This window comes from Phacochoerus africanus, chromosome 10 (genome assembly GCF_016906955.1).
Source record: "Phacochoerus africanus isolate WHEZ1 chromosome 10, ROS_Pafr_v1, whole genome shotgun sequence".
Classification (NCBI taxonomy): domain Eukaryota; kingdom Metazoa; phylum Chordata; class Mammalia; order Artiodactyla; family Suidae; genus Phacochoerus; species Phacochoerus africanus.
This window is the reverse complement of record NC_062553.1, coordinates 7,300,239-7,444,417: the sequence shown is the minus strand read 5'-3', so window position 1 is coordinate 7,444,417 and position 144,179 is coordinate 7,300,239. Positions and strand designations below refer to the sequence as shown.

Below are 144,179 nucleotides of genomic sequence, written 5' to 3'. Positions count from 1 at the left end.
AGCAGCTCGGTTTACCTTGGATGCTTGGGTTGGATCCCCAGCCCAGCACAGTGGGTTACTCACAGGATCCAGCATTGCCACAGTTGCAGCATAGGTTGCAGCTGTGGCTCCGATTCAGTCCCTGGCCTGGGAACTTCCATATGCTGAGAATGTGGCCATAAAAAAAAACATTAAAAAATATGTAACATTAGGAGTTCCCGTCGTGGCTCAGTGGTTAACGAATCCGACTTGGAACCATGAGGTTTCGGGTTCGATCCCTGGCCTTGCTCAGTGGGTTAAGGATCCGGCGTTGCCATGGGCTGTGGTGTAGGTTGCAGATGCAGCTCGGATCCCACGTTGCTGTGGCTCTGGCATAGGCTGGCAGCTACAGCTCCGATGAGACCCCTAGCCTGGGAACCTCCATATGCCATGGGAGCGGCCCTAGAAAAGGCAAAAAAAAAAAAAAGTAACATTATCCAATTTCTTAGGACAGACCATGATGGAAGATGCAAGATAACATAAGCAGGGGAATGCATAGATGTATATTTAACTGGATCACTTTGCTATATAGCAGAAATTTGCTGATTTAATGTTGTAAATCAACTATAATTTAAAAATATATATGTAATATTAGAAAAAAATCCTGTGGGATATCTTTTATGCTCTTCATATTGTTACTCTGCTATACTGTAGTATTGCAACACTCCATGTACATGCTTTTTTTTTTTAATCCATTCCAAAAACAGCATTGATTTTTTAGAAGTTGTCATTTCTTTTAATTTAAGAGGAATCAAGTTTGTTCTCACAATGGCCTTTACTGGGAGCTGAGAATATATTGTTAAAAGCAGGGGTAGATATATCACCTTTTCAATAAAAATTATGTGATGCAAAATCAGTGGACAATCCTCGGTCATGTTGCTCTTTCCAATAACTACAAGCGTGACTCAGAGGCATCTACATGCTGGTGGTGACTCTGCTGAAAGTGAAGTGAGGTGACTGATATATGCCAAGTTCTGCATGAGTGTTTCATACACATTACTTCCCAGTATTATTATTATTGTATATTACAGGAATACATTATTATTATTATTATTATTATTATTATTATTATTATTGTATATTACAGGAATCCTAAGCTTAATGAAACTTGCTGGTGTTCACACAGGTACTGACAGAGCTAGAATTCGAATTCAAATTCAGGTACTCTATTTAGACTCTTACTGGTTGAAAGAGAGTTATGGTCCTGGGTCTCTTACGTTTCGAGTTAATGAAAAGGACGTACAGAGATCTGAAAAAGTGCCAGGACGTATTCCCCTGAGGTCCCATCACTTCTAAGAGTGCATTTCACTCTGAGGCTCACAGCAAAGGAGAAGCATGGTTCATCACTTTTTATAACATAAGTGCAACACCAGAGGTTTATTTCCAGTTATTTTAAGGTTTGTTATAACATATTTAAACAGGTACAAAAATAGGGAGAATATCATCCGATAAACCTACATAGCTATGTCTCGGGTTCCACAGTTGTCAATTATTTTCCATAATTGATGAATCCGTTCTTTTAAAAAAATATGTTACAAAAAAAAGGGGGCTGGGGGGAGTTCCCGTCATGGTGCAGCCGAAACGAATCTGACTAGTAACCATGAGGTTGCGGGTTCCACCCCTGGCCTCGCTCAGTGGATTAAGGATCCGGCGTTGCTGCGAGCTATGGTGTAGGTCGCAGATGTGGCTTGGATCCTGTGTTGCTGTGGCTGTGGCTTAGGCCAGCAGCTACAGCTCCGATTCGACCCCTAGCCTGGGAACTTCCATATGCCGCAGGTGCAGCCCTAAAAAAAGCAATAAATAATAATAAAAATAAAAAGTATGTTTCTATAGTAAATCAAATCAAGACCCCATTTCATTCCTACATTTTTAAGATATATATTACTAGGAAATATGGACACAATATTCTAAGTTATAATGCCATGATAGTACATAATGAAATTATCACTAATTTCTTGTTATAAGCAAATACCCAGGGTATAATCAATTTTCTGCTTGTCTCCATGATGTCTTTTTACAATTTTTTTTTTTTTTTTTGGAAAACACATCCACAGAATACACACACCAAACCAGACATTGGGATCTATTCATTAACAGCCCTCTGTTAAGCCCTTCCTTCTGTTTCCCCTTTGGTAATGATTTGTGAAAAACAGGTCAGTGGTCCTTAGAATATTTATATTCTGAATAATAAAACCAGTTTCCATGGGACTGCCCTAGTATATGCTTTTTTCCACCCCAGACAACATCTCTTTTAACTCAAAAAATTCTTGTTTGGGGAATATGATCATCGCATACCCTTTATTCATCTCTTTGCTTGCGGTGATGGTTACCTGGTTTATCTTCCTTTTCCTTATAAATTTGTTTAGAGCTCTGACTATACTAGGATTCAATGCCCTTGGCAAGAATATCAACAGCAGGTGCTTCCCCATCTATATTTCCCATAATACTGAGATGTGCCAACTTCAGTGCTGCCAACCTGGACCAGTGGGTTCAGGTGGTAATTTCCAATTCCTTCATTATAAAGTTCCCTCATCAAACAGGTTACTTTACTAGAGTTTTCAAATAGTGATTTTCTGATTTCATTATTCACTCTACATGTTAGCCTGACTTTGTGTCTGAAGAACTTTTCATTGCTCTATAGGGCTATTTGATTACGCTTAAATACAAATTCATAGAGTAAAGGCATAATGAACACTTTAATTTTTAATTTTTAAATTAACTTCTCACTAAGTGTTTGGGACCCAGTTTATTTCAATAGTATACAACGATTGATTCTTTTTTTTAATGTGACAACAGGGGACTGGGATTTCTTTCTTTCTTTTTACTTATTTATTTTTTCAATGAGAAAATTATAGTGACTTCCAGGGTTTTAAGAACTCCATATACCTCACTTCATTGCATGTATTTTTTTGTTTAATGCATAAACGATTCTATCTTTTACCAGTGGGAACTCTTTCAGGTTTGAATTCCTGGTTCTTCTGAAAGCTCACGACAAGGTAAAATGTCTAATGCTTGTCTTGTGTTTATCAAACATTTCTCCAAGGAGCATTGGTCACTTTTAATATGAAAAGGTAAAAGCGATCATAATACTGGACAGTAAGGGTACACGTTGATATTTGTATGTCAATTACTCCTAGGTTTTTTGGTTGTAGGGAGTTTTTTAACAGAAACAAACAAAATTAATTACTTTATGCTTATATTCCATTTCTAATGCAGTATTTGAAGATCATTTTTCTTTTTTCTTTCTTTTTTTTTGTCTTTTTGCCATTTCTTGGGCCGCTCCTGTGGCATGCGGAGATTCCCAGGCTAGGGGTTGAATCGGAGCTGTAGCCGCCGGCGTACACCACAGCTCACGGCAACCCTGGATCCTTAACCCACTGAGCAAGGCCAGGGATCGAACCCGCAACCTCATGGTTCCTAGTCAGATTTGTTAACCACTGCACCACGATGGGAACGCCCCATTTTTCATTTTTTTAACCTAACTTCTTTGATTTTAAATTCATGTCCCGTTTATGTGGAAAATATTAGTAACCAACTTTAAGATAATTACTTATACATTAGCCTACAATATATTGAATTGTTTCACATAAGAATGTCTGTATCACTGCTAACAATTAGATACATATATGTATTTTAAGATTTCTTAACAAAGATCTTTGTTCTTGGGGTGTATCCCACAAGGTATACAGAATTAAAATATAGTTTCCTAAAATAATTTGAAACCATTATTTTTCTGGATGTAGTTACATCACCAATATGATAATAGTTGGTCTTGTTTGTTTTGAATTTTTAGGATTTTTTTTCTTTCGTATTTAGTGTTATTTGTTTGAATCTATAAAACATTTTATATTTTCAAAGCCAAAGCTATATAAAGAATATGAAAAGAATTTTCACTTCCTTCCCCTATATAGATAACTATGATTTATTATTTTTTAGTTTATTTCAGTGTTTAATTTAACCAATACACGATTGCAGACACACATAAACACAGGTATACTATTTTGTATTTCATATTACTAATCTTTCTTAAGCATGCCAAAAATTCAGCATATTATATCTATCATTCTATACTTTGCGTTTTTCGTGCTTAATATATCATGGAGATATCTCCATACTAGTATATAGCAACTTCATTCTTTTTTATCACTTCATTTTGAGCGCTCCATTGTGTATATGTTACAAAGTTTATTCAATCGATACTGTATTGTTGGAGATTTGAATACTATTTATTTATTTTTACTCTTTGCTGTTACAGATAATCCTTCAACAAATAATCTTGTACATACAACAATTCTTTTTTCTTTTCTAATGTAGCATCTCTGGGTGAGTTGTGATATCATTTTTATCATAAATAAATTTCCATATCACATACTATTTTTGTTTAGGAGTAAAAAGAGTGCTGGTGAAAAGACACTCTTTGTATCCTCTGCGAAGTTTATTTTATTCTTTGATTCACTCTTTCCCTTTATTCTGGATATAAAAGTTGGGGCAGCTTATTCAAATCTTTTAAGTGCTTCTTTTTTTCTCAGTAAACTTAGAAATGTGAGTGTCAGCTGAATGTGAGGAAGATGATAGAGGCTGGAGGTTGGAGGATAGTGGGATTCATATGAACAAATGCCAGTTGTCTAGTTCACTGCCCTTCGCATTATTACGCTCCAAGAATGGATGTGTGTATGTGTATGACTGAATCACTTTTTTTGTGCAGCAGAAACTATCACAACATTGGAAATCAACTATACTTCGTTAAAACGTTTAAAAAATGAAAAAGATGAAATGATATACCCATTTGAAAAAATATATGTTAATATATGATTCAAACATGAAAAACCTAAAAAAATAGAGTATATAAGTAAATAAGTACACAGTGTCCCTCTTGAGACACCTTTCGCACGGTGACTTCGTAAGTGATTAATATGAACAATTTCAGTCATATTCATGGTCACCCCAGCCTGACAACTGTTCCGCATCATAATCAGCTATAACCAGAGGGGTAAAATTAAGTGGCACCACTCTTGTTTTGATTTAGGAATAGCAGACAAAAATAATGATCTATGGCCAATTCATCAGAGGATATTGTGATCAGGACCAAAGCCACATACTATCTGCTCTTTTTTTTTTTTTTTAATAACTGACATTTTCTTTCTTTCTTTCTTTCTTTAAAATATAGTAGATTTACAATGTTGTGCCAATTTTTGCTATAAGCAAAATGACCCAGTAATACATGTGTTTACATATAAACATTCCCTTTCTTCTGTTATCTTCCATCATGGTCAATCCAAAGAGATTGGATATAGGTATATCCCTGTGCTGTACAGTAGAGCATCACTGCTTATCCATTCTAAATGTAATAGTTTGCATCCACTAACCCCAAAACCCCAGGCCATCCCACTCCCTCCTCCATTCCCCTTGGGAATCACAAATATTTTCTCTATGTCCACTTCTAACACAGAACCTGTACTTTTTCTCCTGCACCATCTACCACCCTACCTCTCTCATCAGTGTCTTCTAGCTTCTGTTTCAAGATTTTTCACTGTAATGAAAGCCTCTTTGAGCAGCTCCAAATGAAGTATTCAGCTTCAACAAAAATTAGTCATTGATCCATGGCCCCTTGTTTCAGTGAGATGTGGTATCTGGGCAGGTGGCTAAGTCCTGCTGGCCTCTGAGTTCATGTCTGCTGGCTAATTAGGAAATATATTTATTGCAGTAAGAATCTCAGGTGGAGCCCATGCCCAGCTCCAATGGTTCTTATTCAGCCTGCAGTATGGAAGTTGGACTCCCAGAGCTCAGAGTGTGAACTCTCATGGATCTTGGATCATCCACGTTCCTTGTGTTCCATCTCCTCCTGCCCAAGAAGAAAAGCAAATCACACACTCTCCATGATAAATGACATCAACCTATGACCTGGTTACGGAAGTTCCATCGATAAGGATTTCAAGAAATTGTAATTTGTCTGCTAATCTTCCAGGCAAAAATGAAAAGCTTCTAAAGGTGTTTTCAGAGATGAGGCAACGTACTGGGAATTTCAGGAGGACACGCCAACAAGGATGGAATGGGGACCATGGCGAGATGGGGGTCTCATGCAAAGAGGATAAGGGCTGGAAGAACTGGCCGGTGATTTCATGGAATGAGCATGTGACCTTAGGCTGTAGAGCTTTGGCTTTGGGGATTTTTTGGTTTTTTTTGGGGGGGGAGTTTTTATGTTTTGGGGGGTTATTAAAGTATAGTTGATTTATAATGTTTGCCAATTTCTGTTGTACAGCAAAGTGACCCAGTTTACACTCTTTTTCTCAAACTATCTTCCATCATGTTCTATCCCAAGATATTGGACATGGTTCCCTGTGCTATACAGTAGGATCTCTTTGCTTATCCATTCTAAATATAAAATTTGCATCTACTAACCCCAAACTCCCAGTCCATCCCACTCCCTTCCCCCCTTTATTTTAATTTTCAAACAAGGATCATAACACAAACGCCCTATGAGGACTCATAAAAATCTGTTGAGATAATGCATGCAGTGGCATCTTTGACATTGCACAGCTTTTCTATAAAGTTTGTTCTATGGCCCCTATCTAAAGGATTGTCCTTTGTCTGTGAAATGTTCTAGGAAGAAAGGAAGTACTTCAGGGAGACAGAAAGGGAGGGAGAGAGGGAGGAAGAAAACTAATAAATGTGCATTGTTATAAACCCCTAGATGTATGGTAATTTGTTACAACAGCAATAGGAAACTTACACATCAACCAAAGAGATCAAGACCAGAAATCCACCCCAGGATTTCTGCAATGCCACACCTGGAGAAACAAATGCATCCCATTCTTAGACTGACCAACAAACCTGGCCAGGTACCCCTTTGTGTATAAGTCACCGCTTGTCACAGAAAAGCAAATATCATGCAGCTCATCCAACTGAGTCAGGAGCTTGACAGAACCCCCCCCCAAAAAAAAAAAAAATCTGGGGAAGAGAAGCCAAGCCAGGATGATTTGGTGCCACTGGGGAGACAGGGGAGGGCTTCCCATGGACCATCAAAAAATGGAAAAGGAGCAGTTAGCCAGAACGAGAGGGACAGAGAAAAGACAACCTACTTCAGTAGTATTAGGGAGTTTGCACTGATAGAACTTGGGGGCAGATAACAGTGATTGATAGCAACGGTTCTTCACTGGCCCTCGTGTGTGCTTGTCTCTGGCTAAAATCTTCCTGAGTGTTATCGCCTTAAATCTTCATCAGATAATCCCATGTGCTAAATCATTAATTCCTCACAACCCCCCATGAGGTTAAGTGGGAGGTCAGACATGGTTTAAGAGCACCAACAGAAAGCTCATTGCTCAAGGGAGAACCCTGTTTCCTTTAAGGACCCTCGGGTTTCCGGGGGTGGGCAGGGTATGTGCCCTGTCTCCTGGTGCCCCACTCACACCTTCATCACCACCTGGATGTCACCTCGTTTTTACTCTTTCCGCGTCTACCTCTTCTGCCCTGAGTTCCTCCTCAGGCCTCTCTGCTGACTGATACTGTGTGGAACCTTCAGAAGGCTAATTAAACCCCATATCTTAATTTCCTTGATTGGCTTAAATAGCAGCTAATTGATCAGAGGTTTCTGGAGATTAACGAAAACTACCCATTAGTCACAAGGAAAAGGCTCTGTGATTAGTCTGATGACAGGAGGCTTTTTCTACATGGAAGGCACGACTCAGGTCCCTGACAGTCTTCCTGTCAGATGCACAGCCAGCCTGCTACCTTCACAGACTGTCTCAGTTCTGATTTGTGCTGACAAACCCAGGTGGGAAGCAGGTTGACAAAGAGGTGGCCCTGGTGTGTCATTTAAACCACGAGAGCTCTATTTTCATGACTCATTATTTCACCATTGAAATTTGACTCAAGGGAAACCCATCCCTTCCTTCCTAGCTAATCCCTGTGTCATTTTTTTTTTTTTGAGTCTCTTGCTTGCATCATTCCATCATAACTTATTATAATGTAGGGTGCTGTAGAACAGAATTGACTGAATCACATCATGGGTTATTTTCCACTGAGAGTTTCCAGACCCCCTAATTCCAAAGGGCTAGGGCAATAGTAAAAGGAGCTTCTAGGAGGTACGTGGGTTTCCCCAAAAAACAAAGTAGAATTACCTTGAAGCTGAATAATCTAGCTCCACTTTTATCTCCCTATTTATCTTGGTGGAGGAAGGTGAACATTAAACAAGAACCTGCCTGCCACAGGTCTTGGGCTGAAGATTTTATGTGCTCTATTTTATATTTAGGTTTACATAAGTCTTTCAACGAGTTCTCACTTATCCCATGATATTGGTATCATTCTCTCTGTTTAGCATTTGTCAAACTGTGCTTGGGACTAAGTCACCCACAGTCACATTGCTGATAAGAAGTAGGTTTTGAGACCGTATGTGTCTGATGCAGAAGCCTGGCCCTTTCCCCAACATCAGATTGTCTCTAGGACACTGTCAAAATCTGTTATCAGAGTTGCCTGCAGCTTGGAAAAAAGAGGGTACTTTCCCAGATCAGAAACCAAAGAAGAAAGCTAAGTCACTTTTATATAAGATCCCAAGTAATTCGTAGAACAAGCCTAAAATGGCAAAAGTTTTTAATCACCTAATTTTGCATCGGAGGAAGCTGTGGTGCAGAGAAGGTAAGTCTTTTGCATACACAGGTGGTTAAGAGCTAATACTGGGTATTTACCCAAACCTGTTTCTCCTACTTTTTCAGTTTTATTACCCTCTTCACCATTTGCACAGCCAAGACACCCACCTAGGACTGGCCTCATTCTTGCAGCCTTTAAGATTTAAGCATCTAAAATACCAGCTATCCTTTCCTTGATTTTGTTAGGATTTTCTCGTGTCCATCTGCATCTCTGAGAGATAAGGGATAAGCCTAGAATCTTGAGACCTAGGCCATTGTTGCTAAATCCAGGAAGCTCAACATCCAAACCTTAGCTTAAATCAGGAGTGGCTCATGAGGGTGTTTTTTTTTTCTTTTTTTTTTCCTCCTTTTTCTATAGCACTCCACATAAAATCTATCTGCAAATCCTGACTGACCTGCCTTCAGAACACATCTTGACGCCAACACTTCCAACCACCCCCACCACTTCCAACCATCTCCAGCCACCATGCTCCAAATCTAAGGACCTTCTTTTTCAGAAAGTTCCTGCCTAATCTTCCTCTGGCAGTCATTGCCGTTTACCAATTCAATATCCATCTCTCCCCACTTCCTCTCTCCTAAAAGAACACTAATTTTGTTTGAAGCAGTAATGTATTTGTGGGAAAAAAATACCCCAAAGCCCAGTCACAGCCTTCTTTGATGGTAAGGGTGGACACTTGTGTTCTGAGCAAGGGACAGAAACTTCAGTCTTCTGCACACTTCTAAGAAAGCCTTTTTCCTCCAACCTTCTTCCTTAGTACCCCCTTCTTTCCTACCAGAGTAAGGAATCAGTGTCTGGGAGACAAAACAGCAACCCCATAACCCCAGTGATGGGAACTATATATTACAGATGGTAGAAGAGAAACTAGAAGGGCCTGGGTCCTTCCCAAGTTCCCTAAGTGATCACCTAAGCCCTGGGCTGCTGAGGAAATATAAGTTTAATCTGCCTTCAAGCAAGAAGAAGAGAGAATAAATACAAGACAGTTCAATGGCCTCATAACCCCACCATGAACCCAGGGGCTGCTCCTGCCTTTCCTTCCTACTTCACTCCTTCAGCATCAAAGGTGGAGACAGCCTTGCAGATGCCACCTAACCAGATGGACAACTGCATACAAATCTGTCTCTTTACTTTTTATTTTGAAATTGTGTCAAACTTACAAAATAGTTGCAAAACTTGTATAAGAAATTTAACATATATCCTTATTCCAGTTTTACCAATTTTTTTTTTTTTTGTCTTTTTGCTATTTCTTTGGGCCGCTCCCGCGGCATATGGAGGTTCCCAGGCTAGGGGTCGAATCAGAGCTGTAGCCACCGGCCTACGCCAGAGCCACAGCAACGCGGGATCCAAGCCGCGTCTGCAACCTACACCACAGCTCACATCAACGCTGGATCCTTAACCCACTGAGCAAGGGCAGGGACCGAACCCGCAACCTCATGGTTCCTAGTCGGATTCGTTAACCACTGCACCATGATGGGAACTCCCAGTTTTACCAATTTTTACATTTGCTTCATCATATGCTCTCTTTCTTTCTCTCTCTTTCTCTCTGTATATACACAGAAAGAGAAAAGAAGAATGCCCCTGGTTCTTCCATTCCAAAGTTCCTCCCTATCAGCAACTGTGGACTCAACCAACTAGATCATGTAGCACTGTCATATTTACCATTGAAAAGAAGCCAGATATAAGGAGATCCCTTCAGTTCAAACCCATGTTGCTCAGGGGTTAACCCTGACTGATACAGCCATTATTAAGCCATAATAATAATAAGCATAGCTAACATGGTTGAGCCACCTCCTAAGCACCAGGCACTGCTCTGAGAGCTTTACAACCCTTTATATGTCATCCTCACTCAGAGGCAGAAACTGTCATTCCCCCCATTTCACCACATGGACGCACAGAGGTTGTCACTTTTCCCAATCAGACAGCTAGCAAGTGGCAGAGCTGCATTCAAACCCAGGAAGGTGAACTCAGACCACACATGAACTGCTACCTGAAGTCATCCCATATCAGGTTAACCAATAGAACCCCTTTTCCACTTCGTGCCATTTTTTTTCTGAAAAGAAAAGCAGGATTCGTAGGTGAAGCAGAATCTGCAGGAACGAGATGAAAAATGCAGACACACTGAACACTCTGTGGTCTATAGATTTTGCTAATTTATGTGGCAGACACATGGTCATTTTAACATACGTCCCTTTCTCCAGTGCTTACAGCCTGGTGGGAAAGGTGGCATGGCCTCTACTGAGTGGCTGTGTTGCTGTCTCAGGCTAACCTGGCCTGGTTCCACCTGGAGTACTAGACCTTTAACCCCTTCCACACAAGGTCCCAAATGCCCTTGCCTTGAACCCTCTTTCACTCAAGTCTCCTCCTTTATTCCTGTGTTAATCTGGCTTCTGATAGTTTGCTTCAATCTTTATTTCTTCCCCTATTCTGACAGTGGGTTTGGCAAATCTGTTAGGACCACTGGTATTGTCCCTTGGGCTCGGTGTTCCTCTCAATCCCCAGATTCACCTGCCTCTGGTTGGTGCCTCTCACTCAGTGAAGGAGAACTTCCCCTCAATCTCCACTCAACCAGACAGCTTCAGACCCACCTACTCATGAAGCATTCTGGGGGTAAAGCAAGGAAGAGGTGGGCAGAGTAGGTAAAGTAGTACTTTCAGATTGACTTCAAGGAGCCAACCTCAGCCTTCCCTATTGAAATATTCATTCTCAAGCCAGTTATGGAAAGAGATTTGTTCTTATAGAACCATGAGATGAAGCTTATAACAGGGAAACTGTGGGTAAAAATCAAAATCTAAGAAGCCAGGAGACAGTAAAGAAGAGATAAATAAATTAACATACCAAGTATACAGATACGGTATATAGTGTATTTATAAATGTACTATATATACATATATATGGTTTATTATATATAGATAGATAGATAAAACATGTAACCAGTTAGACTCCCCCCCCCCCACAAAAAGCAAGGGCAAAAGGGAAAATAAGAAAGAAGGACTCACTCAACCCAGAGCATGGAAGCATCCTAATTCTCTGACACATTGTCTTAGTGACTCTGGACCATCTTTAAAGGGTCAAATGCACACCTCCAACTTGGAGGGAGCGTGTCCTCTTAAACAGCCCATCATGTGTCCAGAGCTTTGTCTGCACAGTCTTTTTAAAACCTCAGGGCAGTGAGTAGGAACAATGACTCCGAGCCATAGGTCAATGGGCAGGTGAAGGCTGAAGGGTCACTTTGAAGTCCAGCCACAACAACTTGGTAGAGAATTGAGCACCCATGTGAATCCTTCAGAACAGTATGATAGAGTCTTCTGAGCACCTGTTTTTCCAAACTTTTCTTTTTTCAAGTTTTTAAGGTTGTGGAGTCCATCACTTTATCAGGATTCTGTTTGCTTGAGAAGGAACACACATCAAACAGAAGAATCTGGTTAAGGAGATAAGGCTGTGGGTCAAGAGTCGCAAGAACAGAACCTGTCTCCTTCTTTCACCCCTGACCCCAGTGTGACCTTGGACAAATCCCTTAGGTCATCTTGCCTCTTACACCCTTCCTTTGCAAAGCAGAGAACATGTAGCCTATGTTATGAGCAGCGTGAAGGAAAGGGAGATAAGGCCGTAAGGACTTCAGGTTTAGCAGCGAGAAAAATACTGCAGGAAAAAAATTACCATGCACACACACGAAATGTAATTTATGGCTAAGCCAAGAAAGCTGGGTGACGTTCCCCTTAATCTTATACACAAAGGTATAAACTGGGAGATGCTTGACCCAATTCAAGATTTTGTTCCTTTTTTGATTTAAGTTTTAGCCAAAATGTGATGGAAATGTGTTTTTACTCAGCCTTATATGATGACCCAATCACAAAAACAGGAGAACTGAAATCTTTCCTTCCTTACTTGAGAGTTAAGAAATGTAGAGGTCAGGAGTTCTCATCGTGGCTTAACGAATCCGACTAGGAACCATGAGGTTTCTGGTTTGATCCCTGGCCTTGCTCAGTGGGTTCAGGATCTGATGTTGCCGTGAGCTGTGGTGTAGGTTGCAGATGCGGCTCAGATTCTGCGTTGCTGTGGCTCTGGCATGGGCTGGTGGCTACAGCTCCGATTCAACTCCTAGCCTAGGAACCTCCATGTGCCGTGGGAAGCAGCCCAAGAAATGCCAATAAAGACAAAAAAAGAAAAAAAAAAAGAAAGAAAGAAAAAAAAGAAATGTAGAGGTCAGACTGAACTTTTGGATCTGAGTTTCCTTAATCAGAACAGATGTTGTACCCACCGTCCCATCTTCCTGTGTTCATTTTCTCCATGTGCATTTACTGAAGACCCATAAAACGGCAAAGATGCCACAAGCAGCATAGACCCTTAAAGTCTGACTACTCAGAGGGGTCCATGGGCCTGCAGCATCAGCATCACCTGGGAGTTACGGAGAAATTCAGACTCTCCACACCTAGTTGCTGAATCAGAATGTGTGTTTTCTACAAGATCCCAAGGTGTTTTGACTCTAACCCCATATTTGAAGCCAGTACTTAAGTCACCTGGGAGCTTGGAGTCAAGAAATCTAAGTTTAATTTGCAATTTGGCCCCATTCTTGCTCTATGATCTTGAAAAGGTAATCAACTTTATAAACCTAAGTCTACTCAACAATTATAACAATAATAATAATAATAACAATAATAACACCTGCCTCTTAAGTTTATTTCCAGGCTTAAATAGAGCTCGTTATTACATAGCGTCTAACATAGAAGCAATCCTCGCTAAGGTGGGTTGTTTTATCAGTTCTGTTATTATTAGTATTATAATCTAATATCATTATTGTTATTAACATATGACTCCTACATTATGAGAAACTACTAGCCTAGAAAAGGGAGACACATGGGAGTTTCCTCATGGCTCAGTGAGTTCAGGATCCAGCATTGTCACTGCTGTGGCTCTGGTTACAACAGTGGTGTTGGTTCAATCCCAGGAAGTTCCTGGCCTAGGAACTCCCACATGCCAGGAGACACATGTAGACAAATAAGTATACAAATCTGTTGCAGGTACAATGAGACACTTTGTTTCAGATCTTTCTCCCAGAGATCCATGGCTTGTTGAAACTGACAGCTCTTATGACTCCAGCCTAGCCAGAACCCAGACTGGGACTTGAACCCATGGTTGTTAAATTAGAATTACTCACCTCGTGTCTGGACTTACTGAGGTTCAGGTTCTTTGTGCCCCACTGCAGCAGTTATTCAGTGAGAGACAGCAATCGGCAAGAAATAGATTTATTAAGGTAAGAAGCTGGTGAGCAATGTAAGTGGGCAGAAGAGGAGGCTCAGCCCTTAGCATCAGGTGGGCTACAGTTTTATAATCTAAGGGGAGGTAGGGTGGGTAAAGGCCGCCTCTTCCTCTTCCTCTTCCTCTCCCTCAAGTGGTACCTCTTCCTTGGTATCTGGTAAGAGAGCATGTGACCCTCTAAGGTCAAACCAGGACTGTCCCGGTGCTTATTCAAATCAGCAGAAGGGTGGTCCTTAAACTCCTGCCCTTGGTCTGAACCTGAATGCAGGCCTCATCCCATCCCCCACCCAATGACCTGAGGCGTATCTCTGTGCCCCCTCTAGTCCGGCAAGCCTGCCTTGATCCTTGTTCGATGGCTTTCTTGAGCAGTTATTAACTTACAGTGATCTTCCAAATTTCCCTAGGTTTCTCTCTCTATCTATGGTCCCTTATTGGGACACCTACAACTACCTGTGTAACTATCCCACTCTAGGAGACATCACCTCTCCCATCTGGGCACCAGAATCAGACTCTAAAATTAAAACCACAGTCACTACTGACCCCAAAGTATGCACAGAAGCTACCTGCTGGAATAAAAATTTTTTTAAAAAAATGAATACAACTAGATAATTTTCATAGACAATGTTTTGATTTGTTTTGTTTACTTCTTATTCTGTGTTTGAAAGCCTATGATTCTGGCCCTGATAATGCACCCTTGAGTACCTTAAGCTCATGGATTTTCAAAGTGGGTATTAGGATTTAGAGCCCAAGCCGGGACTGGACCAGGAAGTTTACAGAACTATCAATCAAAATGTAAACTCGCCAAAACTAGAAAGGACAGGCTGAACTGAAGCAGCTGAGGTTGGGGCCGGACAGGAAGAATGTGTCCCCACATTACTTTCTTCCAACCTTTCGGCTTTTTATGCTGTTTCGTACCACTCTGATAGATCCTTAATTTTTGGAATGCCCAGGGTTCTGTTCCCAGATGCCTTATCTTGTTAGCCACACTCTTTCTTAGGCAATTGTATGCAGTCTTCTGCCTTTGAATACCACAGATACAGCAAGGTCTACAAGTTTGCATTTCTAAACCTGATAACTTCCCTGAGTCCTAGGCTCATGAGCCTAACTTCCTACTCAGAACGTGAACCTAACAACTTACCCCTTCGCCTGGCTAGAACAGAATGGGGCTTCCCCACCGCACCCCTTGCCCCTCCCTACCAAACCCACTCTCCCTTAAGCCTCCATAGCTCAGCACATGGCACCAGTACCAATCCAGTTACGAAACCCCCAAACTAGGAGCAATTCTGCAGTCTCTTCCTTTACCCAAACCCCAATCTGATCCATCAAGTTCTATGCGCTTTTCCTCCAAAATACTTTCTAAATCCTGCCTTTTCTTATTGTCCTGACCGCTGAAACTGAATGCAGGTCAGCAAAGTCCATCAGGCAGCTCCAGAGTCATCATCCTGTTAGCCTCCTCTCCATGCGTGCGCATGCGTCCTAAAGCCAGAGGGCGCTTCACAGTCGTGCAATCTTCCGCACAAAGCCGTGCCCCGAGTCCTTTACTATGTCCAGCAAGGTCCTTCGTGGTGTGGTCTCTTCTCCACTCGTGAACATCATCTCAGGTCACATTCTTCAACTCTCGGCTCCCACCGCGCTGACCTTGCTGTCTCCAGGGCAGCACATCCCGTGCTTTCATTTCGGGACCATTGTACCTGCTGTTCATTCTATTTGGAATATGTTCTCCCAGGTCTTGCCGGGATGACCTTCTCGTCATTATGTCCCAACACAAACATCCTCTCAAAGCCTCTTACCCTCAGCTAAGGCAATACCCTCAGAAACTCTGCAACGGAGAGATCAGTTTTCTCTCTTTCATAGCATTTATCGGGACCTGACAAAGGGCCTCATCACATTTTTGTTTACATGTTTGTTTTGTTTCTTCCTCTAGAATGTACGTAAAGGGCAACAATTAGGTCTCTTTCGTTTGCACCAATACCCAGAAGGTTGTCTTGCACACAGTAGGTACTTACTATACTCTATTGACGAACTGATATCCTTTGGAATGTACAGCTTCAGTCTACTACATGTATGCGGCTTTATATTTGAAAGCAGATATCCTGGGTAGTTAGTTTAAGAATAACATTTCATGGCCCTTAGGCAGCTCTGTGGCTTTTTCCAAAAAAAGCTAATGTTTAAATGAACTATTTGAAATACGAGTACAAAGTGTTTTGTTTACATACCTTCATTGTTCTTTTCTTTGAAATACTGTATATAAATTTGTTTGCAAAAAAAAGATATTTTAGCCAAAAATTGGTTTTAAAAAATTTGAATGTATTCATCAAAAGATAGAAACCACGTGTTTCATCTTGTTGCATGTTTAAGAATCATTTCTGCTTAGTGACAGCAGTAAGGCCAGAGAATTGTCATGGAAATCGTTCTTGGAATAAAAGTGGGGAAGTGAAAAATATTAAATAAGAAAATTAAATCAAAAAATATTACATCAACAATAGTCTCATTTTCTATTTCCCATAGCCAGTGTAGAGAAACTCCCCCTCTGGAGCAATGTGTGTCATACTAATCCGGGAATGGAGTGTAAGCTTCATGAAGACATGGTCACCTGTCCACATTTACCACCATTTTATCCACTGATTATACCTCAGAGCTTGGGAAATAGAAAGAGGCTAATCAATCTTGAGTAAATGAATAAAAAACATGGAAGCCCATTATAAAGCTTGCTATCAGTGTTGGTAGCATGGAATCATTCATTTCACAAGCATGTGCTAGGGAGCAAGCACTGTGTTAGGGTTAGTGATACAGAAAGTGGAAAGAGAACATCACTTCATGGTGGACAGAGAACCCTAGGGACTCTGCAGACCTTGTCCCTTAACCCCTTGTAATGTAAGCCCTGACTTAAGCTTTGGCTGCTAAAGTATTTACTTAAGGGTCCTTTTCAAAGAAGACTATCTAAAAAACACACTGCCTTCACAGGACTAGATAAAGAGCAGGGCAGCCCTCTCCCTCCCCCAGAGTCCTTTGTTTTAGAGATTGCCAATGATTTAAATAACTGACTGCTGGAATTCCCACTGTGGCTCAGCAGGTAACCCAACCAGCATCCCTGAGGACACAGACTCGATCCCTGGCCTTGCTCAGTGTGTTAAGGACCCGGCTTTGCCATGAGCTATGGTGTATGTCACAGGTGCGGCTTGGACCCCATGTTGCTGTGGCCCTGGCATAGCCTGGCAGATACAGCTCTGATTGGATCCCTAACCTGGGAACCTCCATATGCCTTGGATGTGGCCCTTAAAAGACGAAAAGATCAATAAATAAATAAATAAATAACTGACTTTGGGGCCACTTGTTTTTCTCTTTCCTTGCTTTAAATTCCCCCTCTCATCCATTGAATTCACCATAGGCGTTTGGGGTTAACATAGACACACTGCTATATATAAAATAAATAGCCAACAAGAACCTACTCTACAGCACAGGGAAATATACTCAATATTTTTAGTACTCTATAAGGGAAAAAAAGTTGAAAAAAAGCATATATGGGTTAAGAGCCCAGCGTAGTGTCTGTGAGGATGCAGATTCCATCTCTGGTCTCGTTTAGTTGGTTAAGGATCAGCTATTGCCACAAGCTGTAAGGTAAAGATGTGGCTTGGATCTGGTGTTTCTGTTGCTGTGGTGTAGGCTGGCAGGTGCAGTGCCCATTTGACCCCTAGCCTGGGAATGTCCATATGCTGTAAGTGTGGCCCTAAAAAGGAAAAAAAGCAAACTTTGTGAAAAAAGGTAAAAGAGTGACTTTATGAAACTCTAAACCCATGCTCCTTTTTTCTCTACCTGCAACCTCATTGCGTGGCTCCAGATATGCCTTGTAATTTCCAGATTTAAGTAATAAACTTTGTTTTTTTAAAGTTTCCTGATAGTTATTTCTGAGGGTGCCTGGCAATCCTAATAAGAACCACAACATTGATTATTGGTAGGGTGAGGCCGACTTACAACACCCTTGGAGCCACAGCCCCTTCATAAGAAAGGGAGAATAAGACGCTTAACAAGAGCAGCCACAGTGTACGTGGGATGAGCCATGAGTCTGACACTTCAGTGAGTTCTCTACATGTGTGATATAACTTAATTCTCACTATAGATGTACAAAATATGTGTTATATCCTTATTATTAATATAGCCCTGAAGAGGTTATGATATTTGGCCACTGTCTCAAGTTCAAGGAGTCTGGGATTGAACGCAGATATTCCCGATTACAAAGCCCAGGCTTTGGTCTCTCCACATCATGCCTCTCGATGCAGGCTGGCCCCATGCCCCTGTTTGTTAGGGACAGTGCCTATGTGGTCACCATGTGCCCAGTGGGCTTCACTTTGAGACTCAGTGGTCCCTCCCTGCTAGACACAATCGTCACATGTACCCTGCTCCCCCATGACTTCTGCCGAAGCCGAGGCAGGTGGCCAGGGCCGTGGCCACGTGGGGCGTGATCACTTGCCTTTGGTTAAAGGAACCTGAATGGTGTCAGTTCTTATGGAGAGTCAAGGTCCTTGAAATGAGCAGATGGAAATTCATATCCTAACTGAGGATAAGAGTGCTAAACTGGTAACGATGATGAAAATAACAATAATAGTAGTAGTGATATAACCGTAAGCACGACAATGAGAAGATGAAACATAGTTTCTAACCTAGATTATGTAACCAATCGTTTATTTATTAAAAAGCCTTTACTGAGGGTTTACTCTTCCTCAGAGAAACAGAGGCATTTTATCACCATGCTTTCACCTAAAATTCCTAATCTCTGGGCTCCTCTTCTCTCTCGTCTCTAAAATGGGAATAACAGCCCCAACCTGATAGAGTGAAACTGTCATCACTCACAGCGAAAGATGCACAGAAGGGATCATCCCCTAGCCCACTAAATGTTTGTCCAATTCCCCCTTTAGTTCAAGTGAAAAAGCAGGGAACAAATGTCAGGGTATTTCTGCATTTTTTATTTGACACATAGTATACGTACATGACCCCCCATGCTCATTCGGCAGAGATTTATAGCCTACATAAGGCGCATGAGGTGTGACAGGACCCTGATCAATCCAGGTGTTGCTTCTGAGATCCCCTTCTAGGCAGGTGCCTGGAGTGAGAGGAAGAGGAAATCCACAGAACGCCAGGGGCCAGGCATCAGGCTAGTGTGTGACATACAAAATTTCACTTAAACCCCACAACCCTGTGGGGTGGAGGTTCTGATTCACACTTTGTAAGTGAGGAACCTGACCTGGGGAGAGGGTAAGTGATTTGTCCAAGGTCAAAGGAAACCTTGGTTCTGAGATGCGAAAGCCCATTTCTTGCTACATAGCCCCTACATAGTCATGAACCTGTGTTCACTTCCTCTTGGCCCCTTTCATCATTCAGGAATGCAGCATGCCGAAGAGTGATTGAATGCCAATAATAACCACTTCCCAACTACAGAAGCCTTTGCAGTTTCCCCAGCTCTTTCACATTTATTATCTCATGCTTCCTATGAACGGGTTCACACCCTCCCCACTGCCTTTTATTTTCACAGGCATGGCAAGTACAGGATGTGATAAATATCGTGAACAAGGAAACATTTAGCCTAAGCTAACTATTATCGGCAGCATCTATGACAAATGACTTAATATAACCCTGAAAAGCTCCGTGTGATGACTAATTTGTTGTTAAAGGTAGGTGGAAATTTACTTTATAAAAAAATTACATGAAAGTAACTCAATTCACTTTGAAAGAGAGAAAAGAGCCAAGAACAATATTCACATGGTGATTTACTCCTCCTTGCAGGGGTAGCAATAAAGATAAGAATTACAACCCCAGGAGCAGTTAAGAGAGGGAATGAACATGTTTCACTTTGCATATTGAATGCAGACAACTCCTCAGCGCAGGAAGGGTAGAGGAGTGCCTCTGAGACTCTAGGAACCCGGAGAAATCCTCTCTTCAGCCTCTAGTCCCATCTCTTCACTTAGCAGGGGAGGAAACTGAGTCATGTGTGGAAGTGTCTGACTTGAGATCCAGTGAGTCAGGATCTTCTCCTTGGCCGGGAGGAAAAAATCAAGCTTGGTGCCAGAGATGGATGAGAGCTCTGGGGTCCTAACCTCATATCCCTGAACCCCTCTGAGAGTCAGATCCTTTGGATGAAGAATATGAATAATAATGCCAACGTCCTAGAATTATAAAAATGAAGTGGCTTGCTGTATATAAAAGATCCAGCATGATTTTTTAAGCAGCAGATTCAAACAAAAATATTCACTGTTTTCTTTCTCTGCCTAGTTACTAGCCACCCTCCCCCTGCCGTGGAAAGCCACCAGAGGAAATTGTAAGATTGATATTGACCCCATAGGATAAGCATGAAACCATATAATAATTGTAACTATGATTGTAATATATGTACATAATTATATATTATATGTAGTATATTATAGTTAATAATATATATAATAAATATATAATTTACCAGGATTCTATTCTGAATTATCCTTTAAAAAGTGTTAAATATTCACCTCAGTATTACTGTTTGGCCACAGTTGCTATGTGTGTCTCCACTTTTATTGAGACAGTTTAATTAGTGCCCTGGCACAAGGCATCGTGCTTACATGGGGACAGGAAGAAGTCCCCAGAAAGGTCTGTTTGCGACATCTCTGTCAGGTGGAAGTCTTCCCCAGTCATAAGCACAGCTGGGAAGACAAAACTGTCATTCCTCTGGGGTTCTTGCTCTGCCAATGCCGATTCTGTGTTGTCAGGACTTTCTCCAAACTTGTCTTGGAGCTTCTCTGCTTCCTCTCTCCCTTTCAGAATTTCTCCCTTTGCTCTTAAGAATAAAATGCAAGCTCTGTACCATCGCTTTCAAGTGCCTGGCACCTGTCTCCAACCTCCTCATGGACTCTGGCCCCACACTCCTTTCTGTCCCACAAACCCTCAGGATGTTTGTCCTTATTCTCACCTCCTCCTAGAATGTCCTCCCCAGAACTGCTGCTTTCACCTGCAGGTGTCTCCTCAGGTGTCACCCCTTTTAGAGGTGACCCTTCCATGAGTGTCTCTTTCAGGCTATGCCTCCCTCCCACCTGGTCCTCTATCACATTCCCAGCTTTAGCTCTTAAACGCACTATGTCAAGGTTCTATTTACCTGTCCATTTGTTGCCTCCAGTAATGTCAGCTTAGAGGGTGTGTTACTTTCCTCCTGCCGCTGTAACAAACGGAAGAAATGCCTCCCAGTTGTAGCTGCTCAAACATTTATGTATATATATTCCTGGGTCACTGTGCTCCACAGAAGAAATTCACACCCAATGCTGTAAATCAACTATACCTTAATTTAAAATTTTAAAAACAAAGAAGAATAAATAACATTTTACAGGCACCCATTATAATTATAAAATATAAATACATATAATGATCAAAGTCCAGTTTTGCCGCCACATCCCAAACCCAACTCTGTGGAGTCCTTCTATGTATTCCTTGATTTACTTTTTTTCTCTCCATTCTTTACACCTTAAATCAGACACCCATTCCGGCTGCACTGCCATGAGAATATTTAACTACTACACATCATGTGACTCCTCTGCTTAAAACTTACAAGTTGCCACATCACAATACACACCTGTGTTTAGCCTGACCTACAGGGCCCTCCAGGAACTAAGACCCACCCATCTCTCCAGACTAAGTTCTTACTAGTCTTCCCTAACTTTTTAAAAATTTTATTATAGTTGATTTACAATGTCCTGTCTATTTCTCCTGCACAGCAAACTGACCAGGCATACATATATACATAAACATTTTTCTCACATTACCGTCCATCATGTTTTGTTATAAGAGACTGGATAGAGTTCCCAGTGCTCTACAGCAGGACCTCATTGCTTACCCATTCTAAATGTAACAGTTTGCATCTACTAACCTCAAACTCCCAGTCCATCCCACTCTCTCCCCCTCCTCGCTGGCAACCACAAACCCAATCTTTATGTCTGTGAGTTTGTTTCTGTTCCGTAGATAGTTTCATGTATTTTTAGATTCCACATATAAGTGATGTCATACGGTATTTGTCTTTCTCTTTCTGACTTATTTCACTTAGTATGAGAATCTCTAGTTGCATCCATGTTGCTGCAAATGGTATTAGTTCATGCTTTTTATGGCTGAGTAATATCCCATTGTGGATATGTCCCACATCTTAATCCATTCATCTGTTGATGGACATTTAAGTTGTTTCCATGTCTTGGCTGTTGTGAGTAGTCTTTTCTATTTTTCTGCATATCCTAAGCTACACTAAATTTCTCACTTATCTCTGAATGGGCCGTGCCTCTGCGTGCACCTTTCAGACCTTGCTTCAGAAATGTGTGTATGAAAGAAGAAGCTCTTAGTTGTCATCCTTCATTGGAAGTGGCCTTAGCTACAGAAAGCAGGCTCACACAAGATCACACTGTCTTCCACAGGGCAGCCTACATCCATTGCTAGTCAACCCAAGGGCATAGTCCCATCTCCCTTGCCCCAGTGCAGGACATCTCTGATGAACCTTCTCCCCGCGGGACTGGCTGGAGACTTTGTTGGGGCCAATCCCCAGCTCAGTCCCTCCCTCTGCAGAGTGAGCCCTGCTTTCTCTCACCCTCTTCCAGAGCGGCAGATCCCAAGGGCACTGCTGGAAAAAAATTCTGACACACTAATATCCATCTCCAAGTCTGCTTCTCAAGGAACCAGTCTGTGAATCTGACTGTCTGCAGAGATTGTGTCCTCTCCCTGTATGGTGTCTCTGTTCCATCTTTACCTGCCAAACTCTATGCATTCTTCACAGCCCAAGTCAAACATCGTCTAGATGCACATTTCAGTTTTTCTATCAGCACATATTGCTCTGCAATTATAAGTATTACTCAGACATTTTCCTTTCCTGCTAAACTAACTCTGTGTTGTGCAAAGATACCGTAGTAGTTATGTATGCCTGTATTTTTAAAAAATGCCATAATCTCAGTGGCTTGAAATAACACCTATTTATTATCTGTCAGGTCTGAAGGTCAGAAATCCAGAGAATCTCAATTAGCTTCTCTGCTTAGTGTTTTTTGAGACTGAAATCAAGCTGTCAGCCAGCCTGACTCTTCACTGGAGGCTTTGGGGAGCATCCATTTCCAACTATTCAAGTCAGCAGAATCTGGTTCCTTGTGGTGGTAGGACCAGGTTCCCCGTTTCCTTGCCGGCTGTCGCCTCGGGGCCATTCTGCTTCTAGACGTCATCCCCACCCCTTCTCATGTGGCTCTCTCCATCTTCAAAGCCAACAACACTGCCTCAACTCAACTTCTTCCTGGGCTTTGAAACTCTCTGAATGCTACCTCTACCTTCTTCTGCCACCTGCCAGAGAAAGTTCTTTGCTTTTAAGGATTAGATCAGACCCACCAAGATATCCCTTTCTTAGGGTTAACTTTGACATATAACACAATCAAGGGTGTGGTATCTCACATTCACAGGTACTAAGGATTAGAGAGAGCATGGGTTCTGGTGGCCTTACCTAGAAATTCTGCCTACTTCAGCTGGCAAAAGAATCTTATTCAGAGCATTCTTCTTAGCACTTAGCAGAACTTCTTCTATAAAAGATAGCTGATGGCTGTACTGATTTTCAGGTTGAACTGACTTCAGTTTCAATGATTATTATGATTTTAAATGCTCTGTTTTAGTTGTGTGCATAGTGAACAAAATGTCTCAAACAAGGAATTAAAACAACAACAACAAAAAATGGATCTCAGTCCTTCCATGATGAACATTTGATCCATAAAAGAGATTAAAAAATGGAAAACAAATGTCACCCCCTGGAAAGAAAAACCTCCTGAAAAAAAATGAATGTGTAGTTTTGCATAGTTTACAGTTGCGTCCATCAATGTTCAAGATCAATAACTGAACAGTAGTCGTAAGTTACCAAAGCTGCTTTACTGTTCATGCCTTGATCAGGTGAATGACAGCAGGTTTTATAAACCCAGATCTGTTTAAACTTCAAATAGAAATCTGATTGGGAGCTCCAGGAAAGCAGTAATCACTAGTCTGCCCCTAAGAGTGTGCTGTGAGGAATTTGCAGTTTTGATTTGGAGATGAGGTTATTTCCATGCATGGGTTTGTGTGTTTATTTACGTGCATCCCTGCAGTGTTTTCAGGACTGCTGTCTCTCTGCATATACATACGCCAAGACTCTAATACTTGTTGGCGATGGTGGCCCCCTTCCCTTCTGCTGATGGCAGCCTTCGCTTCATTTTGTGCTTAGGCATACAAAGCACCGACAAAGGTGGACCCTTGTGTCTGGCTGCAGACTCACCCAAATAAAATGGTTTCACTTGATTCAGAGCTCTGATGTCAGCCAAGACCCTATGCTTCTTGACACTGCGTTTTTCCCAGTGAATAATAAATCACCGTGTTTCCACCAACAGCCTCTCTCCCTCTGCCTTTCTCTTTCGTTCCACCATTAGTCACGCTGGTCTAGCTCACCACCTGTCACTTGGCAAGCTTCTGCAAATTCTTTTACCCACATAGAGGCAGATTTGGTATCATTGAAGTTGGGAACACACCTGTGCTGACTCGGGTCTGCAACTCACCAGCTGTAGTCCTTTTCAAAGTATTGGGGTGGGGGAATGTTTGCATATATTACAATCTGCTATTTCTCGGTATGGATTTTTCAAACATTCCTATCATTAGAATTTTGAATTTCAGGGGATGTAAATATGCTTCAGGACAAAATACATACGTAGGTAAATACATAAGTGGGTACTCTTGAAGGAGGATTAATGTTAACTGATTAATCTGCATTTAATTCATATACTATAGTGCCTTTTATTCTCCCAACATATCTGATGAAGGGAACTTCTGCGTTATCTTCATTAAACAGGTGAGTAAGTTCAGCTCAGGAGGAGAGACTTGCCTCCACCATTCACCCACGGAAAGATTCTGGACTTCAAATAAGGAGTGTTGGATTTAAAGCCCTCAAAATTTTCCATTTATATGTTGCACTTCATCCTTGACAATGTGCTTCCTTTTACCTACCCAGTTAACATTTGAAGAATCCCTGCTCTCCTGGGCTCAGTGCTAGTGACACAGCGTGTGCAGGCACACACGCAGTCCTATCCCATAGATGCTGGTAGAGCAGCACAATAAATGTTCATGTAAATAATTGTGATGCAGTTTTTATGGAAAGTTCTATAACAGAAATCAGTCTCAAAGTAGGTCTATCTAGAGCTGCTCTCGCAAAGCAGTAGTCACGACTCATGTATGGCTCTTGAGAGAATTAAAATGATTTTATACACAAAGTTAGGAATTGAGTTTCCTGGTTGCACTAGTGACATTGTGGCTGGTGTCTGCTGGATTGGGCGGTGTGGGAAACAGAGCACGTTCTTCATTGTACCACATTCTATTGGACAATCTTTGGCTAAAAGATCAGAAAGCCCTCACCCAAGAAGCCCTTGAGCTGAGACTTGAAGAATAAATAGGAGTTTTAAGGCAAACCAGCAGAGGCAAGAGATTCCAGACAGAGGAAACAGAATGTGCCAAGGCTTGGAGATGACATGAGAAGACAGATCACCTAGTACGATCTAAGAAAATCAGCATAATTGTAAAGGTTTCAAAGGTGTCTTGGAATTGAGAGTATAAGATGGATTGACTGGCAGGCAGGGACCTCTCCCCGGATAACCTTCTATGTTATTCCATGACACAGTATAGTAGAGGATGGGACTTATGTTGCAGGTTGTATGTTGGGGGATGGAATGTGAATTTCTTCCTGTGGGCCAGTAGTTTCCAAATCTTTTCAGTTTTAGGCCTTTTTACTTTTCAAATAAAATACAATTCAGAATCCTTTGACAGAAAGCACAGAACTACTCAGTTAAAAGTTGGGTGGGGGGCTTTCTTTTCAGGCATACCTAGACCCCTGAGACACCATCACTGAATCCCGGGGCTCTGCAGAGCTAGTGGACACACCAGAGTCTGAACGTAAGGTGGGCGATTGGACACAATGTATTGGGGTTATGACGCTGTCCAGCGTGGAGGACTGCGGGGTGGAGGTGAAATGGAAGTGGGGAATGGATGACTCGAAAGCATGAAAATAGATGAAGAAAAGGATGGTAAGCAGCCTTTTTAACTAGGGCAGAAAGACTGGTCTCAGGATCTGCGGGCACCTGGAATACAAGGAAGAGAAGAAACAGACCCGCTCCCTGTTTCACCCTTGGGCAGTTCGGTGGCTGGTGGTATCATTTTTCACGAGGTGAAATTCCAGAGGGACATTTAACTTATTGGATGATTGGTTTAAAGTCTCTAGTCTTCAAAAAATAGCAGGATGGGGAGAGGGGTGGTTCACACTTAGGTCTTGAGTGACTGTTCTGTCATCCTGTCAAAGCCAGAGGGGATATCACAAAAATCCTCCTGTTCACGTCAATGAATAATGTATGTCTTATTTCTTTATTCTTCCCCATAGCAAACACCAAACAGAGGCATCTGAAACAAACAGACCATAGAAACCAGAGTCACAACTAGCATTTTGTCAACTGATTAGATAGCAGTTAGTTTACTGCTAACATTAATCAGAGTCTGATTGCTCCATTGTGAGGACAAGAATGAGGCACAGAGATTAATACGCAAGATCTGTTTCAGAACGTTTCTGCAGAAACCCCCACGCGGTAATTAAGAAGAACACCAAAGGAAGGTTATTGATCCGTTGTGTTATTGAGAAACAACATAATTGATATTTCAGATCTTAATTGTTGGTTCCAAAGTAAGAGAGGCAGTTTGTACAGATCATCAGCAACAACGTCTTTTTTTGCTCTTTTGTCATTTCAGTTAAAACATGGAGTTCGAATGTTATCCTGGCTCAAATAAACATTGATGTAAGTGTCCAGAAATCTTTCATTGTAAGTATTTAAAATGATCATCCCTTGGACAAATGTGAACTTTGGAGTCAGTTTCCACTTCTGATCTTTGTGAAATGAGGTTTGTCATTTAACCTGTCTGGGTCTCAAAAATTCTCTTTTGCCAAGTGGCATTGATAATACCCACCTCACAGGTTTGTTGAAAGGATTCAGGAAGAAAGTCAATGTTGGAGAGTCAGTACATCATGCAGTTTAGGAGCAGAGACACTGGATACAAATGCCTGTGTTTCCAAAGACAGCTTTGCCACTTATTATCTATGCAGACTTGAACACTGCAGTAACCTTTCTATTCCATGATGTCCTTACCTTGAAAGAGGATTAAAGTAATAGATATCCATGACAGAGTTATTGTGGAATTAAATGAGCATTTGAAAAGTTCTTAGAAGAGATCCAGGCAGATTATAAGCATGACATAACCATTAATTGATGTTAATTTGAAAGTGTTTAGGCACAGAGCAAATTCTTAATAAATTAGCTGCATCCTTTCCCTCTCTACAGTTATTTGGAGAAAATTCTAACTAGAAGGTTCACCTTAGTTTCTTGCACAGCAATGGACATGTAAGGGGTCAAATAGAAGAAATAAGGTTGGTCTGCATGTCTTACCCATTTGTACCCAGAATTTCCAGAAATCGCCCTTTTGCCTAATTCTTAAATATGACTAAACAACACAGAAACCCCTGAAATGTGAAGAAACCATGGAGAAAGAAGAACGATTTGAGAAATAAAGATTCTAGGATAGACTGTTCTAACCAAAAAACCAGTTCTAATTAGTAGCCTGACCAAAATGCCAGGACACATGGCTATCAAAAAATAACAATCAGGAAGTTCCCATTTGGGCTCAGTGGTAATAAGCCCAACTAGTATCCACGAGGATTCCGAGGGTTAAGGATCTGGCATCACCGTGAGCTGTGGTGTAGGTCACAAATGCAGCTCAGATGCCGCTTTGCTGTGGCGGTGGTGTAGGCCAGCAGCCGCAGCTCCGTCAGTCCCTAGACTGGGAATCTCTACATGCCACAGGTGTGGTCCTAAAGATCAAAAAAGCTAAAATAAAGCAATGATCAGTTGTCATGAAAAACAAACCATAAAATAACAATGAGGAGTTCTGGGAGTATATATATATACTTCCAAATAAAAAACTTAAGAAAAAATATATTTGGTTTGAAGATAAAGTTGAATAAATGACTCAGAGCCTAGAACTAAAATGATAGGAAAGAATTTGAGAGGAAAGATGGGAGTTGACCCAATGGGTCCAGCACTGGACTGAAAGGAATTCTGGAAAGGAGTAAATATGATGGTGGGTGTGGGGAGAGGAAAGATATCGCCAAATAAGTAATACAGGACAATTGTTCTAAGCTGAAGGAAATGGGATTCCTCCAAAGGAAAGGGTTATATGATATCAAAAAAGGCAACCCAGGGGGCCATCAATTCATCATCTGGTAAGTGGATAAACAAATTTTGCTATAACAGAATACTTCAGAAACTGAAAGTAGCAAATTACTAGCACACCACGAGTAAATCTGAAAATTATTTTAGTAAGTTAAAGAAGTGAGACACAAAAGCCTACGCAGTGTTTGACTGCATTCACATGACACTCTGAAAAAGGCAAAGCAATAGAGACATAAATAAGATCAGTGTTTGCCAGGGGTGGGCAATGAAAGACTGGGAGTTAAGAAGGGGCATAAAGTGCTGAGAATATTCTGCATCTTGATCCAGTGACAAATTTAAAATGACAGTTTGGGAAAGTTTATCAAAATGTACTTCAAAAAATAGATTCAAATGTTTGCAACTTGCTTTTTACCCCGAATTCAAGAAAAAAAAAAAAAAAGATCTACTGAATAACAAACAAGAAAAATGTTTAAGACCCATCTTGGATATGTCATTCAGAAATTTCAGGAGTGGTATCAGCAAGATGGTAGAGTAGGAAGCATTGGGTAAATTCCTAGACACGTCCAACCTACTAACTCTACATCAGGAAGAAACAGGAAGTCTGACCAGACTTACCGCTAGTGTGGAGATTGAGGAGTGGTGTCACCAAGACGGTGACATCGTTTGTTTCTGACTTTGCCCCCCAACCCACCTGGCCCATGAGACGAACAGCTAATCACTATCCATGGACAAGCTACCTCTGAGAACACCCCGGGATTCTGGGGTGCAGCTGAGGCACCCCTTGCACTGCAGAGACTGAGAAAGAATGGGCATAAAGACAAAAGCACAATTTTCAAGAATGTTTTGGTAAAAGAAGAAGAAAAGCTATAGGAAACTTTCAGAAAATCAAGCCATCATAAAACCATCTTAATCAAGCCATCATAAAACCATCTTAATCCATATTTGAAGCAACACTGTAATTCTAGGATAGAAACTCAGGAGGCCTCAGGAAGAACATTCGAATGAACTCCAAACACCCCTCCCAAACATTTTCATACACAATATGGGGAAACAAGGCAAGATCAGAAATGCGTGGCTTTACAGAGGTTAGTGAAGGATGGTGCTGAAATCACATAAAACACATGCCCAACCTCATTCAGAAAACTCACCGAGGTAGGAAGTGAAACTTAGCAGAATTACATGTTTGTAAAACAAAAATCAAATGTGAGTAACTGCTGCGGAAAATTGATCTGATGCGTAGGAGTTAATGTTTTTTCTTTTATTATCAAAATGTAAACGAGGCATATGAAATACATTAAAAATGCAATTGTGTAGAATTAAAACAAGGGTTCTGGATGTGACATAAACTTTGGAAAGCACAAGCATGACATGTTTCCCAGCTCCCTCCATCATTCAAGGTAATTTGTTATACAGAGGGGGTGCTAAGTTTATCCTCGGGCCTCGTACATCACGCTCCCTCGGCTTCTCTACCTCAGCACACAGCTCTGTGCCTCTTGGTGTAACAGAGGTTGGGACACTCATCTTAATATGGTCTTCGTTTACTGACTTCAGTCACTGCCAGCTGGCACTGAGTCTATGTGTACCTATGTTCTTTTTTCAAAAATCTCGAGCTGAGTCTCAAGGTATCATGTTGGCTCACCAGAATGAAGACTATTTTAAGCCCAGAGGAAGGCTTTTTTCTTGATTAAAGTCTTTCAAAGAGAGCTATTCTGTTGGAAAATAAAAGTCTTACTGAATGAAGCAGTGCTACTGGTCTGCGGTCCTGCTCCCAGGTATCTAAATCAGATACTTTGTTTCTAAATCCACTTGGATTGTCCATGTCCCCACAGTTATCTCCAGGAAGGAAAATGAAGGTGAAATTTACCCAAGATGCCATAGTTCACTTATGTAGTCATTCCTCAGCCACGCGATGAGTAGTTATTGAGCACTGAGTATCGCCAGGCACAGTGCTGCATGGGGTGGGGGGTACAGGTGAATAGCTTGTTGTGTGATGAGAGTTGTGCTGTGGGGGGGGGGGGGGGCGGGGAACTGTTGGCTGCAGGGTGAGCTGGTTAAAGAGTCAAAAGAGCTGAGAGAAGACCATGATTGTATGCCTAATTTATAGATTATGGAAATACGGACAAACCACAACATATAAAATTGGGGGAGGGAAAGAAGGAGGTAGTGAGGTCCCCTCCTAGGGGTCACACTTCTCCTCTGGATGATCTTCTACAGAGAGCTTCTAACAACCATCATGTTGGGATATGGAAGGAATTCCTTTTGCAGGAAAACCCTGAAAAGCTTCTCATTAGGATGGGGTATTGCCACAGGCGCTTGGCTTATGTCAAGAACTTGCATGCTCATAAAGTCATTCAATGTCAAGACTCACTAATTACACTCTCATATTTTAAGCCTATTATGGAAGAAATTCAAACCACATGGGTGTTTGTCTACAAGCCAAAATTTGCTCCAGACAAGCCAGTAGTAATAACTTAACCTCAGGCCTAGTGGCTCTTGAACGTATTTAAACCTTGATGATTTAAAGGAGAAAGTGGCGAATAAACATTTCGGAGTTCTTTCCAGATGGAAAACAAACATTTTCTTTTTCTAATTTCCCCTTAAACACATCATTATTTGGCAGAAACAGTCAAAACAAATGTACCATGCTTCAAAGGAGCCAGCACATAAAGAGACCAGATAATGCAAGACGAATCCACTTGTCTCAGCAGATATATGCTCTGAACACAGATGTTCGTGACGTGAAGAGTGGGCACTTGTGATAATGTATTGCATCATTTCTTTGACCTTAAGATAAACGCAAACAAGAGAAGCAAAATGTGCCACTCACCAGGCTATAAAAATGCAACCTGCCACAGGGCTCTAAATTCTTTGTCCAAAAGATGGAGTATTTTCATCAGAAGGCTAGCAGGCCAGCTACTCCTTGTTCTGATATGCTTTTTTCTTTTTTCTTTGTTTTTTTTTTTTTGAGAGAAGAATGTAATTAGGGAATAGGAAAAAAGCATTTTTCATTTCTTTAACATAGATAATGTAATGGGGCAGGACCCTATGGAGCCTTCCTGGGGCAGGCCTTGCCCCCATAATCCTCGGCTTCAGGTCCTCTCTGATGTATAACCTGTATCTTCTTGGAGGTTTATGGGAACATTGCGACCTGACCTCTGTGGACAGTGGATAAGAACAAAGGATTTCTGTACCAAGAGGTTTGCAGTAACCAACCACGCCCCTTCCTCACCTTGCCTTTAAAAACACTTTCCAGGAGTTCCCATTGTGGCTCAGCAGGTAACATACCCAACTAGTATCCACAAGGATGAGGGTTTGATCCCTGGGCTCACTCAGTGGGTTAAGGATCTGGCATTGCCATGAGCTGTGGTGTAGGTCACAGATGTGGCTCAGATCTGGCTGTGATATAAGCCAGCAGCTGCAGCTTTGATTTGACCCCTAGCCTGGGAACTTCCATGTGCTGCAGGAGCAGCCTTAAAAAAGCAAAACTAAACAAGACAAAAAAAAAAACCACTTTGGAAGTTCAGGATAATATTTTGGGGAATGAGCCACACCCATCTCCTTGCATGGTCCTGCAATAAACCTTTCTTTGCTCTAAACTCTTACCTTTTGGTGCATGGGGCACACGGACTTGCGCTAACAGATAATACATCAGGCCTAATTCACCGAGCTATCCCAACCTTCTTGAAAGATAAAGAAAAATGAACACCTACCCGGCTTCCATTGTGACAAACTCTGGACATGTGTCTTTACCGCTGCTCTCAGCAATGTTGTGGGAATGCAATTACTCCCCCTTTTTCAGATGAGGGAACCAGAGGTTGGCAAAGCTGCATAACTTGACCAATGTCACACAGTCAGACTTTAAATACATCCAGGACCCAAATCCAAATCTAATTCTGACGCTCCCGTGATCCCCGAAGTCTCCCTCCTTCTCAGCAGTACGGGCCGGGTAAATACAAAGCCGTGTAGTTGTAATAAATGGAAACAAAACAATGCAACAATGAGAGAAGAGGGCTCGCTTTTGAATATTAAGCCACATGATGCTACAGCTACAGGGTTTCAGAGATGAAAACCCAGGAATGTGTAGTGAAAGGAATATGATCTTTGGGATCAAAAGGACTCTAGTTCTGTAATAGAGAGGAACAAACCTGATTCCATGTTTGATCTGTTTCTTTTCATTTAACCTTTACAGTCTGTCGATTTTGCATAGAGTTAAGAATGTTGCCTATAGCCTGAAACATACAGGATAGGCCTCTTCTCAAGGCTCTGACCGCTAAGGGTATAATCCTTTTCCACTCATTTAGAGAGGAAGAGTTGCAGAACAGAGAATAACATTGGTTTTGCTGGAGACTGACAGGAACATTCTGACCTGACCTATGTGGACAACAGACTCCTGCACCAAGGAATTCGCAACAACCAACCACACCACTTTAAAAACATGTGGACACTGAGGTACCTGGAATGATTGGCCAACGGGGACCTGCTGCAGAGCGCAGAGAACTCGACCCAGTATTCTGTGATCATCTATGTGGGAAAGAGAATCTGAAAGAGAATGGATGTGTGTGCATGTATAACTGAATCGCTTTATTGTACAGCAGAAATGATCACAACCATGTAAATCAACTAGACTTCAATAAAAGTTAAAAGAAATCAATTTTAAAAGAACATCAGACATATATAGGCAAATTGTTTTTTCTTATGGGTGTCCTATGTCATTCTTTATTTGCTGGTGACGTTATCGACTGATTAGTGTCCCCCGATTAAAAAATGAATAAAAAGTTTAAAAATACCTTTACCATCAAAATAAAATAAAGTAAAACTTGCCTTTAAAAATGCTTTGCTGAAAGCCTTCTAGGAATTTGGGATTTGGAGGGTGGGAGGCATGAGCCTCCTGTCTCCTTGTATGGCCCCGCAATAAATCTTTTTCGGCTCTAAACGCCAACGTTTTTGATATTGTTGGGCCTCACTGGGTGTCAGGCGCATGAACTTGAATTTGGTAACAGTTTGAGTCTCAGCTCTCACCCTTATTTGCCCTGTGACCTTGAGCAAATTGCACAACCTCATAGCTGCAAGTTCCTCACCTAAAAAATGAACTTCCCCCCATTGTGTAGAGTGTGAGAATTAAACGAGATGATGTGATTAAATTACCTGACAGAACGCCTGGTCCAAAGGAATCTGCCCCCAAAATGTCAACTTCATGTCACCTCAGGCTAGTGACACTGTGAGAAGGAAAAGCTGAAGAGGGATTCATTAACCAAGTTAATACCTACATGGCAAGGTGAAAAGTTGCTTGTGATAAAATTATGTACAGACTCGCATCTATGTTTGCATAGGTACGTACACATATACGCACATGTGAATTTTATGTTTGCTAGAAAACAAGCTCATGTCAAAACCCTGCTATGGTTCTGTCTATCAGAGACGTGCCAGAAAACAAAGCAAATTTCCTATTAGTGTCATTAGCATCATGAGTGATGCACACATATACACTTCCAGCCCAACTTGCAGGAAGAATGAGTGTAAATGCAGCAATTAGCAGACTGTTATACCAGGCTTCCAAACCTCATTTGTCATTCTTACGTTCACAAAATCGACAGTCACACACAGTTTTGCAGGAAAGGAGCTTATCTTTGGTTAAATAGGAACTGCTTTCCATTAAAAAAAAATGATAAGCTCTAATTACAAATATATATATGTGTGTGTGTGTGTGTGTGTGTGTGTGTGTGTGTGTGTGTGTATAATAGTCTCCTCTCCCCAAAAGTAACCCAGTGTTCCCAAGGGAAAGTGCCTGTAATGACTATTATGCAGAGTTTGTTTACATTGTGGTAATTTTATTACGGAGACCCTACTGTTTAACCCAGCCTTTTCCTTCAGTATCACAAAGGCTATTTTTAGCAGAATGGTTAAATCTCTGGAAACAGACTATTATATCCACATAGCCTCTAACCTTCTCTGTATCCTTGGGCTGGACACTCAAACTCTGTAAGTCTCAAACTTTGCCATGTAAAGTGAGAATAATGACAGCCACCAAGTTATTATCAGGCTGGGGAGGTATAAAGTGAGATGATCCCTGTAAAACTCTTAGGAGAATACTGGGTAGAAAATAAGAACTCAATAAAGTTACTATTGTTTACAACTAGGGGGAAATTTTTCAATTACAAGTGACAAAAAAAAAAAAAAGCCCGAAATCAACTGACCTCAGAAAAATGTCCAAATGTAGACCTGGCTGAAGATTTGATCCATGGGCGGCTCTTACTCGGAGATAAGCCCAGCCCATGGCATGGCAGGATGGCTACAGTAGAGCAGGTGCTGGCCAGACTTCCCACAACCTCAAGGCCAGCAAAGAGTCTCTTCCTGTTGGCACCTGCACAAGTCTCAGGAATCCCTTTACCTGGACCAAACCAGAGCATTTGTTCACACAAAACCATGACAACTGCTGGAGGAACTGATTGACTAATCCTAGTACGTTAATAGTCCCCAAAGCGGATTACTAAGCCCAGGAAACTATACATACGATACCTTACATGGCAAAGGAGAATTTTCAGACTTGATTAAATTAAGGATCCTGAGATGAGCAGGATCCTGATGGCCTGTGTGCACCCAATGGAATCCCAAGGGGTCTTACAGAAGGGAGGCAGAAGAGTCTGAGGCCAGGTATCGTGACAGCAGAATTGGAAACTAACGTAAGCACGAGCCGAAGAACACGCGTTGGAAGTGATGGAGAATATAGTTTCTTTCTGGGGTCTCTGGCGGGAGCCAGCCCTGCCTACTGGCACCGAGATTGAGCCCCACAGAGCCATTTTAGACCTCTGACCTCCAGAACTGTAAACCTCTAACGTTCATGATCATTTGTTAGAGCTGCACCAAGAGAAGGAATGTGCCAATCTTGGGTCACCATCTTTACTCCCCGTGTCCTCGGATCACATGGACGGGAATGGAGGAGAAATAACTCTCCAGAAAGGACGTGGACTCAGTTATCAAAACAGAACGAGAATTGGGGTAAAAGGCCACACGTCTGTGTTCCGATGTTGGCTGTGCTGCTGCCGCTCTTTGCTGTCGTCACTATTCTTTTTAAAAAATGCTGCGTGAGCAGCACTGCCACAGCTGAGGACATTCTTGCACAGCTTTGCCATTGCACACGTGCTTCATCTTCTACATTTGTACATTGGATCTTGGAAAGGAGGTATTTTTTCTCCTTTTTCTTCCTGGACATGCATGATGAGATAACCGTAAGGTGGGCTGATCTGTGCATCAAGTTGGCAGGTTATTGTCCTATTAGTGTTGATCACATGACAAAAGGTGTCTAGTAGGAGTCATGACCCCGATGAAATCAACGCAAAACAAGCTCAGTTCTGTCAAGGTAAGTGCTAGGACCTCTTCTTTCCCTAACTGGCTTGTTCCTTTTCAAGACCCCACTTCCCTTGAGACTGTCTTGAGTCACAGTGTGCAGAACAGTAGGAGTTAACTGAATAAAGTCAGCTTAAAGCCAGTCTTCTGGTTTGATGCTTCTATAAGTCACTCCACAGTAGAGACAGCAATTGTAAAGGAAGCACAGCCCCTTCTTTGGGGCACAATGAGATTGTGGGCTGAGGTGCTGTAAAGGGTTCTGAGTTTTGGGAGTGTCGGGATAATATTTTTTTAAAAAAGCTGATCAAGAGGCCGTACGCACTAAATTCTAGGGCCAACTCCACCATCACCAAGCTTTCTCTCCTATGAAATGTAAGAGCAACGTAGTTTGAATCCATGGCCAGGATAGCAGAGAAGGTTTTCAGCTAGGAAATAGGCTGGGATTTTTTTTTTTTCTGAAAGTGGAAATGATATTGAAATCATCTGGGAGGAGTTCCCCTCATGGCTCAGCAGAAACGAATCTGGCTAGCATCCATGAGGATGCAGGTTCGATCTCTGGTCTTGCTCAGTGGGTTAAGGATCCAGCATTGAATCAACATTAATTCTGACAGTCTCCCTGAATATCAGCATTCAGATTAGAGGGTCTTGGCTCATGTAACAAAAGTCCCACAGGTGATTCTGACACATCATTCTGCAACCTACCCCAGGCCCACCTCTGCCCATTGCGAACCCAGATCTTGATTATATTTAACTTCTTTTGTAGTTCTCTGTCTTCATTCTGACTTACTGTTCTATGCACCGCTTTCCCGTGTAGAAGAACTCAGCAGACACTGGAGAAAGACATGGAATTACTGCCACGGCCTTATTTTCCACCTGCTGCCTTTTTCTGGACCAGGGTGCAGACAGGGCTTTATTCAAGCATGCTCAGAATTCAGGGCCCTATCCCAGCCTGAAGCAACCTTGGTCTGACAGGTTTAGGTGACAGAAGCTGCCCCAAGACTCAACAGTGGAATCTTGAGTTTCCCAGGCAAACACACGCAAGTGAGAAGTCACATTTTGCAACCACAACAGGCTGTCTCTCACAGTGAGATTCTGGCCCCTTCAAAATACGGCAGGTTCAGAAACACAGTCTTTCCTGACAATTCAGCAGCAGGCTCTGACAAGACAAGCTGCTTCGTTATCTGTCTGGGAAAGAAAGACAAACAATTTTGTCGAGTCAGTAATGGTCAATGGGGATAGATGTTCTATCCAGGGAAAGGTCTGTCATCTAGTGCCATGTTGGTCCATTAACAAGTTGTTTCCAGGACTTCTCTAAAAAATGAGACTGCCTTTATCTGCTGTGGTGTCATTACCACCATTGATTACTCAAACCAAACATTCAGATCATGGGGAGATAAAGCAATTCAGCAAATGAAAGGAAACCGGAAAACTAAACCAAAAAGAACAATTGGGTCATTGGACATCTCTGCTTTACCAAAGACATTAATGTTTAAAAGGAAGCATGATTTAAGAACCATGTCATGGCTTTTACAAGCAAAAGAAAAAGAAAAAGAAAAAAAGGAGTCAAAAGACCTATATTGAGTGATTATGTCAAAAACTATGTTACGTTCTTCACACTCACAGCCTTATTTAATCTTTGACAACAAAAATTAGAGCAGTCTGGATTTTACAGATGAAAACATTGAGAGAAAAACACCATTCTGTGAAATGATCTCCCCAAGCTCTCCTGATGTAGAAGTGGGAGAGAAAACAAACAAACAAAAAAAAACAACCTCCTTCTGCCCTTTCTAGCATGATCTGGATGAGACTTTTGGTTTAAACTGAAGAATCTTGGCACTCCCACGCAAAATCTCCCGTGACCTCCTTCCTGGTGGAGCTGAAGTGACGGGGGTTCTCCAGTAGATCCGTAGTCATATCCGTTGGTCACTGTGCATCTGACCGGATGCTTGTCTGGGACCCTTTGACAAGCCATCCAGGTGATTTGGGAATTTCATTTTCTGGTGACAGAAACCTACACATCAAATTGGTGAAAGTAAGAGGGGAATTTGGTGTCCACCAAACATTGGGGCATTTGAACAAAGGAGTCAGCTCACTTAATGGGATAAATGTAGGGGTCTATTGGTTTGGCTTTATAAGTTTTATTGAAGTCCAGTTGATTTACAACGTTGTGATAATTTCTGCTGTATGACCAAGTGATTCTGTTGTACTTGTACACACAACTGTTCTCTTTCAGATTCTTTCCCCATATAGGTTATCACAGAATATTAAGTGGAGTTCCCTGTGGTCTACTGGTTTTTAAGAAAACAGGAGCCAGAGGCTCAGAATGCTGCCAGGATACACCATCTATCTCAGTCTCCACCCCGGCTTGTATCTATAGTTTCTGCATCATTTTCACTCTCTTGCTACAGAGGGGCTCATGTAGGAAACATGTCTGCCAACCTCTGAGAGGGACTGGCTTATACTCATTCTGGTCACAGATTTAGAAATTAGCTCACTTATGTTAGGTGCCCACCCTTGGGTCATCACCTAAGGCCAGAGAAGTCAATCTGTATGATCACGGTGGCTCTTGTCCCAAAAACATAAATGGAAAAAGAGAATTTTCCATAACAGTAAGGCTCTGGGTTGACCCTACCATGGGCATCCAGGACACAGTGGAGGTAGACAGCCCTGGGGCAAGGAGGATGCTTCCTCAAAGTCTGATATGAACATTTCAATGTCCTGGGAACTCTGCTACATTTTCAAAGTCCAAGTAGGTGGCTGTCAAGACTTCAGAGCATGCCTGCACTCACTTATTCATTCCTCAGACATTTACTGGTGCTAAAACAGAAGAAAAAATAAGAATAAGAAATGATCCCTACCCTCAGAGTTTACTGCCTGCCGGGGGAAACAGACAAGTATACTAATGATGTCAGCATGGCGAACAGAGTGTATTAATGCAGGTCCGTAGAGGGCGGTGTTTTTCATGCTGTATGTTGAGACCCATTGGCAGGTCATTAAATCAGTTTAGTAGGCTGCAGACAGTATTTTTTTTTTAAAGGAATAAAACAGACCAGAATATATCAGCATGTATTGCACAGCAGTAAAGATGCAAGGATCTGGTGAAACAACTGTGTTTCAATCATGCGGGAGGCTGTGTTTGTGTAAGTTTATGTACCAAGCCATGGTGTAAAATACATCTCTTACTTTAGGTCACTGTCAAGAATCTTTGGACATCGCTAATAAGGTGAGAGGAGGAACACAAAGAGATATCTAGGTGCGACTCTTCAACGAGGAAGAGGGAAAGCTTTCCGAAGAAGAGAGGTTTTCATCTGAACCTTGGAGAGAAAAAGCAGTAATCCCAAGAGAAAGCACGGCCTGTGCAAAGGGCACAGAGGACTGGGAAAGCAGGGCCAATGAAAGAAGTCTTGTGGCTGAAGAGCAGCTGTCGGGACCTAAGAAGGGCGTGCATCAGAGTGTCATCCCCCAGGCTACCAGCCCAGGCCGGAGAGTTGACAGAGAAGAATGGGGAGATGGGGAGCATATTTATAATAAAGGCACAAAGTCAAGGAGGAGAATCCGATTAAAATGTTATAGACATTGGGAAGTGTCCAAGATTGTCTTCGCTTAAGAACCCAAGCAAACCTCACCGAGGAGGAAGGCTTTTTTGAGTTATTAATGAATATCTGGCAAGCTTGGCCCACGGATCAAATGTATGGTGTTGGTGTGGTTGAATGTGGTGAGTTGGATGAGGAGGAAGGAGAAGAAAACGTTCAGAGAAAATTTCAGAGCCAAAGAGAAAAGCGAGATTTTGAGGAGGCACACGCCTCCGTTAAAGGTCCCTCAGCCAATGGTGGCAGCTGTTTTGAGTTCTTCGCACAATGCCAAATAAAATGTAATTCATTATTTGATATTCTCAAATCGGCTCATTGGCAGGAGGTGGTCTTGCATCCTAGTTAAGAGCCTAAGAGCTGCAGTCAGAATGCCAGGGGCCTAACCCACTTACTTGCTGTGTGACGTTGGTCTAGTTACCGAATCTTTCTGTGCGTCAGAGTTCTCCTGGGTAAAACCCATATCTGTGGCAGCCAGCGAAGTATGCCGCTGAGGTCTTCTTTAGGAAAGAACTTGATGTTCAGCTGAGAGTAGTGTCACTAGCTATTGGCCTTCAGCTGTAGTGCCATTGGTTTCCACTGCAGAATTCAAGCTGACGACATGTTCTTCCTAGAGGGCACCAGTCAATGGCAGAGCATGGAAAGAGTCCTAAGGGCCTGGCAGTATTTGTCCAACATGGGACTCTTTCAAGGGACAGACTTTGCTTTGGATCTCTCCTTTGTTTCCAAGACTTTGTCAAAGCCGCCTCCTGTCAGAGCCTTACTCCACCTAGTCCTGCTTCTCTAGACTCTTCCATTTGAGAGGCGTCAGATCTGCTTTGTGGCCTGAAGGCTTTCCCCACCCAGTCCTGCTTCCTTCGTCTTTATCTTTTACAGACAAAATGGCCAAGAAGCCTCTTATACTGCCTGAACATATTTCCCTGAATGGACACAATAGCCGAATGTTGAGCTGCCCCAAGGCTCAGTTCTTGAATCACCACAATTTCTCATCTCCTGGATGAGCCCACTTAGTTTTTAATTTAAGACCATTGCTATATCTCTCAAATTTGTGATTCCAGCCCCAAACAATCTTCTGAACTCCAAATACCTGTATTCAATTCCTGTTTAATATCTCTAGTGGCTGTCCAATAGGAACCTAAGATAAAATTGCCCAAGTTCAAACTCTTGATATTTTCTCCCAAACCTATTCTGTCTTCAGTATTTTCCATCTTAGGAAGTAGCAACTTGACATCTATCATTGCTGAGGGCAAACACTTTGGTGTTATCCTTGATTTCTCTCATTCTCTCATAGCCCATCTCTAATCCATCAGCAAATTCTATGTGTTCCAACAAAAACAAACACACAAACAAAAAACCATGAACCCAACCAGTTCTCATCACCTGCACCAGCACAGCCCTGTCTCAGCCACCATGTCCTCCTCTCTGAATTACTGCCATGGCTTCCTATTTGGAATTCTTACCCCAACCTTTGACCCATCCGATCTAGTCTCAGCATTGCAACCAGAGTACACTTTTAAAAAGTAAACCAGATGCATCACTTTCATCTCGAAACCCAGCAACATCCTCCATCACTCAGGAGGTGAACCCTCATCCGCAGAGGAACCTACTGGGCTCCACGGTATCCATCCACTCTTTTACAGCTGCCCCCTTGTTTACTCACTTCTTATATTTCAGCTATACTGAGTTCACTCCTACCCTAAACATTCCAAAATGCTCCTACCTAGGATTCTTATCCACGCTCTTCCCTGTGCCTGGAATGTTCTCCTCCCAGAAAGCTGAATGGCCCCCTCTCTTCTCTTCTTCCCATTTTGGTTTATATGCCCCTTATCAATGAAGCCATCTCTGAGCTCTCTATGAAAACAACTGCGCATTGCTCAGCCCAGCACTCCCTTTTCCCTTCATTCCTGTGTTTGGTTAAACACTCATACCACTTAACATAATTGATGTCTTATTTCTCTCTTCTGCTCTGCTAGGATGTAAGTTCTAAGGGGCAAAAGGTTAACTTATTTTACCCCTTACCATATTCCCTGAAGCCTATTTCAAAGTCTTGTATGGAGTAGGAATCCAACACATGTCTGGTGTATAAACTAATGAATTGGGATAACAATAGTATTAACCTCCTGCAGGGGTTGTAGTCTCCAATAAATGATGCAAACAACTTAACCCAGTGCCTGACACAAATTAAATACTCAAAACTATGAGTTTGGGCTGATAGTATTAAGACTTCTTAGTCATGGCTGCCTCATGTAAGGTGGACACTTAAATGGTAATCTCCTTTCTGGGGACAAAATTTGATAGCAGTTATCAGGTGGGGGCCACAGAATCTAGACAAATCTGTCTAAAACAATGTTCTCAGGTGTGTAGCACACTTTAGGTGTGCTATCCTAAAGCTCCTTTAACAGGGAACTTTAGGATAGCACACCCCATGTTGGTGAAAATAAGTACAATTTGCCCACAAAATGAGAACTCTAAATCATTTATAATCTTCCTAATGAATACATTGCACTATAAATCCTGCACAGGAGGTTTCTAGAGTAAATGCCAATCTCTTCCTTAATGATGTGACAGCTTTAGCCGGGTTTAACTGAAAGATAAGAATTTAGTTTGGCTTGCCTGGATTTCTCCTCTTTCATTTCCAAACTTTGTGAACTGTGTTCTTTTTTTTTTTTTTTTTTTTGCAACAAATGTTTTTGGAATGCCTGGTCTACCAGGCTACTGTGCAAGGGAAGAAGGATTCAGCATCCAGTAAGGCAGGCTTGCTTTCTGCCCTCTTAGAGAGTGCTCTATCAGGAAAGAGGAAAAATTAAATAAGGAATGACCACAGGAAAGTGCTAGAATAATAGAAGTCCAGACTACACAGGATAGAAGCAAGAAACTTAACTTGGGATGAGGATGAAAGCTGGGAAAAGATAACTCTTTGCTTCTCAGAAAAGGAGACAGTTAAGAAGATGTGTGAAGTTATCCTGGTAAAGATGGCAAAGAAGCAAAGGAGGCTTCCAGGCAGAGAGGAAGTACGTACAGTGACATGAAGCCTGTGGCGAGCATGAGGCCTCCAAGTCTTCAAAGTTCTGAAAGGTGTTCTTAAAGGTGACACAAGGCTTCACCTGCTGTGTCACCTGAATAGCTTGTCCATATTGAATAGGGTTCCTCAGACTCTGTTAATAACTGCAGAAAATCCTTAATCTTTCTTTAATACATGTTCAAAGTTAACATTAAATATTAATAAATAAGATTTTATTTTTTTCTACAGTACACTCTGAAAATGTCTCCTGGTCACTTTCAAACTCTGGCTAGGATCCTCTCTCTGTTCTCACAGCCCCTGCAATTCCTGTCCCACTCACTTGCGAGAGCCCACAGTTGGCCTTGAGCTTCGTACACTGACCTTCTTTCAGGGTAGAGGTATGTGCTTGCTACCCCCTCCTTGGTGCTGGAGAGAGAGCTGAACACAGATCCTGAATGGAGGGCCACATGGGAGCCTTGGCCAATTCCTTCCATGGCAGGACCTGTAGGGATGCTCTGCCAGGCCCTGGGTAGACTGGTTCATCCCAGGAAATCCACAGTATAAAGGGATAAATAAGGCACGTAAATATAAAAAGACAATTAACAAGGTAGTGCAAACTTTGGTGATGAGTGGTTTACCCAAAGAGTATAATAGGAAATCAAGAGAAGGAGAGACCATCGCGGTGGAAATGTACCACAGAGCAATGAGTCTGAACTGGATGGTGAGGAATGAGTAGGATTCCGATAGAGGGAATCAGCTGGATAGTCCAACACAGTTAGAGAGAAGGTGGTGGAGGGGGAGACGGAGAGACAGGGGAGCACATTAGTGAAGACCGTTTGTGGACATCTGCGCTTCACCGTCTGGGGTTCCAAAGAGACTCTCTTGAACTCACTGACCTCTTTGCTTACAAACTTAGACTCGTTCATTCATCTAAACGGGACATGGTTATTAAAAACCTAGGATTCTGCAAACTTTCAGGATAGGATTTTAAATCAAACCAAGGAAATAAAAAACAATGTTTAAAGATTAAAGGCATGACTCATAATAGTCGGCTCTCTTGCAGTCTGAGCTATTTAAACTTGAAGCTCAAGAAATTATATGTTTAAGTGCCTAAGTACTCTTCAGTTGACTTTTAATTAACCTCTTTTGCCATTTCTCATCTAGGGAAATTGGAAAATATTTTTATAGTCCACAAAACCTTACTTTATAAAAGAATTGCACAAATTTGAAAGTCACTTATAATAATCTTTCAAAACATGTGCTGTCTGCAGCTGAATCAAGTCAAATTGTATTTATTCCTTATCAGTCCTAGTTATCTTGGCATCACTCCCTTATTAATAAGATTCAGACAAAGCTTAGCCTTCTGGTACAAAAGTGAAAACCACCAGTGATTGAAAAATGCTTTTTTCCTAATCGGGCCATATCTCATTTGTTGTGATTCCTCTCTTTTAGATTCTGATATTTGCAGATGCTTTTTGTGGGAACAAAATTTAAAACACGTTCTCCCAAGTATGCACCCACCTCTTCCTGCAGAATGTTCTTCTTCTATCCTTCTGGGTTGCAGGAGAGGATTTTTTTTTTTCTGTCCAACTTAACTTAAAACTCAATAAAAAAAAGAAAAGGGCTCCTTTACCCCCAATTCCAAAGAACAAGACCAGGCTCAATTTGCCTATAAAAATGTATAGAGGCTTTCCCATTCAATTTTTATTTTGATGATGGTAGGTGGAATTCCCCAGCCTCCTTGGCACTCAAAATAATGATATTCTTGTGCCTCCCATGATAAATGGTCGCCAAAAAGAATTCTATGGCATTTCAGTTAGAGTAGGTAGGTTGCGTTGCAGTAGCAAACTTGACGATCACGGCGGCTTAGCACCCGGGAGTTGATTTCTTCCACACACAGTCAAATGTGGCTTGCCTGGGATGCGCCTCCATCCACTGACTCAGAGATCCAAGCTCTCTCCGTCTTATGGCCCCCTTAGCTCATCATTTCTAAGGTCACTTCAGCCTGGGGAGAGTAAGGCGAAGAAGCACGCTGGCTTGTACCTGTCTCCACCCAGAAGTAGTGTGTGTCTTTCTGTTTCCAATTCTTTGGACAGAAGGAGTCCCTTGGCCTCAACTTGATTGCAAGTGCAAGTGAGAAATGAAGGGAGATGCAAAACATACCTGTTCAAAAATAATCATCTCTGCCTCTGTTAGATGATGGATTATATTTGTTTCTACACTAAGCCAAGTTCGGAAGAAGTGAACAGAGAGCGTGGTGTTTTCAGCACACTGAAATGAATCATTGCCTGGAAGTAACCTGGAGTGAGAGTATACACGTTTTGGAAACAGAGTGTATGTACTGCCTGACTTACCCCTTTCCAGCAGCAAGACCTTTGGCAGGTCCCAGGGACACTCTGAGTCTTGCATCTTCGTCTGTAAAGTGGAAAGAATACCGACAAGGCAGTTGTGAAGAGCGGAAGTAAGGACTCTGAGCATCTGGAAAAGCGCCTAGCAAATAGTCCACCTGCAATTTAAAAAGTAGTCATTATTATTACTGTATTTATTTAATTGGTATTAATAAAATGGCGATACCATTCTTATCATGCAAAAGAATTAGTTTGTTATATTTAATTTGCCAAAAATTATTAAACCAATTTTGAAATGGAAGCATCTCAGAGACTTCCCAGGTGGGTTTCAGAAGCAGTTCAACCCTGCATTCAATTTACTGTTAGCCAGAAATGGAGTGTATTTTTACCTTTAGAATTTGTCATTTCAGGTTTTTTAAAAAAATCAAGCTTTTCAAGTAATTGCAAAAATTTTAAAGGGACCTAGGTGTAAGCAGAGAGGTGAGTTTCCATGGCGATATCTGAACAGCACAAAGGGAAGAGAAGGGAAGGGAAGCGTTTAATGAGCACAGTCATGGTCTGAGCAGTGTGCTTGGCACTTTAGGTTGGATATCTGTCGAAAACGTGGGGAAGGCCAGGAGAGGACGATGAGAGCCACAGTTTTAGAGAAGGACAGCGTCAAATGTAGACAGACTTCTCTCAACCATTTAGAATGTGGCCTGCGTGGGATCCGACCCCACCTTTGCCCAAGCTCCTGCCTGGTTCTTCCTGCACCACAGTGTGTCCTGCCACTGCATCTTCTTTTGGTTTCTCATGCTGAACATCCCACGGTTCCAGGCCTTATTCCTCACCTTGTTCCCAGACACCCCCAGGGGCTTCTCCAGGATTAACACACAAACCTTCCCCTCCAGCCTGGTCCTTCACCAGCACAGCAGGCCCCCACTTCCTTCTGACACTAGGGTAACTCCCATTCCATGCATCACCTTTCCTCCTCAAAAAGAATTCTTTCAAATGGTAGAAAGTCTCTGATTAAAATGGTGAGAGTGGTAGCGTAGGGAAGTCAGCATGCTGGCCCATCCGAGGAAAAAAGTTTGGCAACGGTCACCAGCAGAGGCCGAATCCAGGGGGAAGGATGACGAGGAGGAGCAGAAAACGCGCATGGCCCCAAAGGGTCTCCCCACAGACGGCTTGCTGGTTAACGAAGGAAAAACACTCACACGGCGATGGGGACAACAGATGACACTTCGGCCACGAGATCAAAATTAACCTTAGCGATGAGGCTCAGATGGTTATCACACACTTCTGGATGCGGCGCGTTGGGGAAGAAACACCATCGCTTACAAACAACTGGAACCTGATCATCAAGAAACGTGAGACAAACCCACACGGAAGAACAGTCTACAGACAGTCTGGATTCTTTAACCATGTGAATGTAGGAAAGGGGGAGAGACCGAGAAACCTTCGGATTAAAGAAGACGAAATAGGTGTGGCCACTAAACGAACTAGGTCTTGTGTTACAGGAGAAAGTGCCTAAAGGACATTGTTGGGACAACTGAACAGTATGGGGTGTGGACAGGTAGGTTTGATGAAAGAATTACGATAATGTTCATTTCCTAATTATAAGTGTTGTAGTTAGAACATTTTTTTTTTGTCTTTTTAGAGCAGTGTCCGCAGCATATGGAAGTTCCTGGCCGAGGTAGCAAATCGGAGCTGTAGCCACAGCCACACAGGGTCTGAGCCACGTCTGACCTACACCACAGCTCACGGCAATGCCGGGTCCTTAACCCAATGAACAAGGCCAGGGATCCAACCCACGTCCTCATGGGGACTAGTTGGGGTCGTTACTGCTGAGCCACAACGGGAACTCTGAGAACATTCTTATTCTTAGGAATTAGAAACTGAAATATTAATAAGTAAGAGGGCAGAATATATGTAATCTACTATCAAATGGTTCAGAAAAACAATCATTTTAGCATTTGTAACATACAAATGTGCATGCATGTGCAGATATATCATGTGTGTATATACATTTACATTTATATCTATTTATCTAATTATATATACAGATACATGTAAATGTTTATCATATATGAAGTGAAGATAATTAAGTGTGGCAAAATGTTAAAAACGGGTGAATCTGGAAGAAACCTATCCAGAAGCTCTCGAGCAAGAGAGGTTATTTTTCCAGCAATTCAATGAGCTTTAGACGTTTAAACAAATTGAAGTTTCTATTAATAGTGAGTAATTACTGTGTGCCCCTCATTTGCTCTGGAGCATCCTAGGCAGGTCGCAAGCATTCTTTCTAAACTTTTTAAAAAGGTCTGGACGTGGAAATTGCATCCTCGTTTTCGTGTGTTTCAATGTGAGGAAGTTGAAACAGGAGACTCCCTGCAGGACGTGACAAGGTCCTGGATTTGAATTTAGATCGGTCTCACTTCCCATCACTAGAAGGGACTGTGCAGGTGAGGTATGGCAGGAAGAGGTGTGGCTTCACCCTTCAGGAGAGCACTGCCCTTGGGAGGGGGGGGTGGTAGAGAAGGGAAATAGGTAACTGACCTTATACCTTATACCTTACATATATCATAGAGTGATGGCAGAAATACTGTTAAATTTATCCGACCACTACTGAACACCTACTAGGTGTGGGGATTCTGCTAAGCTCTCTGGGGTAGAGCTGTGGACCAGAGCTTCCCTTGTCACAGACCCTTGTGAGCGCAGGCACTGCAGGAGCTCTCCTGGGACAGGTGTCTCAGCCGGAGCTGGAGGCTAAGGCAGGCTTCTCAGAGGGGATGCAATTGCTGCCTTAACAGATTCTTAGAGATGGATGAACCTGTGAGATCTTGCTCACCACTGTGTTCTAAAGCCTGGAACATCGGGGTTGTGCTAATTGGTGACCTTGGGAAAAGGAAGTAGAGATGTTCTCTAGCGTGTGCAGACTGCGCCATCCCTCATTAAGCGAGTGGATGAGCGAATGAAGGAATGAGTGAATACATCCCCGCCTGGGACTGCAGGGAGCCCAGTGCGATGAGCCCTCCAAGCAGGTGAGCCTCTGTGTCACTCTTCCAGGTCACCAGAGGAAGTGGGCCAGACCCAGCCGGACGCTCCCTCAGGGATCCAGCCTTGAGAAGAATTTGCAGGGGACAACTGAGGACTAACCCCAGTCTGGGGTGCTCCTGACCACCCCGGCTTTTGTGTTTTGCCTGAGGATTCGAGGAAATGCTTTATTAAGAAAAGTCATTCACACTCTCGTTTGTGTTTTTCCTGAGTTGCCCAATAGTTTTTCAGGCTCTCATTTGCACAGAGGAAAACCAAGCTGACTCTCCAACACTGTGCCTCAGGGTGTTCTCCCTGCCTCTGTCTTGGCCGCGTGCCTTTGTAGGTCAGAAGCAAGGGCGCTCAGCTCCATCCAAAGATCATAATCATCAAGAAACAAAACAAATGCACTTTCAGTTTTGTCCAGGACTTTTCCTTCCATGATCTCTTTTCATGGACCGCGGGCATTTAAGGGAATTTGAAGGACCCTGTGGGGAAAATGCTTGGGGATTTCCACATTCCTTTTGGTGATGCCCCAGAAACCTGTGTAGGTGGTGGTGGGGGATTGCTCTTGGGGGAAGGGGATCCTTTTGAAACAGGAAGCCCTGCTGACTCATTTCTCTGCTCTTTGCTCAGCCACCTGTGCCAGCCAACTCAGCAGCTTGCTTGTGCGTGTCGGATATATGAGCGCATTTCAAGTTCCGGGTAAGGCACATGTCACCTAATACATAGATACAGCAGGAGGAGCAAAAGGTCAGAGACTACTAATCAGTGGCAACGTTGCAGTATCTTCATAGTGTTGGTAAAGGAATGCAGGCCCCAGAAAGGGAAATCATTTGCCTAAGATCACAAAGCTAAGGAGAGGCGGAGCAGGAACTAAACCCTCATTCTGGATGCCATTCTGATTCCTACTCTGGAACGTGTGATGCTGCATCTGGCTAAATCAATCACAGTGAATGGAAAAGACCAGTGATTTAGGAGTTCCCGTCGTGGTGCAGTGGTTAATTAATCCAACCAGGAACCATGAGGTTGCAGGTTTGATCCCTGGCCTTGCTCAGTGGGTTAAGGATCTGGCATTGCCGCGAGCTGTGGTGTAGGTTGCAGACGCGGCTCGGATCTGGCATTGCTGTGGCTCTGGTGTAGGCCGGCGGCTACACTTCCGATTAGACCCCTAGCCTAGGAACCTCCATATGCTGTGGGAAGCGGCCCTAGAAAAGACAAAAAGACCAAAAAACAATTTTTTTTAATTAAAAATTTTAAAAAAAAGACCAGTGATTTAGACCAAGAGGAGAGAAAAATTAATAATAATAATAATAATAATAATAATAATAATAATGCTTGAAAGCTGAAGTTTCTGGAGTGTCCCCTGCCCCTCCCACGTGCCTGGAGGATCTGAATTCCCTGACACTTGAGAGGTTCCCTGACTCTGGTGCAGTGACCTTTCCTCTCTGGAGCCTCACCCTCCCCTCCAGAAACTGACCTGGGTGTGGCCACTTATCCCCACCTCTTCTGACTCTTGAATGTTCTTCCAGGTAGGACTTTAACTGGGAATATTTACCCCTGTGCCAACGAGCTAAGATTGGAGCTGAGGCTTCACTGAAATCATGGATGGGAACACTTTTCCTTCTAATGTAAAAGAATAAGGCTCTATAATGTTCCAGTTGCCTTGAGCTGCTTTGCTGCAGCACAGAAAAACAATCAGCTTCCAGGTAAGGGAATCAAGCCTTTGCCACAACTTTCAAAACCCACAGAAGGGAGAGAGGTCCCCAAAGGACACCAAGTTCTTTTGAGAAGGCAAACTGGGCCTGTGTTAGCTCTACTTGTGACAACGTGGAGGCCCTGGAGATGCTCCCTGGGGGGCGAGGGGGTACGGGTACCAGAGTGACAATCTGTGTGCCACCTAGAGGCCCTGGGCAAGGAGGGGCAGGCCAGGGCAGTGGCTGCTGCTGAATTAGAAGCTCCAGGAGAGTAGAGGGACAATTATTGCTAAGTATTGAGCAGACTCAGTTCACTTTTAAACACATTTTTTCCTTCTATAAAGAAAAACGGGTTGGCATATAGTTTCCTTGTCTGCAGTTTTTTGGAATGCAATTGTCTTCCTTCCTTCTTTCCTTCCTTTCTTCCTCCCTCCCTCCCTTCCTCTCCAGTAATCTCTCTCTCTCTCACCAAAATAATACCACTTTTCCTCTTCAATCCATGAGAAGAGTACTAATTATACTTATCTTAAAATGATGACAACAGTACAATTACTGAAATCCATAAAAAGCAGTTAAAAACTAAAAGCTTGAAAGTGTTGATCTTCTGCAAAATTATACCGACTTGATAGATGTAAGGGTTGAGTACTGCCTTCTTCTGTCATGTGAATAAAGTGTTATCTTTTCATCTTAAAAGAAGTGGTTACATTGGTATTTTTATGATGTCTGCGGATTGTTTCCTTTCTGTGAGGAAGATAGAATGTTCATTTTCATAGTCGCGAGGGGAATTAAGGAATGTCTACCCAACTTTTACAGCTCAAGACATGTCCTAATATTCCCGGCTTTTTTCCCCATTCTGACTGCCTGGTTGGGCAAAAGATAAAATACACTTTGTGGTTGTTTGTCATATTGCAAGGTGATAATACTGACCAATCAGCAAGTAAAAGGACCTGTCAAGTTTTCTAAGTGCCAGGGGTTGGAGATGATCAAACAGCTTCACACATTTTTTTTTTTTTTAATTTGCTTTTGAAGTCTATGGAGGTTCCCAGGCTAGGGGTCTATTCAGATATGTAGCCACCAGCCTACACCACAGTCACAGCAACGCGGGATCCAAATCACATCTGCGACCTACACCACAGCTCACAGCAATGCCAGATCCTTAACCCACTGAGCGAGGCCAGGGATTGAACCTGCAACCTCATGGTTCCTAGTTGGATTCGTTTCCGCTGTGCCGTGACGGGAACTCCAGCTTCACATTTTTTTCAATGCATTTGTTCTGAAATTAACCTACAGTTGACTCTTCTCTCTCAGGCCTGCTGTATCTGTGAACTTGAACGTGTTACCCTACTTATTCCAAACTCTCTTTCTGCATATGTAAAGTGGAGGTAATACTAGTATTCACGGGGTTGCGGATGGACTGAGCAAGAAAATATTCAGTTTAGTGAGATGCCTTACATATAATAGGCCATCCCTCCATGTGATTTTCTTTAATTTCAGTGGAGCTATGCACTGCCCTGATGAGGGTGGTGGTGCAGGTGGCCAGTGTTGTAACTCCTGTTCCTCAGTGAAGGCCATGGAGCTCAGAGAAATAAAATGAATTGACCAAGCTCTCACAAATGGTTAAGTATCAGTTTAAACCCCTGGTACTCAATCAGCAGTAATTTTGCCTCCAGGGGACATTTGGTGATGTTTAGAGCTTGAGCGCTGTCACATGAAGGGAATTACACTATTGGCTTCTAGTGAGCAGAGGCCAAGGATTCTCTTATACATCCTGAAATGTGCAAACACAACTGCCTGCAGAAAAGAACCTCCAGACTAAAATGTTAATGGTGCCACGGTTGAGAAACCCTGGTTTAAATCCATGCATTCTGACACCAAATCAAGAGTTCTTCTCAATTTCCCAAAGTACAGCGAAGCACCTGGTAAAACTAAAGCACTGTTTTTGTTATTTGAAAGGCAGTAGAACAGAATAGGAAGCTGTAAGGTTTGATATTTCTGGGTCTATCCCCAGCTCTGCCATTATTAATATTTAATCAGTGTGACCTCAGGCAAAATTAACCCATCTAAACCCTGGTTTCCCCATTTGTGAAATGTATCAGGACACTTCAAAAATTGGAAATAACATAACTAACTGCCCATTCACAGCAGCTACAGATATAATTATTATTAGAGTTGACCTATCATTTATGGATGTGGATATAGATAAATGAGATACCTTTCATTTTTAAACCAATATTAATACTATGTGTGAGACACACAAGAGTAAAGGGAAAATAATCTGAAAGACTGACCATTTAATTCTATGGAAACACATTACACCCAAAGATCACCTAAATTATTGGGTAGGACTCAGTTTTCCAGACTGGACTAAATTTAGATTATCTTCCATGATCCAGTAGAGTAAAAAGACTACTTAAGACTCTAGGTCCCTGTGCTATTTAAGAAATATAAATAGAAAGATGCCCTCTTTGGTGCATTTCAGTGTACTATGAATGCATGTGACAACATAAGAGGAAAAGTAATAATAATTGTATGAATTGATACAAGCTAGATGTTTCCCAACTTTGAGATAAGCACAAAACCAAAATTGTTTGTTTCTCTAAATGAAAAAGGAAAAACAGGTCACCATCAAATAGAAGAGACTGCACTCTTGCAAAAGAGCCAAGTCCTGCAGGAGGCTTGGTGATATCTGAACTTGTCCTTTGAGTCCTTTTCTTTGTCTTCAAGATTTACTCTCAGTACCTGCCCCAAACTTTGTCTACCGGCCTGTGTATTGCTGATTTATCAGTTCTCTGACTGGGAATGGCCTGATTCTGGTACGAGGTGCCATATCTAGCCCTAGAATTTATTAGTGTTGCTAGAGAAAATACACAAGATCCCCAGCTGCATTTGAATTCAGATAAACAACAAATTGTTTCTTATGTAAGTATATCCCAAATGTTGTAAACAAATATTAGGACACACTTACACAAACAAAATGTTTACCTGAAATTTAAATGTTGCTGGACATTCTGTATTTGTATTTGCTTACTCAAATAAACTTACCCTGAACAATGGCAAATGTGGATCCTGATCCAATACCAAGTTGAAGGGGAAGGAGATACTCGCATCACCATCCATCCACACTGTGCTCCATCTAGACTGAGAGATGGGAAAGACCTCACCTTTAGTATTTGTGGATGTATAAGCATAGATGTAACTTAACTATAAGCATAAATATATTCAAGTTTTCAGGGAAGAGTGGACTGGAAGGTTAAAAATGCCCAACCACCCCAAATCTCATCATGGAAGAAGGAGTGACTTCTCTTTTTATTATTGCACCCCACAAGAGTCTCAAGTGCAGGCATTGTTCTGTCTATTTCACAAATGGGAAACTAGAAATCAAGGGGTAAAGCAACATCAAATCTTCATCAAATGTGAACTAGATTTATGGCTATTAGACAAAAATTTGAATTGCAGCTCTACCCAGACAGGACTACCAGAAGTATCTTAACATTTTCAAGTCTCTGATTGTCATCTTCAGGCAACTAATGCACAGAACACTGGGGACAGGGAATAGTTCGTGTATTGGTGTATGCAAAGTAGCAAATAGTACAAAAGGGGGCACTTACTAAATGATAGTTACCATATTCATTGCTATAGAGTAAGTTTCCCATGAGCAGTGATGCTTCCACTAAAATCAGGAACCTGGCACGTAGCATAGTCATGGGCACAAGGAGTTATTTAATAAAACTGATTTGAATTCATGTCCAATACTCAAATAATTTCTTCAAATTAAACATTGGCTGTTTACAGTCCCACTTTTCAATGTAAATAATAATGTGATGCTCTAGTAATGTTTTGAATCATGGACATTTTTTAATGAATTAAATTTATTGAATTGATTTTCTTAGCAACAGCAGACTCTGGCCAGGCACAGTTCCTGGCTATACTATAAAGTTTTCCTTGGAGAGTAGACCAATTCTTTGCCTCCTTCTGAGTGAAGAGGAGTGGAGAACATACTACAAGAGAGTATGTTGGAATGAACGCAGGAAAAGAGAAGGAGGTGGGGAATCTGGAACACAAACAGAGATAGTGAAGGTCAGTGAGTGTTGATAGGAACTATTTTGATGCAAGTCTCTTTGCATCTTCCATTTATTCTCACCTCTTAAGAAGTACAATGGCAGCCATAGTATTTTCCAATGAGGCACAATCACTGTTATTTGCCATCAGGGATCTTAATGCTGCAAAAGAATAGTTAGTGAAATACACACTTGAGTGAAAATCATCCTCTCTTTTATACTGGAATTAACAGTCACGAGCCCTGGAGGGTGGAACAGGGGAGGGATTAATGTGAGGGCCCTGAGTTATTCCCACACAAAGGGGCCAAGAAATGATGCTGTCACACCTGTTCCCAACTCCAAACCACCTTTGGAGTCCTACTAGGAGGTGTACTTTGAAGGGGTTTTGTGCAAGTGGACAATCAAATTTACTACTTCTTCTTGCTTTAATGTTCAATGTAAATCTACCTATAAGCATACAAAGAAAATTTTCTCTAACATTTAAATATAAATATACACAACTGATAAATCAAAATTTAAACTTTGCAAATCCTCTTACACGTCTAAAAGTTAATTACAGACTTTAATCAAACTCTCCATCTAAATAAACACGTAACCTTAATATGCCTCATTCCCTTAATTGCTTCAAACACCTTTATAACATATTTACAAATGTGTGATAGTCACAAAGCATCATAATCTTTATCAAATATATTTTTATATTCATTCTCAATCTATGAGAAAATTAGTGATCTTATATGTTTAGCTGGTTTCTCCATTAGTTACAAACTTTAATATATTTATTTTTATTTTTTATTAAACTATAATTAATTTACAATGTTATGCCAGTTTCTGCTGTACAGCAAAGTAACCCAGTCATACATATATACATTCTTTTTCTATGTTATTTTCCATCATGATCTATCCCAGGAGATTGGATATCATTCCCTATGCTATACAGTAGGACCTTCTTGCTTTTCCATTCTGAATGTAATAGTTTCCATCTACTAACCCCAAACTCCCAGTCCATCTCACTCCCTTTCCACTCCCCCTTGACAACCACGAGTCTGTTCTCTATGTCTGTTAGCCTGTTTTTGTTTTGTAGATAGGTTCATTTGTGGCATATTTTAGATTCCACATATAAGTGATATCATATGGTATTTGTCTTTCTCTTTCTGCCTTCACTTAGTATGATAATCTTTGATTGCAACCATATTGCTGCAAATGGCATTATTTCATTCTTTTTTTAATATATTTTGGCGCATTTTTCCAGGTTAAAGTCACCTATCAAACATAAAACAAAATGATCATGATCGATCGGCTGAGATGAGTAATCACTGAACTGATTACTGGCCATATATATCAAGGGTCACAGTTTGAACTTCCAAAGTAAGTCAAACCCTGGTGGGTATTTGTCATCAAGACTGATTCATTATGTCAATGAGAATGTCCACAGCCGCACCTTTCCCTGCAACTCAGTGTCTCTGCTCTCTTCCTTTACAACGTCTGTGTCATGAGATGTGTTATGAACTGACTTCTATTCTCCCCAAATTCATATCTTGAAGTCCTAAGCCCCAGTACCATGTTCGTAGACATGGAATGAAACCATATTGGTAGACAGTATCTTTAAAGAAATAATTTAATTAAAGTGAGGCCGTACGAGTGGACCCTAATCCAATATGACTGATGTGCTATTGGGACAAAGACATGTATCAGCACATGGGGAGAAGACAGCCATTTATAAGCCAAGGAGAGAGGCCTAGGGCTGCTTCTTCCCTCATGGCCTCAGTAGGAACCAACATGCTGACACTCAAACTCTTACATCGTCCCTTCCTTGGTCTTGCACCTCCAGCCTCCAGAATTGTGAGAAGGTAAGTTTTGTTTAAAGCTGCCTAGTCTGAGGTACTCTGTTACAGCAGCCCTTGCAAGCTAATATAGGATGTTTCACCTCAATTTCGAGTTTTTGCATCTTGGTGAATTTAGTTGAGTCATCCACACATTTCATTGTCTAGGAGATAAAAGGTTGTGTTGATCAAGGATTTCTTCTTGAATTTTGATGGGCCTATCATGGGGAAACCCACTGGCTTGCTTTCCACTTAGTTTTTTTCCATGATCTCTTGAGCTGACTTGCCTTTGCTGTCTGGGTATAATTTCTATCTCTTCGGTTAAGAAAAAGAATACATAATACTTACAAATATGTACCTGGAAAAACAGAATGTCATATATGTCAATGACTCCCTGCGAATTTTAGTTACTTTAAAAATTTCATTCACCCTTCTTCTGTATTATAATTATCATCTTATACATTTTAATGAGCTTATTTCATCTTTGAGTGCCATAGATTTCTTATAGACTCAATTCGTTAGCTATAGTTAATATTCTCGTTTGATGCTTAAATTGTAGCAAGTAGGAGCTTCTTAAAACTCTCTCTTTTGCCCTTCAGATATGACCCTAGACATTTTAAAAATTTCCTTGTCTTCTGGCACTCATTGTAGCTCAAAGTCCAACCTAATTTTTCTCCATCCCAAGACATGGAATCCGTTGATCATCAAGGAGTCTTGGTTCTCTGCAGCTCAGGTATAATGAAAGATGAGATGTGGTCATTTTGTTCCATGACCTTGCCTTCCACATGAGTGCTGGGGGACCAGAAGACACCCATGGACCCCCGCCCCCCCGGGATAGACCTGAAAACATCTCTTTCTCATCAAAATCATGAGGTTCACAATTAATCTTTAATTTCTCTTTAGGATTAATAAGTTATACAAAAAGATTCATAAGTTATTTTAATTGATTTCCGCTTCAATAGGCCTAACTTAAATTTTAACCCATCACCCCAATTACGAGCATGTCTCCTTCTTGACTTTCTTTTTATGTCTCATCGACCACCATTCTACCGTCTCTTTATTGACCCTAAAGCATCTGAAGCACCTCATAAATTGCCTCTATTTATATTCCCTCACTGTCAGAACAGATACAAGGCAATGCAGCCTGTTTCACACATGTGAATATAGTCAGGTTCCCAGAGGTGATATTTCACAGGTTCGAGGCCTAATTTTCTAAGAATGTAATTTACAGGCTGGATGACCTTTACGGGCACTCTTCCCCTCGCTGGACCTCACTAACTCATCCGTAACATTTTTTTCTTTTTAATTGAAAAAAGAAAAGGCCAGGTCCTAAATTCTGTGATTCAAGATTGCATGTGGTCCAGGGGAAAATTTTCCTCATTGACAGAAAAATCTTATGGGATACTCGGGAGAGAAGGAAGAACAAAAGAGCTGAGAGCTCTCCTAGTCCTGGAAAACCAAACACTGATGCCACCAAGCCGTTCTTTCCCAACGTGAGCCCAAAGATTAAAGGGGGTAACCTGTGTGAAAGCACTTTATAAACCCAAACCATGTGTAAACTGTCCACGTTTTTATTACAAGTTACCCATCATGATCACGACTGAGTTAACTCAGGCTTTAAGCTGTTTAAATGCTCGCCTAGGTGTCAGCGGCAAAGTCCTTGTGAAGTCCACGTACCCTGGATTTCCAATTCAGAGCTCTATCCACCTGATTATGCAGCATTTCAAATATGAAAATGAATTCCATGGATGAGAAGCAATCATTCACCCATGGGCCAACCTCTCATCTTTCTCTGCACACCTGTCGGGAAGAGAACCAACCGGAAAGGCTGCACTTACCTGAGATAAAGGCCGGTCCACTAAGGGCCATGACGCCAAGTCTCTGCCTTCGAGCAGCGCGGCACACCAGCTGCATTAAGGATGTAAGGCATGCAAGCCTTCCCGGCCTATTTTATTCATTCCAGTTCCTAGGGATCACACTCCAAACTGTGAACTGGAGGCACACTTTTGTCTTCATCCCAATATAACCTAAGAAAGAAAGCTCATGATACAGCAGTTTAATTAGAGTATGCAAATCACCATGCTCCCGTTTCTCTCTTATGTGTTCCTGGTTGTGCCTTATTTACAGGAGAGGAGAACACAGCTCAGAGAAGGAGTGGTGATCAAAGGAAAACAAAAGAAGCAGTCTGCCCTCCTCCACAACCATGTGCTTGAGGGGGCGCTGAGGGATGAAGCGCCACCAATTTGCTGCCACAGTCCCATCATGTGACACCATTCCATATGTTTAGCTTGTGAGATAACTTTGGTTAAGCCACATCTCTTTGACATGGCTGAAAAGTAAAGAGTATGCATTATAAACAATACGTGACTTTTGTAAGTATAGTTTTTTGGTTTTTGTTTTTTTTTTTTTGTCTTTGCTATTTCTTTGGGCCGCTCCCGCGGCATATGGAGGTTCCCAGGCTAGTGGTTGAATCGGAGCTGGAGCCACTGGCCTACGCCAGAGCCACAGCAACGCGGGATCCGAGCCACGTCTGCAACCTACACCACAGCTCATGGCAACGCCAGATCGTTAACCCACTGAGCAAGGGCAGGGACCGAACCCGCAACCTCATGGTTCCTAGTCGGATTCGTTAACCACTGCGCCACGACGGGAACTCCTGTAAGTATAGTTTTTAATAAACATACTCTCAAGTATACTTTTTTCATTATTGAAGTATAGTCGATTTACCATATATGTTAATTTCAGGAGTATAGCGAAGTGATTAGTCATATATACATACACATATAGATATAGATAAATGAAGATATATTCTTTTCCAGATTCTTTTCCAGATTCTTTTCCCTTATATGTTGTAGGTTATTATGAAATATTGAGTATAGCTCCCCGTGAGGCTTTGCTGGCTATCTATTTTATATATAGTAGAGTGTATATGTTAGTCCCAAGCACCTAATTTATCTCTCCCCCCACTTTCCCCTTTGGTAACCATAAGTTTGTTTTCTATGTCTGCGGGCCTTTTTCTGTTTTGACTGTAAGTTCATTTGTATCATTCTTTTAGATTCCACATATAAGTGACATCATATGATCCTTGTCTTCTTCTGTCTGGTTTACTTCACTTCGTATGATAATCTATAGGTCCATCCATGTATGTATGTACCATTTCTTCTTTATCCATTTATCTGTTGATGGACATTTATGTTGCTATTTTATCCTGCAATCCCATTCTTGGTATCTAAATGGAGAAAGTGCTAATGCAAAGAGATACATGCTCCTTAATGTTTATTGCAGCACTATTTACAAAAGCCAAAACATGGAGGCAACCTGAAGTATACTTTTTGAGGTAGCGTTTTTTGAGATTTGACAAATGTCTAGAGTACCGTGAGCACCACAGGATGGGACGTCTGGATACACAACAGGATACACAACAGCTCCATCAGCACAGAACTGCCGTCCCTCTGTATTCAAATACCCACCTGCCCTGCAGCCCTGGTGACTATTACCCTTTCTTCTTACAGTTTCACCTTTTACACAATCTCATGTAAGTGGAAATTCGGCTTTATTCACTTGCTTGCTGTATAATGTATTTTAGATGTATCCATGTTGTCAGGTCATTTGTGTCTTTTATGGCCTAGTAGCATTCTATTGTATGGGTACACCAGTGTTTGTTCATTCATTCATCATTTAAAGGACTTTTGGGTTGTTTCCAGGTTTTGTTGGTTACCAGAGGAACTGCTATAAACATTTACATACGTGTTTTCATATAATATAAGTTTAAACTTCCCTGAGTAAATACCTTGAGGAGAATTGCTCGATCACATGGTGAGTGCATATATTTGACTTTGTAAGAAACTGCCTGTTTTCCAAATCAGTCGTACCATTTTGCATTCCTATCGGCAGGTACTAATTAGTCTACAACCTTAGCAACTCTTAGTAATGTCAATTATTACTATTATTATTGTTAGTAGTAGTATACCAACTTTAACAGGTGTGTAGTGGTGTCTCATTGTGGTTTTAATTTGCATTTTCCTGATGACTAATGATGTTGAACCACTATGCATGTGCTTATTTACCATCATGAATTTTCTTCAATAAAATGTACAGACGAATATTTTGCCTGATTTTAAATGAGTTGTTTTCTTATTCCTGAGTTCAACAAATTATTTTTAAGCTTACGATTTTTATTAACTAAGAAAAAGCTGAATAGCTGGGATTATTATAAACAGAATTTGAATCAGTGATAACAACCGAAAACTAGATGTTAAGAAGTCCAAATATTTACAGCTCTAGAACCACAGTTATCAAAAATTTAGTGTGCAAGTGAATTGTTTGGGCATCTTGGTAAAAAGGTAGATTCTGACTCAGTAGGTCTGCGATGGAGTCTGAGAATATGTGTCTCTCCTAAGCTCCCAGGTGATGCTGACATTGCTGTGCCTGCATCACAGTTTGACTAACAAGGGTCTAAAAGATCCTGGTTAAATTCCCTTTTCTAACCCCAAAACTAACCAATGCTCACACAATTAAATCTCCCTTTCCTTTTGGAGGAAAAAGAAATGTGGAATTAATAAATACCTTTAAAATAATTGCATCTCTTCCACAGGATATAACACATACTGCTAGAACTTGAATCGATATGTCACAATGTCCATGCAGTAAATCTCTGTCAAAAATTATATTATCCTGTTTTATTTTAATTCTGCTACTAAAGAGCAAAAAGGGATTACCCCCACTGACGTCATTCCCAGGAAGAAATGGTTAGAGGTATCCCTTATTGGAATCCATTTTTTTGGGCCCCAAATGCTTTGATGTAGTCACAGGTTGAAGTAAAAATTTTCGTTGTTGTTGTTTTCCATTACCAGTGATGTGGGAGTGGTCGAGTGGAATCCAGACATCCTACAACTTCATTAAAAAAACGGACTAAGCCTCATAAACAGAGAGAAGGCATTAGTTTATGGACTATCTAAATGTTACTTAATATTGCATTGTCTATAACATAAAACGAGAGTAGAAAAGCCCTTTTATTACCTGAATCTCTTGGAAGCCTAAAATTTCTGTTGCCTTTCTTGTTTTAAGAGAATCAGAATCCTACTTGCCCAGTAAAAGAAATCGTCTATGATTGTGGCAAACGCAAATGCTTGTTTTCAAAGGGTTGTGTATACTTTAGAGGGTAAACAAGAGGAGCCTTGGAGAATCAGGAAGAAAATATTAGAACTTCTGGTTTCATTCATTTTTAAGTTCAAGAGAATCCCTTTTGACCACTGTTGACTGTACCAATCAACATATCGAGCTTCATTTCATCTGCATGTCATAGAATGGGAGATAAAGGTTCGATTTGGGACATAGGTTGGCACTACCTTGAGACATATTTGAATGGTGATGGCAGGTAAGCAGTTAGACCAGCAATCGCAAAATACGATATGCTGGCCTCATAAACCAACACAGTGTTAGAATAGAAGAGGGAGTGGTTGGGATCCCGTCCGTAACAAAAAATGTGTACATGAGAGGTGATTCTAATATTTAGAGTTTAAGCAGAGGAGGAAGAACCATCAAAGAAAACTGAAAAGGAGGTGAAAGAGTCAAGAGCGTGGAAAGAAGCAAGCTTATTTCCAGGAGAAAATGGTGTTTTCGAAGGTAGTAGACAGAGTGTCATGAAAGACTCATTAACCACATTAAATGTTGCTGGAGAGTTTCGTAAAATAAGAGCAGAACACGCCTACTGCATTTGGCTCCAGGGATGGGCGCCATTGGTGATCTCAGCAAAAGGGTGCCACCTCAAAGGACCCCAGTGCAAAATGCAGGAACACAGGGTCCAAGCCCAAGGAAAGACATTTTCTTCGTTCTTCTTTTTAAATTTTATTTTCTGGTCGCACCTGTGGCATATGGAAGTTCCTGGGCCAGGGATCGAAACCAGGCCACAGATGCGACCTACGTCACAGCTGTAGGCACACCTGATCCTTTAACCCACTGTGCTGGGCAGGGGATTGAACCCACTCTTCCACAGTGACCCGAGCCTCTGCAGTTGGATTCTTAACACAGCCCAGGGTGGGAACTCCAGGCAGGGCATTTTCTTTTTGTTAACAAACGTCAATTTCATTTTCTCTGTAAAAAAATAGATGCATGTTCTAGTAGTTCCCATAGTGACTCAGTGGTTAAATGAACACAACTAGTATCCATGAGGATGCGGGTTCAGTCCCTGGCCTCACTCAGTGAGTTAAGGATCTGGCGTTGCCATGAGCTGTGGTGTAGGTCACAGACATGGCTCAGATTCTGCATTGCTGTGGTGTGGGCTACAGCCCTGACTCAACCCCTAGCCTGGGAAGCTGCAAATGCTGTGGGTGAGCCCAAGAAAGAAAGAAAGAAGGGAGGGAGAGAGGGAGGAAGGAAGGAAGGGAGGAAGGAAAGGACGGACCGGAAGGAAGGAAGGTAAGGAAGGAAGGAAGTGAAGGAAGGAAGGAAGGGAAAGAAAAGAAAGAAAGAAAGAAAAGCAAGACAAGAAGAAAGAAAGAGAGGAGAGAGCTAGTAGAGAGAGGAGAGAGAGAGAGAGGAGAGAGAGAGAGAGAGAGAGAGCGAGAAGAAAGAACGAAAGAAAGGAAAGAAGAAAGAAGAAAGAAAGAGAGAAAGAAAAGATGAGGAGGAGAGAGAGAGAGAGAGAGAGAGAGAGAGAGAGGGAGGGAGGGAGGAAGGAAGGAAGGAAGGAAGGAAATCACGAATGTTCTGAGTGAAATTCAGGGGATTTAAAGAAATATAAGAGGAGATAGACAAAAACATGTTTTAATTGAATCACCCATAATCCTATCATTGAAAGGCAAGCCCTGTAATAACGGGATGTTTGTCCAGCTCCTGTGTTATCCCATTTAGTAGGTTTTGTTTCTTTAATTTACTCCATATACGTGTGATTAGATTTTCTGCACTATTTTTGTTTCACTTTTTCTTTTTTCTTTTTTCTTTTTTCTTTTAAGGCTCACATGCGACATGTGGAAGTTCCCAGGCCAGGGGAGAATGCTTCACCACAGCAGCAACCCAAGCCAATGCAGTGACAATGCTGGATCCTTAACCCATTGTACCACAAGGTAACTCCTTCACTTCACTTTTTAGCAAACTTTAAATGCTTTGTAAGCACAATATACTATAAAGTGTGCATGTCATATAGATATTCATCTTATTTAGATTGTTGCCAATTTGAAGACTGTTAACAAATTAAACTGAAATGAGCATTTTTTCTGCATAAGCCTTCTAATTATTTTGCAGTTTTTTAAAACTGAGGAATATCCATAGTGAAATTCCCAGATTAAACTTTAGAAGCACTTTCAAACTCAAAGGATGTATTTTTTTACGTGATTATTGGCATGCTGTGAAATGACAAATAGGACCCCAAATCAAACCAAAACGTGACAATAACCTCTTGGCTCTTTTAATTCAGCAACTTCCACGAATATCTAATTTCCTTTCTCACAGTTCAGGATATTACTTTTCTACCTTTACCCCCAAGAACTTGAACTTTTCCAAATCTGAGCAATAGGACATTACTGCCAATAAAAAAAGGGAGAGGAAGGTGGGTTGGGGACGAGAGAGAAACGGAAAGGGAAGGGTAGAGAAGGGAAGAGAAGGCTCTTTGCTACCATTAATTTCAAGAAAGCCTTTGAAACTATGTAACTTATATTTTTCTCCAAATCTTTGAATTGTCAAAAGCTGGAGCATCTGCATAGCAGACTTATATCATTCTCAGCTTCTGGGGCAGCCAGCCCCCTCTTCCTACCATCCCATCTCCCCTCTGGGGAGCCTCTATTATCTGGAGTCCTAGTGAGAAACACTGGCCCCGTCAAAGGAGCAGCAACACTGTTCTTGGCCTTTCTTGGCTCAGCAGGAGGCTGACTCATGGATTGGGCTCAGCAAGTTGGTAGTCCTTTCCGAGATTTGGTTCTTGAGAGAATGACGCATCAACGTGGGTGCAGAGGTCATTGTCACCCCTGTGGTGGCCTGAGCGGGCTAGCCCACAGCTTCCACTGTGACCCGTGCTGCAATTTTTGATGGTCAGCTCTCCCTGGCTGTTTCTACACCTGCTCTTCCTCTTCTTGTTGTTTCTATGAGCTCAGAAAGCCCTTTAATATCTGCCCCTTTGCCCTAAGTTGCCACAAGCTAGTCTTTGGTGCTGATAAAGAAATCTCTGCCTGAGCCCAGTGGGCAGGGCCAGGCTGTAGGATTTTGGATTTTAGAGCAATGGGAAGCTACTAAAAATTCTTCCAGCACAAGACGTTATCCAGGGAGGATGGAGGCCTCCCTGACATAGAGTGGGAATCAGAACAAAAGAGCACACAGAGGTGAAAGCTCCCAGATGGCAAGGAGGAGGACGACAGCTACTTGGAGTGGCTGACACCCTGGGAAGAGGGACTTCTCATTTCCATGTCATGCAGAGGCTCAGAACACTAGGGAAGTAAAGACAAGGACACAGAGGCTGCACTGTACCTGTCTGGACTTTCTGGGGACAAATGAGAATGCTGGGAGAGACATTTCACGTGGCTCCTGTATCCACTCCAGAGCTATGTCTTGTCCAGTTCATGAAGCCTAAAAGAATGAACAATTTGATAATAATCTGATCTTCTGACAGCTCCTGACGCCTCAATCCTCTTGTCCAACATGTCCAATGGGAATAGTCCACCCACCATACAGCCACCACTCCCACCTTCAAGAAGAGTTTCCTGGAAGTTCCCATTGTGGCTCAGCAGGTAAGGAATAAAGCAGTCTCCATAACAAGGCGGGTTCAATCCCTGGGCTCACTCAGTAGGTTAAAGATCCAGCCTTGCCACAAGCTGTGGTGTAGGGCACGAATATGTCTTGGATCTGGTGTTGCCATGGCTGTGGTGTAGGCCTGCAGCTGAAGCTCTGATTTGACCCCCAGCCTGGGAACTTCCACATGCCTCAGATGCAGCCCTAAAGAGAGATTAAAAAAAAAAAATTCCTAAACTTCATTGATAAGATTCACTTGAATACTGTTCAAAAACGTAGCTTTCCAAGTGCTGCCCCCAGAGGCTATGATTCAGGAGGTTGCAGTGAAAGCTGAGAATGATTTTTTAACATGCTCTGCCATATGATTCTTGTCATCATGGAAGGTTGAGCAGCACCTCTGTGGAGTCTCTTACTTGATAAATTTATGGAAGAGACACCCAGTAGGCTAGACCTATGCCACAGCTGCAGCAACGCTGGATCCTTTAACCCACTGTGCCGGACTAGGAATCAAACCTGTGCCCCCACAGTGACCCAAGATGCTGCAGTCAGATTCTCAACTCACTGGGCCATGATAGGAACTCCCAAGAATAGTGATTCTTGATATTGCGCGCGCACACACACACACACACACACACACACACACACACACACACACATCTCCTGGAGGGCTTACGACAATATCCCAACTCAAAGTTTCTGACTCAGAAGGTTCTGGTTGAGGTCTGAGAATTTCTTTTTCTTTTTCTTTTTTTAAAATTTTTATTATAGTTGATTTACAATATTCTGTCAATTTCTGCTATACAGCAAAGCGACCCAGGTATACAGACATATACATTCTTTTCCTCATATTATTGTCTATCGAAAATTGTTCTATCATAAGTGATTGGATGATGCTGAAGCTTCTGGTCCTGGACCACACTTTGAGAATGACTGACCTAGAAGGAACACGATGCCTACAGGTGCTCATATTGGAGATTAGACTGTAGTAATTATTACCCACAGATTCTCCCAAAGGAAACCTGTCTCTCAATCAATAAACTGTCAGAATGTTCCCATTTTGGCTCAGCAGGTTACAAACTGACTAGTACCCACAAGGATGTGGGTTCGATCCCCGGCCTCATTCATTGGGTTAAGGTGTCATTAGCTGTGGTGTAGGTCTCAAAAACATCTTGGATCCTGAGCTGCTGTGCCTGTGTCATAGGCCAGCAGCTGCAGCTCTGATTTAACCCCTAGCCTGGTAATTTCCATATGCCACAGGTACAGCCCTAAAAAAGTGAGAAATAAATAAACAGATAAATAAGTAAATAAACAAATTGTCAGAAAAGGACCGGAGATCCACAGTTCAATATTACATACCCTGAGCCACCAACCACCAAGATTCCCCCTCCTCTGCAATATATTCGGCAATAAAATCTAGAATCAATGATGTGGTCATCAAGCAGAGTCGAAGATGCAACCTGAATCCTAACCCTCCTTAAACTGAATAAAGTGGGAGGCTGGGGGAGGTGAATGCTTGGACAGAGGTGATGTTTCCACAGTGCAGCCTTGGGATACCCATGGCAGAGTCAAAGCAAGGACACTGAGGCTCGGGGCACATCCTATTGCGTCAGGAAGATGACAGCTGAGGTGTAGGGGAGGTTTTGCTGGAACCGTCAGGGCTGAGGAATTGGGAGAGTTGAGAGAGCCAGACCAGAGCTTCCAAATCAACTTGGCCATGACCTGGTAGGATGCCACCATGTGTAGAGTTGGACCACAAAATCCAGCGAGCACCGTCTACCTTTGGAAGCTTTTGTAAATGTCAGACAATGCAGTGTTCTAAGTGTTTTCATAAAACATCTCCCTTAACACACACCAACCCCGAAAAGCAGGTACCACTAACATAACCTTTCCTGACTGAGAAACTTGGGCACAGAAAAGCCAAAGATGCTTGTGGAAGCCACATGTTGAATTCAGGCCATGTGATCTCAGAGGCTCTCAGTGTAACCTCAATGTGCCTCTCGTTCTCCTTAACAGGACACATCAAGTCACTATTTTTGCCATTTCGGGGGGTAGGGGGGGCTAGAAGAGGTAAAGAGAAAATAAAAGGATTCTTCTTCTTCCTTGAGAAAGGTTACCATTTGGTAGGATAGACAGACCCACTTGCAGCTGATGAGGCAGATTCTAAGTGCTGGCATCTTTGTACTGTAAAGGCTACAGAGAAGCAGAGGAGAGAACTGAGCACATAGATGGCCAATCTTGAAGAACTGATGATAGCAGAGCCTTTAGCCTAGGTCCTAGATGGATTATAAGCCAAAAAATTAAAACAAACAGAAACAAACAACAATGAAACAGTTCTCCCAAAGTGGGCCATTAAAAGAGAATATGGTAGAGGAAGAAGCACCTGCTTCTGAGGTTCTGACCTCATTTTTCAGATTCTCCCTTGCTTTGCATCTGTTCTGGTTCCTGTTATCACCACCCTGCTGGCCTCAGAGGGTAGCCATCGTCTTCAAGAACTCTAACCCAGACAGCAAAGACCTTTCCATTAACTCCCACTGTACAGCCGAGGCCAGGCTGGAATTAAAAATAATGAAAATCAATAGGCCTTGCACTAAAGGCTCAGGAGCAGAAACGAGGACGTAAACAGTCCTGTAATATCAAAACTTTGTCCAAGGGCCTGCTCCTTCCACACGGCATCCCTGGGGAAAGGGCACCGTGCCTGATGCCTTCCCTTCCTAGACGCTGCTCTCCCCCGACTCAGCAGATACTATTTTCATCTCTGCGTGTTGCCTGGACTCCTCAAAGTCTAGACAGGAGAGGGATCTGCCTTGGGGCTGGTGCCGGTCCTCTCAGGTCCGGCCTTGTGTGTTTGAACTCACCTCTCCTCTGAGTAATTAGAAAGTGATTGACTTTCTCCTCTGGACTTTAATGTCTTTTAAAGAACAGCACATCTACCTTGTCTGAAATCAGGTCTGGACGCCGTCATGAATTAACTGCATACATTCCATCCAGGCAGTGGACCTTTCTGAGTTTCTCTTTTGCTGTTGGCAGAATTACAGGTTGGCATTAGTGGTTAGTCCAGTCCCACTTCTGATCTCTCTCTCATTCTAAGGCTGTCCATGGGCATGACTCAAGTTGTTCATAGCATATGGTTTTCCTCCACAGTCACATATTAACAGAAATTGCCTGAACGTGAAAGGTCAAGTTCAAGATCCCTTTGCTTTTAAGGAACAAGCCTGAGCGAGTAGATTCTCTATCTCTACACGCACAGTATTTAAGATGTATTAGGACCAAGGAAATCCAGGAGCCCTTCTATCTCTGGCAAGCTCAACTGCATGTAAAAACAGCTTGGCTGACACCAACACAAAGGCCCAGTCATCAGCTTTCCCCTCGGGCCCCACAGACTGACCAGTCTCTGAGATGACAAGAAGGATTCAAGCTAGACTCATAGCATGGAGCACTTTCCCAGGAACATACCAGCTGTGATGGCTGGGTCCTACCAATGGGCCATCAGTACACATATGCAAACGACGCTTAGCCAACCCCTGGTACTCACACGTTCCTTTTATTATGTGAAGATATACACAGAATTTTAATGTTAGGAAGATAATGGCAAAGCTCATGCTCAAAAAAGAAAAGAAAACAACCCCAGTGGGAATAACAAAATGGCTCGAGGTGACCCCATAGACATCAGCGATATCTGTCATTGTGGTGAATGTCACACTGTTGGCTGGAGGCTTGTCACCATTGAAGGGTCTAGAACCTCAGAGGCTCTTCATTTGGTGGGAGGTCTGAGAGAACCAGATCTGGAAGGTGTAAATAGAACAAAACCAAGATCGAAATGCCACTCAGTAAAAGTACAGAAGACATGAAAACTAGGACCCCTGCTCCAGTGGAGAATCAAAGTTAAGAGACTAGAGGAGTTCCCATTGTGGCTCAGTGGTAATGAACCAGACTAGTATCCATGAGGATGCGGGTTCGATCCCTGGCCATACTCAGTGGATTGAGGGTCCAGCATTGCAGAGAGCTGCGATGTAGTTGCAGATGCAGCTTGGATCCTGCATTGCTGTTGCTGTGGTGTAGGCCGGCAGCTGCAGCTCCAATTTGACCCCTAACCTGGGAACGTCTGTATGCCATGGGTGCCGCCCTAAAAAGACCAAAAAAAAAAAAAAAAGTTAAGAGACTAAAGGGCAGGAAGAAAACATTCAGACTTGGGTACAGAACCAAAGATTCCAAAGGTAGGAAAAAGGGAGAGCTGAGGCTATTGAGTGAGATGAATGAGCAGGTCACTCTGGAAAACAACAGAAAACATCTCTATTGTCTGAGGTTAGATATTAAGGTGACCTTTTAACATCAAGGTGTCAGGTTACATGGGTCCCATCAAAGATTCTGTAACTCAGTCCAACTCACCAAAACAAAGACGATGGTATATCCTTTCTGGGCTTCATGATGTCCTTGGCTCCCAACTGAATTTGGTTTCTATCACCTAAGTTCATGCTTTATTAGTTACATATCCCTGAGAAACAATTTACAAGAATCTTAGAAGCACAGAACAACATATATTTATTATAACACAGTTTCTATGGCTCAGGGGTCCAGGCTTTTCTTTGCTAGATTCTCCACTTCAGAGCTTCATCTAAAAGCTGCGATCGAGGTGTTGGCCAGGGCTACAATCTCACTGCAAGTCTCAAAAAGATCCTCCTCCAGGGTCACGTGACTGTTGGCAGCATCCATTCCATCCAGGCTGTGGGACAGAAGACCTCAGTTTCTTGCTGACTGTCACAAGCTACTCTCAGTTCTATGCCATGTGACATCCTCCACAGGGCAGCTCACAACACGCGTGGCTTCTCCATTGCTAGCCAGGGAGAATCTGCTGGAAAGACAATGTACAATCTCATGTAATATAATTGCGTATACTCAATACCCTTTGTCATATTCTATGGTTTGAAGCAAGTTAGAGGATGTGCCCACACACTCTGCAGAGGAAATTATACAAAGGTGTTGACTACTACAGGGTGAGATCACGGCAGCAACTTTGAATCTGTCACACATCAACAAAGCTGCTTGGTCCTGGGTCTCGATACTCTTCTGTTCTCCTTGAGATATTCAGCAAAGACACCATAGGCTTGGCAATGAACTGTACCACGTAGTTAAGTACAGGCTCCTGGACCAGATAATGGAGGCTTCTCTAATCATGCCGGAGTTGATGGGACAAGGTTACTTCTCCTTTCTGTTGGCTAATTGCTGAGCTCCGATTCCCAGAAATCAAAACTTCCCTTTTCCCAAATAGACAGAAAACACAAACCAAATGAAATGGGGGAAAGCATTTCACAAGGAAAAGTATTAGGGATTGACATGTGGGTCCCCTCAACCTACTTCACAAGTTGGGACAGAGCTGGGTAATAAGGACTTGTGAATAAGGCTTAAGGGATTTGATTGACTCAGTCTGAGTCAGCCTTGTTATGTGGCTGCCAAGAACAGCAAAGGCTCTTTTAGACTCACTCCTTGTCCAGAGGGAGGATTACTCCAGAGGAGACAAGCCTTTCTCACTTTGGGCTGCTCTGACCACAACGGAGGCCGCTGCTCCTTCCACATCTCACATTCTAGAGGGGACATGGGTACATCCCTTGCCTGCAAAGGAGCGCCCCCAGGAGGTTGAGGAGGAAGGCAGGGAATATAACAAAATGAGGACTCGGACTATTTAACCTGCGAATACCTGAGTGCAGAATAGCTCTGTTTTCAAACATTAGAGGGCTGTCTTCTCCACGTGTTATCAGATGGTTTTATGGGAGCCCAAAGGATAGAACCGATACCCTTCTCTGAAGTCCTGAGGAATCAGATTTCTACTCAGGCTGAGAAATACTTTCCAAAAGCACAGCTGCCATAGAAGAGAGTAGATGCTTCTCACTGGAGATTGTCATTGAGTCATTCAGTTACTCAATGAACTTTCATTAGCTCCTATTGACTGCCACACACCAAACTAGGAAGATACCCCACAAAGGAGATGCGTTCCCTGTCTTCCAGGAAGGTGCTTTGAATAAGACAAACTTTCTGTGCCTGGAAGTAACCAACAATCTCCAAGCCTCAGACATGCAGTTCTTGCTCCTGTGCCATAGAGGAAATCACAGCTGGGTTCCTAGGGCTCTGTGTGCCTTCTCATTCTGGAACCAGGATGAAAGAACTGAAGGCAGGAGATAAGCAAGAGTGTTGGTGGATCCTCAGGATGCCTTTGAAATCTTAAGCTCAGAGGAGGCTGATCTGCTCATATCCCATTGGCTAAAGCAAGTCACATGGCCAATACCGATGTCCATTGACAGAAAATCAGTCTTTCCACCGGGGGGCGCTGTAAGGCACGGCAACACGCAAGTATGTCTAACTCAATATAGGGAGCCAGGGAGAACATATCGTGAAAATAAAATAGTTTACTTTGGCATCTTCAGAGACAGTCTGTGGGAGTTGAGGGGACAAAATTCGGTGGAAGACTTAGTAAGTCTTTAGAAGAAACTTTGAGAATGGAGAAGACTCTTTTCTTTCCCTTTCTTTCTTCCTTTCTTTCTTTCCTGCACTCCTAATATGCAGAAGTTTCTGGGCTAGGGATCGAACCCCAGCCACAGCAGAACAACTCTGGATCCTTAACCTGTTGAGCCACCAGAGAACTCCAAGACTGTTTTTTTTGACAGTCTTGAGCCAGTCACTCCCAATTTCCAAAATCACTGTGTATTCAAACATAGACTTACTATATAGGATAATACATTTCAGAGTGATTGTTTATAAATTAGTTAGCTCTGGTCTAAGTGAAAAGGTTTTCTTTCCTGGGGAGAAAAGTGAAAAAATAAACTTCCCACTCAGGAAAGAAATTTCCAGAAATTTAAATGAGCTGAGAAATAGCTGAGAAATGACAGTATGAAGAACTAGCTTAATCCAGGAATGAAAGGGAGTGCATCAAGAAAAAAAAAAAAAGATATAAGAAGCTGAATTTAATTAAGGGACCTAGAAGGGAGATATTTGTAGTTGTTCTCCGTGAGGAATAACAAACGAAAGATTGTCATTTCGGGTTGTAAAGGCCTAAATTATGGTCCTCTGCACGTGTCCCTCCTCAAAAAAGAATTTACTTAATCTATTTAGGAAAAAAATCTCAGAGTTGGAGGGAGCAAAAGCAGGCTGATAACAGTTTGTTTATTCATGTGTTTATAAGAAATTATTAGTGCCCTGCCACCACAAGCAAAGTAATTCCCAATAGAGTAGAAGAGAAAAAAATGTCACTTTTTTCCTAAGTGTGGCTGGTGAACCGAGGGAGGTTGGATAAGGCAGGGATGGGCCCTTAGCCTAAAATACTTCATTGCACGTCCTTTAATTTTTAATACATTTAATTCCTGTATTGGGGGAGGAGGTGTTTTGTTTTTGTTTTTTTTGTAAACCTTCTGGTACAAAATCATTCCGTTAAAACTTTTGGAATCAACGTGCCAAATGCCACCTGCACCATGCAGTCATTTTCAATGAAAAAACTACCTTGTTCTCTTTAGAGGAAGAATTCAATTTTATTTATTTATTATTATTTTAGGCTCACACCAGCAGTATGTGGAAGTTCCCAGGCTCGGGATCGAATTGGAGCTGCAGCCACTGGCCTATGCCACAGCCACAGCAACGCCAGATCCCCGACCCACTGAGCAAGACCAGGGATCAAACACGCATCCTCCTGGATACCAGTCGGATTCATTTCCGCTGCGCTGCAATGGGAACTCCTTATTATTTTAAAAATATCGTGGTGATGGTAATAAAATCACAACCAGCATTTCTCTCTAAAGCTACCACTAGGGCCTTGGGTGGGCACAACTGGGGTGAATATGGTGAGTTCCTATCTTTCTTGACGTGTAAGTTGCTGTTTGCAAGGCAATGTCTGGTGAATAGAAGGTAGAAGCCCTCTTTGGAGTTCTGTGTCTACGAGCTGCTAGTCATGTGAACCTGGCTTATAGCAACACTAACCATTTATTGAGCACTTACTGTGTACTACTTATGGTTCTAAGTTTTACATGTATTAACTCATATAATCCTTACAACAACATCATGAGATGCGGGCATTCTTATTATTGCCCTTTTATAGACAAGAAAACAGAGATACAGGAGTTCCCGTTGTGGCTTAGCAGAAATGAACCCAACTAGTATGCATGAGGATGTGGGTTTGACTCCTGGCCTTGCTCAGTGGGCTAAGGATCTACATTGCCGTGAGCTGTAGTGTAGGTTCCAGATGCAGCTTGGATCTGGCATTGCTGTGGCTGTGGTGTAGGCTGGCAGCTACTGCACTGAATCAACCCCTAGCCTGGGAACTTCCATACGCTGCAGGTACTGCCCTCAAAAGACAATACAATAACTTTCCCCAAACATATAAAGGTCTTCTACAAAGCAATGACAGCAACAACAGCAACAAAAAAGGCAAAAGACACGAATAGGCGCTTCATAAAAGAAGATATCCAAAGAGTCATTAGCCTAGAAAAAAAGTGATCAACTTTATTCATAATCACAGAAGTCCAAATTAAAACCAAGATGACCCCATACTAGGGAGAGTTCCTGGTAGTAAACAGACTAAGGCTGCCAAGTGCTGGAGAAGAAACAGAAAAGCCATGGAAACTCAAACACTACCTGCGCAGAATGAGTCCACCTCCCTTCCTTGGACAATGGTGTGTTTTAACCACTCAAGCTGGACTTTTGCAAGCCCTCTGATGTAGCAATCCCCACTTATAAGAGTGCACCAAAAAAAAAAAAATCATATATCAGAATATTTACATATAAGAGTTCCCTTGTGGTGTACTGGGTTAAGGATCTTTGTCACTGCAGCATCTCGGGTCATTGTTGTGGTGCAAGTTTGATCCCTGGCCCGGGGAATGTGCACATGCCTTGGGCGTGGCACCCCCTACCCCCCAAAAAAGAATGCTTACATAGGAATGATTTGGGAAAGTGCAAAACTGGAAGCAATCTGAACACCTTCAATGGTAGAACTAACAACCTTGTGATACTCATACATGTAATGTGATCCAGGAGTAGCAATGAACTTCATCTCCAAGCAATGGTGGATGAATGTCATAAGCAATGCTGAAAAAAGCACTGGGTCACAGAAGAATACTGGACAATGGCATTTAAATAATGTTCCAAGTTGCAAATTTAATCTCTAATATTAAAAGTCAGGAGAGTGGGTGACTTGGGAAAGGAGGGGGGTGATGGAGAAGAGGTGCAGGAGCCTTGTGGCGGCCAGCAAGGACCCCTCCCTACGTCTCCAACCCACTTCCTCGTTTCCTGGTTCAAGAGTTGCGTTGAAAGTTGACTGTTTGAGTATTTGCCATTCTTTAGATCTCAGGCATCAGATAAGGATTTCTTTATTCACTTTCTATGCAAAAGAAAATATTGAAGTGTACACACCAATTGATCATTTGACATCAAAAACCTGGCCCCTGCTTGACCCTGTTCCTATGAAATTAGAAATCCAAATATACAAGAAACGTCATGTTTAATAAAGCTAAACACAAACAGCTTTAAATGCCACAGACTTAAAAACACTCCAGTACAACAAATGGGCAATTTCAATTTTGTTTTTTATTTCAGCTCTTATCTACTCAGTCTTAATCCTGGAATTGCTTTTGGGTAGTGGAATTACTGGTTTCATTGGTTTTTACCCCCCTCTTTCTAATTTTCGGTGATTTTCCAAGTTAGCTATAATAAGCAAGTATTACTTTGGAATAAAATAATGGCAAAAGTAAACTTTAAAATTTAGCTTAACCTTTAGTACTGAGATGTGGAAGTTTAAAAGTGACAGGCAGCCCTTGCTCATGTATCACTTGGGGCCTGTAAATGCTTCTTTCCCCTCTGATATTTCCAGTAAACTCAATAGAGAATTTTGGCATTGAAACTCTTCTTTTGAAGCCAAGCCCATAACTCCTGGATGTGGCCCAGACCCCTTACTTTTTTGAAGCCTTCTGTTCCCTGACCAACGAGTTGGAAGGAGGGCCCCCTTGATGGCCAAGTTAAAATGATCTTTTTCTCTGAATACATCAAAAATAATTTTTTTTTTTTTTTTGGGCCACACTTGCAGCATGTGGAAGTTCCTGGGTAGGGGTTGAATCAGAGTTTCAGTTGCCAGCCTACACCACAGCCACAGCAACAATGGATCCTTAACCCACTGAGCGAGGCCGGGGATCAAACCCACATCCTCATGGATATTAGTCAGGTTCTTAATCCACTGAGCCACAGCAGGAACTCCACGTCAAACATTTTTAGGGTTGGTTTATATGCATAGAACACAGTAGTATCCATCTCTTGACTGATTGAATGATTTACTAATTAAGTGGCTCAACATTTGATTCCATGGTTTTGGCTTTCTTTATTCTCTAGTATAACATATAATTACAGAGCTAATGTGAAAATTACGAGAAAAATTTTATAAAACATCACTTAAGGGTGTCATTTCAAGGATTTTTTAAAAAATAACATTATATTTCACCAACTTTAAGATTCTTTTTTTACATTTTAATATTTATGAAATTGGGATTATCTCTCACTTAATGGCATCTTACAACATGGTCAGCCAAACAGTCATTATGAGGCTGATGTCACTGCCTGCTCATGGGTGGACTTGGCTGTTGCTGCAGGCAGCTTCTAAACTGCCTCCCTACCTCCTGGACGTCTTATTTTTCAGTAACCTCATCCCATATGTTGGGCTGGACCCTAGCAACTTATTTATACCAAATAATGTGACATATGATAAATGTGACAGGATGTCACTTCCGAGGTTAGGTTATACAAAGATTCTGCCTTCCACCTGGGCTGCATTTTTTGCTATCTCACTTGCTCGAAGACGAGGCCCAGTACCCTATGGAGAGGCCATGTGACAAGGCACTGAGAGAGGCTTCAGAATGGCTAATGAGGAACCAGGCCCTCAGGCCAGCAATCTGCAGGGAACTAAATCCTGCCAACAGCCATGGAAGAGAGCTTGGAAGCAGATCCCCCAACACCGAGCCCAGACACGACTGCAGTCCAGGCCAATACCTTGATTAGAACCTGAGCTACTCTGAGCCAGAGGCCCCAGCTTAGCTGTGCTTGGATTCCTGACCCACAGACAATGAAATAATAAATGCGTGTTAAGGTACTAACTTTAGGGTTAATTTGTTATGCAGCAGTATATAACTAATACACCGGCTATCACTTCAACTGAGGTATTAGCATTACTTGAAGGGTATGTGGTGAGTATATTGTTTTATAATATGTTTTCGAAATATACTAAGAATATTCATTGGCTATTTGGATAGTATATATGCAAAGAGAAAAGAATCTGGGCCCTGTGGCATAAACATGACCTTGCAAAGTCAGTGTCCTTATTTGCAGTAATGACCAGGAATTCTCTGTTCTCTTCCAACCAACCACCATGTGTCTATGCAGCTATATTCATTTTTTTGGACTGCCATAACTCAGTACCACACACCGGATGACGTAAACAACAGAAACTTATTTCCTGGGAGCTCGTGCTGTGGTGCAGTGGGTTAAGGATCCAGCATTGCTGCAGCCATGGTACAGGGCGCAGCTGCAGCTCAGACTCAATCTCTAGCCCAGGAATTCTGTATGTCTCGGGTGCAGCACAAAAATAAATAAATGAATAAAACCGATTTCTTCATGGTTCTGGAAGCTAGAAGTCTGAGATCACAGTGTTGGAAGGTTGATTCTTCTGCAGGCCTCTCTCCTTGGCCTGTGACATCATATGGGGGTCCCTGCCTGCAAGTCTGTGGCTGAGTCCCCTCTTCATATAAAGATGCTAGTCATATGAGATTAGGGCCCCCTCCAATGAGCTCATTTGCATTTAATTCCCTCTGTAAAGACCTATCTCCAAATATCTTCTGAAATCCTGGGTGTTAAGACTTACTTTATTTATTTATTTATTTATTTATTTATTTATTTATTTATTTTTGCCCTTTTTTGTTTGTTTGTTTAAGGCCACACCCATGGCATATGGAGATGCCCAGGCTAGATGTTGAATCAGAGCAGTAGTCTCTGGCTTGCGCCACAACCACAGCAACACCAGACCCAAGAGATGTCTGAGACCTGCACCACAGCTCACGGCAATGCAGGATCCTTAACCCACTAAGCAGGGCCAGGGATCGAACTTGTGTCTTCATGGCTACTAGTCAGATTCATTTCCACTGAGGCATGATGGGAACTCCACTGGCAGTTAAGACTTAACATCTGAATTTGAGGGCAGACACAATTCAGCTCATAAATAAGATTATATATATACATATATATGTGTAGATATACATTAGCTCATTATATATAAAATATATAAGCCATATATAATACATATATTAATATTAACATATTAACTCATTATGTATATAAAATATTATATTGGCTCATTATATGTATAAAACATGTATGTATATATTAGCTCATTGTATATACATATAAAATCTGATAAGTGATAGAAGATAATATACTCACAGGTTCTGGATATTGGGATGTCTTTGGGGGCCATGGTGCTGAAAGAGGAAGTGTGGAGAGTTCCCTTCATGCCCGAGCAGGTCACACCTGTGAGTGGAGCGGAGTTGGCAGGTGTTCCTTCCTGCACAAGGAACACCTCCATTCTCACCTATTCAGAGCTAATGGCCCAGTTTGACTTTCCACGGGCTTGGGGCTCTTCTTGTTCATTCTGCCTCTTCAGTGTCACTTGCCTTTCAAGTGAGTACAATTCAACTCAGGCAGCATCCAAGCTTTGTTTTTTTTTAATTTTTCTTTATTTTCTTCCTTCCTACTTCTCTCCCCCTTCCTTCTTTCCTTCCTTCCTTTCTTTCTTCCTTCCTTCTTTCCTTCCCTCCTTCCTTTCTTTCTTTCTCTCTTTCTTTCTTTCCTTCTGTCTTTCTCTCTGCCTTTTTAGAGGTGCACCTGCAACATATGTAATTACCCAGGCTAGGGGTTGAATCTGAGCTGCAGCTGCTGGCCAATGCCACAGGCTCAGCAATGCCAAATCCAAGTTGCATCTGGGACCTACACCACAGCTCACACTGCAGCCCAGTGAATGGGGCCAGGGGTCGAACCTGAATCCTCATGGATACTACTTGAGTTCATTATCGCTGAGCCCCGATGGGAACACCATATTTTCACCATTTTAGAGACGAAGAAACTGAGGCTAAGTAACTTGGACAGCGTCACAGAACTCCTACTGCCTAATTGGGTCTAGACTCCAGCAATCTGGTTTTAGAACCCACCTTCTTGGAGTGTATATCTCCTGAATGTTTATTTTGGGGGAGTTCACTTCATGTTCTCTTTCTAAGTATGAATAGGACTTAAAAGGCATAGGCTGTGAACATAATAGACCTAAAATTACCCCAGGAAGCCCACGGCAACAATTAGAGAGCAGGACATGATATAATGAATGCTGATGTGGACAAGGAATAAGTGAATTAGGAACCAGGAAAGAAAAGGATCAAGGGAGTTAATCAGTTTGGGGATTTTAAACTGACCACCCTAAGTAGCACCCTTCTTCCTGCTGTGCAATAAAGACCAAGAAAGATGAGTGCTAAATAAGACCTTTATTAAGGAGGGAAGAGTATTCGGAGGAGGTAACCACACGAGACCAGGCCAGGCCAGAGCAGACCTCTCTCCCATGGGGCAGGACCCCAGAGAAGAAGCAGAGAGGTCCAGCAGGTTGGAGGCTTCCTGCAGGCAGAGCTGATGGAACAACTGAAGTTATTTTTTCCCAAATTGCTAGCAAATAAGTCCATCTATTTACCTATAGGCGGGCAGAGTGTCCCTGCTAACCAGAACAGCTTCTAGGAAGAGGCGAATCCAGAAAGGCAGTCTGATTTAAATAAGGAACAAGAGCTGCAAAGGGCATTCAATCTTCCAAAGAATGTAGGAGCACATTCTTGATTTTCAGCTCTCAGACGACAGGGGGCCCTGTCTCCAGTTCACACCTCTGTCTCCAGAGCCCACCTGTGCCTGGCACAGAGGACCAGCTAGAAACCTACCCGATGCTGGAAGAAGTGAACCAGTGACCCTGGACACCAGAGCTGAGCACCGAAGCACCCCATGAAATCAAGCTGCCCCAATGTGAGATAAAGGTAGCTGGAAATACATCTTCATAACAGCTACTATACTTAAGGGCTGATTGTATGTGCGGAGAGAAAAACAATTACAATGTACACTGAGCTTTTAAGCCTAGTATTCGTTTACTAAATGCCATTATAACAATATCGCAAAAACTGGATTTAAACACCTTATGCATAAATTCCTAGAAATGCAAGTACATTTTCAAGGCATGAAGAGAGTCCCAGGTCTCTTCTTCTTCATTTGGAGATAGGACATAAAAATCCACTGCACTCCACTTTTATAAAGTGCATACACACAGTTAAGAGAGGACATAGAAAAATGTATCATGAGACAGGAAACACACACACAGAGAAGGACCTGCTGCTGACCTGGTTCTAAATCCAGCATTGCTCATTATCTGCCCTTCAAGAAGTTACTTCACTTCTCTATGTCCCTGTCTAAAATGGGGATAAAAGAAGGTTGTATTCAAATATCCCAGCATTAAGCTTATTGATAACTGGCAAGACTTTTATTCACCTCTATCTACTCCCTTCTTGTTTCCCACACTGTCTGATGGTATTTGGTAACTTCGTATAAGTTAGACATTTTTACATTAGTTTTCAATAAACACTGTTACAAATATATTGAGATATGTCAACTTGAGGGTTTTAAATATAAAGTACTATTTTTTTCATGAGATCAGTTGTCTTAGCTCCAAAGCATCCTATGACATACCTATTACTCCCATAAAGGAGAAAGAAAAAAAAAGTATATATATATATATATATAGCTTGCTCTTATGAGTGTCATTGCACACGCTTTCATAAGAAAAGCAGAGCCAAAATCCAAAAGCGAACACTAGCATCTTTCAAGACTCTTCTCATAGCTTTGGCTCTATTTTAAATCTGGGATCAAAACAAGGCTTAGAAGGGAGAAGGCAGCCCTGCCGGTTTTCAGGGACGATCAGGCCACACTCTGGGGGCCGTCGGGGGACTCTGGGAGGAGACAGCAGCGGCTAGAAATAGCATGTGCTGCTTGAAGCTGAAAGTTCAGGGTAGGATGTAAGCATCTGAGAATCATGGCGCAAATGTTCCTTTGACCTTCCTAATATACAGAGAACCAAGGGCTCGTGACAATTATCAGATTGGATTGTAGTTTTTCTGTTCTGCACCTCTGTGAGCTGCTTGGGGTTAGGGAGTACATTTTATCCTTCTCTATAAATCTGGGCCCAGGTACCTACCGTGGGCTGCTCTGTAGGATGGACCAGTAAATATTTCCATGGAACAGATAAGGTTGGAGGGAGAGGAAAAGGTATATGTACTTTTTTTTTTTTTTTCCCCTGAAGCGTTTGAACCTCTCAGGATCCTTGAATAAGGCCTAAAAGAGAGAATCTGCAAGACCCGCTCATCAAAGCATCCATCAGCTTTGGTCCCAGCAAACTTGAAATCAAAGAGAGTGCCACAATTTCGCAGGGCCCTGAAGGTTTGCCAGCACTCAGCAGGGTCTAATCATTTGAACAAGGGGACCACTTCAGGCCTGCGATACTGCAATTTTTGCAGCCCTGATGTGTGTAATTTGAGGCCACGTTTGACACAGGATCAGAAATATAAGCAGTATGTTGTCTACAGTGGTTTACCAAACACGGCAAATGGACCATACGGTATGAGTATGAAATTGTGCTTATCATACACACTTTGCCCAAATCAATTAAGAATTCATCCCCTCAGGAGCATCATTTACACAACCAGCATCACCATTAAGAAGACATAAGAGCCTGAGATACTTTCGGGCCTCTCAAAAGTGTTTTAATTTCTTTTAAAATCAAAAAGGAGTTCCTGCTGTGGTGCAGTGGATTAAGAATCCAACTACTTGGGTTGCTGTGGCGGTGTGGGTTCAGTTCCTGGCCTGGGAACGTTCATATGCCACTGGTGAGGCCATAAAATAAAATACAAAATAAATTAAAATAAAATAAATACAATCAGGGAGTTCCCATTATGGCTCAGTGGTAACGAACCTGACTAGTATCCATGAGGTCACAGGTTCAGTTTGGCATTGCCATGAGCTGTGGTGTAGGCCAAAGATGCAGCTTGGATCCTGTGTTGCTATGGTTCTGGTGCAGGTCAGCAGCTGCAGCTCCGATTCGAACAGGGAGCTTCCATATGATGTGGGTGCAGCCCTCAAAAGACAAAAAATTTAAAAAATAAAAATAAAATAAAATAAAATCAGAAGAGGTCTCAGAAAATAGGTAAAGAAATTGAAAAATATATTCACTTTTACACCAATGTAATCATGGCTATAATTTAATTTTGGTGAAGGATAGGCCCTGCAAAGGCAAACGTTAGAACTGAACCCTGTAACCGCATGTGGCTAGATTCCATCTGGTGTCATGCAGGGGATAAAAGTCCTGTCTTCAGAAAAACATCCACTAATCCATTAATCACGGGGGAGGGATGGTTTTCCCCGAGGACAGATAGAGTGGGGAACTGGGTGGGCTGGTGGGGGAGGCGTGCGAAGGGCGCGTGAACAGGAAGGAACCACAGCCCCACGTGTTTTCTGGATTTGGCCCTCGTTCTCTCTCTCACAAGCTGTCTGCTCCAGCTAATTAGCAAATCAAAAGAAAGAGAAACAATTCTAGACCTCAGCACAATCAAATTAGAGGAGTTATTTGAGGATACAGTTTCCCCACAAGGGTAATCACCCTTCCTTTTCGTCCAATGAGTGAAACTTTCCTTCCCACATCCAACGCCCGCTCCTCTACCCAAGCAGCTCTGTGGACGGCGGCATTTCACACCTGCTCTCCTCGGTGTCCACAAGGCCGTCTCTATGAAGACAGGAATGCCCAGTATGCAATTAAACCGTACCCATCCAGCTTCCCACGCAACAAGGACCTTTTAAAAATACATCAACTTCTGAGATGATTCAGCAGGAAGGGCCATTAGTGCAACCATCTAAATCAGGACTTGGAAAGTTTATTAAAATTGGATTTTTAACCTGATCCCAATTTCCTCTGCTTATAAAGAATCCCACTGGACTCCTTAATATTCATGCTATTAACCTGAAACATTCAAGCAGCCATTAAGGGAGGGAAGGCTGAGGCTGTACAGGGTAGCATTACAGATACCATCAGGCTGAGCCCAGGCAGGGAGAGTAACCATGGATCCTGCATATCATCCGAGGAAACAATCTCTCTCTCTCCCTCTCTCTCTCCCCCTCTCCTTCCCATCTCCTGACCGCTCTCTTCCATCATACATTTGCGAGAAAGTAAATAAGCAAAAGATACCAAAATCAAACTTACACCAGGTATTCAGTTACAGAGAGCACTGGATCAGGAGTCTATTGCCGTGGATGGATCACTTCCCCCTCTGGTGCCCTCCTGACTCCACTCACTCAGGTCATGATTTTAGACTTCGGTGCCTTTGGTTTTTTGTAAAACATGGAAATCATAGCTCCTCCGAAGGCCAATGCAAGAACCCAAGAAGGTGCAGCTCCTTGGTACAGCACCTGGCGCAAAAGCCTTGCATGGGTCTCGGCTGAAGATATTCCTGCCCTCTGCCCCAACAATACACAGGCCAGTTACTTTTGCTCCCATTTCTCTCCTGCAGACATTATCTCCTGCAGGACACAGTGTCCAACTTCACTGATTCTATTTACAACGTAGCTGATGCTAATGAGGTTCGGTAGAGATGGCTTGTGGATGTCCATCTTGATCCTCCTTGAGATAAGATTTTTCTGCTTTCCTAGGGCAGTGGCGATGAGTTATCTTCCCATCTCTTCCTCAGTAGGCATGATGGCAAACACACACGCACAAGGTGCTCAGTAAAGACTTTGGCATCTTAAAATATGCGGTGCTAAAAAATCACCTCTTAAAACCCTTTCATTTCCTAGTTGATGACCCTGAGTCAAGGATCTTAGGTCACCCATCTGAGAATGACACTGCCTTTTCTAGTTGACTGCCACTGTGTCTCCTGGGCTCCATTTTTTTTTCTTTTCTTTTCTTTTTACGGCTACCCCTGTGGCTTATGCAAGTTCCTGGGGTAGGAGCTGAATCGGGGCTACAGCTGAGGCCTACGCCACAGCCACACCAACACTGGATCTGAGCCGCATCTGTGACCTACGATAACTCATCGCCACTGCCTGCATCCTGCGGCAACACCAGATCCTTAACCCACTGAGCGAGGCCAGGGATCGAATCCGCATCCTCATGCACACTATGTCTCATTCTTAACCTGCTGAGCCACAACAGCAACTCCTGGGCTCCGTTCTTCCACTGCCAACTTTGAAATGGAACCATGTCTGACCTACGCCATGACTCCTTCAGGGGAGTTCAGTTTACAAACTGTTTTTGAGAGTGTCCTATGTTTCAGACACCGTGGAAGGTTCTGGAAGAGATAACAGAATTCCCCATGTTCAAGGCATTTCTACTCTGGTGGGGAAGACAGATCTCTAAGCAGATATTGTCAGAACAGTGTTTGTGTTGTTAGAACAGAGCTGAGCTCTGGGGATACGGAAAGGGAAACGTGAGTCTGGCCCAGAAGGAGGTCCGAGAAGGCTGTTGAAGAGAAATGACAAATGTTTTGGCAGAGATAGAATGCTAACTAAGAACGCGATAACCAAGGAATACTTTCTTTATCTAAGCATGAGAATACTGATCATCGATCAGTGAATGTTACTTAATATAAAAAATAAGAGAAGCTGAAATTCCAGTCCTCCTCTTCTTGCCAGTTACCAGATCTGCTTGGAGTCACTTGGTGCAAGTGAAGCTTGTCACAGAGACTCCAGGCTGGGGCCTGTGGTTCTTATTCCCTTTTAGGATTCCGAGCAGGGAACTAAGCAGATCAGTTAACCTAACTTTGGTTCCTGGGGTGCAAACGGAATCACTGCCAGCCTCCCTTTGCATCTCACAAATGAGTTGTGAAATTCAGACTATGGGCACAAAAGCACTTTGAACTCTTAAGGAAAAGTAATCATGCCAACTTAGAACATCAAAGCTGCTCCCTATTTTGAAGAACTCATGATCTGTGCTGAGCTTAGCTGCTGGTAGGAGCTTAAGGACACCAGTAATTGGCAAGGGTATATCTTAAACTACCATTTGACCCGCGCCACCTCACACATGATTTACGAAGCTTCATAGAATAGGAGGAAAAAGCACTTCTTTTAAAGCTAATGTAAATTTGAATGTTCAGCCTTTTCAAAATGAGGTTTTAAACCGACTTTGTTTTTTCCAGCGTGAGAAATAATTGGCCTATATCACTGTATATGTTTAAGGCAGATGGCATGAAAGGTTGATTTACAGACACTGTGAAATGATGACCACAACAGGTTCAGCTAATATCTAGCTTCTCATTTAGACTATAAAAAGAAAAGAAGAAAAGGATAAAGGAAAAAAATATTTTTTGTGATCAGAACTCTTAGGATTTACTCTCTTAACAATTTTCCTTTATACCATACAGCAGTGCTAACCCACGCCATGGGGTTGTATAGTGTGTCTCTGCTACTTATTTATCATAAAACCAGGAGTTTTTCCTTTCTTTTTTTTTTTTTTTTTTTGTCTTTCTCCCATTTCTTGGGCCGCTCCCACGGCATATGGAGGTTCCCAGACTAGGGGTCTAATTGGAGCTGTAGCCACCGGCCTACACCAGAGCCACAGCAACTCCAGATCCGAGCCCTGTCTGCAACCTACACCACAGCTCACGGCAACGCTAGATCCCCAACCCACTGAGCAAGGCCAGGGACCGAACCTGAAACCTCATGGTTCCTAGTCGGATTCTTTAACCACTGCGCCACGAGGGGAACTCCAAGGAGTTTGTCCTTTCTGACCACCTTCCTCCAATCTGACCCTTGGGGCAACCACAAGTCTGATTAAAGTGACTATTTAAAATAGAAATATAGTTTTTCTTTCTTTCACTTTCTTTTGTATTTTTCTTTTCTTCTTTCTTTTTTCTTTTTTTCATCTAAAATAGGCACATCAGAGTTCCCGTTGTGCTTCAGCGGGTTAAGAACCCGACTAGCACATGAGGATGTGAGTTCGATCCCTGACAAAGCTCAGGGAGCTAAGGATCCAGCGTTGCCACAAGCTGCAGCATAGGTTACAGAGGAGGTGGCTGTGGCTTAGGCCTGCAGCTGCAGCTCTGATTGGACCCATAGCCTGGGAACTTCTGTATGCCACAGGTTTGGCCATAAAAAGGAAAAAAAAATCATAAAAAAATAAAATAGGTATCTTTGATTCAAAGAAATTAGCAGGGTCATTAAACCCTCAAAGTTGGAGCACCCCCCCATCTCAAGAGTAAGGAACCTGACGAGTGTCCATGAGGAGGCATGTTCTATCCCTGGCCTTGCTCAGGGGGTTAAGGATTCCGGGTGGCCTTGAACTGTGGTATAGGTCCCACACTCATGGTTTGGATGTAGTGGCTGTGGTGTAGCCCAGGGAGCTACAGCTCCAATTAATTCAATCCCTAGCCTGGTAACTTCCATATGCCCTGGGTGGGTGTGTGGTGCAGCCCTACAAAAAAAAAAAAGCTTGTTTTCCAAAATAAGACTGGGTCTTGGCTTTCCAGATGCTACTGGCTTATTAGCCAGAAAATGCTGGTCTGTGTTTTGCTTTCTAAAAGAGCAGTGGGCAGCATCACATGACAAAGGGGTCAATTTCCTACAGGATCCCTTATCTAGATGGAAAAGTATTTTTAATCTAAGCAAAGTTAATGAAATGTTTTTTGTTTGTTTGTTTAATTTAAAGGACAAATTCGAATCCTTCAAATATTTATCGTTCAATATTTAAAATATGATCAATCTACTGAAATTTTATCTAAAATAAATTGATGTTCACCTGGCTTTCTTTCTTTCTTTTGCTTTTTTTCTGTTTTGTTTGCTGCTCTGCCTTTGAGGGCGACTTGCTTTGGCTAGGGTAGGCAGGCAGCCCAGTTTCTCCAATGGGATTCCAATCCCATACCCCCCGGAAATCTTAAATCTGAAACAGAGCTGCAGAACGCCTGTGTAGTTCTCACACAACACTTCCCAGCTACAGGAACCAGGGCGCAGGGAGGTGAGAGGGAGACTCGCTTCTTTTAGGAGCTGGCCTTTGCAATCCTGGTGCAAGAGCAGAGGCAGAGCTGACTACTCTGCGCTCTCCTGGTGAAACCGCGTACGCTCGCGGACGGGAAACCAAAGAGGGAGGACGTGTTCAAGGGCGACACGGAGCGATGGAGAGCGGGCTCCTCGCGCGGATCCCGGCCAGGGCTGCCTGGCCGCTGGCGTCGGGGCCCAGCGCCAATGCTTGAGGATGGCTCCCCCTGCTTCTTAGGCGGTGCGGGGATCACTGACGCCTAAGGTAGCACCTGCCCGGAAGGAAAGAGGCGCTAACGCATGCGGGAGGGGCGCAGGTCCAGCGAACCTTGAGATGCGGGAAAGTGGAGGAAGACGTGGGCTCCGGGTTCGGACCTACCCTGCCTTAACAAGACAGAGAGAGGAGACCGGACATCCCAGGTTTGCTGCGACGGCAGTATCACCCAATCCACAACCCACCCCAGCCTCCCAAGCCGCGCTGGTCCTCTCCCCAACCTCCCCTCCCCACCCCCACTGAAACCCAAGGAACTGCCCTGCCAGGTGGGCGGGACCGACTCATTCAGTACCTGTCAGCGAGAGTCCAGAGTCCTGCCCCGCTGGCGGGAGCTCTGAGTAGCCAGCCCGGCAACGACCCGACCCAACTCCGGGCAGCACCAGGGCGGGCCGGGCAGCAGTGGGCGCTCGCGATCCTCCTCTGCCCAACGCGCACCCCCTCAGGGCCCGGCCTCCTCCGTCCCCTCCTCCTGCTCCTGCTCCTCCTCCCGCTCCTCCCCTCAGCGGGTCTGATCGCTTAGTCTCCAGCCTGCAAAGTCCCCGGCGCGCCGGCAGCCAAGAACCGCCGCCACTGCCACTGCCGGGTCTCAGTGGGTGCCTGCACCGCTGCCTCACCCGCCTGCCCGGGGTTGTCCCGAGGCTTGCTCCGCCGGCCGCTGGTGCTCCAAGGCACTGCCCATGGCCCAGCCCGAGAGGCGACTTCGGGTGCCTGACCGGCTGGATCGTAGCGCCGCTCAGGTGAGTGCGGGGCGGGGGCCGCCAGTCTGGGGAGCAGCCAGACACCGGGCCGTCGAGGTGCCCTCACCTGTCATCCCGCACTTAGGGCGAGCGCAGAGCCCAAGGTGAGTTGAGGCTGGAACAAGTGGAGTGGACATAGCGAGAAAAAAAGAAGCGAAGATCAGAGGTTTTCCCATCCTCCTCACCTCCTGCCTTGCCCTCATCTCTGCAAGTCTTCAGGGGCTGGTTTTTACAAGCTGGTATCCAGGTTTCTGACTTAGTGCATCGTTTTTTTTTGTTTGTTTGTTTTTTTGTTTGTTTTGTTTTTTTTTTTTTTTTCCTTTCTTTCTTCATACCCTCTCGCAGAGTCAGGAGACTTGCTCCTCCCCAGCGCTCTTCCCTAGGACCGACCGTGCGGGTCAGGAGGAGCGCAAAGCGCAGCGGAGACTGGGTACCACTCTGGCTGGGAACTGGGGCGGTGATACAGTCAGCAAAAAGTCAGTCTGTGGAGGGAGCATCCAGGATGGGGAAGCCTTCTTCTGGCTTGCTTATAAAGTGGAGAAGAGATGAGGCATTTCCCAAGGGTTGGGGAGGCTGGAAGGAGAGAGATCAATGCGACAGAGGACTCAAAGTAGCCTCTTTACCTAATGCCAATTATGCACAGTTCTGATTTTTTAGGTTACTTTTAACCTTTTTTTTCCCCCTATCCCCTGTCACCATTTCTATTTGGAGCACCTTGGGTGGTGACGGCAGAGGGTGAGGGAGGAGGGGCGTTCACCCGCGGTGCGAGCGCGTAGACCCCTGCTCAGAACCGCGGGCACACTGGAGCAGCCTGGGTCCCCAGGTGCGCTCTCCCAGCTAGGCTGCGGACAGTGCGCTGCTCCCCCTTCTGGCCCCAGCCTGTCCCGGGAGCCGGAGAGCCGCTTCCTGAGCCGGCCAAAAGAAAAAAGAAAAAAAGGGATGGAGAAGCAGGCGTGTGCAAGAGCTGGGATGCACGGCGTGGGGCGTGAAGTGTGCTCTGCTCCGCGGTTGTTCGCCGGCTCTGTGCATCTTCCACCTCATCCCCTTCAGCCGGCGGGCGTCCGCGTTGCCTCGCACACCCAGGCCCCTCTCTCGGGAGAGGACATTGCATCCCTGTTCCTCCGCCCAACACTTTGCAAGACCAGTCGTATCCTCGCCTCGCCTTGCGCTAGTCTCGCTCCTCCCCCCCCAGCGTTGACCGCTAGCTATTTTTATCCACTACTTACACTGAGATGCTTTCGGGGGGATTCTGGGGAGGCAATTCCAAATTTACCGTCTTCTCGCTGCGCTCACAGAAGCAGTCCCCTGCTAGCAGGGAGCAAAGGCGAGGAGCAGCCACGGGATGAAGAGGAAGTGCGCCCGCTCCTCCTCCCGCTGCCAGAGCTCCCTCGAAACCCCGGCACCCTCGGCTCAGATGCTCCGTCGCCGCCCCTCGCTTTGGGAGCAAATCGGCAGAGTCCCTGAGCGCCCGTACACTGGTACTTGGCTGGGTTTTGCGGCCGCAGCCCGTTTACACGCAGGATCCTTTGAGCCCTTTTCGGGCGTTCTCACTTTGAGGCCAAATCTTACCTAATTTTGTTGAAATGTAATTACCAACTCCCACTCAAGGGTTAATTTCAGGATTCTCACGTTGAAAAAAAAAATTAAAAAAGAAAGGGGAGATAACCCAAATTCTGTCTTCCTACATTTCTAAAGCTCATCTTTTGGGTTCAGAATTATTCTTGCTTCCTGCTTTCTTCGTAATGACTGGGGACGATTTGATTAAGCCTGACCTAGTGAGATTCCAGGAGATGGATGCTTCAACGGCATATCCCCGCGTTACTTTTTGTATTTCCAGTGCTTAGATTTTTTTTTTTCCTCCCATAGGACTGCAGAAATAACATATCTAAATGGAGCATTGTGTTACATAAGATTTTCTTCAACGCTAGGCAGAGAAAGATCAGCTTCTCAAGGAGGCTTTCGGGGCTTCAGTGGGTACCTTTAACTCTTGGGCCGAATTTGACTGGGTTCGGCAACTTCGTGACTAAGCACTCTTAAGCCCAAGCAGTTAATTACAGCAGTATCATCCACTGAGGATCCCTGACTGGGGCATCTTGAGCAGTGTTTCTGGGCTAAGTTACCCAGGCTGAGGCTTCTTGCTGTTCAGTGCATCATAGCTTTAAGATGGGAGAGTCTTTGCTTGAGAAACTGGTGAGAAAGTACATACCTTGAACTTGCAAAGGGGATCGGGAAAAGCCCAAGGCATATGTGGTTGGCATATGCCCTGTGTGAAACCTAAGTCCTCTGCTTTGTAGATGTTCAAGAACCCTTTAGTTGAACCCCACCATGTAATCGGGGATTTTTTTTTTTTTTTTTTTTGGTCAAAAGAAGCAATTATCTTCTGGGAAAGGTGCTGGGAGCTCCTTGGAGAAAAACACAACCCAGAGGCTGTTCTTATCTTGAACGGGGTCAGAGCTATGCACTGGCTGCTGGAAAATTGATTAATGGGGTGCACAGTGCCTTTCCCAGAACCGGGCATCTACCCAGGATGGCACATACCCACAGTGAGTACGGAGTCGTTCTCTCTATTGAGGCCAGTTTGGAGACAGGGACAGGCAGAAGTACTGATGTCTGAATGGAACCAAGCCTGTATTCAGGGTCAGGGCAGAGAACCCAGGGTACAGGGCATGCTTCTAAGCCAAGATCCTTGTGTGAGAGATGGTCTCAGAGGAATGAAGGCCAATAGCCACTTTGGAGACCAGCAACCCTCTAGCTGTTCTGTGGGAAGTGCAGTAACTTTCCAGCTCTGGCCGAAAGCTGTAACTTTCCAGCTGGTATTGGAAAAGATCTGGGTCATTCCTCAATCACTTTTGTGTATCTTTCTTCAACCCCACTAATAGCCCAGTGCTTCCCAGCCAGGCCAGCCTTTTCTGGTGGGGAATAGCAAGAGTGCTTGCTGAGTTTGGAGCCAGCTTTTTGCCCCAGGACCCCAAGCAAATAATTTTTTGCTCTCTGAGCCTCAGATTCTTCCTCTGCCAAACAGAGATTGAAAGATTATTATGACAAAAAGTGAGGCAATGCATTTGAAGAGCATTTGGGCCTTTCTAAAACTGTGGTGAAAAAGGTAGAGGGTTACTTAATTTGGTTTCCTTGCAAATTTCATTCAGTCTATTTTAATGCTGATTTCAACTATAGTTTGTGAATGTCTGTGTGAGTTACATATGCTAAACATTTAATGATGGGGGAGGATTTCAAATAATGGGCCGGTATCTCCTTGTGATCAGGGCCACCTGAAAATCACCAGCCAGGCCTCACTGCTTCTGAGAACAATTATTTTCTTATCTGTAACATCAGCGTTAAATTTTTCTTTTTAGCTTAGTGCATTTCGCATGTCTTAAGGAAATACTCATTTCAGGAAGGGCCCTGATACAGATTAACTAAAAAAGGAAGAATGTTGCAGATGAGTGGGGGAAAGTAATACCTGATCAGTTTCGGGAGCTGACCACCTGCACCCCCCCCAGGTCTCCCTTGTCTAAAGCTGTCATCAACGTAAAGCACTGTTTCTCTGTTGCATTTTTTAAGGTCCAAATGTGTCCCCAGGACCTAGCTAAGTGGCTTAATAAATGCGCAATAAGTATTTTTGAAATAAGTGAATGAATGACCGAATTCTCACAGCAACGCTGCTGTACACGGGCAGATGGCATCATTTCTATTTTAAAGTTTGGGAATCTGCTGATTAGGAAAGTTAGTTAGTTTTCTGAAGGTACAGAGGCTTCCAGATTGGAGTTGAGGTCTGTCTGTTCTCATTCCATTCCTCTGTACTGCCTGTGTGGCCCACTGCTTCCAATCACCACTTAAAATCCTCCTGACGCCAGTGGACTTTTGTATTTTGGAAGGCCCTTAGCAACCAAAAGCCCTTCCTATTCAGAGGGTACCACCTTCCTCTCACGGAGGGGCTTTTCCTTGGGGGGTAGGGCTCCTTCTCTAGCCCTGAACTAAGGCTCAGTTGGATGAGCACCCCCTGCCAGACTTGGAATCTGGAATCTCAAGGGACCAGCTAAAGGACAAAAGGACAATTGAACATTTATTCATCACCATGGGTCACAAGTAAAAGTGACAGCAGCAGCAGCCTAAATGCCCAGGATGTCCCAAAGATGCGGTCGCCTTGGCGTGATCCTGGTGCCCCCCGCTGATGCTAAGTTCCCTTCTTTTTGTCTCCCTTCCAAGCCTGGTTTTTGAGCTTCTCATTAATTCCTAGAGGTAACACATAGTCGTCAAGTGAATCCCTTCTCCCTCTGATTTAGCCAGAATTGTAACTGCCTCTCACAATTCGTCTTCAGACCTGCCTCAGGCATGAAGCATTCTCAGCTTCCTAGACCCACAGGGAATTAAGCTCATAGCTTTTTCAGGCCGTTAGAATAATATTTACTGTGCCATCGTTTGTCAATAGTTATGTGGTACCACCCGAGTTCTAGAAAAATGAATACATTATTCTTCCGAGAAATAGCCTGAACATAACGGAAATAGATCCCAACGGGCCTATTTCCTTTTTTTTTTTTTTTCTTTTCTATGTGCATGTTTTTTGGTAATTTTCCAGCAGGGGTCGCTCACTCAAATGCCTTCAGCAGCCAGGCAAGTAACTGCCTGAGCAAAACAGGCCTAGGGCTGGGCCTGCTTGGTAAGGCTGCAGCTCTGACCCAGCACGCCAGTGGGGACCTCAGGCCCTGTCTTGCCACATCTGCTTTTTTTTTTTTTTTCATGATAGGCTATAAGTTCTCAATTTTGTGTAGCATCTACTGACTTTTAAGTACTAGCGGCTAAATCAATGTTTTTAAACTAATATGTGAGCCAAACAAAACACTTCGAGAGTTAGGCCTCCTCATCTATATCCAGGAGGCCTCCAATTTATGGCCTCTGGGGATAAAAAAGAAATTGGTTAGAATATGAGGACCAGGAAAAACAGTTAGGCAGAATATTCAGGCAAGTGTAAATACAAGAAGTTTCTAGTGTTCCTTTTCCTTGTTCTGTAAGCAGTTGCATCAGCTACATATATCCTTTAACACGTGTTTATTGAGTCCCAGTCATGTATCAGTTGTGCTCACTGGTGACACAATAGGAAATAAAAGGGATGGAAATCCTTGTTCTTCTCTTTGTCTTCTATAGCAGAGGATGCAGGTAAAAGCAAGATGGGTAGGGCTAATCTAGTCTAGATCACCAGATCCTGATGTGCTCAGAATAAAAATAAATCAGGGGAAGGCCGTATAAAATGTCGGGGTGCCAGGTTAAACCTTAGGCAGGTGGCGGGGAATCTCCATGTTCAGTCTGTGACTCAGCATCCCCAAAGTCAGGTTTCGTTGTCCACCATAAAAGACTTGGGTCTATGAGAGTTTGGACCCTGGATTATATGCTGGGGGTTGCTGTTGTGGGTAATCCCCTAATAACAGACTATTCTCTTAATTTTAATGAAATCAACTGTCCAGCACATTCACTGAAGCTCCTCCAGGTGCCAGGCACTGGATTAGGTGCACGAATACATTAAAAGACAAGACCAATCAAGGGGCAGCACTTATGGAAATTGTGGACCCGTATGGGAAACAAGAATAAACAATCAGGAGAGAGTTGGTGACTACAGTGAGTGAGGAGGGTGGGAAGAGTGTCCTGACTATTGAGTTTGACACTCGGAATGTTGACATTCAGCCTCTTTTTACTCAAGCGTTGAATGTGTGCCAGGAACAATTTAGATCTGTGCTTCTTGACCTCTTTGCAGCTCAGACCCCATCATTGGTGAAAATTTTTTGAAGCTTTTTTTTTTTTTTTTTAACCTGGCAGTGACACTTTCCACTACTACCAAATTTCATTTTGTCTCATGAAAGTGATGGATTTTAAAAATCCGCTCCAGGAGTTCCCGTCGTGGCTTAGTGGAAACAAGTCTGACTAGTATCCATGATGGCTTAGGTTCGATCCCTGGCTGTGCTCAGTGGGTTAAGATTCCAGAGTCGCCAGGAGCTGTGGTGTAGGTGGCAGCCACAGCTCGGATCTGGTGTTGCTGTGGTTGTGGTGTAGGCTGGTGGCTATGGCTCCGTTTCTGACCCTTGGCCCAGGAACCTCCATATGCTGTGGGTGAGACCCTAAAAGGACAATAAATAAACAAACAAATAAATAAATAATTACAAAGTCCACTCTAAGTGTGAAAGGTACTTATGCTCTTTGAAACTCTTTGAAACACTGACTCCCAAATCAGCCTAGCCTTTGACAGTGACTGTTGTTGCTATGACAGTTGTGCAGAAGATTCAAAAAAAATAGTTCTTGTTCTTGTGGAACTTACAGTTTAGTATGGCAGTCAGATAAATGAGCAGTGTTTTGTATATAAGCTGAGAAATGCATCCTGTTTGTACCTTTACCTGTGTCCTCAGGTAGGCCTGTCCTTGAGAACACTTTAGGTCCGGTCACCCTATTTATTTCTTTCATTGCTAGCCTCTCACCCACAGCATGATTTTGTAGCCATGATGTTTATCTGGAGTCCCCTTGTCACTGCAGGAGTTCACCTGCTCACCACCTCTCACTCCCCCATCAGAATATTCAGCCTGGGAGTTCCCGTCGTGGCGCAGTGGTTAACGGATCCGACCAGGAACCATGAGGTTGCGGGTTCGGTCCCTGCCCTTGCTTAGTGGGTTAAGGATCCAGGGTTGCCGTGAGCTGTGGTGTAGGTTGCAGACACGGCTCGGATCCCGCGTTGCTGTGGCTCTGGAATAGGCCGGTGGCTACAGCTCCGATTCAACCCCTAGCCTGGGAACCTCCATGTGCCATGAGAGCGGCCCAAAGAAATAGCAAAAAAAAAAAAAAAAAAAAAGAATATTCAGCCTGTGTGAGCAGGTGTCTGGAAGTGCAGGTCTGCTTCTCTCACCAGTTTCCAGAACAGGAGTGTCTGGTTCCAAGTAGTTTCTTACCACCAGGAAAGAAACAAGTGGTGACATTTCTGTCTGGGGGAACCGGGGGAAAGGCTTCAAGGAGGAAGAGATATTTAAGGAAAGAGAGGCTGGGAAAGAAAAGCCGCAACAGTTATGATACAAGATATAGTCAAAAGATGGCCCAAGCCCTGGCTGTGGCCTCATCTGTCTGTTTTAGGGATTCCCAAACATGGTCAGCTGGCATGTTAAACACGAACCTTTCCTGAGTAGTCTCTGGCAGGGCAAGAGCATTCTGGCATGAAAAGAATGAAAACAATTTAAAAAGAATGAAAAAAAGTGGGGGAAAAAAGAGAAAAGAATGAAAACGATAACTTTTTACTTCCATCAAGCAGGTTAATACCCACTTGTCTTTGTTTCCTCCTGTTCCCAGTCCTTTAAGAGGGGCAGGGAGCTCTTAGCATCTGCGTGTCACATTTAAGGAAACTGACTCCAAAAGTAAGGCAGCTTCTCTTGGCTCTTCAGCAGGAAAGTCGGAGACCCCGGATCTCAGGCCGTGCTTCTCCACTTGCAGTGAGCAGATTTCAAAGTAGAACCTGGTATATACCTGGAGGCCTGAGTGGCCCGTGTTGTCTATAAGTGAAGAAATGTATTGAGGTTTTAAAACATTCGCAGCTCCTTTTATTTGTCGAGAACTCCCTTTTCAGCACTTTTGGAGATTGCGTTTTGTGTCTTGTTGAATTTCCCTTAGAATTTCTGCAGATTAGGTACATCCCTCTGTAGGGTGGTTTTATGCAAATGCCTTCACTCTTTGGTTTAGGAGAGTCAATCAGAGTCCTGTATCAGCAGTTAGAGTACCGTGGGAGAAAGGTGATTGCAGATGCAGCTGAAATGAAAAGGCATGCTCTTCTAGCTGTGCTCGCAAAAATAAATACTTAGTGGCAAGGGGTGGAAGCAGGCTGGCACCACCTCTGGAAAACTCACCCTTGATGGAAATGACGTCTTCAACCCCCCCAGGGTCCTGGATAGGATGGGTGGAGAAGGTGTCAGATACAAATTTCTGAGATTAGAATTTTGGAGTTTTCGTATGTACTTTGATGAATTTTACTGTATTTCTAGTTGTGCAACTATCATCACAACCTAATTTTAGAACATTTCCATCCCAAACCCCCAGTCTCCCCTCCCCTCCCCCCACCAATCTGTCCCCTTTGGTAACCATAAGTTTTTCAAAGTTTGTGAGTCTGCTTCTGTTCTGCAAATAAGTTCATTTCTGTCCTTTTTTAAAGATTCCACATATAAGTGATATCATATGATGTTTGCCTTTCTCTAACTTCACTTAGCACCATAATTTCTAGGTGCATCCATGTCGCTGCAAATGCCATTCTTTCATTCTTTTTTATGGCTGAGTAATATTCTATTGTATATATGTACCACGTCTTCTTAATCCATTCCTCTGTCAGTGAACATTTAGGTTGTTTCCATGTCTTGGCTGTTGCAAATAGTGCTGCTGTGAACATAGGATTCATGTATCTTTGCAAGTTATGGGAGTGTGGCTTTTGAAGTCACACTCGTTTGAATTTTTGATCTCCTCCTTCCTGACTGTATTGCCCTGAGAAATAGACAGGTTTTTTTGGAGTCTCAGATTTTTCAACTTTCTGATGATGATTAAAAGAGATTGTCAAGGAGTTCTGTCGTGGCGCAGTGGTTAACGAATCCGACTAGGAACCATGAGGTTGCGGGTTCGGTCCCTGCCCTTGCTCAGTGGGTTAAGATCCGGCGTTGCCGTGAGCTGTGGTGTAGGTTGCAGATGCAGCTCGGATCCCGCGTTGCTGTGGCTCTGGCGTAGGCCAGTGGCTGCAGGTCCGATTCAGCCCCTAGCCTGGGAACCTCCATATGCCGCAGGAGCGGCCCAAAGGAAAAAAAAAAAAAAAAAAAAAGATTGTCAAGGAGTTTCCGTCGTGGCGCAGTGGTTAACGAATCCGACTAGGAACCATGAGGTTGCGGGTTCAATCCCTGCCCTCGCTCAGTGGGTTAAGGTTCCGGCGTTGCCATGAGCTGTGGTATAGGTCGCAGATGCAGCTCGGATCCTGCGTTGCTGTGGCTGTGGCATAGGCCGGTGGCTTCAGCTGTGACTAGACCTCTAGCCTGGGAACCTCCATATGCCATGGGAGCAGCCCTAGAAAAGGCAAAAAGACAAAAAGAAAAAAAAAATAGTAATAAAAGAGAGAGATTGTCAACATAAAATGCCTAGCATCGTGCTGGAGAAAACTTACACTCTTCTTATTCCGAGTTGCCTGATTTAACAAACAAAAACACAGGACATCCAGTTCAGTTTGAGTTTCCGATGAATAGCATATAATTGTTTTATCATATTTTAGTATAGGATATCTCAGTTGCTCGATATTAAGGCATGATTCAGGAGTTTCTGTCCTAGCTCAGTGGTTAATAAACCCATCTAGTATCCCTGAGGACTCGGGTTCCATCCCTCGCCTCGCTCAGCGAGTTAAGGATCCAGTGTTGCTCGGAGCTGTGGTGTAGGTTGCCGACGCAGCTCAGATCTGGCATTGCTGTGTCATAGGCCAGCAGCTACAGCTCCGATTTGACCCCTAGCCTGGGAACCTCTATATGCTGTGGGTATGGCCCTAAAATAAATAAATAAATAAATAAATAAATAAATAAGACATGATTCATTGTCTTTTTCTGAAATTTAAATTTGACTGGAAGTCCTCTCCTTTATTAAGCATCTCTATTCTTGCAGTGACAGTTTGGGGTGATGCCCTTGGTGAAAGTTCTTGAACTGCAGGCAGAAAGATGAGAGTATGGTCATTTGGAGGTGAAAGGACTTAACCAGGCAGGGTATGGGTTCAAGGAAAAAAATAGGTATGATCTCTGATGAGCTAAGCAACAGAACAACCCAAGGCAAGCTTACCTGTTTGCTAAAAGAAGCAATGGAATTGCGGACCAAGCCAGAACTCTCAGTGCCTTTAATGAGTCAGATTCGCTCCTACGCATGTACCAGATTGTTCCCAATACCCTTTGGGCCCATGAGGTCACCGGGGAGCATTCCGTCCACTAACACAGCACGTTATTCAACACAAATATTGCTCCAAGCTCGTTACTGCAGGGCTGGAGTTGGAAGGACCAGGCACACACAGGGGCTCCTCTGAGTTCACTGAAGGAGTTCTCTGTGCTTTGAAAACTCACACCTATCCCTCATCAGATGAACCCAAAGCTAATAAGACAGTGAGAGGGCCTTTCAGACTCGCTTCTCCCATGTTGATGACCTCAGGCTATGACTCGAGTCCAAGGTCTCCCCAAGACTGTTGGAAAATGTGTGGGGAGCTGAATAAGCAAGGCTCTGGTCGTGCGTGGACTTTCTGGAGCAGGCTCGTAAGCTTCCTTCCACAGGGAGAGCTTACTCTTGCCAAAACCCTCGGTTTCCATGGCGTCAGATATGACTGCCTCCTCGTTTAGCTGGAGCTGCTTACCTGCAGTGTATTTATATTAAGTACAAGCCAGAAAGACACCAAAGTTGCAGGGCAGTTGGCATGTAAACTTCATCAGCCAGAGAGGTCTGGTTCAATCCACTTTGCTACTTTACAGCCGTCCGGTAGGAGGTGCGTTACTGCTCACCTCTAAGCCTCAGTCTCCACACCTTCGAAATGGGTGTAATTAAAATTATAGCAGAAGATCTCTTAGTTCACATTAAACTGAATTAGGAGTTCCCACTGTGGCTCTGTGGTAATGAATCCAACTAGTATCCATGAGGACGAGGGTTTGATCTCTTGCCTCTCTCAGTGGGTTAAGGATACAGCATTGCTGTGAGTGCCAGGGTAGGTCCCAGACGCAGCTTGGATCCCCAGTTGTTGTGGCTGTGGTATAGGCTAAAAGCTGCAGCTCCAAATCGACTTCGACTCCTAGCCTGAGAACTTCCGTATGCTGCAGATGCAGATCTTAAAAAAAAAAAAAAAAATTAGGAATGTTAAGCATTTACATGGTGCCTGGCTCATGGTCAGCATAAAAAAAAATAGATGCTATTAATAAGATGACAAAAGGAAGCAGTATAGACCTCTTGATTGCAAACTCAACATCATGTCACAGAGAGCCATGGCCTGAATCTCATGCATTGTATTCATGGGAGACTGACTGAATCTTTTCCCTGTTTCTTTAGTCTTAATTTATATAATTGAAGCAAACCTTATGATTTCATTTTCCAGGCTAACAACTTAGAAGCAGCAATGTAGAGAAGGTATGGCTGTTAGGGGAAGACACAGACTAAGTACATAGAAAGAAGGGGGGGGGTTAGGGGTGGAGTTCCCACTGTGGTGCAGTGGGATCAGTGACGCAGGTTCGATCCCTGGCCCAGCCCAATGGATTAAGGATCCCGCTTTACTGCCGCTGCATAAGTTGTGACTCAGATCGGATCCCTGGTCAGGAACTCCATGTGCTGCAGCCCCCTCGCCCCCCCCCCCCAAAAAAAAAAAACTAGAAGAGGAAGAGGGAGGAAAGAGAAGAGGAGGATGGCAGGAGAAGCCAGGGCAGAGAAGGATTACAAGCAGACCGACGATTGGAAGCCCAGGGAGGGACACGGATACCTTGTTAAATCACAGTGTGATCATTTAAGTAAATGTCACTCCCTCTCCCTCCCCAAGGCTTCTCAGGACCCCAGCTGAATGCCCATGACCTTGAGGAGAGGGCACAGAAACCACAATGGTTGAAACTGGAGAGAATGTGGAACCTGAGAGAAAGAGAGAAGCTGGCCTTTCTCCCAGCTCTGCGACCACACAGAGTCCCAGCTGACAAGTGCACCCAGGGGGACCCAGTGCCGTCCATCCAATGGAAGGACCGGCCACGGTGACCTCGAGGTCCTCTCGCTGCCAGGGGTGGGTTTGTGACTTTTGCTTGGGCTTTGCCTTTCCACTGATTACATGTGGGCTCTTAGGAGAGGGTTTCAGGGCGGTGTGTCTCCCTGACATGGTCACTTCCTCCTGATCTCCAAACCCTATCCACACACACACACACACACACACACACACACACCATCCCAGGAACTGACCTTTTCTGGCAGGATGGGTTCATCCTCCTCGGTCATTTGGTGAGACGAGAGCATCTTTGGGGCCAGAGCCCTCGCATGTTCATGGCACAAGGGAACAGCCCCTGCTCCAGAAGGCGGTGCATTATTTGAGGGATTTGACCTTGGGGAACATGATTTTGTTGTTCTTGAACCTTGGCTGCCTCAACTGTTAAATGGACTTCTACTTCCTCATGGTTCTTTTGCTGCTAGAATCACAGTTGATAAGGTATGAAAACACCTGCTTGAGAGTCTGGTACTGAGTAAGTACTCAGTGGCTATCATTAGTTTTTTTAAACTGGTCAGCCCGATGCTGTGTGCAAAGCAGACCAAGAATGTCATTAAGGCTCCGGCTGCATATTGCCTTCCAATCTCCTTCTTCTGCTGATCCCCGTTTAGGTGGCGAGAAGGTCCCAGTATCTGTGCCAGCGTCCCTCGTCATCTGCTCTGAAGTAAGGAAGAGAGCAAGATGGTTGGGGGACCATTTTCTAATCCGGGAAAGATGCCTTTCTCAAAAGCCTGCCAAAGAGTCCCCTGTAGGTCCCATTAGCCAAAATCTTGGTCCCACATCCACAGGCGAGAATTACACAAGAAGAGATGGAGGCCCAGACATGTGGGACTCTGGGCGAGGCCACTTAATTGAACAAGGTCATCCTGAAGGGATCCCCCTTGTCTTCGAGCAACGGTTACATTCATGTCTGTATTTTGCAGTCAGTGATGGCTCCTGCTCCCCTTTGTAGCACCTCGTTAGTTGCCGCCTTCGGCTGAAATGCAGGTCCTGGTTTTCTTCTGGTTTGGCTCTTCTTCCCCTCCCCAGCTCCATCACGTTTACAACCGTTTGCAACCTGCAGTGTTTCTCTACGCCAGTTTCTCCAGCCCTGACCTGAGCAATCTTTGCCAAACACAAATATCATCAGGCCCCTGCTCTGTCCCTCGATGCGGAAGGTCCCACGGATTCCCCCACGATTTACCGTATTAGTGTTTGAGTTCCCGGCATTTACGCAGATGAGATCTGGGCCCAGCCATTTGCTACACAGCAGTGTCCTTTGTTTTGCAAGGAAATCATCTCTCTAAACCTCACATACTCGTCATGATGTTCAATTATGTATTTTTTTCACACATTTATTTAATGTTTAATCTGTTCTAGTAGATTAAATCATAGAGAATGAAGGCTTTGTCTGGACCCCGTCAAACTTGGATCCATCCTGAACCAATGCCTGACAGGCAGATGGCGCTCAAGAAGTAATTGTTTAATAATAATAATAATAATAATAAAAACCAAGGAACCCCAATATACTCTGATTTGTCAGGATTAAACGCAGTGGTGCATATAGGATATTGCATACACATAGTGGGTGCTCAAGACTGAGCTTTTCTTTTGCTGTTGGTTTTTTTTTTTTTAAATAATGTAAGAAATGAAGCATTTCAAGTCCCACAGCATGGCGTCTGCATTCTAATCTTTCAAGACTCATCCTCGCTCTGACACCCACCTGGTGTGCTGACCACAGGACTGCCCACATTTCCCCCAGATAAATCAGGGACGTGGACATTTCCCACCCTGTTCCCTCTGCCACCACCCCCCACCCCACATTACCTCCAGACTCTGTCCTTTTCTCAGGTCTGTCCTGGATGCTCTCCCCGCCCCCCACCAATTCCATAACAAATAATGTGCTTGTGGCTGCACCTTGGCCCACTCTCTTCCAGGCACATAGTAGGGCTGTACTTTTCCTGTCTGAAGGTCAACGTGGCCCTGTGACTGGCTACAAGCCGTGGAAGTGAAGGGAAGTGACCCATCGCAACTGGCCTGGAGCTTGAAGGGCCAGCTCAGGTCTGTGCATTTTCTCCCCTCTCTGCCAAGGCAGGGGGTGCCCAGCTTTCTCGGTCTCTGAGCCCTGAGTGAGGCGAGCAGCGAGGGGAGGAGGCGGTGAGGTGCTGGGTCCATCGGGGCTTCCCTAGTGCGTGAGGCGGGCCCGGTTCTCCCTGAGCACCCCTTCTGGCTCTGTGACATTGCCCTGATCGCTGTGGGCTCAGCTGCCTCCCTCGGGAAACAGCTGCCCCCGGAGAGCTGTGGAGAGCTGCGCGTGGGCTCACTCGTGCCTGGTCTGCAATCTAGATGCAGGGTTGCTCAGTGGAATGTGGGTTTAGGCGGGGAGAAGGGAGGGAAGGGCCTCAGGGTCACAGCGGCTGGGAAGGGAAAGCACCGCTATCATCAACAGGAGCATCCGTCTCTGCCAGGAGCCGGATGTCTTAGTTCAGATGTCTTAGCTCCGATGGGGCAGCTGTCCTTCGCGGCCCACGAAGGAGCAAAAGCTGCCCGAGAAAATGTCCTCTGGGTTAAATCAGTGCCACTCAGTGCCCTGTCCTTTCCGGAGCCCTCTTGTCACCACCGCAGCCTTGAGGGCATCAGCCTGTGCCCAGCCTGGCAGGCCCCTGTTCCAGGTACTGCTTTATACTGTTTACCATCGAACGTGAAGCCTGCCTGGCCTTCCTCTGATCCCAGCCTTGCTTCCTCCACTTCCTCCACTTCCCGGCCACGCAGATTCCAGCAGAAATGGCACAAGGCTCTGGGCTGGCACGGAGCCCTTTGTCAGGATTCCGATTACATCGGCCACCCAGCTCTGCTGCTTTCAACAATTTCACATGTTCAGAATCGCCTTCTCCTCCTGCCTTTCCTGCCTTGACTAGCTCTTTACGATCCTCTGCAAAAGATGACACAGATGACAATTATCTCATAATAGTTGTCCCTTAAAAACATCAGATTGAGTCGCTTTGTGCTTTTCCTTCTGCCGTTTTGTCATCTCTGTCTCTCTGCATCACTCTCAATACTCACTTGTCCACTTTCCTTGAAAAAATGCTTTTTCATGTTTTAAAACAATTTGTTGAAGTATAGTTGATTTACAATGCTGTGTTAATTTCTGCTGTACAGCAACGTGGTTCAGTTACACACACACACATATTCTTTTCCATTGTAGTTTATCCTGGGACATGGGATGCAAGTCTTTATTCGTGCTGTGTAGTGGGACTTAGTTGTTTATCCCCTGCAGGTATAATTGTTTACATCTGCTAACCCCAAGCTCACGCCTTCCTTCTGCCAGCTCCGCCCCCCCCCCCCACCCCGGCACCTACAAGCCTGTTCTTATCTTTGAGGTTTCTGTTTCATAGACAGGTCCATTTGTGTTGTATTGTAGAAGAATGCATTTTCTTACTTGTCGGTTTTTGGAATGTTGCAATTCCTTCCTTAGACGATTAGTTAAGCAGGCTAGTTGTTATAAAATCTAAAGTATTGCTATTATTGTCCTGTTTTTTTCTCTTTGGGCTAATGTCATCACGCTCCCCTTGTTTTAAGTGATGCATATTATTGAGCTGCTATGGATGGGGGGTCTACCCTGGGTCAGGTGGGCTAAGGTATTTTTCTACAATATCTCACTTAATTCTTACAGCCACTCAACATAGTAGGAGGCTCCCCCTTTCTTTGGATGGGAAAAGTAAGACCCAGAGAGGCATGTAGCTTTTCTGTGATCAAATAACTAAGCCAGGGATTTAAATCCCAGCAGGTATGAACTCACTTGCTTTGATCGTCCCAAACCATTCTATTTATTTCTCTATTTCCCTGTTGATCTACTTTAGCCTGGATTTCAGTCAAAAGCCTTGAACTTGTTTTCTCCGCTTCCCAGATCTGTTTCTCAGGTGTTTTTTTCATGGTGCATGTCCCAATCATCTTTTCCTGGCCTCCTTTGTGTGTGTATCTTATAATATTTAATCTTTATTATAAACTTCTAAAGCCCAGTTATTATTGTAATTTATTCATATACATATTAATATAATTCTATTATGATCACCTTTAAGTTGCCAAAAGCGTGTCTATCCCAGAGCCCCCTCTGTCTTACTGGGCTGGAAGCATGTATTCCCATATCCATCTGCCCACTTCCTCAGTGGGTTCCTGAGGGTTAAGAGGGGACCTGTCTCCTCCCTGTGTCCCTGGGCAGTGCCCGGAAGGGACCTACCCTCAGGAGGCCTGGTATCTGTGTCCTGAGCAAATGACATCAACTCTTGGGTGGTGTCTGAGGGAGGAAGGAGGGTAATATGTGTGAGAAGGAATCTTCTGGAAACCTAACTTGGTGACTCACATTATTAAATGTCTTTCTCCTTGTGCCTCTAAACATGTGAAGGAAACTTGTGGGAAGCCAGACCAAAATTTCAGCACCATCTTCAAAACCCTATTTATGTAGTTAGTTAGTTATTTATTGCTTTTTAGGGCCGCACCTGCAGCACATGGAAGTTCCCGGGCCAGGGGTCAAATCCAAGCTACAGCTGCTGGCCTATCTCTCATCACAGCTCTTGGCAAGGTTGGATCCTTAACCCACTGAGCAAGGCCAGGGATCAAACCCTCATTCTCATGGATATTAGTCGGGTCCATTATCCCTGAGCCACAGTGGGAACTCCCCCAAACCTCAGTTAATCTGAACCCTTTTTCTTTGGTCCAGCCCCTCTCTTTTCCTGCATGTTGGAACCTAATACTGTTTTGGGTTTGCTCCCAGTCTGGAGTACAAAGCCAGGCTTGCGTGCTCATATCAGCTGATGAGGAAATGAAAGTGGGGGGCTGTCAGACCAGGAAAGCAGTGCGGCTCAATGACCCAGTTGACTGTGGTCAGATTTCTCCTTTTGACACCTTTGGAAACTTGCTTTTGGAAACTCATGGTCATAGAAGCATCACATGGGCAGGGCCTGGGGGCCTGTGTATTTATGGCCTTGAGAGGGTGTGAAAGTTGCAAGACGTCTTAAAAACAGTTCATCATCAGAGCACACTCTCTCCCTCTCTCTATCACACACACGCACACAGGTATGATGTGGCAAATTCCTTTCAGAAGGAGCTGGAATACAGAATCCCATGGGTAAACCCCACTCAAGTCCCATCACATCCAGCTGACGGCACAGAGAAAGTAGCCATGTAGAAAATGGGGTGTACAGGTCTGTTTCTTTACGCTCTCTTCCAAGGCCTTTGCTTTTTTCCAAGAGTTGCAGGAAGAAATTTACTGGGACATGATAACTCATTCCCACGAATAGGCAGCGCTTCCTTGACCATCTCACCAGCCCTAACCTTAGTGCCATCACCGTGTATGTTTGCCCCCTCTCTCTCCATTGCCCCCCGCCAACACTCCTACATGCCTGCATGTACCTGAGTTATTCGAGGGAGGGAACAGGATGCAAAGAGCATCTCCAGTTTCCCAGTGCCTTGAACACAGCTAGTCTATTTGGGTCCTGGCTGACTCCCAGAACCCTCACCTGTTGTGCCCAGCATCCTACTGTTGTTCAAAGGTTGTCTCTTCATTTATTTAGGGAGAGACGGAGCATTCTGTGTGATCAGAACCAAGAAGCTGGACCCCCGCGGCAGCCCTCAGTCCTTTACTGTTGCCTTCAGCGGTTCTGCTCCCTCCCAGACTTAGATTCCTCACGTACACAAGCACAAGCCCAGAGTCAGCTGCCTCCCTCCAGCCCAGAAAGTCCTGGAGCTGACCTTTTGGGTCAGGTGCAAGGAAGTCTCATCCCATCACATGTAAACCCTCTGCCTCCCCCGCAGCCTGAAGGGGTTGGTCTGATTGTGTATTTTCTCATCAATAAGAAGCCCTATCTCTGGTGCTATTTTTCTTCATCTGTTTTGTTTCAGTGATGACTAAGCATCCTTCAGAGAGGGTTCCCTAATCTGGCTGACCTACCTCTTCATCAGATCCTGGGTTCCATTAATATTTATTGAATGAATGCTGAACGCGATCTGAATTGAACCAGAGCAGCAGGTAGTTTGGGGGGCCCTACCCAAGGGAAGCTCTATTATTTTCCCTTATCAAAAAGACCTCAGCAGTGTAGAAATTCAGTACCTATTGCTACCTTTCACCCGTGAAATGTTAGGCTGATGCCAGCCCAAGTGACAAAATTTTATGATTTGATTTCAGCAGTGATTGTTTTGTTTGGAATTTTGGATAATAGTGTCTTGCCTTGACAAACACCGATATTTCTTAATTCCCTAAAGCCTTCACATTTCAGGTAGGTGTAAGAGGGCAGATGAGCTTAGAATATAGGGTCCATTTGCTGCCTTTTGTAAGAGGCTTAGCGTATATCTTTGACTGGGCCAAGGTCACCCAGAAGTCAGGACAGAACTTGGAACTAGACTCCGGCTCCTGACCCCAGCTCAGCACCCCGTTCACTTTCGTACACTTGGTCTTTTCAAGCAAAGACGACTTTGTGGAGATGCAGGGTATGTGTCTGAAATGATTGGTGTTAGCAATATTGATTACGTCTGTGTGACATTTATCAGCTGCTAGAACGGAAACCAGAGTTCTGACAGTGCCGACGGTGACATTTGTTGAGAATTTGCTCGAGGCTGGGCCATCTGAGCTCTTTAGTAATCTTTCCTATGGTCCTCAGCACAACCCTAAAACCACTCATACTGTTACCATCCCTACATTTCAGGTAAAAAAAAAAAAAAACAAAACCCATGAAGCACCCAGAAGTCACGGGACTTCCTCCTGGTCACCCAGAGGGAGTGAGGGATGGAGCTGGGAGTCAAACCCACACTCTTAACCACCAGCCTGCCTCCTCCGAGCTCTTGCAATTCATCTCAAGGATTCCTCGGTGTCTTCCCCAGATCCCAGATCGTTTCAAATATGCTATTTAAGTACTCATTTAAGATATTAAGTATAAATCAGTTTGCATCAACACTCAGGAAGAATAAATGATCAGGCCGGTGATGACTGAACTTAGTGTAGAGTATTATAGTTCATTTGAAGATACTGAAGTGATAGCAAGAGATTATAAGAGATCACAAAGAAGCCTGTGTCGAGGGCAAGATCCAGCTGGTGTTCTTCTGGACAGATTAAATGGCATTAATGGATTTGAAGATGACTAAGATAATAAGGCAGTTGTTTCCTGTTTAAATTCATTATAGATAAGTTCAAGCTCGCATCAGAGGCAAGTGAGACACTAATTCATTTTGTAAAACTGGAAGATAAGGATAAAGGATATTGGAATCTCGCTGTGGCACTGGAGGTGGAGAATCCGACGGCAGCTGCAAAGGTTGCTGTGGAAGTGTGGGTTCGATCCTTGGCCCAGCACAGCAGGTTGCAACAGCTACAGTGTAGGTCACAGCTGCAGTTCGCATTCTGTCCCTGGGCCCTGGAACTTCCATGGGCTGTGGGTGCCACCATAAAAATAAAAAAAAAAAAACTGAAAAATAAAAAGGGAGTTCCTGTTGTGGCTCAGTGGAAACAAACCCGACTAGTATCCATAAGGATGTGGGTTTGATCCCTGGCCCCACTCAGTGGGTTAAGGATCCCAAGTTGTGTAGGTTGCAGATGAGGCTCAGATCCAGTGTGGCCATGGCTGTGGTGTAGACTAGCAGGTGTAGCTCCAATTTGACCCCTAGCCTGGGAACAGTCCATATGCCGCAAGTACACTCCCCCCCCCAAAAAAAAAGCAAAAAATAGTGTTTTAAAAGATTTTTCAAGTAAGAGATGAACAGAAATCAGAGCTGTGTGTGTATGTAGGGATTGGAGGAAAAAGCCAGGCACCATGGCTTTTATTCAATGCTGTTACATGAACAGCAGCAATTTAATTCAAAAAAGGAAAAAAAGTGCAGACCCTGTAAAATCAAAGCCAGCTATGGTACCACACCTGTGCTTTAGTTCTGTCCATACTGCCTCCCCGTCAGCAACTTGCAGGAAGGGATGTCTTGGTCTTTGCTCCACCGCGGGTCTTTGTTCTACCCCTGATGTGCTCAGTCCTAAGCCCTCACTTAAATGCCTGTTTTTAAATGATCACATAAACCAAGAACATGCATGCCCCAAAGGAAAGACAAAAATAAGCTCTTGGGCCAAAAATGAGCAGTGGTTTCCAAGATGTTCCATTGACTGGTCTCAACATGGAGTCTGTAAGTGGACCTACCGGGATTCAAGCTCAGGACCTTATGCTGTGTTCTGTTGCCATGACTTTGTTCCGCCACTGTGGTTCTGAATCTAGTTGAGGCCCCTGCTGGCTCCTACAGCCTCATACCTGCCACCCTCCCCCATAAACTGCACCTCCACAGCCCACCCAGGCAAGGGGTGAGTCCCCTGCAACCTGCCCAGCCCTGATTCTGCTACAAACTCTATCTGGGATGACTGTCCCGGAGGACTTCCTACTGAGCCGACCCCAAGCCTCCTCTGGATGACACCCAGGCATCTTTTGACTTTCGATGAAATGGCTGCAGCCCCCCCACCCCACCCCCAGCTTCTGCCTGTGTGTCCTCTCTCTTCTGGGATTTGATGCAGCTCTGCCTGATCCCAGCTCACACCAAACACATTGTTAAGTTTCTTTCCATGTGTATCTTCGACTTTACAGGGTGCTCTGAAGATAGTAACTTGGGGTATTTCTCTGTCCCCAGGAACTCAGTTTGATCTTAGGAACGTCAACCTGCCTTGTAAAAGTTTGAGTCATCACCTTTGGGTGAAGAACAGACCTTAGGAATCAGTCTTTGCAGATTTGCTGTCCAGTCTTTTTTTTTTTTTTTTTTCTCTCATCTCTCTGGACAGCTTTTATCCATTTATTACATTCATAAAAATCAGGAATTTTCAGAGTTCCTGTTGTGGCTCCACAGGTTAAGAACCCAGCTAGTATCCTTGAGGATGTGGGTTTGATCCCTGGCTTCACTCAGTGGGTTAAGGATCCAGTGTGGCCATGAACTGTCCCGTAGGGCACAGACATGGCTCGGATCCTGAGTGGCTGTGGCTGTGGCCGCGGCTGGCAGCTGCAGCTCTGATTCAACCCCTAGCTGGGAACTTCCATATGCTGCAGGTGTGGCCCTAGAAGGCAAAAAACCAAAACAACCAAGCAGGAGTTTTCACATGACTCTCCATAGTTGAATCTTGAAAAATCCAAAGATCAGATGCTACTGGTCTCTTAACTCCAACATCTTGTGGAGTGGCTGCGGCTGGCTCTTTAGACAGCCCAGGTACACACACAGCTGCTTGCTGTGGTCCCCACTGCCAGCAGGCTTCCTAGGTTGCCGCCCTGGGCCCGGGCCCAGGAGACTGTCCTGTGCTGCCCCTGGAAAGACTTCCACGGGGGAAGAAGTCCCTGGCCGACAGCTTTCCTCTACTCTGCTTCTCAAGGCTGTACCTTAGCCTGCTCAGGCAGCTGATGCCACCCGATCCAGTCCCTGGGGAGAGCTTTTTCTTGGCTGCAGATGGCCGGCCTCTCCTAGCGTGCTCACATGGGTGGCAGAGAGAGAACGCCCCCCTCTCTTCCTCCTTTCATGAGGACACTCACCCCTATTATGGGTCTTAGCCGGGGACTTTATCTAAATCTAATTACCTCCCCAAGGCCCCATCCCCAGGATGTCTGCCACGCTGGGGATAAGGGCTTCAACCCATGATTTTTGTGGGGGAAACAAAATTTAGTTCAAGAAATGAGACAAAGTCGCCCCCTGCCCCCACCTTAGCTCACCCAAGGAAAGAACTTACTCTGGTTAGTACATATTTATTTTCAGCTACAAACTATTGTAATATTTCCTGCCTCAACCTAAAAGAACCACAGCTTTCCCTGTGTTTGAGGTCCAGTGACCTGGGACTCAGGAGACCTTGGTTTTATTCTTTTTTTTTATCTTCATTGTTGGCTGCCCCGTGGCATATGGAGTTCCAGGGCCAGGGATCAGATCCGAGCCAAGGTCATGACCTGAGCCAAAACTGCAGCAACATCGAATCCTTAACCCATTGTGCTGGGCCGGGGATCGAACCCATGTCCCAGCGCTCCCAAGAAGCCCCCTGATTCCATTTTGCTACAGCAGGAACTCCAAGGAGACCTTGCTTTCTGATTCAGTGCAGCCCTTGCACACTTAACTGTGGGATTCCTGTGCTCTGCCTACTTGCTGCCCCATCCAAAGAGATAAGGACAGGATGAGATGATGGCACAGGATTCTGTGACCTCTGATGCTCTGTGTGACCTTCCCGGCCATTTCTGGGGAAACACAAGGACTCTGGGTGCTGGCCACCTGTGGGGCGAAAACGACTGTCCACCTGGGCCAGGCAGGTGCCTCCAGTCTGAGGGGTGCCTGTTCAGAGGTCGGGTCACACCTGGAGGGGGACCTAGCCAGGCACAGGGGGATGCGCTGTGACAGCCCAGCTCCCTCCCACCTCCCCTCCGCGGGCCAGGCTCCCTTTTCCACTCAGCCACAACCACAAGCAGTAGGGAGAGGCCCTGTCCGCCCTCCTGTCACCAAGCTCTGCCTGTGCCAGTGCGTTTCTGCATCTAATGAAGGATTTATTTAGGTCACCTCTGCCTTCCGTGCACAGCGCCGCAGATTAAACATGTTGGGGAGAAGGAGTTCCCTCTCCTTTCCCCTCCCAGGGTTTCAGCGCTGCTCACACCTGGCTGCCCTTCCCCCAGGCAGGGGACATTTCTTGAAGGACCCTCTGTGGGCCCCTTCCCAGGCAGAGAGCCGGGATCGTCCCTGCGTGTCACTGCCCTTTCTTCTTTGAGCCTCCATCTGGTTGAGTCACTGCCACACTTTGGAGCATGCACAAATCCGTTTGACTAATTACCATCCTTGAAGCCCGTTTTTACTGCACAGGCTTCTTTTCACTTATTTATTTATTTTCAGGGACAAAAATAGCTCCCACGGTTGAAGGGCTTGCCACGGGCCAGGCAGTATGGCAGCATCCGTGTAGACTCTTTCATCCTCACAGTCTGTGCGTTGAGTTGATGTGTTGCATGTGAGGCTCAGAGTTTTCCATGCTGTCTGGTCGATTTTCAGGTCTGGAGCTGAGCGTCGAGCCTGGGGTTTTGGCTCCAGAGCCTCTGAATCCCAGCATCTCTCCTTGGCGCCCTTCCTCAGCCAACACCAGCTCTGGGGCCAGACTGATGACCCTCTATTTTGTCTACCGCAGTTGTTTCTAATCCTGGATTTAAAAGCAAACTGCCCTGGACAACTGTAAGAAACCAAACCCGAAGTCACGTGAGCCATCCCAAGGCCAAGGGCATCAGAATCTGAGTCTGAATGGATGAGGCTGTTCAGAACTTGCTGAGTTCTTGCCATGGCCAGGGCTGTAGGTGGGCCGACAGTTCTTCTGGGAGCATGTTAGAAAGGCGGATTCTCAGGCCTCGCCCCAGAACTCTCGGATCCAGATCCACATGCTGAACTAGCTCTCCAGGGGGTTAGGCGTGCACGTGTGAGTTTGGAAAATACTGTGCCTGGCCGTTGTAAAGGGGCTGCCAGAGCTCCCGCAAGGGGAGCTTCAGTCCCCTTCCACTTGCAGCTCCTTATCCAGGTGCTTCGACCCTTAATCCCTCACGTGACTGGGAGAAGAAACACTGCATGGACTCACTTCAGACTACCCGGGCTCGGCCTGCATTTATCATCCTCCTTGTCTCCTGGAATTCTCAGAATCTCAGGAAAACCCTGTGATTGACACCTTCTGGCCCCAAGTCCCCACCCTGCCACCCTCCCTCATTTGCCCAGGTACCTCCTCCCTTCTGTCCTGGAGAATAGCATCTATTATCCACGTAACCTTTTGTATACACGGTGCCATGGATGCAGCGAAGCATAGAAAGTCTGGAGCAAGGAGCGTTTGAAGAGCCCTGATCTTTTGTCAAGGGGAAGACAGAGCCAGCTACGCTTCCTTTTCCCAGGTGGTCAGTGTGGCCCAGAGAACCTTCTGGGCTGACCTTGGGGCTCTTCTGCCCTGCACTCTTTCTTCCTACGCCATCCTACCTCACAGCAATTACAGTAAGTAAATCCAAACAAAAGCGAATGTCGACCTTGGCTGACGCGTGTCATGTGTAGTTTCAAGAAAATAAATATTTATGTGAATCTTGATATATCACTCTCTTCCGCAGACTGACAGGCACAAGAGCTAAATCTGTTTCCTCTTTCTGGGTTTCCAAGATGATCTGCCAAGGAGGGAAACTTGACACCACGGCAACATGCTTTAAGGTGCTAGGCAGAGGTGAAAGTGAAGACATTTTTGTCTCCTTAAGATCAACAACAACAAAAAATGATAGACTGTTGATTGCTCAGGAGTTTGGTTGGCTCCGGAAATGACACTTCTGATCCAGCTGTCTACGGGGGTGTCAGTACCTTCCAGAAAACTAAATCGCTCAACACCCAGGGATGCTTGGAGAGAAACCGTTTGTATATAGCCACACAAGGGCTTGCATCCTTTCTGCTGCTTTTCTAAGTATCAGTAGCTAATTTGCAATGTTGTGTCAATTTCTGCTGTACAGCATAGTGACCCAGTCATACATATACGTACATTTTTTTCTCATACCAACTTCCATCATGTTCTATACCAAGAGATTGGATATAGTTAGTTCCCTGTGCTATGCAGTAGGGCCTCATTGCTTATCCATTCCAAATCTAATAGTTTGCATGCACCAACCCGAAGCTCCCCATCCATCCCACTCCCACCCCTCTCCCCTTGGCAATCACAAGTCTGTGCTCTATGTCTGTGAGTCTATTTCTGTTTCGTAGGCAGGTCCGTTCGTGCCCTATTTGAGACCACATATAAGTGATTTTATAATGCTCTTGCATAAGCTGTCCCCACTGCCCACTGAAGTCATGGCCAGCCAAAGGAGAAGCAGCACGGCGAGCTTTAGCGATGGCCTGTGAGAATTGTAGTTATCACACTTCCTGGTTCTGTGACCCTGAGAAGGTTATTTAAAGGTAGCCTGTTTCCATGTCTGTTGAGAGGAGAAAAGCCATCATCATTTGTTGAATGCCTACTGAGTGCCAGGCTCTGCACTATCTCTTTGGCTTGGGTAATCTTATTTCGCCACAATAGCATCCATAGGAAGTAGGTTTTAGTCCATTTTACAGAATGGCACTGAGCCCCAGAGAAGTGAGAAACTTAATCTGAGGTCAGTTAGCTATGAAAAATCTAGCCTGAGAGTTCCTGGTGGTTTAAGGATCTGGCATTGTCACGGCTATGGTTCTGGTTGCAGCCGTGGCATGGATTTCATCCTTGGCCCAGAAGTTCTGCATGCCATGGGCGTCCCCCTGCAAAAAAAAAAAAAAAATCTAGCCTGGAGCTGTCCAATGTAAAAGCATCATATATAGGATAGATAGATAAAATGAGAAAAAATATATATATACATATAAAGAGGAAGAACCACCTCTTTGCATTGTTACAAGTATTAGAAGGGATCATTCCTTCCAACCGCCCGACACACAGTGGACGATCATAAAATAGTCTCTCCCTTTCTGTCCGTTTTGTCAGATCTCTTAGATGACTTGTGTCCCGCGGTTTTCCCACTGTTTGAAGTTTTATTGAAGGAGAATTGGTTTACAAGGTCGTGATCGCTTCCGCTGTACATGAGAGTGATTCAGTTCTGCACGTAAACACATCCATTCTCCTTCAGGTTCATGATCACCCAGCACTGGGTAGAGAATTCTCTATGCCACACAGCAGGTCTCCGCTGGCCAGTCGTTCCTTGTTTAGAGTCTACCTTCATCCAAGGAGATGATTGCCTGTGCCAGTGGGGTCACTGTCTTCTGTTGAGGGGCCGGGAAGCTTTCCCTGCAGACGGAGGGACCACAAGCATCATGTGCCTGATGCATAGAATTTCCCTCTTGTGAAACGATGCTAGTTATTTCATTTTATATACAGGTATGTTCAGGTGTTGGGACTTAGATCAGATTTCTTGTGTTGGAGTTCCTGCTGTGGTGCAGCGGAAATGAATCTGACTAGTATCCATGAGGATGCAGTTTCAATCCCTGGACTCGTTCAATGGTTGGGGATCCAGCCTTGGTGTCAGTCACAGATGCAGCTGGGACCCCGCATTGCTCTGGCCGTGGTGTGGGCTGACAGCTGCAGCTCTGATTCGACCCATAGCCTGGCAACTTCCATATGCTGCAGGTGCAGCCCTAAAAGGCAAAAAAAAAAAAAAGAAGAAGAAGAAGAAGAAAAAGTATTGTATTAATTACAGTTAAAATCTAGGTCATGATGTGAATTATGTAAGAAGACTCAAGGAGAAAATTCAAATATTTTTGAAGGGTTATTTCACTGCTGCCCCTCCTTTTTTCATGAAAGTAATATTTTAGACTCCGAGGTGATCTTGTCCAATCGCTGTTAGAAGTTTTGTGTTCTTCTTTCAGCATCCGATTCTGCTTGATCTCTAGCAAGGAAAACCTCACTACCTTTTGGCCCTTTTGACCCTGTTTTTGTTTTTTTTTTGTTTTTTTTTAAATACATACAGCAAATCTTTTCTTAAATTATTTTTTTCTTTTTTATTAAAGTATAATCGATTGACAATGTTCTGACAATTTCTACTGTACAGCAAAGGGACCCAGTCTTTTTCATAGCAAGACCAACGGTTAAGTTTGTCTTTCTATTGAATTAAAAGCCTTTCTCTGTGCCTTCAGTCCTTTGCCTAATGTTCCACTGCACTCAATGTGTTCATTCAGCAAACAGAATCTCTGGCCCCTTCTGTGTACCAGCAATCACGCCAAGCCCCAGAGGACACAGCCGAGGGAGGCAGGACAGATAAGGAAGCTCAGAATTGACATTGTTGGGTGGAGAGGCAGCCTGTAAACAAGCAAATATAATTTGGGATAGTACATGAGGAATATAAAAAAAGATGGGAAAGAAAGTGATTAAAGGAGACCAGGTAGTCTGATGTTGTGGGGAAAGCCTGCATCTGAAATAAAATCTAACTAATAAGAGAGAGCCAGCCCCAGAAAGCCTGGGGCAAGCATCCTGGAAAGGGGGCAGCCAATGCTAAGGCCCAGAGCTGGTGTGAGCTTGGTGTGTTCAAACGAACAGAAAGGTCAGGGTTTGGCTTAAAGGAGTGGATGAGGTGGGAAGGGCGGGCCAGACCCATCCTAGTTCCTCCCTGGCCTGAAAAGGACTTTGATTTAATTCCTAGTGCAAGGGAACCACCATCTGGAAAATCCTGTGTCCTCTCGCGAGGGTTCCTTGTGCCTGGCATGCAGTCAGCATCTTCACAGTGGGTCCCAAGGAAGCCTATTGCTGCTAATGGGGAAGACTCTGATGTTTGGAATTCTTGAAACTCCAGACTTGATTTATCACTGCAGGGGGAAGCAAACAGCCTCCCTGATAAAAGGGAGTGAACAGGGAGGGGGCTGGATCTCTCTTGGGGAACTTTTAACCCATCTACAAAGGGAAGAGCTTGTGATGCTCATTCTATCAAGTCTGGGCCCTTCCATGCACTCCTGTTCCTCATCACAGAACCAGTGCCAAGCATGATGGTTCTCCAGAACTGAGAGGCACAGCAAGGAGCCCAGTAACTAAACTCCTACACTGATTCTGGGTGTGACCACCTGCGTCCTGGGCAGTGGGATTACTGCCTTTGCCTGCTCAGGCTGAATTTGAATCCTAATTCTACTTTGAACATTCCATTCAAACTGCTCCGTTCCCCTGAGCCCTCACTTTCTTGTAAGGATCCCACTTCTCTGGAGAAATTGCACTCTGTACAAAGTCCCCAGCCTAGCATCTGCCTTGTAGCAAATGCCGCAGGTGGCAGCTGCCCTTATTGCTTTTGGGGAAAATGTGGCCCAGGCCCCAGGTGCTGTTGCACAGTCTTTGTGCCAGGGCCAGCTCAGGGCCCCAGACAGACTTCCAGAAGATTCCCTTGGTTAGTACCTAGTTTACTTGGAGAATTTTATTCTTAAGAAGGCACTTTCCACAATTAAAGAGCTTTCAGAGTAAGAATGGCAACTGCTCAGGCTTCTGTGCTGTCCACCCGAGTCGCTAGCAGCCACTGTTGTCCTTGAGATGTCCTTTAAAAGTACATGTATACACACTGGATTCTGAATACCTCAAACAAAAAAAATGCAAAATATCTCAATTTTATTCAGTAAATAGGTGTTGAAATGATAGCCTTTTGGACAAACTAGGTTACAGAAAATATCCCCTTTCGCATGGGCTTCCTGGGAAATGTACAAGTGCATATGTGTGTCATTTTCAAGAAGGGAGTTCCCGTGTGGTGCAGGGGGTTAGGGAGCTAGCTTTGTCACTGTTGTGGCTCTGGTCACTGCTGTGGCACAGGTTCAATACCTGGCCCATGAACTTCCACATGCTTCAGGCATGGCCAACAAAAAGGGGGGGTAACAATAAGGTGTTATTTGTCACAAGATGAGATATGACTAAGTGTCAGAGGCATAAGTAAATAGTGGTTCTTATCACCTTGGAAAATGGTTACTGCTGCTTTCCTGAGCATCTCTTGATTGCCTGTGGAGAGTTGAGTTTTCCTGAGAATGCAGCAAAACTGCGGGTTATACTTTTATTTCTACACCTCATTTGCTGCTGCCTAACTCCTATGGGGAAGGCACCTTGATTGATATTGTGGGGGGAAGAAGGTATCGGTGAAAGTGCGGAATTCATCTCATAACTTAGCTAGAATGCTGGAGGTGTCGCATAAATTCAGTAAGTATTTGTTGGATAAATGAAGAAAACGGCATATGTGATTCATATAACTTTTTTGTCGGAAAATGTGGATAACCCATCTCATTTCAATCCCTAAGTAACCATTTGAGGCCAGCGGAATTATTCACCACTGTATGGATGAGGAAACCTAGGCTAAGAGAGGTTCAGTCCTTTTGACTAGAGACTGAAGTCTTGGCGCCGTAGCCTGTGTAATTCTTTCAGACTCTTACTGAGTAGAACTAAGGAATGAGCTTGACCCCGCGCTCTATGTATCAGCTGATTCTGTGTATCAGCTGATTATTCCGGATTGGTGGCTGGGACTTGTCATTGCTGGGTAGATTTTTAGGGGCGTTCTCTGCTTCAGGACCCCCAAAATACCATTATTATTTTAAGACCATATGCTGGGAAGACAGCAATAATAGCGGAGAGAGTACAGAATGGGCACTCAGGAACCACAAATTCTAGACTCAGATTTTCTATGTGACCTTGGCTGGTCACCGCTGGGCCTCCTCACCCATAAACTAGAAAGCAGGCACTTAAAATGACACCCTTCTTCTCTGTTGCTCATAATTCCATTGTCAAGGTCATGGTGGCCCAGACGTCCTGGCTCACAGGTTCACCTGAGCTCGGGGGTCTTTCCTTTGCTAAGAGTGTTACTAAAAGGCACAGCAATTCTGACTGTTCCACTGACAAATTCACTTTATCAAACTACAGCAGGAAAAACTTGACTCTCCATGACCACTATGTGTTTGTAATGCATTTTATATTTAGATGTACAAATATATGTGTGTATATATTTAGATGTAAAAATATGTATACAAACACAGACATATATACACATACATATGAAAACTTTAGCTATATTTTATGTGTATATACATATGTATATATTATATGTGTGTGCATATATATATAAATATATATATATAGCCTGTGCACATATGGGACTTAAGCTAATTTTTTCCATATACCGCAACTATTTTTGAAATGGAATGTAGATGGCTTAGAATAAGCAAATACACATTTTGAAAAACTATTAAATGAGAAATGAGCTTTCAAACTACAAACGGGCCAGGTTTTCGGTTGCTTCGCGGCGGGGCAGGGGGTGTTTTTATTTTTTGCTTTGTTTTTGTAAAGGACAAAATGTATTTCCTTTCTCCTCCCTGCTGCCTGCTGGTCATTCCCCTTTAGGACCAAGAGCTCAGATGTGCACGGTGCTAACCGAGAGGCCTGCTACCAGGGGAGAAAGAGCATGAAGAGTCAGGATGAATTTTAGATGCGGCCTCTGACTCCATCCCTTAGGTGTTTGCCTCATGGGATGGTTTCCTGAGTCTAGATGCAGAGCTGGGAGCTGGGAGGGAGGACCAGGCCCACCACAAGGAGCACAGGTGCTTAGTGGAGAGAAGCTTTTCTCTCCCTCATTTCATCCCCCACCCCCTGCTCACGAACACACATGCAAACACACACAAGCACACAGGCACACATGCGTACCGCAAACACCTACGTAAAAGGCAAGTGCAGCCGGTCCCTTTGGTCCATCCACTTGAGCAGTGGAGAAGGATATGGAACTTCCCCGAAACACATGAAAGCATTCCTTCGACCAAAGCAGGGCCCATTAACTTGAGCTCATCCAGTCAGTAAGGCCAACCTTGAGCTCTACCTACCTCGGCCCGACCTCCTTAAAATTTTTTTTCTTTCTTTCTCCTGAATAATTATGACAGGTGACTTTGCAAGTCCCTCTTCCAGTGTTCTGTGATTTTCCATAGGTTTCCAGCTTTTTAATTGCTGGGTCTTGAATATAGATTTTTCAAGGCAGCTGATCCTGCTGGCATCTGAGGGAGGGATCAACTGGCTTGATGGTAAACATGGACGCCCTGCTTGTTGTGCCTCGTTTGTACCTTCTGGACACGTTTTAAGCTAATCAGGTGGATTTTTTTTTTTTTTGTCTTTTTGCCATTTCTTGGGCCGCTCCTGCGGCATATGGAGGTTCCCAGGCTAGGGGTCGAATCGGAGCTGTAGCTGCCAGCCTACGCCAGAGCCACAGCAACGCAGGATCCAAGCCGCGTCTGCGACCTACACCACAGCTCACGGCAACGCCGGATTGTTAACCACTGAGCAAGGGCAGGGATCGAACCTGCAACCTCATGGTTCCTAGTCAGATTCGTTAACCGCTGCGCCACGACGGGAACTCCTAATCAGGTGAATTTTAAAGCTGGCATAAAGAGGATGATGGGCCCACTTGGTAGAAAACCTTTTTCAGGCTCTGTAAATCCCATGGTCCCCAAACTGGGCCTGGCTCCAACTCTTCCCAAACCCTGTTTGGCCAGAGATGACTTAAAAGAGACTTTCCAATCACACTTTCTGGGAGAGGGTTGAGCACAGGTTGCTGTCTATCAGCCCCCTAAGAGCATGGGCCATGGCTTGTCTGTCTCTGGGAATCCCATGCCGTCCAGCCCAGCGGTGTCTGTGTCCCTGAGGGACTTGAATGCCTCAAGGTGATCAAGCTCAGGTCGGTAAAGAAGAGGAGAAGGCATAAAGGGGACAGTTCATGGGAAGGGCTCTGCATTCAGAGTGTGAAATGTGGGCCGCGACTTTGGAAATGGAGTGAATTTTCGTGTCCTTGAGCAAGACTCTCATGTCTGTCCTGCCTTTCTGCCTTATACTCTGCCAGACCACTTTATTAAGAGAACCGTGTCACCTGCATGAAGGTTTTCTGCTCTTTCCAGTAACCTCACCTGTTTATCCCTCTAGGCCCACTTCAAACATTTCCCTTGCTTGGAAGCCACGCCTAATGGTTTCAGGCAAAATGAATGAACGTAGGTGCTCGCAGTAGCCTTTCTAAACTATAATCATAGCATAGATCGCCCTGAGGCCTGCAGTCAGGTTGTATCGGTTAACCGTTGCTAAATATGTGCTGTCATACAAACACCCCAAAACTCAGTAGCTTAAAATCACAAGCTATTGAGCTTAAAAATCTCATTTTTACTCACGAGGGAGGGGACTGGTTTGCACACAGCAGACAGATGGAGGTGGCTCTATTGCACAGGTCTCCCTTCTTCCTCTTGGGACTAGCTGGCCAGGGCACCATCTTCCCATGGCAATGGCAGAAGTGCAGGAGGACCTGTGGAAACATACAGCCCTGATGAGGCCTCGGCTGGGGGCTGGCGCCTTGTTTCTGCCCACATGCCATCGGCCAAACCCTAGTCAAATCCCTGGGGAGCACACTCCCCTCGCAATGAGGCCACAGCAAGAACTGGGTGCAAGGAAGAGGGAGAATCAGAACTAACCAGTCAGTCTTTCAAATAGGTTTTTCTGCCCTGTTAGATCAGGAGACCCTGAGGTTGGAGAAGCAGATCAACGCCTACTTCTATATCTATACTATCTCCTCTGCCCAGGGCTGGTGGCTCACAGATATTTCACTGGCTTTGTTTTTGTGCCAACAGAATGCAAAACATACAAATGTTTGGGAAAAAAAAAAAAATCCAAAGAAGAGTAATATTGAATGACTCATGAAAGTTATTTGAAATTCGGATTTCAATATCCATAAAGTTTTATTGGAACACAACCACACCCATTTCTCTGTGTATTGTCTATGGGTGATGTAGCACAAAACAGCATAGCTGGAGTTGCCATGGAGACAGCGTATCCCTCTCCAGAAGCCTAAAACTATCTTGTCTTGTACAAAAACTCCTTGCCACACCTGCTCCACAGGGTAAAGCAACAGAGAAAGCCCCAAGGAAGTGATTGTAGGGCCCAAGGCAACAGAATTGTCAGCCTGATTAAGCCCAATATTTATTTGAGTTAATAATGTCCCCCTTTGTTTCCTAGTAATCAGAGGCCCGTGACACCCATGAGTCACTGATCTGGAGGCATCCCCTGCGGCAGCGCTTCATGAGCCAGCGGCGCCCGGCCCAGTGAAGCCACAGTGGTGTCCAGCATGGCCGCGCTGCTCCTGGGCGCGGTGATGCTGGTCCTTCAGCTCCAGCTAGTGCCTTGCCGCCCCGCCATGCCCGGGGCCGAGCCGAGCCAGCAGGAGCTTGTGCGGAAAGCGGCGACCCTCCAGGATGAGGTCCGGGACAGCGCGGCCCCCAACGGCTCCGTCCAGCAGCTGCCTCAGACCATCATCATCGGCGTGCGCAAGGGCGGGACCCGCGCGCTGCTGGAGATGCTCAGCCTGCATCCCGACGTGGCTGCTGCGGAGAACGAGGTGCACTTCTTCGACTGGGAGGAGCATTACAGCCAAGGCCTGGACTGGTACCTCAGCCAGATGCCCTTCTCCTACCCGCACCAGCTCACGGTGGAAAAGACCCCCGCGTACTTCACGTCGCCCAAAGTGCCTGAGCGGGTCCACCGCATGAACCCGTCCATCCGGCTGCTACTCATCCTGCGGGACCCGTCGGAGCGCGTGCTGTCCGACTACACCCAAGTGTTCTACAACCACGTGCAGAAGCACAAGCCCTACCCGTCCATCGAGGAGTTCCTGGTGCGCGACGGCCGCCTCAACGTGGACTACAAGGCCCTCAACCGAAGCCTGTACCACGTGCACATGCAGAACTGGCTGCGCTTCTTCCCGCTGCGCCGCATCCACATCGTGGATGGCGACCGCCTCATCAGGGACCCTTTTCCTGAGATCCAGAAGGTCGAGAGGTTCCTGATGCTGTCGCCGCAGATCAACGCCTCGAACTTCTACTTTAACAAAACCAAGGGCTTTTACTGCCTGCGGGACGGCGGCCGGGACCGCTGCTTACATGAGTCCAAAGGCCGGGCGCACCCCCAGATCGACCCCAAACTCCTCAATAAACTGCACGAATATTTTCATGAGCCAAATAAGAAATTCTTCGAGCTTGTGGGCAGAACATTTGACTGGCACTAATTTGTGATAAGCTAGGCTCAGAACTTTTCCTGTTGTAAATTGCGGTGTACACTAGGTGGAGAAAAAAGAAAAGAATTTTAAGAGGACATTTAAGCTATAATTTATTTGTAAAATCCATAAAGTACTTCTGTACAGTATTAGATTCACAATTGCCATATATACTAGTTATATTTTTCTACTTGTTAAATTGAGGGCATTTTGTATTGTTTTTCATGGTTGTTAACATTGTGTAATATGTCTATATGAAGGAACTAAAATATTTCACTGCAGAGAAAAAAAAATTCTGGAGACGCTGTCTTTTTTGAATATAATGAACTTGCCCCCAACTCAAAAGAGCTGTCTGTGTTCACTCATTGCATAATCACGGTTACTTAGAAAAACTTTTTCATAGCTATTATGTTCCTCTCTGCTGCTCTCCTTTTTTTCATTGCCTTTTTAAAATTTTAGTGTCTCACTGGGGTCATCAGACTTACTTTTTACTTGCATTGTGAGATTTATCTTCACTGAGAACCCCTCGTATTCGTGGAGGTGACAGTTTCACCTGTTCCCAACTTCAGCAGGCACTTGAGTGTGGATTTTAATTCTGTGTAAACTCCAAGAGGACAGAGCAATTTAGGCTGGAGAAGTAGTAACCAGTTTGCTTCAAAGAGTGCATGCACTTACTTCCAGTTGCAGCAATAGCAGAAACTACAATAAAGGGAATCAAACCGTTGACCTTCAGAATGATCTTGAAGCTGTGCACTTTGCCTGAGGTGGCAGTGGGTCTCCAAAAAGCCACTAAGAACAGAAAAGAGAGGAGTTCTCACCTTAGCGCAGCAGAAATGAATTTGACTAGGAACCATGATGTCGTGGGTTCGATCCCCGGCCTTGCTCAGTGGATGAAGGATCCGACATTGCCGTGAGCTATGGTGTAGGTCGAAGATGCGGCTTGGATCTGGTGTTGCTGTGGCTCTGGTGTAGGCCAGCAGCTATAGCTCTGATTCGACCCCTAGCCTGGGAACTTCCATATGCCGCAGGCGCAGGCCTAAAAAGACAAAAGACAAAAAAAAAAAAGGAAAGAAAAGAGAAATTGCAAAATCCATGTCTGTCCCAACCTTTCAGATTCTGTGAATAGCTAGCTAAAGGCACAACCGTTTGGTTGGGTTGGGAGTCTATTAATCTATTTCCCAAAAGATCAATAGGCAGTTATAAGCATAGACTCCATATGCTTTGAAATATAGGCAGGTAAATGTTTAAAAATTAACTCCCAGGAGTTCCCACTGTGGTTCAGCGGTAATGAACCAGACTAGTATCCAGGAGTATGTGGGTTCGATCCCTGGCCTCACTCAATGCGTTAAGGTTCTGGCATTGCCATGAGCTGTGGTATAGGTAGCAGTGCCAGCTTGGATCAGGCATTGCTGGGGCTGTGGTGTAGGCTGGCAGCTGTAGCTTTGATTGGACTCCTAGCCTGGGAACTTCCATATGCCACAGGTGTGGCCCTCAAAAAGGAAATTAATAATAATAAACATAAAAATAAGTTCCCAATTTGGAGTCCTGAAGGTGAAAGGAAATTTAAATTCCCATGGGTTGAAATTGAAAAGAGAGAAGTGTCAGGCAGGGGACAGAGGATAAGAAATACCCTCATGAGGCCTCTTTTCCGTTTCACTTCTGCCCTGAACTGCAGAGCTGTTAAAAGTGGCCACATCTGCCCTTCTGAGCCTCAGGTTTCTCATGCATTCTTCATTCAGTCAGCCTTTTACAGAATGAAATAAATCAGATTTTTTTTCTTATTATGAATGCACACTATATTCATTACAGTGAAACAAAAAATGCAAGCAAGCAAAGTAAACCCATCTCCTGACATAGTTTCTGCTTAAGGCAGAGGAGCGAACTAGACATGAGAGATAAGAACTCATTGAAATTTCCCCCAAGCAACCCCAGGAATGAAGGAATTTTCAGCCCAAGTTCAAAGAGGAAGAAATGAGCACAAAGAAGTTAAGGATCTTGCCCAAGTTCATAGTGACTCTTAGCCAGAGCTCTAAGTGCACTTAGGGCCAAAACACGGGTTTTCTGTAGGTATGGTTTTTTCTACCCAACTTTTTCTGGACGCAAATGGAAAGACCCAGCCTCAGAGCCAGTCTTCCTGGCATATTCCTTCCCTGGTGCCAGATGTCTCCCATCCCAGGAGGTGTGTCTGAAACAGAGGGAAGGGGCGAGAATGAGCCTGAGGCTTGCTCAGCCGTGTTATCAAGTGAGTCATTTGGGTTATGCTTTTGCAGCTGCAGCCTGGCCTGCCCTTTTCACAGACAGCAGAGAGAGCTGCCAGATACAGCCAGCTCCCTGTTCATGCAGTACTTTGTCACCTGCAGAGCATTTCCCCCGCTGTAGCACATCATTGGCTCTTGCTTTTATCTCACCCACTCAAGACTGAGTATGTGAGGAGTTCCCTGGTGGCCTAGAGGCTAAGGATTCAGCATGGCCACAGCTGTGGCTTGGGTTTGATCCCTGGCCAGGGAACTTCTACATGTTGCAGGTGTGACCCAAAAAAAAAAAGGCGGAGGGGACCCACAAAGGTGAAATTGAGTTATCTAGGTTGCCCAGGAGATGGGTGACAGTGGAGATTCCAGTGAGAGTTCTCTGACTCCTAATAGGACGCTCTTTGCAAAATACCTATGCACGTCTGTGCTGTCGTGGGGATGGTGTGCTCAAAGCCTGCTCTATGGGGTCAGAAGGTGGCAGGTGGCAGTGGAGGAGGGGAGGACAAGCACAGGAGACAAGATCCAGCTGCCAGGGAAGACACAGCTGGCGGTAAGGGCTGGGCTAGTTTTAAATGATCAGTAGGTATAAGTTCAATAATTGCTGGTTTGGGGTGTGGGTCTTAACTAAAGATGTGTTCATGGGGGTCTACCCTGGGCAAGGGCTCAGGGGTCCTTATGGCTGTTTTCATCCATTTATGACACCCAGCCATTTGGAAAGCACGGGCTGTATGAAGCCATTGCTTCACACCTAGCCCAGGCCCTTGCATCTCAGCTGGACACTGTCAAATTCGGAGGAGGCCCTGCAGGGGGCCAGGGTGCTCCTTCATGGAGGCCCAGATGCAACAACTTAGGAGTCACATGAGCACCTGATCTCTCTCCAGACAGGCCTGATACTAAGCCTATAACAAAGAGGAAGATGCTGATGGGAGGGAGTGAGGTTGCCTCCATGATTGGCCCGGGCTCCAGAGTAGCCTAGGACCTAGGGGCCTTTGGGTGCCAGCCCTCCAGAGGGGTGGCTGAGAGCCTTGGAGTAGAGCCTCTGCTGTTGTATTTGGACTCTTCATTTCCCTGGAGGCTTCTGAGTCACAACGGTCTCTTTCCTTCCTCCAGAAATCAGACAGTGCTGAAATCCTGTCAACACTCTTTGGCTATCAACTCACAGCCTGCACATTTTCTATTTTAGCAAAAATGATGGTGTGCCTCAGAGCACGGGGTGCCTTGCTCTTTCTATGCTGGGAGGCTTTAGAGGGAGGGAGATAGAGGGCAGAAGAGGACAATGCACCGGGTGCCTGCTGCTCACAGGACCGGAAACCGAGATCGCTGCCAAGGGTTCGGGTATTTACTAAGACTGTATTTTTTCTTTAGAGCCCCTACTCTGTGCTTAGCATGGTATTAAGCTCTCAGGAGTGGGAGAAGATTAATGCAAGAGCAAAGGACATTAACTGTTCTGTGTTTAAATGAACAACAACATGGACGGGCTAGGAAGGCTGCTCTGTGTTTAAATTAAAAAAGAAAAAGAAAAAAAGCACGGAAAGGCTAGGAAGGGAGGTGGCTTTAACTGTGTACAGATCAGCCAGTGCGGTGTGTTTGGTTCTTTCTCACTGAATTCAAGAACATCCTGGGAGGAATCAACTAGCCCCATCATAGAGAGGAGAGCGCTGGTCCATAGGAAATGGACCTGCCATCATTGTTTTAGAAGAAAGAGATGAAGACCGCTCACTCTGGGGCGGGGAGCGGGGGCTGTTGTCCTCGAGATGGGGATTGTTGGAGTTCAGGGTCATAAACAGAAGATGAGAGATGACAGAGACGTCTTTCATTATGCCATCACTCCAGAGTTGTAAGAGGTGAGAAATTTTCCCCAAAGGTTGCATGGCAGAGCTGTGACACAGGTCACTTAGCCTGTGGGCCACAGGATCCTGGTCTTTCCACAGGAAGTCTTACTGGAGGAATGGCCATAGGGCTGGAGCACAGGACAGGAGGCAACGGGTATGAGCAGAGCATTCAGTACAAGGGTCCCCTGAGGAATCAAGACAGTGGTGCCGGGGAAGGGGAAAGAGGTAGAGAGATGCAGGCAAGACACTGTTCACTGTGCATGGGGCTGGATTCAACCTATTGGGAACTCACTCTGTGTCAGACACAGTGGCCTTGACAACTGCTTTCCAAGTGGGGAAAGCTTACTTAGCAGGAACCCATGTCTCTCTGACTCCCTGTGCAGGTGTGTCTGCCGTATAAAAATAACTACCATGTTTTGCCTACCTGCTATGTGCTTGGTATTTTAAATATGTTCTATTCCATATGGCAGTTCTGCTAATTGTACAGAGGGGGAAACAAACTCACAGGCTAAAGGACCTGCCCAAAATGCCAGAGCCATTGACTGATTGTTACGGCTTGAGTTCAGCCCAATGTCCATGATTTACTGGGCTTCAGTCCATGTAGTTGTGGGTAACAGGGAGAAGAAATTAAGCACAAGAAATGAATGGGAAGATGCAAAGAGAGACTGTTACCAGATGGATCGTCTTCAAGCAAAGTGTGTTGGGGACCTGATAAAGGGGCATGTGATACGTGTTCCTTACCAGCAGATGTTCATTTAGGAAGTCTGAGCTTGAGACAAAGACCAGAGCAACCCAGCAGAGCTCTTCAAGGGGCAGACGGGGGTGAGGATCAACACTGTAGAATCTCTCTAATTGAGATGCTTGGCTGAAGTGTTTTGATGTAAGAAATGGCCTTGGGTCTTCAGTTCACCCCATATCCAGATCTTTTCTCCATTCCCCCCAATTTCCCCAGTTAGGTGACCTGAGAGAACAAGCAAGTGGAGCCAGGAGCTCTGGGTGATCTGACTCTATCTGTGATTAGCTTCAAATGCCCAGAACCTCATTGTCCTTCTCAACATAAATGGGCTGGCATTTCCTGAGCTTTGCCTGGGGGAGTATTCAACAAGATAAAAGAAGTAAAAAACCGTAAACTCGGTGGATGCATTGCTTAGTGGTTGAGAGCATTTAGAATGTTGGCAAGTAGACCCAAACTGGTTTTAAAATAGTCAGCAGGTGCCCTCTGCCTTGGTTTTCCCATCTGTTTGCCAGCTTTAGGACTATAGCCCTGGCTGTTGGTGCCCCATCCAGACCCCATTTGCCAGGGGAGTGTCCCCATTCCCCACCACCAGCCAGAAGAGTTGGCTGCTAAAAGCTTGCCCTGTCCTGTGAGCCTTTGCCTTGTACTAAGAGCATTTCTCTTGGTTGCCAGCTGCTGCCTTTCTGGAGGTGCCAGGAAGTTGTGTCCACCCTACTTCCTTGACTTTCTTGGGATTGCCTTGCCTGGTGATTGACTAATGTGGGGTGAGGAGCTGAGTTGTGGGGAAGGAGCCCAGCCTCATGGTCTCTGGGCAGGGCAAGCTCTAGGGTACAACCTCTGCTCCAGAACTCCTCATGGGGGCAGGCTGAAGCTAGACTTCTGCTGAGACCCCACTTTTGCTTAGTTTCTTTGCCTCCTTCAATCTGTGTCCCTCATTGTCTTACCTATTTCTTCTCTCATTCCATTCTTAGTAAATGACTTGCCCAAGAATATAGGAATCCTCACTTCAGGCTTTGCTTCCGGGGTGTCCGATCTAAGACAATAAACTTGCACACATGTCTTATGCTCTCTGTATTTCATATACTTAATATGACCAGCCCATAGGGTTGTTATTATTTTTCTAGTTAAACAACAGGCAATAGAGAATGAGCCCATTTTATCCTCTGACATATAAAAGTGCTAAATACAATAATAGACACAATTCCGACCAAGTGAGAGCCTCTTCTTTGGCATATCAGACTATCAACATAGTGTTCATGCATCAACGTCAAACTCCGTCTTCATGAAAACTTCCTGGTTCCCACAGCTATGAGGGCATCACTCCATCTTACTTATGATACCAGACGTGGTCTCTCTATTATTTGATGAGTATTTCATTTATACTTATACATGAATGGTATTTCATATACACTTATAAATGAGCTAGTGCATGGACGTCTCTTTCTCTTCATTGCAACACTTAGCATAGATCCTGCCACATGGAGGAAGTCCTTTTGTATGGACTGAATTGTAATTCTAGCCTAATTGTCAGACTGATGCAAAACCCTCTTTACCATATCCCAGCTTCGTCATCTGAACTCCTGGGAACACCTTCTCTGGGCTAGGTACAGCTAACACTTCACAATACATCATATTATTTACTCCTGACAAAATTCTGGGGGGATAATCAAACTAAGTGTGTTGTTTTTTCTTACCTTCATATCGCCGGCCAACAGAACAATGCTTGACATAGGAGTTACAAGCATTTATTAACTAAATGAATCTTTACCACGCCCAAGCTCTTTCCACTATGCCATCCTAAATAACCACTTCCTGGATCTTGGAGTAGTGCAGAATCCAGTATTCTCCCAATGGCAACCCATTGCCTCTCCAAATTATCTGCTAAAATTCACACTTCCTGTAACTATGTCTCTATTCCCCTGGCTTCCTCCAGTGGGCGTGGGTTTACCACCAGTTGTCATGAATAAGTCTCATTCCACTTTTTTTTCATGTTGGCACACTAGAATGAACACTGGCTTTGGATTCTGAAGGCCTGAACTTAGAGATTTTTCATAGCTGTGTGACTTTGGGCAATGGTTCCTAACATCTCTGAATTTCTGATATCTTTCTGCAAAACAGGATAAATGATACTTTCTTCACAGATATTCTATGAGAATTTCATGTTTAGAGGCCAATGCTCAAAATGAGATGATAATTCTGTAAAAACTCTCCTAATATTGATAAGTAATTCAGTTCTCATGACTGGTGTCCTCCCCAATAGAGGCTAATGGGATGATAGCTGAATATTAACTAAAAACTGGCTGGGTATCATCTCATTTGATCTTCAGGTCTACCTCTTTAACAGGTACTACTGGGGTTTTTTTGGCCACACCCACAAAAGTCCCCCGGGCCAGGGATGGAATCTGAGTTGCAGCTTCGACCTATGCCATAGCTGTTGCAATGTCAGATCCTTAACCTGCTGCATCACAGCAGGAACTCCAACAGGTACTACTATTAATCTCATTTTTTGGATGGGAATCTAAGGCACAGAGATATAAAGTAATTTTCCCAGTCACGAGGCTAGTAAAGAGCAGCATGCTTAGCCTCCGCTCTGCCCTGCTTTTCAGTCAAAAGATAACCCACCCTTTTCCCAACATACCTTCTGAGATCCCCACCCCCTGGTGTACATACTCTGTGTCATCTTCTCTCTTGAAATAAGATGTCAAGACTTGTAAAGAAGATGGGATATTCACTCTCTTTATTAGGTTACATTGCATGGCAAGGATAATGGGATGTGAGTCTCTCATGTTATCTAAGACTCCAATTTAGCAGATTGGAGAGAGAGAGAGAAATTCTCCCACAGTTATTGAAGAAGTCACCTGCCATGTGAGACGCCTAGGAAGGGCTGACATAGCAAGGGACAGCAGTGGCCAGCAATACCGAAACTGCCCCCACCAGCCAGCAGCCAGCAGGAAAACAAAGACCACAATCTTACATTTACAAAGAACTCAAGCTTTCCAAGAACCTGTGAGCCGGGAAGAGGGTGGCTGAGACCTTGACTGCCACCCGGTGAGGGCCTTGCTTGGACTCCTGCCTTATGTAAACTGAGACAGGAGGTGTTTGCTGGTTCAAGCTGCTAGATTTGTAGTACTTTGTTATGTAATAGGAAACTTATACAAAGACATATAAATCCACTTATACAAATCCACTTTTACAAATCCACTTTCTAGCCATTCTTCTCAGTTTATACTCACTTTTCCATACTCTCTCATAAAAACAAACAAAATACATGGCTTTTTGCTACCCAAAGAATACATGTCCATTAAATGGAAACCAGATCCTTTGAGTAAGATTATTCAGAAATAAGCACAGCCAACATGTTGATTTGTGTCTTTTCAGGTTTTTCCAACACATGCATATGTGTGTCTGTGTGTGTATTCAAAATAAATTATATCTTTTTGATGACTCACTCAAATGCCTGAGGGTAAAATCAGCTGTTACCTCTCCATTGATGGAGTTGGAAGAGATCTTAGAAGTCTTTTGAGCTGGTCCTCTTGTTTTATGGAAGAAGGATACAAGGTTAGAGGAGTCAAGTCACTGTTGATGCAGAACAGAGAGGAGAACTCAGAACTGCTCCCTAAACCTGCCACACTCTACGTTCAATGTCTAACTCTCCATCTTCCCCAGATTTCCTAGGACACCGAAGTCTCGTGGTGTTTTTCAGGTAGCCAATAACCAGTTCATAGTGGCTGATTAAAGTGGTAGTCCTCATTTAGCTGTGTTTTCAGTGCTATGGGGAAAGCAATAAAAGCTAGGTAGATGTTGTATTAAAGTTACCTGTGGCTGTGTAACAAACTGCCCCAAAACTTAGTAGCCTAATGCAACATGTCATCTCTCATGGTTCTGTGAGCAGGTTGGGAAGAGCTGGCCAGTCCTTCCTTGGGTGCTCCAGTTGTAGTCAGATGATGGCTAAGACTGAAGTGGCCTGAAGGCAGGGCAGGCTTGGGGGTTCACGATGGCTTCTTTAACTACGTATTTTATGCCTCAGTTGGAAGGACTGAAATGCCTGGGGGCTGGTTGGGCATCATTTCCCATCCCTTCCCTTCCTTTCCCTTCCCTTCCCTTCCCTTCCCTTCCCTTCCCTTCCCTTCCCTTCCCTTCCCTTCCCTTCCCTTCCCTTCTCTCCTCCCTCCCTCCCTTTTTCTCTTTCCTTTCTTTCCTTCTTTCTTTCCTCCTTCCCTCCCTCCTTTTTCTTTCTTTCTTTCTTTCTTTCTTTCTTTCTTTTTCTTTTTTCTTCTTTCTTTCTTTCTTCTTTCTTTCTTTCTTTCTTTCTTCTTCTTTCTTTCTTTCTTCTTTCTTTCCTTTCTCTCTTTCTCTCTCTCTTTCTTTCTTTCTTTCCCTTTCTTTCCTCCCTTCCTTCCTTCCTTTCTTTTCTTCTTCCTCCTCCCCCTCCCCTTCCCCTCCCTCTCCTTCTTCTTGTTCTTCTTGTTCCTCTCTCTCTCATTCCCCCACAATGTGGCCAACTTGGGCTTCCTCACAGCATCACAGACTTAAGTTCTTTGGTGGAACATTTTCTACCAGCAACTGACTTTCCCCAGAGTGAGTGTTCTAAAAGGGGAAACAAAAGTTGCCAGGGTTTCAAAGTGAAACTACTGCCACATTGTATTGTTGCATTAGGGCCAGCCCAGATTCAGTGGGAAAGGACCACTTGAGGAGCTGAATAATAGGAGGTGTGGTTCCTGGGGGGACCTCTTTGGAGACTGGCTGCCGTGCTTGGTTGTTCCTTGGCAATAAAATGGACAGAACACCTACTTAATGTATGTTTTTGGGTCATATTTAAAAGGGGGATTAATATAGGTATGAGCTTTCATGAGCCTTAGAGTCCATTACATAAATGTGAAGTATCATTATTATAAGTCCTCAGGCCTACGATGCAATTTCAACCATTTTGACCTAAAGTATTTGCCTATTTCCAGGCCAATCTTTTGATCGTGTGTGATGGTGATTAAATGACTATGCATAAATCATATGGCCCATAAGCAGAATGGAGCCACATACACACTGCTGCTTATGCTCTATTTTATTATAGCTCCACCAAACCTCCTGAGAAAAAGATACATTTAGAACAAATTGTGGACTAGTCTTAGCTGAGGAACTACCCTCTAGGTAAGGAGACCTACAGGACCTCTTAGATACCTTGTCAAACACAAAAGAAAGTTGCTGAGACATTTAACACTTCATATCAGACACTGTGCACAGCCTTCAGAAAAGAACGCACAGCAGACTCCATTGCCACTTTCTTTAATTTGGAAGTTCTATCTTTAGCAGCAATTTACATTTTCCACACAATTAAAGACTATACCTAGTTCTGATTTGCATGTCAAGTATCCAACTCAGCTGTGACTTACATTGTTTTTTTCCTCTGTGTATCTGTTTACCCGCTTTCCAGTAAGAAAGGTTTTAAATCTTGACATTATTTGTGGTAATGCTGGACACATGTGATGAAATATTTTAGAGGATCGGCGTGCTCGTATGCGAAGTAGGAGCAAGATTTTATTTCAGAAATTGTCATGCATCTTGAAGGCCATGAACACAGTGAGCCACCGAGCGGGCATTCAACACACGGGCATTCACCTTCCTTCCACAGAGTCTGTGAGGAAGGCATTGCCTCTTGGAAATACAAGAGCCCTTTGAGCATCGCTGCCCGGTGTGAACATGAAGGCCAGCGCATCACAAATCAAGGAGATCTTGTTGTCCCTCTAAATATAAACAGTCACATAAACCCCGGCCGTGGACAAGCAAATGTAATTTTTGAGACAACTCTCTGAATAAATCAGGTCTATTGGCTTTTCTGAAATGTTCACATAGTGAAGATAAGTTTCAACGGCCTCATTGTTCCTTTCTTCTCTATACATGACAGATGTAGATTAAAGGGAATTGAAAAGGAAAATCTTTTTAAAGATTTCCAGCAGTTCCCTAATGACTCAGCAGGTTAAGGACCTGGCATTGTCACTGCTAAAGCTCGGGTTGCTGCTATGGCGAAGGTTCGATCCCTAACCTGGGAACTTCTCCATGCTGCAGGAACAGCCCCCCCCCCCCAAAAAAAAAAAACTCTTCCACTAAATAGTTTGGAAATTTCCTTATTTTGGTGGAGAAGGTTTCTAACTATTCTCCAAGGATAGAAAATGACTGTTTTCACTTAGCTGTCGTTTCTCTCCTCTTGTATCAAAATCTCTCTCTCTCTCCTTTTTTTTTTTTTTTGTTTTTTTTAAGGGCTGCACCCCTGGCACATGGAAGTTCCCAGGCTAGGGGTTGAATTGGGGCAGCATCCTCCATCCACCACCTATACCACAGCTTGCAGCACTGCCAAGATCTTTAACCCGCTGAGTAAGCCAGGGATCAAATCCATGTCCTCACAGACAGTATGTTTGATCCTCTTAACTCTCTGAACCACAACAGGAACTCCAAAATCCCTCCTTTAAAATTCAGTTTCTCCCATGTCCTGATGTACAACGTCCCCCCTTAACATATCCCCTCACCCCAGGGGCGTGGCACTTTGATAGAGTTTAAAATATCAAGATATATTTTATCCATGCCCATCTAGTTATTAAAATGCAATCTTACTCTCATTCACAATCACCAAATGGTGAGCTCGACTCAAGTGTGCATACACCGATGACTGGATAAATACATGCAGTTTAGCCAGACAATGAAAAATTGTTCAGCCGTGAAAAGGAATGAAGTTCTGATACATGCTATAACATGGATGAAACTTGAAAGCTTTATGCTGACTGAGATAAACCAGACACAAAAGAACAAGTACTGCATGATTCCAGTTATATGAAATCACTGAAATGGGCAAAGTCATAGAGACAGAAAATAAATTAGAGGTTATCAGGGGCTGGAGGGGGAGGGAGGAATGAAGAATTATTCCTTAATAAATATAAAGTTTCTACTGGGTTATGATACAGCTTTGGAAATAGTGTTGACTATGTACTTTTCTTTTGTCTTTTCAGGGCCACAGCCTTGGCATATGGAAATTCTCGAGCCAGAGGTTGAATCAGAGGTGCAGTTCCTGGCCACAGCCACAGCCACAGCAATGCCAGATCTGAGCCATGTCTGTAACCTATACCATAGCTCACAGCAATGCGGGATACTTAACCAACTGAGTGGGGCCACGGATTGTACCCCATCCTCATGAAAACTAGTCCATATGGATACTGGTCAGGTTCATTACCACTGAGCCACAGTGAGAACTCTATGTACATTTTGAATGTAATTAAAAGTACTGAATTGACCAAACTGTTAGAAATAAATGATGAAAAAAATGATCAGCTCCTTAGTAAGCAAAAGCAGGTAATATATGTCATCAGAGGGTCTGCTTTGTATAGGATTGGCTTGTGTACATACAAGTGGGTTTTGGCCAACTCAGAAGACCACTGGGGGCTTGCTAGGTGGTTTCCTGTGGGTTCTGTGACAAATCACCATAAGCTTCATTAATGCTTAGGACAATGCAGATTTCTCAGCTCAAAGTTCTAGAACTCGGAAGTCCGAAATCAGTCTCAGTGAGCTGATATCAAACTGTTGGCAAGGCTCCTTCTGGAGGCTCTAGGGGAGAATTTGTTTCATTGTCTTTTCAAACGTCTAGAGACTGTCCATGGCAAGCAGGCCTCCATCATCTCATCTTTATCCAGGTCTGATCCCTGCTTCCCTCTTATAAGGGTCCTTGCGATGACATTTTGTCCACCTAGATAACCCAGGCTGAACTCCTCATACCACGATTTTCACCTTAATACATCCATATACTCCCGTTGCCATGGAGGGTGATATACTCAGAGGAGTAGCGTGTGGACAGCTTTGGGGCCACTATTCAGGTCATCTCAGGCTTATGTGCCCCCAGATGCAGATTCTTGGTCTTTGAAGGGCCTAAGCTTTGGGACACGAGATAAAAGTAAGAGCAGCAAAGTCCCTTCAAGGAAGCCTCTTAGAAGGAGGAAGAAGAAGAGAAGGAAGAAGAAAGAGACTAAAAAAGGGCTTTTCATTGGCTGTTTCTCCCATTAGTATTTCACCCAGGCCCACAATTCTGCCCCTGACATTTTTCACCATCCTAGAGGGATTTCTCAATAGTTTCCGGTGGAGGATTTCTATGTGCTCCTCAGTGGAGAGCCAGGATTCTCCTCCCAGCTGGGCCCCTTCCTTCTAGTCCCTGAAGTCCCCCTGATGCTTCTCCAGAGTCCAGTGGCTTAAGTGTTTTCAAACTCCAAGCATTTTTTACAGGAAGCAGAATCAAGCACGCAGTATTTCAAACATTAGTTGTTGTCATTTTGAATGCTATGAATATGCCAGAGCATGGTTCTCTCAGCACAAAAGTGAAGTACCTTTATATAGATGGGTGGCTGGATTCTCCCATTCAAATCTGGGGTTGGGGGGAGGCATCACCATGTTTTCCTTTCACCTAAGCTGTTGTTTATCTGGACAATGGGGGACTGTGGAAAGCGCTGCACAAAGTTTCAGTCCATCCATTTGCTTGCTTTGTGGGTTTAGACAATATATATTCACCTCTCTGAGCTTCAGATTCCCTTCTTTGGAAAAGGTCATAGAACTGGATAATATTTTTGTTCCTGGCATGTTCTAGAATGTTGTAAATTCTCTTAAGTAAGAAAAAGAAGGAAGTTTTTTCTCTCTCTTCTTTCCTTCCTTCATTTTCCTTTTCGCTTCTTTTTTTTTCCCGTCTTCTCCCTTCCCCCTTATCCTCCTCCTTTTTTTTTTTTCTCCTCCTCCTCCTTCTTCTCGCCAAGATTTTCAGTAACAGCCGGCTCTGTCTGAAATTAATACCTGAAATTTTTGAGATCATTCTGGGTAGAAGCTGAAAAATGATCTCTTAAAAGCTGTAACTTTTGCTGTGATGCTCTGAGAAGAGAAAACTGCCTCTGCCCTGAGAGCCAATATTTACAAATTTTATTTCTTGAAAAGTCACCCCTCCATCCTGACAGTTTAGGGAAAGGAGTCCATCATGGGTTTGGAAAAGCAAACCCATTTTCCATTTCACCTGTCGTGTTGGCCAGTCACTGGTGTGTGCGTGGCTAAGTCAGAACTGTCTTGGTTTAGAGGTGGAGCTTGGCAAGGGACTGAAGAGAAGAAGTGGATTTAGAATGTTAATGCACACTGTTCCTTGTCGTTGTAGAAGTGGAGGTGGTGCTTGAAAGTTTGTTTTCTGAGACTTGAATGCAGAAGAGGAGATATGGAAGAGGTAGGTGGAGGGTGTTGGGAGCTGTGTTTCTGTAGCTAGCTGGCATTTGCATGGAGTTCAGGTTGTCTGTATTAGCTGTGATCTTCTTAGGGATGTTAGAACTTCTCCAATTGCATACTTTGATGGCTGCCCATTTATGGAACATAAGTTTGCTTTTTGGGTTTTAAATGTGTCATTCAAAGCCTTTTATAAGATTTGTTCAACATTACCTTCTTGTCCTCTTTCTCTTCTCCTCTACTTGGCCACATTTTAAGGCATAAGGATGCCAGACACACTTACCTCGGTTCCAAACAGGCTACCGTTTTTCATGCCTCTATGCTTTGCACAAAACATATTCCTACCTTTGCTACCCAGCAGTGGCTTCCATGGCTTTCAGAGCTCTGCAGACATACCATCCCTTGAATTTAACTGCCCCTGGTCCTCATGGTTGGGAGGACTTAGCATCTCCCTGGCATCTTCAAAGCACTTTACCATTCAGCATCGTGGTCGCTCTTGGGCCCAAGTCCCCAACCAGCTGCAATGTCCATCAGTATGCCTGTGTCATCTTGTCTCCTTTGCATCTCACACAGCACTGACCTCACAGCAGGTGCTCACAAAAGATTTGTTAAAAGAATATTTGAATAGCTGATAGATAGTTGAGAGATATTGGTGTTCTGCCACCTACTTTCATTTAATATATTTCTCTCTCCACCTTGAGAGGAGGACTTGCTTTGGAATCCAAGGGTATCCCAAGGACAGGCATGAGGGAGAGGCCTGCCCAGGTGCTCATACTGAGGGGCACATTGTTTGTCAAGCATTCGAAACCATAATGAAAGCAATAGGAAGCAGACCTGCTTTTCATCACTGCCGTGTACTGGCAATGCCAAATGATATCACTGATAAAAGAGTCCTCCTGAAGACACACACGACTTCCTGCCCTATGCAGAATGCTTGTCCCATGTCCCATGGGAGGGCTTCCTCCCAGGATTCGTTTGTCCATTCATTCATTTATCCATTCATTTATTCATCTGCCAAATATTTATACCATTATTACCACATGGAAGGTGTCAGTACAAAACAGTGAACGAGAAAGAGGCACTCCTTTTATCTTGGAGATTGATTTCTGTTTGGAGGAGACGTAAAGTGAAATGAGCGTTCTCTCTCTCTCTCTCTCTCTCACTCTCTCTCTCTCTCTCACACACACACACACACACACACACACACACACACACACTTCTCAGGGGGGGCCCTCACTTTGAGGACAACAGTGATATGACCACGACGGCAGGGTGTCTTTAGAGAGGGTTCTCAGTGACAGGGGACAGGGTGGAGTAAAAAGTGAACTGAGATCTGAGTGATGGGAAGTGGCTGGAGATGGGAAGTGCAGGGAGGTGGGCTCGCAGCAGAGAAAAGGGCAAGTGTGGGGAAAAAAGTGTTACATAGCAACACATGGAAGCACCTAGGAAGGGCCAAGGGGATGATTTCTCTGCTGTCTTCCAATCCCCATACTCGGGCCTATCTCTTTAGCTCAGCTGTACTCGGCACCTACTCCTGAATCTTTATATGGGCACAGAGCAAAGTCTGGCAAAGAAACAGAACGTCAGGGGCATTTCTCTGTGGCTAAGGCTTGTGGGTGGGAGAACTGGGCAAGTGAACCCAGACAAAGAGGGCTGTGTCTCCCCTCCACCTCTTACTCTCCATCACATGATCATCTGATGTGGTTCCAATAGCGCCCCCTTTTCTTCCAGTCTATATGGCATTCCTGCAGCTGGGATGTATACACCCTGACTCCCCCCCGCCTTTTTTTTTTTTGGTCTTCTTGTCTTTTTAGGGCTGCACCCATGGCATATGGAGTTTCCAAGGCTAGGGGTCCAATCAGAGCTGTCGCTGCTGGCTTACACCACAGCCACAGCAACACGTCTGTGACCTACAGCACAGCTCATGGCAACGCTGGATTTTTGACCTACTGAGCAAGGCCAGGGATCGAACCTGCATCCTCATGGATACTAGTCAGGTGGGTTCGTTAACCACTGAGCTACGATGGGAACTCCTATTCTGGTTCCTTTTGATCAATGAGCTCTCTGACGTCACTTCACCTGGCATCTTAATTCAATACATGAAGCCCAAATGCCCAGAGAGGTGGAGTTGCTAACTTGTGGTCCCACAGCTATTCGGTGACAATACTGGAGCTGGTTCATGCACTGCCCTTCCCCAAGCACCAAGAAATGCTGGACAGTGTGAAAGACACTTAGCATAGGCTGTCTTTTCTCAACAGTGCAGATGTTAGAGAAAAGAAAGTGAAGGGAGGGAACTTAGGCAGCTTTGTATAGAGGCTTTGACAGGATGATCTCTCTCCTTTTCACATCTCACATGGTTTCTATTATTTTATTTTATTATCTTATTTTTGGAGGGGCCCCACCTATAGCATGTGGAGGTTTCCAGGCCAGGGATTGAACCTGCACCACCGCAGCCACTAGAACCCCAGAAGTGACAGTGCCAGATCTTTAATCCACTGAGCCACCAGGGAACTCCCTCCCATGGTTCCTAGATGCACATGCCTTTCAAAATATACAGGCCCACTTTCAAAGGCACTTTTGGGGACCTTTATGAGATATGTTCGATTTTGCTTGAATATTTTGCAGGCATCCTACTCCTCTGTATAATGTGTGGCACAGTGGGCTACACTTCAAAACTTGAAACCCTGAGCCTCTGGGTCAGTAGCCATGTGTGTTGGTGAACCAGGGCTAGCCAAAACCACAAACGGCACCAGAGAGGGTGGCCTTGGAATCTCAGCAGGACATGCCTTGATAACCTCCAGGCAGCTGCAAGCTAGATATTCCCTTTCTGCAGCTCCTATGTATGCTATTTGTCTTCTTCATTTTGAAAAGTGGGAAACTGAGGGGCTTTGCAGCCCAATTTAAGAAGCTTATGCATAGAGTAAGAGATTTTATTCATTCATTTATTATTTTGTATTTATTAATTTCTTTAAATTTTATTGGAATCTTCCAGTGTTGTATTACTTTCAGGTGTACAGCAAAGTGAATCATTATTTATATATATATATTTTCCCATATAGGTTATTACAAACTATTGAGTAGATTTCCATGTGCTATAAGGTAGGTCCTTGTTAATTATCTATTTTATACAGTAGTGTATATGTTATTCCCCTCTGCCTTATTCCTCCCCCCATGGGTTCCTCTATGGTAACCATAAGTTTTATTTTGAAATCTTTCAGTTTGTTTCTGTTTTATAAGTAAGTTCTTTTGTGTCTTTTTTATTAGATTCCACATATAGCATATGATATTTTTCTTTCTCTGACTTACTTCATTTAGTGCTCCATGTCCATTCATGTTGCTGTAAATGGCATTATTCTGATCTTTTTTATGGCCGAGTAAGATTCCATCGCATATATGTACCACCTATACAAGGCCAGTCTGCAATTCTAGAAGCAGGAGGTAAAATGGTTATTAAACAAAAATATAGATTAATTGCTCCAACACTCCAGTAATATTTTTAAATTAATTATGATAATAGTAAATTACTATTTCATCCATCAAATTATTAAATATTTAAATATATAGGTACATATATAATTTATGTAGATATAATGTGTAGCACTAGTAAAAATCTATGGATAAATTAGGACATGCTCGTACAATCCTGGGTTCAAATGGTAAAAACATTCCGGAAAGCAATTGAATGATGTATATCAAGGTCCTTAATAATAAGTAGAGTCTTTTGCTGATTCATTCTGCTGCAATAAATCTCTTTTAAGAAAATACCAATGCCTGAGGCAAAGACCTGTGAAAAAAAGATTGCATAGATGTGATGCTGTAAAAATGATACTGAAAGCATCTAGGCTGTCTACTAAGACATGCGTATGTTACCAATCGACCTAAAAATGTACTTACTAAAATAATATATAAAATGAGAGCTCTTGCTTGAATATTTTACAAACATCAACTCACGTGGCATAAAGGTCTGGCAAAAATCCTGCTATGGAAAAAATATCCTCTAACTATAAATTTTCTAAGTCTCTGGGTCAGTCGTCATTTGTGTAACTGGTTCAGTATTAGCCAAGATTATAAACGATACCAGAAAGTTTGCAATTGAAATATTAGCTGGATTTGCATTGATGACCACATCTTACTGGCCAAGACATGGTCATATAGAAATTATTTTCCTGGAGCTAGAGATGGATGATTGATTAAACGTTTTGGTAATTAGGGCTAATCCTGAGAATGGAACCCAAGGAAAGAAAATAAAATGAAGGGCAACAAGAGAAAGTCTTGCTTAACCAAGACAAGCATTGTAATAAAATTTATAATAGTCAAAACTTCTAAAATATCAAATAGGAACAACCTGCATATCAAATGGCAGGATGTGATTAACTCGTGGCCTAGTCATGCAATGGTGTAGTATGGAGTTTTCGAGTAGGGTTTTTTCAAAGCTACATGAAAATATGGAGAAATGCTAATAATGCTAAATCGAAAAAGCAAGATAAAAATAAATATCTGATTACAACATGTAAAAAATACTCTGTACACTAGAAGGACTATGAATTATTCAGTAAAATGCTAACTGGGTGGTGTGTTTAGGGAGGTTGCAGATTTCTGTCTTTCTGGGTTTTTGTTTTTTGCTCTTTTTCTCCTTTTTTCGCAACCCCTAATTTTTACTAACCTCCTAACATGAAAACATGTAATAACATTTCCTTGGGATAGGACCCAAGGAAAGAAAGTAGCCTGACTTCTCTCCATCCATCAACCCATATCCTGATGGATGTTGGCTAAATTTATTGTTAAATCTAACTGGAAACCAGAATATGGTCCCAGATGACCCTCATGAAGAAAAGTACGGGGTAAAGGAGAATAGAGAGTGAATCTAGAGTCAGATGCAAAATAGTCTGAACATAGTCCAAAAAAGGGGTAGCCAACCATATAAAACATGATTTTTTCATCACTGCTATTGGTGAAAGAGTGGCTGAGGGATCATTTCTTTGGAAAATCCAAGCAGAGTATGGTGTTTGGGCCAGTTGGCTTGAAATTTTCCATTTAATTCTGAGATTTGTAGTTCTAAGGTACCTCAACTGAACTAGAAACATATACAAAACCAATGCAGCTGCAATTGTGTCTTCTGATCACCAGCTTCAAGTCAGGAAAATTGAGCCCTTTATTCCTTTTTACAGAGCACTAACTTATCCACACTGATTATCTTTGGAAGGTTTTAACAAGGCGATAAAACCAATGATATATTTAATTGAAGTGCAGTGTTGACGATCAACAAACAACCCAGGATGAATATGAAATTAGAACTCTACATTTGTCAGCCCAAGACCGGAGTGTATGAGAAGGACATTTTAATAAGAGCTGATGAATATTTAGTGTTCACCATATGCCAGGCATGGAACCAGGTCCTTTATATTAACTCAGTGTTCAGCATGTGCCAGGCATTGAACCAGGTACTTCATATTAACTCATTTAACCTTGGCAAAGGTTGTCTGAACTAGGCATTATCATTGGTCTTTTTTTTTTGTCTCTTTTTAGGGCCACACCTGTGGCATATGGAGGTTCCCAGGCTAGGGGTCCAATCCGATTTGTAACTGCCAGCCTACACCACAGCCACAGCAACATGTGATTTGAGCCTCATCTGTGACATACACTACAGCCTCAAGGCAACTCCAGATCCTTAACCCATTGAACAGGGCCAGGGATTGAACCTGTGTCCTCATCGATGCTAGCCAGGTTCCCTAACTGCTGAGCCATGATGGGAACTCTGATATCTTCTTATTTACGCCCAGAAGCAGCCATGGAAATGTTCCCCTCAGATCTCTTGCTGTAGGAAGCTTAATTTGCTGATGGTCCCAGCTGCTGCTTCTTTGCCCTCATCACCGAGGGTGCCAAAACCGCACTTCTCTTGGGCTACTCCCAGCCCAACATCGGGGCACTCAATGCCCTTTCCGGTGAGAGGCAAGACTCCTCCAGTGAGTGATTGTCTCAAGAACACTGATTTATGTGGCCAAACATTTCTGGAAACTTTACTGCAGTCAATGATCCTTCCTATGCAAATCTTCTTCCTCCTTTTTCTTCTTTCACGGATCCAGGTAGAGTGGAGAAAGCTCTTTCTACCTTCTCCTGCTCTCTCCATGCTATGGACTGTGTTGTATCCCCCTCACCTGGTCCCAGTCCCTCTTCCTCTCTCTCTCCTTGTCTCTCTCTTCCATGTGAGGTTACAGCCAGAAGGTGGCCATCTGAAAGCTGGGAAGCAGGTTCTCTCTAAAAACCCAATCACCTCCCAGTCACCTTGGATTATCTCCTCACAGCTCCCCCAGTCTGGGGTCAGACTTCTTCAGGTCCATTCCACACTCCTAGTATTTTTTAGCTCTCTCTTCCAGGAAGCTCCAAGAGGAGCGATTTTACCTCTGCCCTTGGCTTCTCACATTCTGCATCTCCACATCCTACCTCATCTGTCATACCAAAAGCTTGGAGTCAGGAACTCCAAAAACTCCCCCTGGATTCCTAAGAGGGAACAGTGGTGATCTTCAGGTGGTGGTATTTTTAATTATCTCTAGTTTTCTTCTTTATGCTTTCCCATATTTCACACACTTTCTATAATGGGCACATTTCTCTTTTGTAATAAAATAAAAATCACCTAACATTAAATCAAAAAAAAAAAAAGATAGAAAGAAAGAAATCCAATCACCCAGTTCCTTAATCTTGGACCTCCCAGCCTCCAGAACCATGAGAAAATAAGTTTCCATGCTGAAGCCACCAGGTCTGTGGTATTTTTGTTATGGCAGCCTGCCTGATACTAATCCCCTCTCCCAGTAAATTTATTACACATGTAATCCCATCTTGACATCTGAAGCTCGGTGGACCCAGACTGACCCATTTCCCCTCAGGAGTTTCAGATGTCTGCCTAAGCTCACAGACCTAGGATGGGGCTCAAACCCAGGCAGCTGAACTCATGGGTCGACCTGCTTACTCACTAAGCTACACTCCTCTTGAGTTACCAACTGGCATAACTTGCCCAGGCACACCCTTTCTGGAGCATCGTCTATCCTCATTTCACCAAAGCATTTCTGATTGCTTTATCTATTTCTCCTGACTTGAAGTTTGGCATCTGTTGCTCCTGGGACATATGCAGCAGATGGCTGATCATCTAGATCGGAGGATTGTGCACTTTAAGAGAAACTCTCTCGTACTTTCTTTCATTCCTCCTGATGGGTCCGCCTTCAGACAACTCTTCACTCTCATTCCCTGAAGGCAACTTACGCAGATGGGAGTGTAACAACTTCATATTCCCCAGCTGTGAAACTTCAGACACACTGGCGACCCTGAGGCTTTGTTTAATTCTATGAAAAAATGAAAGTATCTATCCTAACTCATGGGTCTCTTGGAAGATTCAGTGAGTTAATATTAAGGCTCTAGGAATTCAACTGATACACACATAATACCTTCCATCCCTGTTTGGAACCACCTTTTGATTTATTTAAATTGACCTCTCTTGACTCTGCTGCCCAAGAGTGCGTAAAAGATTAGCACTTGCAATGCTCTTCTCCTCTCGAGATTCGGGACTTTCCACACAGAAGCTCATCTAGATTTGACATTTCCCCTTATATTCCTGGGAACCAAGAGAAAACACTTCGATTCCCAACTTGCTTTTCTCCTACCTAGGATTCCTTATGAACATGATAATCAAATTCATACTAGCATCTGTCACCATCACAGCCTATGTCAGAAGTTCCTTTTTCCAAGGAAAAGAAGGGAGGCAGGAAGTCATTTTTTATCACTTGGATTTGGTCTTCAACAAAGAGGATTGGGCATTCCTGTCATGGCTCAGCCGAAAGGAATCTGACTAGCATCCACGAAGACACAGGTTTGATCCCTGGCCTCACTCAGTGGGTTAAGGATCTGGCATTGCTGTGGCTGTGGTGTACGTCAGTGGCTACAGCTCCAATTTGACCCATAGCCTGGGAACCTCCATATGCCAAGTGTGCAGCCCTAAAAAGACCCCCCCCAAAAAAAACAAAACAAAACAACACAAACAAAAAAGACAAGTGGCATATGCACACTGAGGTATACAGAGTGGCCAAATGGGACCTGCTCTATAGTACAGGAAACTCTACCTAATATTCTGTGATAATCTAGATGGGAAAACAATTCAAAAATGAATGGAGGTATGTGTGTATATGCGACTGAATCATTTGTGGTAGAGCAGAAATCATCACAACACTGTAAATAATCTGAAGTTCCATAAAATTAAAAAAATTAAAAATGATACTTTTGACTATTTCTAATCATTCTTTATTGGAATCCATCTTCAAAAGTTAAAAAAAAAATTTAAGCCATTTTGAACCTTAAAAATGAGAAGGAGTCTGCTATCCTGAGATTGAAATGACCTTTGGCGCAACATAGGTAAGATTTTGGCTCTGCTTCTGCTGAGTCGTCTTACCTTAGACAATTTCCTTAATGTCTCTGTGTTTGCTTCCCACAACTGGAGAAAGAGCATAAGTTCCCTTTCTTGGGGTTTCTTCTTGTGAGGAGTCAACAAAATTATGAACGAAGTGCCTCCCGGCTGGCAGGTAAAAGCAGCTAAATAAATGGGCATGAGTAGTGCATGCGCATGAGCCTGATATTTTCATTAATTTGGTACCCACACCACCTCTTCTCTTTCTCAACTGTTAAGTGTTCGAAGCTCTTCAGGGATTCTCATAACTTCTAATAAAGAATTTCCACTGTTTTTATTTCCAAGAAAGTCTAGGATGGCCTGTTAGAACTTGGAAGTTCCACTTATGATGAGTATAATTAATAGACATTATCACAGTTTTTTGTTCCTTTGTTTATTTTAAATCAAAAGAATTACTGATTATCTGCATCAAATATAGGTTTTGTTGAGAAATCAAATCTTAGCTTCCATACAATACTCCTTTGGCTGTGTTTATTTCCTTGCTTATCTGGTCCTTAAAGGGCCCCTTTGAAATATACTAGAACACCTGGAAATTCCCATTGGGTCCCTTAGGATATTACCTGAATTGCTAAATGTACCCAGCAGGCACTGTTTCCTGTTCCTATAAGTTCTGGAAGAATTATACTATTCTCTGAAGAACAATGCACCTCACTGAAGTATCTTCTTAAAAGGGATTTTGTTGAACATGTCATCATTCCTCAAAATCTTAAAAATGTTTTGTTCTCTAGCTCACTTCTTAATGTCTTTCTGAATGACAAGCTCTGATGCTGACAAGCATATGTATTCCTGTGATGTACACTCATTCCTTCATAATCCTAAACTTACAGGGATTTTTGGCCCCTGAGTGAGTGCCTGCTTCAAAGAGAGATGGGCCCATGGCTGGGGTGTAAGCACTGCTGTGACAGTCAGCACCTTTTATGAACCTTCCCTTTGTGTTAATGGCCTTTCTACATACTGGAATATCCCATTTTAGACATTCTTCCCACATGCATCTTCCAATAGAGAATAAATTGGAAGGTAAATAAAATATTTATTTGAGGATCTCGAGAAGAATCTGGAAGCCCTGTATTTGACTTTGTGACACTCCAACTCCTAGAGGGGCCCCAGGATGTGTTTTAAGAACAAGATTTGTCCCTGTGCCTGAGCTATGTCTGCTCAGGTCAGGAAACATGTCTGCAGCCTGAGCCTCTGACTCCAGTGGGAATCCAGCCGAGTGGAAGGGACCCTGGAATCCTGGTTCCATCACTTGTTAGCTCTTTGAACTTGAGCCGATTATGAACTTCTCTTTGCCTCAGTTTCCTCTTCTATAAAAGGAGACTATGACACACATTTCAGCGGCTTCCTTTGAGGGCTAAGCAGGGTATTACATGCGAAGTGCCTTGCACATAATGAACCCTAAATAACTGTAACCTGTCATCTTTATCGTTTTATCCTTTCCCTCAGGTGGTCCATGTTACTGAGTCAAAACCCATCTACTCTGCCCCAAGCCTGCCCCCATTCTTGTTCAAAGAATGACCAGCACACTGGCTCAGACATCACAGGGCCATGCCCAGCCTCACCACCACGTTTATTTCATCTGCCACTTGCTTTTCTCACCTGTAAAAGGGATATCATATCATCAATAACGGTGGTATAAAGATTGCATGAGCAAATTCATGTTGTGTCTAACAAAATCCCCCAACAGCATTGCTACTCAATAATTTACATCCAAACGTATGCAAAACTGGAGTTCCCGTCATCGTGGTGCCGCAGAAACAAATCTGACTAGGAACCATGAGTGGCAGTTTTGATCCCTGGCCTTGCTCAGTGGGATGAGGATCCAGCGTTGCCATGAGCTAAGATGTAGGTCTCAGATGAGGCTCAGATCTGGCGTTGTTGTGGCATAGGCTGGCAGCTGTAGCTCTGATTTGACCCCTAGCCTGGGAACTTCCATATGCTGCAGGTGCGGCCCTAAAAAGACCCCCCCCAAAAAAAAAGTATGCAAAACTGAGTTATATAAAGTCTTGAATCAACAGTATTTGGGTCTACCCTTTTAAGAATCTTCCCTTTGTCCGCACCTGCTGATGTTCATTCTTTTGTGCCTACGACAGTCATCTTACTAATTCATTCTCTGGCACTGCGCTTTGTTTTGTTTTCGCTTTTTATTGTATTTTACTTTTATTTTATTTTACTTTATATTTTATTTACATTTTATCTTATTTTATTTTATTAAAAAATGGTTCATTGTTCTGAAAAGCAGAGCCCTTACTTTTTGGAAAGTATAGGAACAGAACAGGCATCACTGCTCTGGTCTTACTGCTTGCCATAGAATATCGAAATTCAGAGAGCGTTAAATACATCACTGTGCTGAAAAGTAAAACTCTGCCAAATGAATATTCATAGAGTCATTTACAAAGTGAATTTTTGTGTAAGTGAATATTCGTGCAATAAAACCTCATTGAACAGGTACAGAATTTAACCAAGTTATAAAATTCATTAACCAGTGAGTACACTCATCCATTAACAAATTAATCAGCCTCTCTTCCTTTAAAAATGATTTCATAATTGAAGGGCTTATTATGCTGCTCTTTGCTCATTGAAGACTATTAACACAGGGCGGAGA

General features: G+C 43.9%; 2 protein-coding genes across 3 annotated transcripts; one reads left to right on the top strand and one right to left on the bottom strand.

The window, feature by feature from the left end:
• Positions 1 to 68,273: 68,273 nt before the first annotated feature.
• On the bottom strand, positions 68,274 to 85,803 carry LOC125138148 (dachshund homolog 1-like). The gene is made up of 4 exons (XM_047799408.1): positions 85,739 to 85,803; positions 85,417 to 85,652; positions 76,205 to 76,291; positions 68,274 to 68,597 (listed from the first exon to the last, which is right to left on the bottom strand). Exons 1-4 carry the CDS (start codon positions 85,801 to 85,803, stop codon positions 68,557 to 68,559), a joined length of 429 nt encoding a protein of 142 aa, XP_047655364.1. The 3' UTR covers positions 68,274 to 68,556.
• HS3ST1 (heparan sulfate-glucosamine 3-sulfotransferase 1) lies at positions 85,506 to 119,431 on the top strand. Of its 2 annotated transcripts, none has more exons than XM_047799182.1 (2): positions 85,506 to 85,861; positions 118,054 to 119,431. In XM_047799182.1, exon 2 carries the CDS (start codon positions 118,163 to 118,165, stop codon positions 119,096 to 119,098), a length of 936 nt encoding a protein of 311 aa, XP_047655138.1. In that variant the 5' UTR covers positions 85,506 to 85,861; positions 118,054 to 118,162; the 3' UTR covers positions 119,099 to 119,431. The 2 variants fall into 2 exon arrangements, with proteins under 2 accessions (XP_047655138.1, XP_047655139.1); XM_047799183.1 differs by lacking the exon at positions 85,506 to 85,861 and adding an exon at positions 85,870 to 85,965.
• Positions 119,432 to 144,179: the final 24,748 nt, after the last annotated feature.

Excerpts from the sequence above, each read along its gene's own strand:
- LOC125138148 (XM_047799408.1), bottom strand. The coding sequence starts at position 85,803 with ATGGGCAGTGCCTTGGAGCACCAGCGGCCGGCGGAGCAAGCCTCGGGA. Across the intron at positions 76,292-85,416 it reads CTCTGGACTCTCGCTGACAG|GTGTGACCTGCTCGGGCATG; the intron begins GTACTGAATGAG and ends CTCCACTCACAG. Across the intron at positions 68,598-76,204 it reads CATCCCAATATCCAGAACCT|ATTCTCCCTGGCTAGCAATG; the intron begins GTGAGTATATTA and ends TCTTTCCAGCAG.
- HS3ST1 (XM_047799182.1), top strand. The coding sequence starts at position 118,163 with ATGGCCGCGCTGCTCCTGGGCGCGGTGATGCTGGTCCTTCAGCTCCAG.